The 143,099-nt window shown below is 32.3% G+C and overlaps 14 protein-coding genes and 3 non-coding genes across 31 annotated transcripts; 5 read left to right on the plus strand and 12 right to left on the minus strand.

Moving 5' to 3' along the window:
* Nucleotides 1–11,434: 11,434 nt before the first annotated feature.
* LOC114392186 (B-box zinc finger protein 20-like) lies at nucleotides 11,435–13,295 on the plus strand. Its single transcript, XM_028353233.1, has 3 exons — nucleotides 11,435–11,804; nucleotides 11,906–12,304; nucleotides 12,727–13,295. The coding sequence occupies exons 1-3, from the start codon at nucleotides 11,472–11,474 to the stop codon at nucleotides 12,976–12,978; spliced, it is 984 nt and encodes a 327-aa protein (XP_028209034.1). The 5' UTR covers nucleotides 11,435–11,471; the 3' UTR covers nucleotides 12,979–13,295.
* Nucleotides 13,296–16,722: 3,427 nt separating this feature from the next.
* Nucleotides 16,723–17,286, minus strand: LOC114391772 (late embryogenesis abundant protein M17-like). Its single transcript, XM_028352720.1, has one exon. It carries the CDS (start codon nucleotides 17,284–17,286, stop codon nucleotides 16,723–16,725), a length of 564 nt encoding a protein of 187 aa, XP_028208521.1.
* A 2,293-nt stretch (nucleotides 17,287–19,579) lies between these two features.
* LOC114394247 (protein ACCUMULATION AND REPLICATION OF CHLOROPLASTS 6, chloroplastic-like) lies at nucleotides 19,580–23,752 on the minus strand. 3 transcript variants are annotated; one of them, XM_028355923.1, is made up of 7 exons: nucleotides 23,203–23,752; nucleotides 22,702–22,926; nucleotides 21,948–22,208; nucleotides 20,887–21,844; nucleotides 20,599–20,735; nucleotides 20,343–20,385; nucleotides 19,981–20,130 (listed from the first exon to the last, which is right to left on the minus strand). In XM_028355923.1, the coding sequence occupies exons 1-7, from the start codon at nucleotides 23,710–23,712 to the stop codon at nucleotides 20,117–20,119; spliced, it is 2,148 nt and encodes a 715-aa protein (XP_028211724.1). In that variant the 5' UTR covers nucleotides 23,713–23,752; the 3' UTR covers nucleotides 19,981–20,116. The 3 variants fall into 3 exon arrangements, with proteins under 3 accessions (XP_028211721.1, XP_028211724.1, XP_028211722.1); XM_028355921.1 differs by lacking the exon at nucleotides 19,981–20,130 and adding an exon at nucleotides 20,139–20,259; XM_028355920.1 differs by lacking the exon at nucleotides 20,343–20,385 and having other exon boundaries at nucleotides 19,580–20,130.
* Nucleotides 23,753–26,748: 2,996 nt separating this feature from the next.
* On the minus strand, nucleotides 26,749–29,985 carry LOC114392715 (probable 1-acylglycerol-3-phosphate O-acyltransferase). The gene is made up of 9 exons (XM_028353932.1): nucleotides 29,701–29,985; nucleotides 29,302–29,538; nucleotides 29,168–29,214; nucleotides 28,951–29,069; nucleotides 28,709–28,857; nucleotides 27,950–28,059; nucleotides 27,739–27,838; nucleotides 27,207–27,330; nucleotides 26,749–27,118 (listed from the first exon to the last, which is right to left on the minus strand). Exons 1-9 carry the CDS (start codon nucleotides 29,847–29,849, stop codon nucleotides 26,993–26,995), a joined length of 1,161 nt encoding a protein of 386 aa, XP_028209733.1. The 5' UTR covers nucleotides 29,850–29,985; the 3' UTR covers nucleotides 26,749–26,992.
* Nucleotides 29,986–34,231: 4,246 nt separating this feature from the next.
* Nucleotides 34,232–48,852, minus strand: LOC114393313 (lysine-specific histone demethylase 1 homolog 3-like). Of its 11 annotated transcripts, none has more exons than XR_003662536.1 (12): nucleotides 48,676–48,852; nucleotides 46,464–48,495; nucleotides 44,785–44,926; nucleotides 42,242–44,476; nucleotides 41,932–42,025; nucleotides 40,461–40,954; nucleotides 37,607–38,323; nucleotides 37,071–37,145; nucleotides 36,093–36,526; nucleotides 35,334–35,373; nucleotides 35,067–35,150; nucleotides 34,232–34,566 (listed from the first exon to the last, which is right to left on the minus strand). XR_003662536.1 is itself a non-coding variant. In XM_028354603.1 (9 exons), exons 2-9 carry the CDS (start codon nucleotides 48,356–48,358, stop codon nucleotides 36,461–36,463), a joined length of 5,718 nt encoding a protein of 1,905 aa, XP_028210404.1. In that variant the 5' UTR covers nucleotides 48,359–48,495; nucleotides 48,676–48,852; the 3' UTR covers nucleotides 35,777–36,460. The 11 variants fall into 11 exon arrangements, 1 of the variants encoding a protein (XP_028210404.1); XR_003662531.1 differs by having other exon boundaries at nucleotides 34,232–34,612; XR_003662534.1 differs by having other exon boundaries at nucleotides 35,266–35,373.
* Nucleotides 48,853–58,707: 9,855 nt separating this feature from the next.
* On the minus strand, nucleotides 58,708–60,007 carry LOC114393953 (histone H3.3). Its single transcript, XM_028355473.1, has 4 exons — nucleotides 59,771–60,007; nucleotides 59,520–59,596; nucleotides 59,317–59,407; nucleotides 58,708–59,078 (listed from the first exon to the last, which is right to left on the minus strand). Exons 1-4 carry the CDS (start codon nucleotides 59,840–59,842, stop codon nucleotides 58,908–58,910), a joined length of 411 nt encoding a protein of 136 aa, XP_028211274.1. The 5' UTR covers nucleotides 59,843–60,007; the 3' UTR covers nucleotides 58,708–58,907.
* Nucleotides 60,008–62,720: 2,713 nt separating this feature from the next.
* LOC114393955 lies at nucleotides 62,721–63,684 on the plus strand. Its single transcript, XM_028355474.1, has 3 exons — nucleotides 62,721–62,893; nucleotides 62,978–63,112; nucleotides 63,175–63,684. Exons 1-3 carry the CDS (start codon nucleotides 62,847–62,849, stop codon nucleotides 63,377–63,379), a joined length of 387 nt encoding a protein of 128 aa, XP_028211275.1. The 5' UTR covers nucleotides 62,721–62,846; the 3' UTR covers nucleotides 63,380–63,684.
* Nucleotides 63,685–67,087: 3,403 nt separating this feature from the next.
* LOC114394302 lies at nucleotides 67,088–67,170 on the minus strand. Its single transcript, XR_003662707.1, has one exon. It is a non-coding gene; the product is annotated as a small nucleolar RNA R38 (small nucleolar RNA).
* Nucleotides 67,171–67,273: 103 nt separating this feature from the next.
* LOC114394311 lies at nucleotides 67,274–67,358 on the minus strand. Its single transcript, XR_003662716.1, has one exon. It is a non-coding gene; the product is annotated as a small nucleolar RNA snoR20a (small nucleolar RNA).
* Nucleotides 67,359–67,527: 169 nt separating this feature from the next.
* On the minus strand, nucleotides 67,528–67,607 carry LOC114394309. Its single transcript, XR_003662714.1, has one exon. It is a non-coding gene; the product is annotated as a small nucleolar RNA snoR64a (small nucleolar RNA).
* Nucleotides 67,608–71,388: 3,781 nt separating this feature from the next.
* LOC114392579 (transcription factor RF2a-like) lies at nucleotides 71,389–75,016 on the plus strand. The gene is made up of 4 exons (XM_028353765.1): nucleotides 71,389–73,008; nucleotides 73,094–73,226; nucleotides 73,361–73,445; nucleotides 74,360–75,016. Exons 1-4 carry the CDS (start codon nucleotides 71,807–71,809, stop codon nucleotides 74,599–74,601), a joined length of 1,662 nt encoding a protein of 553 aa, XP_028209566.1. The 5' UTR covers nucleotides 71,389–71,806; the 3' UTR covers nucleotides 74,602–75,016.
* Nucleotides 75,017–77,776: 2,760 nt separating this feature from the next.
* LOC114393502 (cytochrome P450 71A1-like) lies at nucleotides 77,777–80,093 on the minus strand. Its single transcript, XM_028354859.1, has 2 exons — nucleotides 79,132–80,093; nucleotides 77,777–78,521 (listed from the first exon to the last, which is right to left on the minus strand). Exons 1-2 carry the CDS (start codon nucleotides 80,071–80,073, stop codon nucleotides 77,904–77,906), a joined length of 1,560 nt encoding a protein of 519 aa, XP_028210660.1. The 5' UTR covers nucleotides 80,074–80,093; the 3' UTR covers nucleotides 77,777–77,903.
* A 2,417-nt stretch (nucleotides 80,094–82,510) lies between these two features.
* Nucleotides 82,511–83,146, minus strand: LOC114391669. The gene is made up of 2 exons (XM_028352646.1): nucleotides 82,770–83,146; nucleotides 82,511–82,660 (listed from the first exon to the last, which is right to left on the minus strand). Exons 1-2 carry the CDS (start codon nucleotides 83,047–83,049, stop codon nucleotides 82,593–82,595), a joined length of 348 nt encoding a protein of 115 aa, XP_028208447.1. The 5' UTR covers nucleotides 83,050–83,146; the 3' UTR covers nucleotides 82,511–82,592.
* Nucleotides 83,147–87,700: 4,554 nt separating this feature from the next.
* On the minus strand, nucleotides 87,701–99,161 carry LOC114393729 (3-isopropylmalate dehydratase large subunit, chloroplastic-like). The gene is made up of 15 exons (XM_028355154.1): nucleotides 99,111–99,161; nucleotides 98,895–99,008; nucleotides 98,634–98,804; nucleotides 97,628–97,780; nucleotides 97,449–97,517; nucleotides 97,227–97,343; nucleotides 96,312–96,386; nucleotides 96,100–96,177; nucleotides 95,634–95,729; nucleotides 93,907–93,956; nucleotides 93,205–93,259; nucleotides 92,948–93,079; nucleotides 92,253–92,300; nucleotides 91,971–92,129; nucleotides 87,701–88,100 (listed from the first exon to the last, which is right to left on the minus strand). The coding sequence occupies exons 1-15, from the start codon at nucleotides 99,159–99,161 to the stop codon at nucleotides 87,960–87,962; spliced, it is 1,509 nt and encodes a 502-aa protein (XP_028210955.1). The 3' UTR covers nucleotides 87,701–87,959.
* Nucleotides 99,162–107,425: 8,264 nt separating this feature from the next.
* Nucleotides 107,426–115,189, plus strand: LOC114394102 (probable pre-mRNA-splicing factor ATP-dependent RNA helicase DEAH5). Of its 3 annotated transcripts, XR_003662643.1 has the most exons (5): nucleotides 107,426–107,622; nucleotides 107,699–110,909; nucleotides 111,228–111,624; nucleotides 112,415–113,746; nucleotides 114,154–115,189. XR_003662643.1 is itself a non-coding variant. In XM_028355675.1 (4 exons), the coding sequence occupies exons 2-3, from the start codon at nucleotides 107,710–107,712 to the stop codon at nucleotides 111,619–111,621; spliced, it is 3,594 nt and encodes a 1,197-aa protein (XP_028211476.1). In that variant the 5' UTR covers nucleotides 107,426–107,622; nucleotides 107,699–107,709; the 3' UTR covers nucleotides 111,622–111,624; nucleotides 114,154–115,189. The 3 variants fall into 3 exon arrangements, 2 of the variants coding, with proteins under 2 accessions (XP_028211476.1, XP_028211475.1); XM_028355675.1 differs by lacking the exon at nucleotides 112,415–113,746; XM_028355674.1 differs by lacking the exons at nucleotides 112,415–113,746; nucleotides 114,154–115,189 and having other exon boundaries at nucleotides 111,228–111,842.
* An 882-nt stretch (nucleotides 115,190–116,071) lies between these two features.
* Nucleotides 116,072–117,926, plus strand: LOC114391441. The gene has a single exon (XM_028352452.1). It carries the CDS (start codon nucleotides 116,270–116,272, stop codon nucleotides 117,536–117,538), a length of 1,269 nt encoding a protein of 422 aa, XP_028208253.1. The 5' UTR covers nucleotides 116,072–116,269; the 3' UTR covers nucleotides 117,539–117,926.
* Nucleotides 117,927–121,040: 3,114 nt separating this feature from the next.
* On the minus strand, nucleotides 121,041–126,827 carry LOC114393714 (auxin response factor 5-like). Its single transcript, XM_028355121.1, has 14 exons — nucleotides 126,034–126,827; nucleotides 125,818–125,930; nucleotides 125,534–125,632; nucleotides 125,366–125,422; nucleotides 125,092–125,244; nucleotides 124,898–124,982; nucleotides 124,577–124,667; nucleotides 124,099–124,263; nucleotides 123,860–123,982; nucleotides 123,666–123,741; nucleotides 123,391–123,526; nucleotides 122,029–123,305; nucleotides 121,657–121,847; nucleotides 121,041–121,482 (listed from the first exon to the last, which is right to left on the minus strand). The coding sequence occupies exons 1-14, from the start codon at nucleotides 126,149–126,151 to the stop codon at nucleotides 121,365–121,367; spliced, it is 2,802 nt and encodes a 933-aa protein (XP_028210922.1). The 5' UTR covers nucleotides 126,152–126,827; the 3' UTR covers nucleotides 121,041–121,364.
* Nucleotides 126,828–143,099: the final 16,272 nt, after the last annotated feature.

The following is a 143,099-nucleotide window of genomic DNA, read 5'->3' on the forward strand; positions in this document are numbered from 1 at the left end:
TTTTTGAAATTCTTTGCTTGTTTACAACTTCGACTGTATTGCACAATTTGTAATCTCATCTCTCAGTTATATACACTCCAGTTTTTCTTTTATTGGTTAAAAATAAATACTGCATGCATCCATCATGTTCTCATGTTTTTCTATTTGGTGCAAGGGTCAAAGCTTGATAATGAGCGCTGTAATTTCTAGCTCTTTCTAGAATGGTATAAAAGTGTAAGATAAATTGTGTGATTATGAATATGGCCGTTGGAAGCAAAACAAGGGAGCAAGCTTTGGGAACACTTTCTTCAAGAACTAAAACAAAGTCCTTTAACCTTTTCCATTTTCATTCCTTTTACTTTCCTCATGTATTTTTGGATTGGATTCTTCTCCTTGCATCAGTAGTTCTACAAAATAGAAGGAGCAGAACACAAGGAAATTAAATTATTTAGGAAAGTCACATATCTCCTATGTGTTTAATTTAAGTAGCTTGAACCATTACGTACTAACTCTGATCACTCTATATGTCTATTGCTTGCTAAATGTTTCGTTAACACTTTTGAGAAGGAACTGGAAGAGATGAAGCACATAACTACTGGAATTTGTCGCCAATTTATTATTAACATCATTGAAGTTTTATGTTAACGGAATGTTAACGAAGCTCATGGTAAACGTTTGTAATTGGACTCAAGGATGTAATTGGATTAAGGATCAAAATTATGATTTTTTAAAATTGAAGGATTTAATGTTTTATTTTAAAATAAGAAGATTAAAATTGTAGATTAATAACTATTGAAGGAGTAAACTTGCATTTAAATCTTTATTTATAACTCTTGTACTTCATTTGATCTCTACTATCCAATCTGTTCCATGGTGCTTGGAATAACCAGACTCATCCCAAGCTTCTGACCTCAATGTAAAGTTATATATATCTTGCCATTTTAATTTTAGGTCTTCATTTTGCAGGCTTTGTAGCTGTAACTTGCCGCGTACATTTTTTTAGTCTAGAATGCGAGAGTTAACCACAGTTTAAATTGTGGTTGGAGTGTTACTATCATTTTTAAGGTACATAATTATTAAAAAAAGTTAATAAACTTTAAGATAAGTAATCTGTGATTGAATAATAATATAATTTTTTTATGGTATGTACTATTTATTCTTGAGGTTAATATTTTTAAAAAAATAGTCGGCTTTGTTTGAAAACCACAAGTAATTAGTAATTATTGTCATTGTCTGGAGTTTGGTAACTGCCAGCAAATTCTTGACTTCTTGTAATTCCTTGTGGTTGCAAAAACCATGAGTAAGTTTCGTAATTACTCACATTGTCCAAAATTGCAGGTAACACATACAACTAATGCAGGATCCATTTAATCATTTGCCTACGGCAGGACCAAACCATAATTTTAACCATAGAGAAAACACATTTTTCTTTGTAGTTTAGTCTCCTTCCCAGGCAATGTTAGCTCAAAAGCCAGAAATTCATTTTATATTATTATTATTATTATTATTATTATTATTATTATTATTATAGGGAGCCAGGGGAGGGAATAAACCTCTAGACCATCCTTTAGATCATGCATACCTGACAAAATTGAATAAATTTAGAACTCTGTCATGTCATGGGTGTTTTTTTTAATCGATAGATATTAATTATTAATTTTTATTAGAAATATAAGTTAAAAAATTCGAACTCACGATCTTTCTTTCCTCTCTTCATCTTTCTTAATCATTTGATCACCCTTATATTTTTGTCAATGATGCATAATGCATGATGCATGGTGTTAGCTAGCTATGTTAGAAAAAAAGAAGAAGAAGAAGAAGCATTGTTCCTTTGTGGGTGGTGTCTAGATTTAGTTTTATGTGTATTATTACAAGTTTTGGGATAGTAGTAAATGTGTAGACGGGAAAGAGCATTCTACTCAATACTTCATTTGCTTATTAAAATAATCTAGACCTATATTGCCTTGACTATTCAATAGTATATATTGTGATGAATCCATCTCTCGTAATTAAAATGCTTATTTCTCCAGAAATATATAATAAGTGGGCCAATGCTGTTAATTAAAAAATGATCATACTATCTGGTTTGGCCCTGCCTGGAAATAAATGAAACCCAATTACAATCTCTCAAATCATTTTTTAAAATTAAATTTTGTAAACCTAATTAACTATGAATTGATTTTATAAATTTCAATTTTTAAGTTAATTTTCAGTGCAGTAATTTACAAAATTTATGTAGTTAATGGTTACTCTTAAATATTGTGTGATGATAAAAAGGAGTACCATATTTACAAAGAATGAGTTATCTTTATAGAGAAGAAGTACTTTTCTTATGCATGCATCTTAAATTTAATATCTTATACTAGTAGTTTTTAGCAAATTTTAGTATAAACTATTTTGAATATTAAAAATTCGCAACAGTGATCATTTTTAACCAGCAATATTTAAATGATAACAAGACGTGCAGATTCATATTCTAAATTAGATAAAAAAAAATATAAACTAGAAAGGGACCACAATTAAAGTCGTTAAAGTGTAGAGAAAAGAAAATCACAAGTAGATGCATGCAGCATGACACTTATATAATCACCATACATGTAAATTAAGATACATGTATTCAGTACGTAAGTACCAAAGACTATTATTATTATTATTATTTGACAAACGAAGTCAAAACTTTCATATTTAAATTTTGCAGATCAAAGTAACTATAAAGTTATAAGATGCAAATTTTAATACTTTAAAGTTAGTGCACTCAAATTAATTAGAGCAAAAGAATATTAAAATGCATGTGATTTTTATCCACTTTTATCATATATTTTTTTGTTTTATATTTGGGATTTTTTTATTAAGTGATTTTGTTTTTAACCTTCTACGTTCTCATATACTTATCAAAGAAGCCAATGACAAAGTACAATTGACAAAGTGCTAAAAAAAAAGAAAAAAAAGAAGAGTGATACACATTTAACCATTAATTCCCGGTCAGAAAGCTACATATTTAATTTCCAGATCCATCCGTGTCAATTGCACTATTTTATACGCAATTTTTATTTAAACAAAATAATTATATAAGGTCCCGACCTAGACCCCACAAATGTAATTATCATGCCCTAGCCATGCTTTCAATTGGACAACCATAATGAGAAAACAGATGTGGGTTACTATCGATCGGTAGGGTGACACTCGAATGATCTATCAAATAAAGGGTATGGGAGAAGATTGCATATATTGTTCTCTGGGTGCTCTTAGACCAGCTTCTACCATGCCATAGCATGTCCTCCCATACCTGATCGAATCAGATTACTATCAAATAAGGGACACAGTTCCTCTGATCTCGGTTGAAATTTAATTTGAAAGGTTCCTTTTATTTTATCTCATCGAGTCAGAGAGGGTATCGTTAATATTTTTCAATCAATCATAGACAGAGTAAAAAGAGTGTCATTAAAAAGCTGCTAGCATTTCTCATTTTAAAATATTTATAAAAATAAATTAAATGGTTTTTAATGGTACTTAAGATCTCATTTAATGAATATGCCACCAGAGAAAATTTCAACCCATGAAATAAGGATTCTTGATCGGCCCGAACTTCTATTGCGTAGACTACAGTTCCTAACTTGGCTTCTAGTTAATATTCCTATACGCAAGAGAGGATTTGATGAAGGGAGAAAAAACTAACCACCACCAATGAAAAATAGATTGTGGGAGGAATATCAAACTATTGGTGATTAACTAGGTATATTGCTTTTGTTATTTCAACTACTTATTTTCGTTCATTAGCACTGGTTGTTGATATTTAATTAGAGTAACGGATTGTTGATATATAATCATTATTTGTTGCTATCACATTAATTTCTGACGGATCATTTTCTTTTGGCAACGCTTTTGTTAACTGTTCATTGCGGCTACCATTCAATTAATGCTATGCAAGACGATGCAAGAAAAATAGAAAATGGAGCCAGAAGGGTAGTATTGATATTGAGCCTATTGGTTAGCTTTTGCAATTCATTTGGAGACAGAACATTAGTAGCTAGATAGACGTCAAATTGGTGCCTAAAAGGGTTCAATTTAGCTAATCAAGAATCAAATCATCAACCGTTTAAAAGTGAAAAGAATGGTACGTACAAAATATATTAAATAATTTGGATATTTTCATTTTTTTTATGTATTTAATTTTATGGAAAGTCTAAATGAGTAGTATTATTAGAACCCTTTGACAAGGCCAAGAGACACCCTGGCAATGAGTGGTCAAGTTGGGGGATGCCTTGTCGGCGGATAACCCTTTGTTTGTGTCGTAAAGTGTGGAAGAAGAGAAAAAAAAACCTTATCCAACGCATAGTATCCCATGTTTGAATTTTATGATTGAACAATGCACGTAAAAAGATAGCGATGGAAGAACAAAGAACAATGTAAATTGATAATGCGTATAAACTAGAAAGAACCTTTTCATTTAACAATTCCCTTCCACACACCCCCTCCATTGCAACAAAAGGAAGCTAGCTAGCTAGTGTAGTCAATGTCATCAAAGAATATTGTTTGTTTTTTTGAGTTAGTTCTAATCAAGTTCATCCCAATGCCAATAATAAGCCCATGTTGGGTCACTGCCAGTTACGAGTTAGCCCACTAACCCTTGGCAACAAACAGTCTCAGTCCCACAACTTGAGAATATTCTCTTATTTGTTTGCTTTATTATATTAAAGCATTTGGTGAGCATGGCACGTAATGTGGATCTCCAAACCTAACCCCCCAAACTATGAGAGGATGAATTAAGACAATCATGTTGTTCCCTTGAGCCTACGCCAATAATTGAGTAGGCCATTCATTTATATGCTTTTTATTATGAGTTGTTTTGGGGTATAAATGAAAGAATATTCATAAGGTTTTTTCTTCTTATTTTTCTCTTCTTGACTCTTATAATGAATTTATTTTAGTATACCTTATTCGAACCTCTTTTAAACTTTAACTGGATTTAGTGAAAATATATAATAAAACAAAAATTGTTCCAATCATAGCCGAATTGGTAGAGATTGGTCCCAATGCACGTCTATGGTAAGATGGAATTGTTTTCTGCCTTTTTTCCTTAAAAAAAAATATATACGGAGTATAAGATTTTCTTGTAGAGAGTTGCTATTGATTGAGCTAGATTTAGAAGATTGTTTGGATTATATTTGGGGAATTGGTTGAGCTAAATTTAGGAAAAGAAGGAACCTAAGACATCGACACTACAAATATTTGGAGCTAACAAATGTGATATGATAATTGCCTATTCTATCAGCAATGGACCTAAAGTCACCCAAAAAGGTGCATGGTTCCTGGTTCTCTAAGAAAGAAAAAAGAATGTTAAGGAAAAAATTAAACATACATTTATTTTCTCTTTCATCTTAGTTTCACTTCATTTTTTTTCTCATTTTTTATCATATCAATTACTTTATCCCTCTTCCTTTATTTTTTTTCTCTAGCTATCTCTCTCTTATTTTTACCCATGCATCCCCAAATTAGTGTACCTTTTGTTAGCAAATCATTAGTGGATATAATGTTTGTTTTTTGCATTTTTATTTTATTTTATTATTAACAATTGCTCAAAACATGTGCTACTGGATTAACTTTGTATTTCAATTGCAAAAGAATGTCAATTACTTTGAATTACATTACATTTCGGATCTTATAACTGCCTTTGTCTTTTATTAACTGGTATAGACAAAAGACCTGTTGACTAAAATTCATAATTCTTCTTCAATATTTGTAAAAGGGTTCACAGATGACAGCACAGTAGAGAATTGATCCAAGTTGAAGATCGGTATTATCGATAATTATAGTAAGAATCGTGATCTTTCATAGACCTTTTTGGAAAAGTCAAAGATGAATATTGATAAAATATTTTTTATATAAGAACGCTGAAAAACTGGTAGTACAATCAAACTTCTTGACATGGGACTAGTTCATGCTATTTTATATCTGAATGGTCTATTTTTATATTAATACGACGAAGTTGCAGCTAATAAGATGAAAACGAAATGATCGCTGAAATTCTACATTAATAATAGGGTAACTGCCGCTAGAAGGGAACGGATAATTATGGAAGATTATGACAAGAAACCCAAATAATTATCATAGAACCTACTATTCATGGATTGTCCTTATAATATTATAAAATCGGTTTGTAATAATTATAAGGCCAGGGTTATATTAAAAACAACTAATGATACACAAATAAAAAAAAATTAATATAATATTTTATTTTCAAATAAATAATCTTTTTACATTATTCTAATATTCTAACAATAAGAATAACATACTTAAACTAAATAAAAATGCAAATATATCTTAACCTATCAAATTTTATTATGATGGGTATAATGATTTAAATTTCAAGGGTAAAACATTGAAACAGCCTCTTTGTATATGCAAGGATAAGGCTGCATACAACATCCCTCCCCCATACCTTCGCAGCGAAGAGCCTCTGGGCAATGGGGTACGAAGTGCTCTTAGCACACACTCTAGCACCTAAAACAAGAAAGATCCTTTTGAAAAAACTTAACCGATTAATTTAAATGAAAAAAATATATTAGCAACATTAACTCTCAACTATTAGTTGAAATTCATTAGAAACTATAAAATCACGATAGAATTAATAAATAAGTTGTGAGATCCAATTTTTTTTTAATTTTTAAAAAAATTAACTAATAAAAAAGAGTATATTAAAAAAAAGTGTTAAATAATTAATTGCTAGAAAAAAAAAATAGGTGAATCAATTAGGTGTCCCTTTGTTTAACTAAAAATTTATTATAGCAAAATTAATTCAACAAGTCAGTGGCCCATATTGAGCATTTTGAGTTATTCTTTTTCACAATGATAAAGATATAGTTTCAACTGACTGATTCTCTTCTTTTATTTTTTGAAGTTAACTATTTTTTTAGAAAGGTTCAATGTTTAAGTTAAAAGATTCATAAATGAAGTTCACCCCTGATTTATTATCATTTAACTTCTTATTGTTGTTTTTTATTTTAGAAGATATATAAATTCAAAATTTAAATATAATATTATAAATACTATTTTTTTTCTTATTTAACCTTATATGTATGTTTCGTGAGAAATTTGATTACCGTAAGAAATTAAAACTGTAAATTTAGGTCACTTAACCATATAAAGATTGTCAGGATTAAAATTTGGTTAGTAATAACACATATTTTATCACTACTATTGCTATCATCTCTCACATCCATCATTTACCATTATTTTTTTATCATTATTTCTTTTGTTGATTGAAGATTTTTTTTACTTAAATTTCATGTAAACTATCAATAATTTCCTTTATTTAGATATGTCAAATGGAGTTAGAATTTAACTTTTGAAATTACAAATTTTGCTATCTAATGTTTTAAATCATTCAAATTTATTATTATAAACCAATTCCAATTTTGATTAAATTCAAAATAGGAATTGCATGTCCTAAGGTGAAGGAAAAGAAATGTGATATACTTTTCAAAGAATTAATAATTTTTTGTGGACACCTTTCTTAGTATAGACACAAAGAGAGAAATATATAGAGAGGAGAAATGAGTAATTAATATGATTAGCCATCTGGTGTAACAAAAGAAAGAAATAGTGAGTATTAATTAAGTGTTTGGACTATTGGATGGAAACCATTTGACCCTAATTTTTTTCCTTCAATCAAAGAGTATTGTCATGTCAATTAAAAATCCCACCTCACTTTTATAATATGTTAAAACATGATTAAAAGCATTAGTATTGTCCTTAAATCACACACCATAAGTGAACAAACCACCACCTATAATGTCCAGAGGAGCAAGAACAAATCATGAATCACACAACAAGGTTGAAGATTTTTGTTTAGGAACAATAATCACAAAGAGAGAAAAAAAGATTGTATGTTCTTGTTGAAATTTGACGAGCCAAAAACACAAATGTTCATGCTCCTGTCATAATTGACTTCCCTTTGTGAAGAAGAAGAAAAATATACTCCCCAAATTCAATAATTGTGGTGTAGAGGATCCATCTAATAAGTCATTTGAAAACAACACATCTTATGAATTCTAAAGATGTGAAACTCAAACTATTTAATAGTATCATCATTGTGTTCGCCACCATTACTTAAGTTCTATACTTTGGGGTTAACTTATTCCTTAGCATGACATGACTTTGATAATGTGTTGTTATTTTATCTCAAGATTTGGATGAAGGTCCAAAAATGTGCTCTATCCCAAGGAAAAAGAACTTGTGACGTTGGCATCGTTGTTAACTTCCCATTGTGGAGTAAGTATCTAAGTGTCCAAATTTGATTTGTCTCACAAATTAAAAAATATGATTAATCATCTTCAAACATAATATAAAAATAAGGAGAATTTTTTATTGACTTGACACTCTTTATTATGATCCATAGAAATTGAACTCAAATATTAAAAGATTTCTAACAATTCATGCACACCACTCATAAACTTTCAAGACATGCTTTGATTACATGGAGGAAAAACCCTTGACATTGGTGTTTCAGCTAGCTTTTGATGTGAACCTGACTAGGAACGGATCACTTGATACAGGCTACGAAGGTTTGGATGACGCCACTTCCAGTGAAGGAAGATAAGTCAGGGTAGACGCCACTTCCAGTGAAGGAAGATAAGTCTGGGTAGACGCCACTTCCGGTTAAGGAAGATAAGTCTGGGTAGACGCCACTTCCAATGAAGGAAGATAAGTCTGGGTAGACGCCACAAGGATTACCTTGATAAGTCTGATAATTGGTTCAACAAGGAACCCAGAGAGAAACTCTCACCAAATTTTATCAAAATGCCAAAAGTTTTTTTATTCAAAACAAAAACCCATACTTATAGTGTAGCTAAACAAAAAGATAAAAATAGACATGGGCCTTTTAAACAGTTTGGGCCAAAATTACAATAAAAATAAATTATAACTAAAAAGAACATATTTATTATGGGCCTTCAAATTAATCTTGGCCTTCAGCATCAATTAATAGTCTTGATAGTGTCTCTGCCTCTGGGCCTTCATCCTTCTCCACTTGGGCCTTCATCCTTCTCCACTCGGGGGCTTTGTCCTTCTCCACTTGGGCCTTCGTCCTTCTCCACTTGGGCCTTTAGACTGTATTTGGCCTGTTTCATGATTCTCATCATTCCCTCCTTCTTGGAAAACATTTGTCCTCAAATGTCCAAGATCATCACCGGGTTCAAGTACCACTTCCTTCCTTTTCTTTTGGGCTTGCTTGGCATAGCTTTCATTCTTCTTTGCAATTTGCACCTTCACTTGGTCATACAATTTTTTTACATACGCAACTTTGGTCTGTGCATCCTTATGCTGAGTCTCTTGGGGCTTGCTGTTGTAAGTTGGCTTGTTAGGCAATGAAGCTTCTAGAAGGAGATCAACTTGATGTTCTATGCTTCTTGAAGGTGGCAGTCCATGAGGAATCTCCTTGGAAAAGACATCTTTAAATTCCTGCAATAAGGGTTGAACACTAGGAGAAACATAAATAGTTAACTGATTAGAATTATCACTCTCTCTCTTTTGTGTATCACTCTTTTCCTCGGGTGTATCACTCTTCTTTTTCATATTCCTTTGTGGAGCCTCACTATTTTCTTTCTCTTGTTCTCTCTTTTCTCTCATTCTGATTTGGTCATCACACACTTCTCTAGGGGATAGAGGTTTAAGAGTAAACAAGGAAGATTTGGTCAACAAACGTTGCATTTGTGTAGTCCACGCGTCCAGAAATAAGCGTTGAGATTCATCCAGTTGATGATATACACCACCATTGTCACCAGCTCTTGCCATGATTAAGGAACAAAGAATTTTGCAGTAAATTAAAAAAAAATTCAGGACCTCACCACACTCTACTCACGTGTTTCTCTCTTTAATGGTAGTTCACTCGTGTTTGATGCTCTCAATATAGGCTTTTGTGTGATGTTTTCACTCTTGCCTTTTACCACTCACTCCCTCTTAAGTTCCTGGATAGACCGAATTAGACACACAAGGTAATATAAAATAAAAGGAAAGACAATAGAATTATCAGAGTAACAGATTTGATTTGGGATAACAACTTGGACTTGATTTGGATAGCAGATTGGATTTGATTTGGATAACAGATTAGATTTGGATAATTTTTTTTGATTTGATTTGATTTGGATAATAGATCAGATTTGGGATAACAAATTAGATTTAATTTGGATAACAGATATGATAACAAATAAGATAACAGATAGGATAACAGATAAGATAACAGATATGACAACTAAAATTCAAATGCTCATAACTTTTGCTACGATTGTCTGTTTGAGGCCCACTATATATCAAAACGTTCAGAATTCAGAGGAGAATCTAGATAAGGGGATTTGTTCCACGATTTTCATTCAAAAAAAAACACCTCTAAATGCCTCAATTTCGTGTTCAAAGATCAAACACCCACTTTTTTTTTTCAATTTTTTTTTTGCAATTTTTTTTTTGACACAGTGTGAAAGACACAAGAAACAAGAACAAGGATGTGACAAGAACAAGAACGCAAATAACAGAACACAAGACGCAAACAAAAACGAAACAAGATGTAAACAAGAACGCAAATAACAGAACAAGGACAAAAACACGAACCTAGACAAATTACGAAGAAAAAATAAAATAGGATAGGATAGGATAGGATAGAACCTGTATCAAGAGCCAAAGCTCTGATACCAGATGATGTGAATCTTACGGGGCGGATCACTTGATACAGGCTGTAGAGTTTTTGGATGACGCCACTTCCGGTGAAGGAAGATAAGTCAGGGTAGACGCCACAAGGATTACCTTGATAAGTCTGATAATTGGTTCAACAAGGAACCCAGAGAGAAACTCTCACCAAATTTTATCAAAATGCCAAAAGTTTTTTTATTCAAAACAAAAACCCATACTTATAGTGTAGCTAAACAAAAAGATAAAAATAGACATGGGCCTTTTAAACAGTTTGGGCCAAAATTACAATAAAAATAAATTATAACTAAAAAGAACATATTTATTATGGGCCTTCAAATTAATCTTGGCCTTCAGCATCAATTAATAGTCTTGATAGTGTCTCTGCCTCTGGGCCTTCATCCTTCTCCACTTGGGCCTTCATCCTTCTCCACTCGGGGGCTTTGTCCTTCTCCACTTGGGCCTTCGTCCTTCTCCACTTGGGCCTTTAGACTGTATTTGGCCTGTTTCATGATTCTCATCAGCTTTCCTTTGTGGTGCAAGGGTTCATGTCCGTGTCCTAATTCGATTTCTCTCACAAATTTGAAAATGTGATTAATATCTTCACACATAATATAAAAGTGAAGTGAAATTTTTATTGGCATGACCCTCTTTGATTTCGGGGATGGGAATTGTAGATAGAAATTTTTATCCTTAAACTGTTTTTTAGGTATCTAAAAATCAAGAGTGATCGATCTTAAAACTGATAATAATTACAACAAAAGTATTTCTTTTTTTAGGGGGAAAAAAGCAAGAAGGATCTTGGATGGTGGTGAATGGATGGCTCATTTATCATAGTAGTGCTTCCTCCTTTACCATTTGACCATATTTATCCATCTCAATCACTTCCCACTTTTTATGAGCATTGGCCAACCCCCACGCTTCCTTTATTCTCCCTCTCAAGCTTCAAGCTACTCACACCAATGAAGATCCAGTGCGACGTTTGCAACAAACACGAGGCCTCCGTCTTCTGCACCGCCGATGAAGCCGCCCTCTGCGACGGCTGCGACCACCGTGTCCACCATGCCAACAAACTCGCCTCCAAACACCAACGCTTCTCTCTTCTCCGCCCTTCTCCTAAACAACACCCTCTCTGCGATATTTGCCAGGTAAATCAATCAACCACTTTCTCTTCAAAAAAAAAAAACATTCACAGCTATTTATATATGTTACTTTGTGTTTGTTGAACATGGATTGTGTTGTATTGTAGGAGAGAAGAGCCTTTACATTCTGTCAGCAAGACAGAGCGATTCTCTGCAAAGAGTGTGACGTGTCAATTCACTCTGCCAACGAACACACCCTTAAGCACGATAGGTTCCTTCTCACCGGTGTTAAACTTTCTGCTTCTGCTATGCTTCGTTCGTCAGAAACTACCTCTGATTCAAACTCAAACCCTTCTCTTCTTAACTTTTCACACCAAACAACATTACTACCTCCATCTTCCACCACCACCACCACCACCAGCAACAACAACAACAACAAGGTTGCTGTTGAAGGAACTGGTTCAACTAGTGCTAGCAGCATATCGGAGTATTTGATAGAGACTCTTCCTGGGTGGCAAGTTGAAGACTTTCTTGATTCATATTCTGTTCCCTTTGGTTTCTGTAAGGTTTGAAAATTCTTCCTTTCTTTCTTCTTTCAATTATCATAAGTAATTTATGTTTATTTTTTTTACAAAACTTAGATACATAACCATAAGTATTATTGGTATGGTTCTTCTCTCATAATTGAAGTTTCATCTTAATAATCTATCTTGATCTTTGACGAAACCTTTATTATGTGTATTACCTAAAGAAACTCCAATTCTAATAGAAGAACACACCGAACCACATCAAAAGTATCAATGGAATTGTGTCTTTTTTTTTGTTATGTTAGTTCTTAGTTTTTGTTAACGAGGTAATTCGAACCTGCAATCTCTCCCTCTTTTTCTTATCCTTTCACCACTAGATGAATCTTATATCTCCCAATTCAATTGGGTATTTTTTATTTTTATGTTGTTTGTATATTTTGTAATGAGTTGATGAACTGCAGAATGATGAAGTGTTGCCACGGTTTGATGGTGAAATGGAGGGGCATCTGAGTTCTTTCTCAACCGAGAACATGGGGATCTGGGTTCCTCAAGCGCCACCAACTCTTATGTGTTCTTCACAAATGGATCGGGTGATAGTTCACGGTGAGACCAATATCAAAGGTAGCAGCAGATCAAGGTTGAAGGATGATAATTTCACTGTTCCACAGATTAGTCCTCCTTCCAATTCCAAGAGAGCCAGATTTCTGTGGTAGAAACAAATAAACAAACAAACAAGCCTCAGTTTCCATTCTCTTGAGGCAGAATTAACAACCCTCTTTGTTTTGTTTTGTCCCTTTTCTCTTTTTCTTACCCTGGCTTGTAGTTTACTCTGCCCATGTTTTCAATTTGGTTCAGTTTGACTTTTTTTTTTTCCCTTTTTCTTGTTTCTCCTCCCTCTTTCCCTACTGGGCTGTGTTTTGATAAATTTGTGCACCTTTCTACTAGTGATTGTAAATATAAACCTTTTCAAATGCATGTTGTTTTTTGACACATGTTTAGAAGAGAAACAACAGAGTATGAGCTTAATAGATATGTTGAGTAAAATTCCACGCAAAGTCAATCAAAAATCATTTTTATTCCACTTTTTAACATAGTTATATTAAAATTCAACATGCTTAATATATTATCAAAGTTTATAATAAATCATATGTTTCTTAAGAGAGCTACTATAAAAGTCTAACAAACTTACATGTAGAACAGTTAACAGTGTATAAAAATAATTCGAGGTTAATTAGGGGATATATTAGTTATTGAGAGTTTAAATATATGGAGAGATTTCATTTGAGGGTTTTATTGTTTGAAATCAGTGGGGAGCAGGAAGAGGGTATCTCAGTGTTTTCAGCAAGGAAAATGTTTTTTACTAGTGTAGTTGTACCCCTTTTGGTGAGGGGGGCCATGGCCATGGGGATGGGGATGGGTTGTTGGATGTTGGGCAGATAGAAATGAATGAGAGAAAAGGGGGTGATTGCACAGATGAATATATATGATGATGGTGATGGGATTGGCTAAAAGACAAGGACAGAGGGGAGAAGAGAGGGCCATGTATGGTGAAAAGGGTTTGAATGGATGGCATATGGCTTTGTCTGAACATAGAAAATACATTTGTAGGAGCAACCGTACCCCTTTCATCATTGTGCTATCACCCGTTTCAAAAGAGGAAATTAGTTGCTATGACTTCTACTCCAAAAGTATGTTTTTAGTTTCTATTTTCGTTTTCAGTTTACCCACTAAACACACAGACACTACCCCAATTAGTGCATGCCACAAGAAAGATGGTTTTTTGTTCTAAACCACGATAGTCAAATTCATAATTTTATTTAAATCAAAACAATCTCACACATTGATTCACGTATGTGATAATTTTTTAAAAAAAAAGATGTGTTCATTTATAACTATAGATGAAAAATTAATTATTAAGATTTTAATAACTTTAGTACGCTATCTTCTTTTTTTTATAAAATCTTTATTACACTTTCAATCGTACATTTTTTAATTGATGGATATAGTTATACCTTATTTTCTAAAATATATATCTTGACTTTAGAAAATTAATCCCTGCATGTGGACACAGTCTGACATGTATGTGCTATGCTCGTACGCATCCGGACAATAAATACTGTGGATGGGTACCATAGGCATAACTAGATTGCCCAAGGCAGATTTATCAACTTTTTATAGAGATATAACGAAAATATGATTCCCAAAAGACTTTATATAAATTTAAGATCTAAGCTAAGTACACACACTGCGTCTGAAGTGAAAGTGGCAAAGTGTGAGACGAATTAATCCTACTTTTTTAGTCATACTTAAGTTTTGAAGATAAAAAATCAAGAGAAATATTATTAACATATTTTTTTAACGCACTTTTATTATTGGTTAAAGTTTATTAAAAATCATATTTTTTTTAGGTTTCACATCTTATTTAACGACTCTCTTCTTTAATTTTATAATTTTCAATCAATTTTAATAAATAAAAAAATATGTATTAGAAGGAGCGTGTTGTAGCTTTCCTCAAAAACCAATTTTGACTAATTACAATTATATGAAATTGAATGTTCATGATATTGATTTTATCATCTTTACAAAATGAGAAGCCAGTCTAGATTATGATTTTGGTTATCCTGAACATTTTGTTTCTATTTGTGACATGAAGGGAAGGGGTGCTACAAATCCATGAATCAGTTTAGCAACATTCCCAGTCCCGGAGCAATAGAGGAGCCACAAGGATAGGTTGGCTTCGTGATGTTTGAAGGATAAGATGTTTTCCCAGAGTTGTATTGAATTTCTTCATGCAATTAAGAATAGCCTAAATAAGTAGAATGAGATATATTCGGATTATATTCAATTTTTTTGGTCCAATCACAAGTAAAAAAAAAAAAAAACTTAGTTGACTAATTTAATCAACCTTAGCTCAAACAATATGGTTGCACATTAAGACGATTATGTAGCAATATGTTTGATTTAGTGTCTCTTAATCAATTGATTTAAAGTTCAAATCTTAATTGGTCCTTGAATATAAAATAAATCATGTTAAAAGAAGAATATTCATCTTACATGTGCTCACAATAAAGATTAATCATTTCTTTCAATAAAAATTACTTTATACTAATATCATGATCAGAAAACAAAATTGTATAACCTATGAATGTCAAAAATGGATGCTGAATAGATATCTCAAAAAAGATAATATATATTTACCAAGAAGAAGAGACAATTGAAATATGGATTTCACACGGGCCAAAGAATTTTTGTTAAGGTCCCTTAGGATTTAGAATTCAGAATCTTAAGGTTCCTAAAGTATAGGGATAGACCCATAAGAGTCATCGTCATCGGAGGGACCTAGTTTATTTGATCAAAGATACAAATAGGCAAGTTCTTGTTGGTACGTGGAAAATCAATTGTCACCTGCAGGCTTACCGAAGCAATTAATTGGTATGAGAATGAGCCTCATTTTTGTTTAAGATCTCTCATTTCACAATCTGATGGCCGAAATTGACTGCCTAGAGTTGGTCACAACACAATAAACAAGAATTCAGATTCTCTTTCACACCTTAGTATGGTAACTCGAGACTGCAATCTCATGCAAAACCAGTTTACTTAGTATGTCATTTAACCAAATTTGCATGTAGATGTAATACGTAATCATCATCATGCAGCGCATCTTCTTCTTTTTTTTATGATGCAGCACATCTTTAATTTTAGCCAAATTTGCATGCAGCAATATCCTGATAATGTTTGGCTCTAGAAGATGCACCATCTTGCATTGCCTCTGCCATGGCCAAAAGTTTTTGTAATGTTATTTTTTAATTTAGTTTCAAGGCTTGAGCTTTTTTACATCAAACTTTAGTTGTTTTTTTGGTAGACTCCTACTTATATATACTATTTAGTTATGTCTCTAGACGATGTGAAATTTACAACACACATCTGTCACGTCAAAGACTTGCATTTTGAGCATGAGCTTTACAAAACTGAACAACCGCAAGGTGATTTAATGACAAATAGCAAATAGGCCCAACAACAATCACTTGCATAAGTTTTTTGACACCATCTTAAAATTTAGATGAGTTGGTATTGTTCTTAAAATCGATACATGGAGATGGATGGTCACACAGGTTCTATATTACTATTGATTACTAATTACTCGTCACAAATGCAAATCATAAGTATGGATGGCCACCTACTCACTAAAACAAGCATGAATACATGTGGTAGGGAGTTCATCCCTCGTTAACAACAATCTAATGTTAGATGAACTAAAATGGAAAAAGCAACACATACAAATAGTGCCATAGTGATCAAACCACACTCTCAAATCAGTGTCAACGTAATTCCCTACCTAAGAAATGCAATTAATGCATGGTACTGATTTTGATCCAAACCGTAATTTTGGATGAGTCAACATTAAATCATCAATAAGAATAAAAATTTTGACGAATTAGCTTGAGAAGATTTCAGGGTCAACGACAATGAGCCTTGCACATATGGTGGCAATCATAGAAACAAGGTCCACCACAGTGAAGAGGACAATCCAGCCTCAAGCCTCGGCACCTTGTTCTTGCCATGCATTGTGCATACTCCCCCATCCTATAGTCTTCATTATTTGATGTGTGATAATGCCTCACTCTTTGTTTCCCTTTGCCATGTCTTGCTTCCCTTCTACACCCCCATTTCCACCATCCACCACCTCCACCACCCCATCCCCATCCACTCCCTCCTCCACCACCGCCACCGCCACCCCCTCCCCCACCGCCCCATCCCCATCTAAACCCTCCTCCTCCTCCTCCACCACCACCACCTCCTCTATAATACCAACTATCTTTGCTTGTGTTGAACAAAACTTCATTCAAGGAAAGATTATGTTTTCCTTTTAATCCATTCCTTTCACCTTGATGTGAGAGACTTGCTAAAGTGTCATTGCCTTGACTACGATCTGTGACATTTTTCAGCTCTTCACCTCTAAGCTCAACAATTGTCACCACAAGGATTAAGCATAGAACCCGAAAATTTCTCAAGGCCACCATCTTTTTGACACGCTATAGAGAGAAAAAGGAATGTTTAATGTGAAGCATTTGTGACTGTTCAATATATGCTTTTCCATCAACAGGTCCCCACTTGACCGGATCTTCGTATAAAATATTCCAAAAACACTTTTAGGTAGTAAAAATTGAGATGCCTTAGCCTTCACTTTGTCCCCACAGGGAAAATATCGTAGCAATGAGTTGTTTCAAACACTTGTTCTCTTTGCTTGGCTGCCACTCCTGCCCCATTCTCCAATGGGGTGATAGAGATTGTTCGAATTTCCTCAAAAGATGCATTACAATGCTTAACAGATCTTTATTAACAGCTTTAAGAAGACACTTTTGAAAGTTTCGTCAAATATATGATCAAAGCTATATCTATTTTCTATATATAACAAAAACTTTACAATATTAATAATTGTAGCAGTTGAGATTATAAAAGTACTACAATTATTATAGAAAAAAGGAATATCAAACAGAAAATGCAGCGCTAGATTGCTTGTTTTTCATTAGCATAATTAAACTTTTGCAGTAATATTATTGTGGAAACGATCTAATTTCCGGTTTAATAAAAAGGGGAGTTCAAATAAAGTGGAAACGACCCTGAGAAAGTTCTAAATTATGTTCAATTCATTCAACCAAACAAGTTATAGGTACGTAATGGAATACAAAACATAATTGGATTCACAGTGTAGCCAATCTGATCCCATTTAATTTTAAGGTATTTAGTTTATGTGACATCATTATTTATAGTCTTCAAGCATAATATTAGGGAATTTTGGCCAATAGAATATCCATGCATCATGTGCAAACGACAAAAAGGACTTGGATATAACAATATATATGGACCCTCATCGACTTATCATGCACCATCAATGTACGTGCTACCCTTTGTCCTGCTATAGTGCTTGCTTGGCCTTTAAGCCTACGATTCCGGGGAACGTATATCAAAAGATATTCGATCTGCATATACCATTATTGCAAAATACATGCTTCGTGCCTCCGACCGTTCACGTGATATCCATTATATCAAGGTAACCAAGTATAACGAATTTCTTGGTATATCCATATGATCGATGCATCAAAGTAGTAACTACGATCATCTTTTGAAAGTTTCATATCAAATATGATCAAAGCTATATCTATACAACTATATGTCTATATCTATCAAATGTATGTAAGCACCTTGTATTCCTACAATATTCATTCAGGGATCAGAATTCAGAATTCATTCCTGATAAAAATATCCATGATGAATCGTTTGCTTATCGATTTTCGAACACAATATTGTAAAGAAATGGCGGTAAATCTAAATATATGTATAAACAAGAGTTTTGGAAACAATTCGCTCCTAACTCGCTTTAGATACCAAGGTTAAGGATCTTTAGCCTCAATTTGGGAGTACAATTAAAAGTCTCGACCAGTAAGCTTCAAGCACCCAGCCCCCAATAAGACCCTGTAACCACGTAGTAGAACCCGAAGCAATCTAATATCAAAAGGAGAATATATGTTTAACTATTCCTTAGAGGTTAAGGGAGTACTTGGTTAAATAAAATGTGTGAATTATTATAAATTTTTTGGTATTATCTTTATTCTCACAGATAAAAATAATTATTCTTTAGAAGCATTTTGGTATTTCCTCTCAGTTAACAATGACTGTTTTTGTAGTGGAAAAATGAAGTTTCTTACCGATCAATAACTTGACCCAATATGGACCCGACAAGCTTCAAGACAACGTTCCAAAATGAAAGTTGATAACTCGATAACCAACTGGATAACAACTTAGTAGAAAGTAGTTCTTCAGGAATGGATCCTCTCATGTGGAGAAGACGGTCGTGTTAAAATCTCACCTTTATTGCAAAAATATAGTAAACTGATAAAATTAATTGAAGGGCTAGGATCTTTTGCACTGATAATGTCACAATAGAGGATCCATTTCCCATTTGTCATTGGTTTAGACCGTCTAACAGTTATTACTAAGTGTGTTATCAATTGAATTGACACGGAATTCTTACAATTTAACTAATAGTCTCAAATTTAAACCGTGTGTTAAATATTTAAATCTTTGATGTGTATAATAGTCCTTCGAGCATAATTATTTTTTGTATAGGACACAGGTAATCTATATTCAGAAAAGGAATAACACCTAACTAATAATCTTCAAACATGGAAGCTTAGCTAATAATTTCCACAGTGAAGGACTTTAGTTAAATTTTAATAGAATTAGACATTAAAGTGGTTAATTACAATCTCGAACTAAAGATTTATTCATTTGGTAATTATCTAAACATGGACAATACTAAATTTCCTATTCATTTTATCTCATTTCATTTCATTTCAGCCTCCCTTCCAAACAAAGGCAAGTAAAAAAGGGGGTTTGACATCCTAACTGGATAATCGTAACGACAAACACCGCGAGTATTTACAGCTTGACTGTTGTACGTGCTTGAAAAGTGCACAACGTTTATACCAAAAAAAAAAAAACACATATAGGCAGTGGTTGTAGGGTGATCAGAAGTGGGATAACCTGATATACATACGAGTTACATAATCTACTTAGGACTCAAGGACAGCTCCTTCAACAATTTTCCACCCTGGACCTGTAAAAGACATCTCATATCTTGTTGTGTAGGTTCTGCTGTTAGAAGCATCATGTTGTGGATGACCTATGGCATTCAGGTGAATAGACTCTTTGAGAGTTGTTTCCACCACTGCACGGCGCCCATTCTGTGAGATGGTCACACTATCGATGTTGAGGTCTTCCAAGGTGTAGTCGTAGGACCAACCACGCTCTGCAATCTCACCAGCACGATCTGTCCATATCTTCAACATCTCACCGTCCAAAACCTACCAGGTCTTAACTTTCAGAAAAACTTCATACACAGAAATATGATAATTCACTGCATAACTGCCTCATGTCAAGACTGTTGCCAGTCAAAGAGCAAGCGAATGTTGCAATGGAGGGGGCTGGAACCCCTATCATGTAAATGAGTTGGTTTATTATAAAGATTGTGCAATAGTCAGTTTTCACTAGAAAAAAAATATATAAAAGTGCTTACAGCTACTCACAATCCCTGCTTTCCAAAACTCCAAAAGCATGGCCTAAATGGTATGGTATCACATCTTATCAGATTGGGATTTCAAATAAAAAAAACAATAAACACCATAAAGAAAGTAATTGCACAAGACGCATAATTGCATAATTTCCATATTTAACATAACCGTGGGAGGGAAATCAGTTTATGGATCATACTCAAGCTTATTTTTTTAAAAGTTATCATCTCCATTTTTATGCAGACCACTCAAATTCCTTACCTCATGTAACCTTCCCATGCAATGATCAGGTCCAAAAGCTTCGGATTTTACACTTTGCCACTTGCGAACTAGAGCCTCAGCAACCCTTGCATCCATTTTTGGTAGCTGCTCTACTTTTTCTTCATCTCCCAAGGAACCTGTGCAGTAATGAACAATTTAATGCATGGAATTTACGCTATGAACTTGTAAAACCTAATTATAGATTTGCAGCAAATGAATCATTCAGATCATCTATAATGAAATATATGTACTAATCTTCCAAATTGCAGATGTCTCCAAAAACCATACCTAAGTTGATAGTATCCGATGCCATTGCTGAACCAGTCGTTTTACAAAGCATGGGCAAGCCATTCCTAGAAGGTAAAAACTTCAAACCAACCAAAGTTACCAGTCCAATTACAACACCAGCACACATGATCTGCACACTTGCATTTTTAATTTCTTCAGTAATAAATTCACCTTCACTTGTCTCAGTAGTATTTTTTATTCCAGAAACCTCAGCATTGACCGAAGAATCCTGATCTGATAATATCACAGGATTCTCACTTTCAGAAAAGCCAAAATCCTCATTCACACCATTTACTTGATGTTTCACAATTTGATCTTCAGAACCAACAGGAAATACCTTTTTCAATGCATTCATTACACTAGCCTGGACCTGGCTAATGACAGCAGTAGCCTCGGCTCCGATTTTTACTATGGCTGCAGCAGCAGCTAAGGGTGAATGGCTACCACCCTCCAGCCTCTCTAGATATCTCAGCACTGTTGAGTCATCATAGTAATCTCCAAGCTTGAATCTTGTTTCTTTTGTATCTCTAAACCTAGGAAAAACCACCTCCATCAGCCATGTCTCTAACAATTTACAGAGTCCAGGAAGATCACTGTCCTCATCACCTTTTTCATTTTCCATAATAAATTCTATAATAGATGGGTTTCTATAAGGAGAGCTATCAGTATCTAGTCCTAACCATGACCGACATTGATCCAGCTCCCCAACAAGCAGTGCACAGAGACCCCTTTCTAAAGCAAAATCAATCTCTCTAATCTCCTTGGGAATATAAACAGAGGGAGCATTCCTCACAGCTGTAATCTTAGTCTGTTGAAGTTGTTGGAACAAGTTATCAGCATCTTGAATAAGATGCGGCTTTTTACCCACAAAAGCTTGTGCAACCAGTGCAAGTGCAACTCCATATGCTTCGAAACTTTCAGCTGGAATATTACTTGGTGTGGCTACAAAAAGTTCAACCTTCAAAAGAAGATTGAGGGTAAGAAGAAAATGATAAATGAAAACTCTTTATAAATAAACATGAAAGTAAAAAGAAAAATATGTAAAAAATGTTTATGGACACCTGTTCAGCCGCTGTCATGTGTAAGAATGACTCATTCATGAAGTCTTCACGGGTGAAACCCCCAGCAAATGCTGCTGCACCCCCTCCTCCAACAGCCCACAAAATGTTACGGACACCAAGAAGACCTTCCCCACGCCGTGCTCGATGTTCATCATCAAGAGGCAAGGCTAAAAGTTCCAAAACACAATGTGGGGTTATCTCTTCTAGCGTCTCATCTATTTGTGCTTGTAAATCTGGAGCTAGGCTGGTTGCTCCTTCTTCCTACATGATCAGGTAGGTTATTGTACAGCAATTGCAATGCAACTACAACATAGAAATTTTCAAGATATATTATATACACATTATGTGTTAACACATTGCCTTATAAATGGCATATCAAGAAGTTAAAAAATAATTTTAATTTCAGAACAACTATTTGGTATGAGTTTATGATGAATTGGTTATTCAGGCACAGCCATACATGGCAGAGGGCAGAAGTAAAAAGTGTTTATGTCCAGCAAAATCACAACACCTAAAAGATTTCAATAAGCATGCGCAGTTGTAAAAGTGTACAATGTCAACCAATTAGTAATCATCCTAGGTTTGACTTTTAAATAGTTATTAGAAAAGTCAACAAATTTACTTTATATGGTGGTTTGTGATTCAATGACAATGTAAAAAAATCCTTACACCATCAGTGCATATATTATTTATTCTATTAATTACTTATATTGTGTTTAAAGGAACAAACGGAGCATATAAGAGTGTGAATCACCAGCAAAAGCTTCAACGCCCTCTCGAGCATCTCACAGGCCGCAATGAAATCCGGTGGGGACAAAGCCATAGCATCCCTTGACACATCAACAAAAGCAAGCGCCATAGCCAACACAACATCCTGCTTAAACGTCTTTGGCAACCTCTCCCTAAGCAAACCCTGCCCAATCTCAAGCACAAGCTCTGTCTCTCCAGCTTCCTGCAACACACACAACGCTCCAGGAACCTACCAACCAACCATTTCAGTCACCAATGAAACCAATCAGAAATCAAACTACGTTCCATTAAGAAAAAGGAATAGAAAATAGAAGCCTTAATTAATTACACTTTTAGTTCCTACTATCGACATATTATTCTTTTTTTTTCCGCCAATTTGATCCTGCACTATTCTAATTGTACAATTGAACTATAATGCATTGCTGCCACAACAACATTTCTCTAAACGACACGAATTGCACAATAAAACAGTTAGAGATCGAATTCGCCATAGAGTGAATTATACTTTGTCGAAAGGGATTTGAGTGAGAATGGCGGCGTCTTCGTGGTCGTCGACGAGGCCTTGATTGTACTCTCTTCTAGAAGCAGGGTCCGCTAGGGTTTCGCAGGCGGCTTGGAGGATTTGGCGGCGGCTGATTAAAGCGTCGTTGCTGAAGGCGTACTGAGGAGGCTTCGAGAACTTGGCCTCGTAGGCCCTGCGAATGCCGTCGCCGAGGAAATGTAATTCGGCGCCGAGGACTCGGTACAGGTCGAGAGGGATGGAGACGTAGCGCTCCGGAGGGTCGAGGCTGGGAGGGACGGAGGAGGGGCTGAGAGTGACGGTGGAAGTGGCGGCGTCGCCGAGGAATTGGAAATCGGCAATGAGGCGCTCCGCCCATTTGCTGGTGGCGGATAAGGAAGCGCCGCCGCGGGAGGATGAACGGAGGAGTTTGTTAGGTTTTGTGAAACGTTGTAGTGTCGTTGTTGGGTGCGGAGTGCAGAAAGCGAGGCCAGCGCGAGGGAGCACCGTTTCCATTGAACTTAACTTAAACCCTGCTGCTACACTAACACTATCGTATCGCAATGAAAAGGTTTATAGGATTCACTATTTTATATTTATATTCTTACAAAGTATATGGGAAGATTTTATGGAAATCGAATAAATAAATGTAATTGAAACTTTAAGTCATTAGTTGAAGTCATATTAAATTTAATTTTTTTAGTAAGGTATTAAATTTAAATATAAAAAAATATAATTGAAATGAAAACTCAATTAAAAATGATAAATCAGATTTTTAATAGAGCTCAGTTATCAGTAAAGTTAATAAATAATCTTCACTAATCAGTAAAAGTTGGAAATGAAAATAAAATATCACCGATTGACCCAATTTTGTTCTTGTTTATTTTTCAGTTAATACCATAATCGTCGAGTATTGGAACACACTGAGTTTGATGGTTAATGTGATACGTTTGAATTGCTAAAAAGACACGATAAACAAAATAATACTGAAGTAGCTGGGTCACAAGATAACTTTTTATATTGTATGTTATTTTTTTGGTAGTCGATGTCCAATATAAATAATTTTGTATTGTATCTTGTTTGATGTGCTTTTATATTGGACAAATTAATGTAAATTTTACAATAAAATTCTATGTGCATTAATAGCACATTGATGATGCAACAGATGAGAGGCACCTCTACAGAGGACGCGTGGCCCACCGGGCATAGGGCCTGGTGGTGTGAGGTTGCCACAAGGTCACGGTGACGATGGCGGCAACACAACATGGCCTCGCCAAAGTTGGCCAAAAGAAAAAAAAAACAACGAGAAGGAGGAAGATGACCATGTAAATATTTAAATAAATTAACAATAGAAGGAAAGAAATAATGAACAAAAAGGAAACAACAGCAGTCCATGCGGTCCTCGCCCACAACCAAGGTGCCCATGCCGACGGCCAAGTTGGTCCTCACTGGCAACCAAGATACGATCGTTTGGAGAGGAAAGTTTAGAGAATGAGACACATATGAAAAAAGAAAAATGAAGTGGGATAATGAAAAGTCAGAAAATAAATATACTATATATTTTTATTTTGGTTAGACAATGGACAAAAAGTTATACGGAGTGAGTTACAAGTTTTTTTTTTTTATTTGTCCAATTCATCATTCTTTATTTTATATTATCTTTCAGTTATTTTTTAAATCAAATATTAGATAAATATTTTTATCTTGTCCAATCTTTTAATTTTTAGCTAATCAAATTCACTTAGTAGATTTAAGTTCCGATCTTGTATCCACTTAATATTGTAATTGTAGGTTTGAATAATCTTTACTCTTTCTAAATCCATGGTTAAATAATTAATAAGTAGAACATTTTTACTTGTTGGACTACAGATTAATTACTGAAAAATGTGTTATCACTTTTTCAAATAAAAGCTGCGTACAATTAATATTTTTTAAAGGTACTAGTTAGTAGTATTTTTATATTTTGGGATTTTATTCACACTTTTTTTTTCTCTTAGCATCTCTTTTTTAATCTTTGTATTTCTTTTTTCAAAAATATTTTTAATGAGAATTAATTTTCAAAACATATTTGTGAAATTATGTAAATACATTTTTAATCAGAGTCAAGTGATTTAGCATAAGTGATTAATGTATTATGAATTTGATTCTTGACGAAAATAATTCTTTGTCATATTTTATTTTTCTTAACCAAATTCTAAATTAGTTAGGATTTTTTTACCTCTAAAGATACAAGGATTAAAACAAAAAAAATATATAAAATTTAAATAAAAAAGAGAAATTTTACAAATCGAATCTCCTATTGAGTCACGGGAGTTCATCTAAGATTGAAATGGTATGTAGTTATTTTTCAAACTCTATAGATTTTGGCCGTTAGAATATTAAATTTTTTTTATTAAAAAAATTTAAATAACTTTACCATTGAATCTATCTAAGTGTGTTTGAACTTGTTTGAGTAAAATTAATTTTGATTGAATTAATTTTAAAATGATGTAATTTATATTTGAATATCTTTATTATAAAATTAAGTTAGAAATAAAATTTAATATAAAATTTTAGATTTAATATAAAAGTTATTTAAAATTATTTCAATTCAAGATTAATTTTCCGAGAATCAAATCTTAAATTTATCTTTGATGTAAAATTAGATATATAAAAATATATTTAAAATTAATTATGAACTCAAAATTAATTTTTAAACGTAAAATTACACCAAATTGCACATGATTCTACTTATTTGTTTTCCTTTAACTGGATATGGAGATTATCAATTGTGTCCCACAGGCTGCAGCTTTGGCCTATCAATATAGAAATTAGAAATCTGCAAAGTCATATTTGTTATCCTCACTAAGATGCGTCCTTGTCAAATTAGAAACTTCAGTGGCACTTCCACGTGCTGACTGCTGATATATGCGTTGGGTTTCGGTTTAATGTTTTTGTCAATAATTAAAATTATTTATTTTATTTTCTAATATAAATTAAATACTCCTCTCGACTCTAGACTAGAGTGAGGGTAAATAGTGCGGGAAAGCTGTCTATAAATATGATAATCACTGTCTATATGATATGATATTTTAATAATTAAAAAAAGGTTCAACCAAGATAATGCGTACGTATTATTTAAACTTATTTTAAAAATTATTTATTTTTGGAGAAAAATTAATCTATACCAACCATGCTACAAGATTTCTCAAATTATTTTATTTTTTTCATTTGGAACCTTAATGATTTGGATAGAAGTATGGTACTTGATAGAATATTATGGCGGAAGTTGATCCATGTAACCGACCCCACCTAGTGGGATAAGGCGTTGTTGTTGTTGTCATTATTGTTAGAACTCTTAACAAGAGAGGAAAAAGAAGAAAAAAAATGCGATACCTCTTCAAACCAGCTAAGAAAATTGTGAAAAAGAGAAAAAAAAAATAACGAAATTCTCTCAACTATGTTACATTATGAGATTTAAATGTCGTTTTTTTTTTTTTCTTTCTCTTTTCTTATTCTTCAACAAAACAATTGAGATCATAAAAAAATAAGTGTATATATGTAAACACTGAGTTTGTATAATTGTATTTATATCATAGTTGATTCTAAATTTCTATTGATAACACAATAAATAAACAACCTAATAGCCAGTTATAGTGAGCACATGTTTCAGTAATGAAAAATATTTTACACATCATTATTTTTTGAATTGCCCTTGCAACTGTAAATTTCCATTTAAGCATGAATAGGACATGGCTTGAATTAAAGGAATTTAATTTTAATCATGCTCATAGACAGCACTACACAAGATTATACTCTATGCAGAGGTTAGCCCTTCAGGAAGGGATTCAGTGTCTTGATCAGGCCTAAGAAACCTTCTACAGGCATAAAACACTGCTGAATGGAAGCCACTTGGGTTGTCAATGAACACAAAGTGCCCGGCCTGCAACAAGTAAATGAAGTTTGTTAGTCCAAATAATATTCATATTCAAGTTGCTTCACTGTTTGGGAAAATGGAGAAAGTGAGATACCTGGGGAACCCTAAGGATTTCACATGGAACATTCATTTGTTTGCGAGCTTCTTGCGCACCTTCATAATTCATCCAGTCCTGAAAACCATATATGAAGGTGGTGGGCACCTTCCACTCTGATGCACTGTGAAAGCAGAGAGAAATGGAGGCTAAAAACATCACATCAAGTCAAGAGTACACGTAATAACTCAAGTATAAGAGGAGTTGTTAATTTGAAGCTATAGAGAAATTAAAGTCTTGACACGACCTCGGCTAAAGCACATGGTCATATGGCACAGCAGTAGAAAATTATGTGGTAAAACTTTTACAAGTTCAAAATTTTGGATGTTTACATGGGATTTTCAAACCTCATAGCCTGGTTTACAATTTCTTACAGGAGTTCCATATTGAATCAACCCACAAATGCTTTCTGAATAACATTGATTTACTAATAACAACCATCCAGTTAAAAGACATATTGTATTTTGATGTAGAAGTGCAGAAATGTAATGTTAATTCAATAATCAACATAGCAGGAAGATGATCACCAAACCTGTGAAGTAGAGGTGACCTCGGGAGTGCTCCAAATGAAAATATATATTTTAAGCACAGCTCGCCACTGGCTTTGGCTGCTAAAGTATGGTAAACATAATCTGTAACAGCAAAAAAACCAAGACAAGGAAATATACTGTTATGAGTACTCCAAATAAGAAATGTAGTCTTACAGCTAAACCATGTATTGATGGTTATCAAGCTAACCATACCTGTCAGTAAACTCGATTCAGATTCTGCCAGCATTTCCCCAGTTGTATATGTAACAAACCTGGCACTTGTATACTTGCGAACCATACCAGGACCCCAAGGACCTAAACCTCTGCCATAAAATATGAGGAAAAATATTAGACAGAGATAACCCCCCTCTTTCACTGCAAGTCTGCAACCAACCACCCAACATATTTGGTAGGAATACTGCAATGCAACAATTTGCAACACCAGAAGTAGGTTCCATATGAAAGTAACTAGACTGAGCAAAAAAGTTCTATACAAAATGATTCCATCGATTACCTAGGGATAATATTTAACACCACCCATCATTCAATATAGAGAATATGAATTCAAGTCAATAGTTGATGTCTACTTCTGTAACAATGCCACTAGAAGAGATAACAAAGACAAAGAATCAGAAGCATTAACCTGAAAATGTAAGTAAAATGTATTGTGCATATTATCATCAGATATGAAATACAATCTCAATGACAACTTGACATTATTTGAAAACATTTTTAAGATTTGGGTGTTCATGCATCTAGTGATCAAATAATCAGACACAGTAATAAAAAAAATTAAAAACCAACCATATGTACACCAAGGTAGGCAAAAGAACTGAAATAATAAAGGAGTGTCTTTTATTTCCTACTGTCTCGATATTTTTCTTTTTCTGAATGATGTTTCCTTGTAGCTTAAGAAAAATGATAAAGTATACATAAAAGAGGATGGAAAAAATAGGGATACCGTAATTCTACCTGATGATTCTCTGAGGTGTAAAATTAGATTCCCATATTTGGTTCAGGATTGATCCTTTCCATGTTGATAACAACTTTGTAATTCTTTCTGATTCTGATGAAAATCCAGCAGGTCCCACCAGAATCAAGTGCTTTACATGCTCAGGGTGCTATACATAAGTTGTAAGATTACATCAGAACAACAATCTAAAAAGGAAGAAAACCAAAAAAGTCATTTTAACGCAATGTAGAAAGAAATTCACCTTAAGTGCATACTTGGAAGCAACATAACCACCAAAAGAATGCCCAAGTAGTATAAAATTGCTCAGGTTTTTGGCCTTTCTCCATTCCTCAAAAGAATCAACGAACCACGCCTCAGTTTCTGATATATCAAGAAGAAGTTTAGCATTTTGCCACAGTAAATTCAAGTTAAGCAACAACATTAAACATTCCCAATTCTGAATCAACTCTGGTTCTGACCTTCAGTGCTTCTGCATGTAAAGTCAGGCCTGCTAGATCCACCCCAACTGCAAAAAAAAAAAAGTGTCTAATTGAATAATCAGTTTTCACAAAACACTAATATGGAATTGTGAATGAAGAGAAGCAAAGTTCACCCAAGTTGATCAATAGCAATCACTCTGAAACGGGAGGCAAGGGCATCAAAATTGCGAAAAAAGAAACCCTGAGAAGCTGCATATCCATGAACCATCACCAGCGTAGGAGAATCATCCTTACTGTGAAACGTAACTGTGTTAATAAACCGTGGTTCATTGCTCGATGAACGGAACCATCTAACTTTGGAATCAGGTGGACCGGAACCTATATTGACCTGTTCTTGAACATATGGAGTCCTGCCAAAAAACGAAAAGGAAAACATCAGAGTAACAGATATTGGAAGGTTTAAGACCGTGGAAACAAGTGAATCATATATATTTATATATATATCCATGGTCAGAAGAGAAAAATGGGGTGTCTAGTAGTATAAGAAAGAATAGGGTTAGTGAATTGCGTACTTGACAAGAGAAAGAAGGCGTTTTTCAGCATTGATGATGTGATCGGAGGAAGTGGGGATCCAACGTAAGACGGAAGGCCAGAAACCTCGGGAGGTTGTTGAAGCAGCAGCAGAGGATTCGAGGTTGCTTTTGCCGATGTCTTCTGCCATTCCTGTTTGGATATTATGAAAGCAGAACAATGATGTGAAACGGAGGAGGGAAAAAACTACAGAAAGATACCAGAAACCGCTTACGCATACATATATATGAGATTATGATAAGCCATGTAGCTTAAAGAGAGTGATCATAACTACTAGAATGGCTCTCATTTAAGAAAAACTTTTTAAAACGTTCCCCTATATTAATAGTTCTTAAAAAGTGCTTTGATTTATCTGATATTTTATATATAAAATCTTTAGTCTATAAAAAAATATAATTCAATCTTTTAAATCGTGACACCTATATGTATTGAAAGAATAGTTTAGTCATTTATCAAATTCTTACTTAATTTTTTCTCTTCCTTTATTTTAGAGATTTTTCTCTTTTTCTTTTAGAACTTTTTTTTCTTTAAACATTTGTTTTTTTTTATCTTTAGTCTATCAAAAATATAATTTTAATCTTTCTTAAATTGTAAAAAATCACATTTATATATATTGAATAATACTTTGATCATTTATTAAATTCTCACTCAATCTTTTTTTTTCTCTCTCTCTTTTCAAAACTTCTCTTTCTTTAAGAGTTATTTGTTTTAACCTTTAGTCTATCAAAAATATAATTTTAACCTTTCTTAAATTGTGACACTTATATTTTAAAAGATATTTTGGTCATTTAACACATCCTCATTCAACATCCTCTCTCTTAACGTTTGTGTTCCTTTAATCTTTAATTTATCAAATCAATTCTAATATTTCTTAAATTGTGACACCTATATAGTGAAAAGATATTTTCATCATTTATCAAATCTTCACTCAACCTTTTTTTCTTTTTTTTCTCTCTCTCTTTCTTTTCAAAACTTATCTTTCTTTAACGTTTATTTGTTTTAACCTGTAGTCTTTTTTTTTTCTCTCTCTCCTTCTTTTCAAAGCTTATCTTTCTTTAACGTTTATTTGTTTTAACCTTTAGTCTATCAAAAATATAATTTTAATCTTTATTAAATTGTAACACTTATATTTTAAAAGATATTTTGATCATTTAACACATCCTCATTCAACCTTTTTTTCTCGTTCTCTCCAACGTTTGTCTTCCTTTAGTCTTTAATTTATCAAAAAATTAATTCTAACGTTTCTTAAATTATGACACCTATATATTAAAAAGATATTTTGATCGGTTATCAAATCCCCACTCAATCTTTTTTCTCTCCTTCTTTTTGAGATTTTTCTCTTCTCTTTTTTCTTTCTTTTAAAAATTGGTCTCTCTCTCGTTAACTAATGTTTAATTTATTTAATCTTTAACTTATCAAAAATACAATTTTAACTTTTCTTAAATTGTGAGCATACATATTAGAAGGATATTTTGGGTCATTTATCAAATCTCCACTCAATTTTTTCTCTCTCTCTCTCACTCAATCTTTAACTTTTTTTTTTACTCTTTGTTTTCTTTTTAAGTTTTATTCTTTAAATTATGACACATATAAATTAGGATACTTTTTTCATTTACCAAATGTTCACTAAACACTTTCTCTCTTCTTTTTTTTCCAGATTTTTCTCTTTCTTTCTTTTCAAAACTTTTTTCTCTCTCTCTCTTTAACATTTGTTTCCTTCTTCTTCTTTTTCTCTTTTTACATTTTCTTTCTTAAATTATGACACCTATACATTGAAAAATATATTATAATCATTTAACAAATATTCGCTTAATATTTTTCTCTCTTTCTTATTTAAATTTTTCTCTTTCTTTATCTTCACTCAACCTTTTTCTCTTCTTTCTCTTTCTCTTTTTAAACTGTTTATTTGTTTTAACCTTTAGTCTATCAAAAATACAATTTTAACCTTTCTTAAATTGTGACACTTATATTTTAAAAGATATTTTGGTCATTTAACAAATCCTCATTCAATATTCTCTCTCTTTAACATTTGTGCTTCTTTAATCTTTAATTCATCACATCAATTCTAACATTTCTTAAATTGTGACACCTATATAGTGAAAAGATATTTTCATCATTTATCAAATCTTCACTCAACCTTTTTTTCTCTTCTTTCTTTTCAAAACTTCTCTCTCTTTGTGTTAACTATCTTGATTTATTCAATCTTTAACTTATCAAAAATACAATTCTAAATTTTCTTAAATTGTGACACATACTAGAAGGATATTTTAGATTATTTATCAAATCTCCACTCAACTTTTTCTTCTTTTTAAAACTTTTCTCTCTCTCTCTCTCTCTCTCTATCTATCTTTATTTTTGTTTTCTTTTTCTTTTTTTACTCTTTGTTTCTTTTTAAGTTTTCTTCTTTAAATTATGACACATATACATTAGGATATTTTTGTCATGTTCATTAAAAAATTTCTCTCTTTTTTCCATATTTTTCTCTTTCTTTTCAAAACTTTTCTCTCTCTCTCTCTCTAACATTTGTTTCCTTCTTCTTTTTCTCTTTTTGCATTTTCTTTCTTAAATTATGACACCTATACATTGAAAAAGATATTATAATCATTTATCAAATATTCACTTAATATTTTTCTCTCTTTTTAAAACTTTTCTTTCTCTCTCTTTAATGTTTGTTTCCTCCTCTTTTTTTTTCTTTACATGTTTTTTTGTTTCTTTATGCTTTCCTTGTTTACGTTTTATTTCTTAAATTATGACACATATGTATTGAAAGGATGTTTTGGTCATTTATCAAATCTTCACTCAACATTTTCTATCTCTTTCTTTTTCAAATTTTTCTATTTCTTTTTCTCTTTTAAAACTTTTCTCTCTCTCTCTCTCTTTCAAATTTGTTTACTTTTTTTTCTTAACATGTTTTTTTTTCCTTTAAATTTTCTTTCTTAAATTGTGACACTTATACATTGGAAGAATATCTTGGTCATTTATCAAAACTCAACATTGTGACTCAATAATATTTTTTTTACTTTTAAATTTTATAAATTTATTTTAATTTATTTAGAAATTGTTTAAAAAACTTTGTTGAATGATTTTTATTTGAGATTGAAATATTTATGGTAAAAATTAATTAGGGTAATTAGTAAATTTATTTATTCAAAAATAATATTATATTTTTTTTAATAATTTCATATACAAAAATTAGTTAATTAATATTTATATGATAAAAAAAATTATATAAATATATAATAAGATATATTTTAAATTATTTATTAAATATATTTCTATCACATAATATTTTTAAATTAATTAATTAATAATATTGTAAATTAAATTAGTTTTCATTTTTTATGATAGAGACAGTAAATTTCCTTCACAGGAAATAATTTTGTTTAAGTAGATATAAGGGACATAACTCTTTTTCTGAATATATATTTAAATATCATTTGTTAATATTTTTATTACAAAATAATATTTTTTGACTCTATGATTAATGAAATCATAAATTATTTTTTTATTAATATTTATATAATTATTTATATATTTGTTACATAATCTTTTGACTCTATGATAATAACATCACAAATGAATTTTTTATTGATCAGTAATTAAATATTAATGTTAAGCATTTTTTAACATAAATATAAAATAAATTAAGTTATCAAATATTCATAAAATAGTTTTATATAATTTCATCAATAATATCATAAATTAATTTAGTTCTGTCTTTTTTTTTAGACGCTATAAATATCACTAAAAGGAGACAATCATACTAGAAACCTATAATATTAGATGTTTCCTTATCACATAATATAAACAGGAAACATGTAATAGGAGAATTATAATAACTCATACCCATGTTCAAACAACTAATAAATAATTAAACTTATAATGACATTTTTGCCTGGTGACATTTGATAAAAAAAATACTTATTTATATCTATATATATACACACTATTTTTAAAATTTAATTTCATGTTGATTTCCTTTTAAATTCAAAAATATAAATATATTTTTCTATTGTTTGATTATATTCAAATATTTGATTTTTCTTATATGTTTTTTGGTTTATTTTTAAACAAATAATAAATTATTTAAAACAAACATGAATACGAATACGACGCCACGGCTAACTAACTAGTTTAAGATAAAAGTAAAAAATCTCAATACAGAATTAGATTGTTAAAATTAAAATATACCAAGCTATATGTATTTATTTTATAAAATAATACACGTAGTTTTTATCATGTGTGCGTGCGAACTTTTCTTATTGTATCAATAAGATATATAAACATAAATCATAAATGGTCAAAATTAAATTATTTGGTAATCACATAATTACTTAAAAAACCATACATTTATTTTTTATCTTACCCATTTAATTTTTACATTTTTCACCAACAAACGTTTTCCCGTGGTTAACTTTCGGTTTTTTTTTTGTAAATCATACATTACGATCAGTATCGACAAATACACCTTTGTACAACATATGTACATTCCTACGAAGTTTGATCCTATCCTTTCATCTACTTTAGCTATTATTATTGATCGATAACTCAGGAAATTGGTAACTGCATCATTCAGCATCAAACATCTCATTTTCCAAATTAAATGCAAGCCTCAGGTTAAAGCCGATAATAGAAGCTGAGCTAGCTTAATTTAAAAAATCAAACTGCATGAGCAATAGAAATTATAAGCAACTCTTTGGTTATAAAAAGTAATGCACGATGGCAGACTGCCAGTTTCATCGTGTAGATTTCAAAGCACCACAACCTGCACTTGTATCCTCCATTGACCGATGCAAGAGCACATCCATAGTTTGATCTCAAGATACAAGTTGGAGTTGGCAATCCACCTAAAACAATCCATAGTTTGATCTCAAGATACAAGTTGGAGTCCACCTAAAACAAATAAATTTGCAACATGCTTGTGATTCATCTAAAAGGTAATTAGAGAGCGTTGATCCCATTTCCACAGAAAATCATCAAATATCATAAAGATCAATATACTATACTTCGACACAAGACAAAATTGTTCTGTAAAGATGATATAACAAAACAAATGAACTGAATCATACAATCATGTAGCCGTCAAACGGCAGTTTCAGATGATACTGAATCATACCAGAAATGCATATGAAATAAAAGTATGAGGGTAATTTTCCGTTGGAATATTCAAGGCAATTTGAAATAGCATCACTAAAAATTAGGGTCATTCCCCTAGTGAATAAAAAAATATCTTAATAAACATCACAAAAATCCTTAGCAACCAATGAGGGGAACTCAGGCAAATTTAGAGGGGGAGGGGGGGGGGGGAATTGCCTGTAATGCAATGCAGAGCCAAAAATGTACTCACCCCTAGATACACCTAGTGGAATTTAATTTCCCCGGCAGCAACATTTTTTAATCCAATATTACATACTGCTGGCATGAAGACAGTCTGCAGCAGAAACAAAAACAATAGAATCATAACAAGGCCATCCACCTCAACACCAAGAGTTGCAATAAACATTTGAATGAAAGGACATACACACAATTAAGAAGACAGAAGACACCTGAATATTGGCTCTGAAGAAGACAAGAGTTCCAATAAACATCAAAACACAGGGAAAAGACACAATACCTAGTTCCTCCCATTAGTGATTGACAAGATCTTTCTCAGCCTAGCAACCATAGGAAGAGGTGTAAGCAATAATTAGTACAAGAGAACGGCCAAGATAGAACAGCAGCCCACGAAATATACACAGTACACAACAATATAAAGACTTGGGCTGTTGGGCATCCCATGGCACAATCTTTTGAACCATAATTATAGTTAAATTGAAGAGCTCAGGCAATCTATCTATTTGATTATTTTAAGCACACACGAGAAAGCTGACTAAACTATATAAAGACTTGGGCTGTTGGGCATCCCATGGCACAATCTTTTGAACCATAATTATAGTTAAATTGAAGAGCTCAGGCAATCTATCTATTTGATTATTTTAAGCACACACGAGAAAGCTGACTAAACTATAAATAAAAAGGGTGGTGGTTCATGTGCAACACAAACATACAAGACGAGAATGAGACAGTAGGAGGAGAAAATAATTGAGTAATCAAGTATCTTACAAAAGCTGGCATAATTCTTTCCCCGCTTTGGAGAATGAAGAAAAAAAGTTAGTAATTGATGTTAAATGTTTCTAGTAGGACATAGAAAATGGATATGTATGCTTGTCATCACTAGAACAATGCTAAGCTGTACAAATAGAAGAAATTGATAAGGTCATTTAATGTCTTGCCCTATAGAAACCCCTTTAATAAAAATGGGTTAAAGGTTTTCAATCTTCAAAGGTATAAACCTCAATGAAACATGATATATTAAACGACAGATGAATGCAACCTGCTGTCATCTTCAAACCTGCCAATGCCCATCACTCTGAATATCTAACCGATATTTGCAACAAGTCTGTTTATAGAGGTAGTGAGGCCTGTTTACTGGCAATCTACCATCAGTATTCAGTATGCTGTTCAAGGTTGCTAGGACAAGCTGACAAGGAATTTCCTTAGAAGCTGCTTGATTTGAATCGATCAAGTTTTGTTTGTCTTTTTAATTGTACCTTCTAGATCATTTAAACAGGCAGATTGAGGTGCTCATATGAGAACATGCCCAAGGCCACCAAAACTGAGAACTGAAGTAGGAAGAACCAGAATTTGGCAACTCTTAACAAAGACGTACAACAAAGTACAGACTATTCCATCCAAAGAACATTAAGATTTCATGTCTGGTTTTGTTGTCATGTGTCTCTCAATCAATACATCCACAAAGGAGCGAATCTGCATGTTGGACATCCAACGAAAGTCAGTGAGAAAGTATGTAACTAAAGAGAATGTTAGAAGCACATGAGTCTCCAATAGCCTAACAACCATTAAAAAAATTAAATAAATGATCAAGGGCATGTTTGTTTCCTATTTTTTAAAACTATTTGTTTTTAAAAACCAAAAATAATATAACAAAAAAATAGCAGTAGTTTTTGAAAACTATATTAAAAAATAATCTCTTTTTTTCAGTTTTCAAAATAAAAAAATCAGAACATCTCTAAGTTGTTTTTGTTTTCTACTTTCAGTTTTCTATTACTCATTCTCCCTTATATTATACTGTTCCCTCTTCTTCCTCCACCCCACTCTCTAAACACCCCCTAACCTTTGCAGCTAACCCCACCCCACCCCTCGAGAAGCTGGTGTTTAATCAGTATATCATGCCAATTGCCAACTTAACTACGTAAGTAACATAAATAACATTTACTAGAAGAATATATTTTGCAGAAGTGAGATATGATTAGTGGATTGAACTATGTCATGGAAAGTAACAGAAAATGACCTTATTCTTTCGCTTAAAATCTAGAAACTCACGAACAGTCATGGCTTTTTCTGCATCTGTGGCTTGCTCCATGACCTGAAACTTGTACACAGAAAGTTACAAAAAGGATGAACAACATATTTCACTCAAGATGATATTCTAGATCAGTTATTCCCTATAACTTCCTACCTAATAGAGATCACAGTAAAACTTTCTTAATTTAACAAATAGAAAGTGTTAGAATGTATGGAAATATTCAAAAATATCTTTTCATATCCGACCAAACCTTAGATTATCCTCTAGAATTAATTTCTCTGTTTCATTATCATAGGATTAATTACTGTATTTCTTTACCTTATGATGATTTGTTTTCCTAATTAGTTAGGATTAAGATTAGTGTAACCAACTTTTAAGTTTTATGAATATATCAGACATATCAATAATACATCTCAGTTAATATCAAATAGCATTTCATTCACTTTTATCTCTCTTCCTCCCTCTATACATAAAACAACATAATTTTAACAGAAAGAAGCAAAGTGAAGGATAAAAATTACCTTTGTTTCACTTTTCTTCATTATAGCCTTGTATCCATCCTTGTCTAGTTTCCTTGCCTTATACAAGGGCATAAGTAGTGATGCAACATAGTCCACAACAGCCTGTTTAATATGATCTGCTCCTCGTGAATGACCTTTTTGAGCCTCCTTATTTACAGTAACCTGTGAAATAGAGCTCTCATTTGCAATACCATCACGCTTCCAGCTGGGTAACTTCGAACAGGCATTTGAATCCTCTTCATCCTTCAAATCAATAGATGGGTTGGAAAAATAAGAATCAGCTGCAGCTGCTTGAGATTGCCATCTCTCTATGGCATGATGGTCTTTAATTGCAATACCACCAGCTGTGTCAATCCAAGCTTTTGTATATATACTGCTGTCCCCAGCAACACTTTCTCCTGAGTGCTCTCTGAAATTCAAATGGCTGGCAATCTCATTTGAATGACTCCTCTGTGAAAGGTTATCAACTGGCATTCTGGAATTATCAAGGTTGACACAAGCAGCAGAGAAATCAACAGACCAGTCCCTGACCCTGCAATTCCTAGAATCAATCTCTGAAATACAATCTTGCCTTCCATAAACACCACCAGGCCATCTTTTTCTACTATCACACTCGTCATTTTGTGAAGGCTGTTCACGTCTAGCAAATTTGTGGAATGAGGGTATCTTTGGAAGCTGTAACAGGGTATTACATCTGGCTTCTGCAGAGGCATATGCCTGCAAAGAAGCAACATTGAATCTTTAATGAACATGGCAACCAAAAAGCGAAAGGAATCATAGGATATATTAAGAGGTAATACAATAATCTATGCATATTTTGACATCAGACATACAATTAACATTATATAAATACATATGTATCTATACCCAGTCACAAACATGTGAAAACATCAATTAACATATTAAATAAAGCTCAATTTATCCTAGTGTATTAATGCATAACACATGTTCAGTAAGCATCTAGCAAGTGCCAAATAAAAAAAAATTGTCCTAAAAAGAATTATATAGAGGTGTTGAAGTGACACATGAATGCCACATCAGGTGTTTAACACACAAGTTGCAAGTGGAAATGGCTCCTCCCTTGAAGGTTTAGTGCTGCATTGAGCGAGATCTATGGAGAAAACAATGCAAGAATAGACAAACCAGAAAGGATTTTCAGGAAAAAGGATCACACACTGCATGTATTAACCAGGCAAGAGGGAGGAAGTTACAAATAAAACGACAACAAAATCAATCAACGAAGCATGAGGCAGTCATCTGGAAATTTTCACGAAGGAATCAGAGACGCGTATAACAAGCCAATTTGAGGTGGCAAAATGAGTAATCCAACTCTTGAGGACCAATGGATCTGTCTGGGTACAAGCATAAGCTATTAGAATAAATTTACAGCTGATTTGCCAACTATTCACCAACCAAACAATTTTAATTTAATCCGGTAAAGACATACAAGCCATAAGAGTTTATGATACAACAACAGTACACCAAGGAAAACTTATTTTGGACTTCTTTCCTCCTTAAAAGCAGAAGCTATGGTAAACATGATCATACAAAAGCTCTTAAAAAAGGAGTTTTTTCCTTAATAAGAGAACATTATGAAAAAGAGCTTTTAGATATGTTGATATTTAGGAGTTTCTCATTCTCATTCTCCTTCTCCTCCATTCCAAATTCTAACACCAAGAACACACTACCCAAGAATTTTCAAGTTAAAACTACCTCCTTCTCCTCCATATTTATGACTTAAATATGCTTAGTCCATATAAAATGAGCATGTTTTGATTTTGGTACCCATACAATTGTTTATTTGTTTTCATCACTCAAATTTAAAATTATTGATTTCAATTCCTATAAAATGAGCGAATTTTTTGTTTTGGTCCCAGTAAAATAATATTTTTTTAGCCCTCCAAAATCTGAAATCACTACTACATTTGGTCCCTAAAGTTCATTTTAAGGTAGATAAATAACATTTGTTTTAGGGATTTTGAAAAGTTTTGAAGGTATCACAAACACTAACGAGTGTTACCTGGGATGGTCACTTGACCTTCTGCTAAACACATAAGCTGTTAACGAGTGTCACATAATCGTAGGGACCAAAGAAATTTTATCTTTTAGAGGGATGAAAACCAAAGGAAAATTTTTATAAGAAATAAAATCAAACCTCGATAATTTTAAAAAGACTAAAACATTTAAGTCAAAAACTATATTACCAATCTGTTTTAACTTTAATTTTATTGTTTTATTTTTAACTTTAAGTAGTTTCTATGATCCAAAAGCCAAGCCAAATGTTATCCAAGTATATGTCTCTACAATTAGGGCTAGCAATAAACAAGCAGGTTCACAAGTTGCTCAAAGCTAAAGTCTCAATGAGCCAGGGTTGTGAATCAAATGAGTTGAACTTGAGCTGGACAATCTGATTTATTCAATATACAAGCTGAAGTGAATTAAATTAAAATTTAATACATAATAAACAACCTTATTAAGGTAAATTTGACCATAGGCTCATAAATCATATGTAATTCTTTAAAACCTAATATCAAATATAAGTTGTAAAAGGAAGGGAACTAGAAGCTAAAGAACTGAGCTAAAAGATTTGCAACCCTTGTTTGAGTCAAACTCAAGCCAAGAAAATTGGCTTACATTCACTCATACCAAGCAAATTTGAATCCCAGCAAGACACTTTTACAGCACAATCACATTATAATTTACTGCACCCAAAACCTCGTCATATTATGAAATCTAGCAAAATGATATAAGGGATAGTGATCAAACAATTTAGCTTATAACTATCAACTGATCTTCAGAAGCACCATAACAATAGATTCATGACAATAAAACTAAAGTTCCAAGGGAAACAAACCTCAGCAGCAGCAAGAGCTTTAGCTCGGGCAGCTTCTGCAGCAGCTATAGCAGCCTGTTCTTCTTCAGATATAGTGCAGAGGTTATCCTCCTTCTCAGCAACTACTGTGTCTATTGAACCTTTAGACCTGGAAGAACTGACCTCGTGCCTTGAGTCATATGCTGCTGGTTGTCTTCCTTGTTTGCTGTGCAATTTCTTCACATGTGCAGTGGAAGGTGAATTGCTTCCAGCAGAGGTGGGATTCAGCAAGCCTCCTTTATTCTCAATGGTACCATGATATGTGCCCAGAGGTGGCTTTCCCAAGGCTGAATCTTTTACAGATTTTCTCTTTGATAAATCTACAGCAGATGTTTGTCTTGATATCTTCAATCCACCATTAGAAGCTTTTCCCTTACGGAAAACTTCAAGCCATACATTGACCAACTGACTTGCTATAGCACGAATATCACGGCTAGTATGTACACAAACTTTTTCCTTCACGGTTTTCCCCATTCCTACACCCAATAATAAAAAAGATAAACACAAATACAAGGGAAACTGGAGACATCATATTTTTGTGTGACTCCATCCCAACACAATCATCTACAGGAGCATAATATATCTTGCCGTTGATAATTCATAGTTCCATTAGGCTAATTGTGTGATAGGAATTGATAATAGTAAGAAAAGACACAAACTAGGTTTGACATCAATCTAAACATATATCTCATAAAATGATACCAGAAAAAATTTTCTCAAACTTTTTCCGTCACGGTTTTCCCCATTCCCACACCCAATAATAAAAAAGATAAACACAAATACAAGGGAAACTGTAGACATCGTATTTCTGTGTGACTCCATCCCAACACAATCATCTACATGAGCACAATATATCTTCCCGTTGATAATTCATAGTTCCATTAGGCTAATTGTGTGATAGGAGTGATAATAGTAAGAAAAGACACAAACTAGGTTTGACATCAATCTAAACATATATCTCATAAAATGGTTACCAGAAGAATTATTCTAATCTCACCCAAACCAAGTCTCAACCAATCAACCATTTATTTCTCCCTCAAAAGTGTTAGATGAGATACAGCACAAAAATAAATACTCCCTCCATTCCTATATATAAGATCCAATTACCTAATTCATCAAGATTAAGAAAAGAGGTTAATTTAGTTGATGGTAATTAATTTGTCTTAAATTTATAACTTTTTTCAAAACTATCCTTGTCATTAATACTTCTCTCTCTTCTAATTGTTTGTCAATAAATTTTCTCTCATCTTATAATGAGGGATATTTCTAGTCTAAAAATAATTAATGCAAGAAACATTATAGATTGGGCCTTATAAAAAGGAACAAGCACCCATTCAAACTTGGGTCTTATAAATAGGAACAGAGGAAGTAAATAAACTTGCATGCATAGACTAATATAAATTCATGCAATAAATAAATTACAAATTAATATATAAATAAATAAAATAGCTACCTGATAATCGTACAGCAAGAAGATCAGTCGAAACACGGACAAGAAGACGCAAACAGTGCCTCAAGAGTTGGGTACCATCCTTCCCCATTGAGTCCTACATTGAGATGTGAATCATGAAGTCCATAATCTAAGAAATTCCATAACCATAAGATCAATAACATGTATATGGTTTAGCTTAAATTTGGGGAAACAATGGCTTACTATTTCTTCAAAATAAGTTGAACCAAACACACTTAGTTTGGAAGTACTATATATCAAAAATATATTACACAATAGTTTGGAAATAATGCATCAAGTGATAAAATAATACCAGTATCCATGAATTGAGAATGGCTAGCCCCTCTTTACTTCCAGCAAAAGACTTCAAGTTTCCAACAGGAAGAGTTAGCAATTGTTTGGCCACATGTAAGCGCCCAGCAGTGGTTTTCGTATTAAAGAACATTTCCCTTAACAAAGCTTCCCGGGTTAAAATGTGAGCACCATCTAAAGAGTTCTTGTACATTATGTTAGAAAGCTCTAATGCATCAAGTCTCTTTATTATATCCCTAACTTCATCCCTTTCAGTGTCTAACTGTCCCCGAGCAGCTTCCAATGCCTCCACCTCTGCAATATAATCATTCCCACTGCTCAATATGTCAATCATGCGAACAGCCTCTCGTAGTCCACTCATCATTGCACCACCGACAGTATCTGGGTGCTCTTTGCATGTTGCTTCACCAGCAAAAAACAAGCAGTTATCAACTGGTCTCCCTATTATATCATAGTCTTCTCCAGATGCTCCAACAGCAACGTAAGAATAAGAACCATAACTAAAAGGATCCCTACCCCAATCAGTCACAACGTAGGCAACAGGATCAGGAACTGAGTCCTCCCCAAAAAGTTTACGGAGAACCTTCAATGCATGGTTAACATGATCAGAAGAGCTCAAACTTTGACCATCTATGGCTGCCTTACCAACCACTAATGCTATAAGAACAGGAGCCCCAACTGTTCTCCTGACATTCCAGAACATAAAGCAGTGACCTCTACTGCTTCTCTCCTCAGCCGTTGCTCCAAAGTAGTCCACAGCATCATCCCAAAATACACTAGGAAATTCCAAAACCACTTTATTTAGAACTCCATAACCAAGACGCTGAACAGAAGAACATTTCCACTGTGGCAAAGGTGGGGAGAACTGTATAGTTTCAGCCTTCAAACAGCCAAGTGGAACAGTCACAAGGACAGCATCGCCAAAGAACTCATTGCCATTTTCCGTAGAAACTTTGACTTTATTACTCTGGCCAGGTTCCTTGATACCATATGACACATTTGTTACAACATGGTTCAAGTGAACTGTCAGTCCTTCTCCCAGAGACTCAACAACAGAGCTGTAACCCCCTTTAATCATACAATGAGCTCCCCCAAAACCTCCATACACATCATCTTGATTCCAGTAGGGAAGAGAAACATCCTTAAGCAAAGCAGCACAACCATACTCCAAATGAGCAAAGTGCCAATCCATAACCCTCCTTTCCTGAGGGCTCAAAATCTCCTCACCAAGTTTTTTTTCCAGAGTACTATCCTTTTTGGAATCAAATGGACTATCTGCAGAATTATTTTGTTCAGTTTCTTCACTACTTTCAGAGCGTGCCATACGGCGAATCTTAAGAGCGTATTCTAAACCATCTTCAAGAGACATTCTCATTGCTTGTTCCCCTTTCTGAGCAACAACCAATACCATGTCATCAATAAGACTATTATACTCAGCTTCCAATGCTTCATCCATATCTGCAGGAACTTTTTGTCCTGTCACTATGTCGTAAAGAGGGCAATCACTGTTCAACACTGTCAACTCAAGACCCAACTGAGCACAAATCAATGAGGAAGGATCTGGTCTTCTCTCAGTGGCCACATCAGCCTCAACACCAGTTATAATGCTAGCACCAAGATCAACAGGGACAGAAAGTGACAAATGATCAGTAAATACACGACCTCCTATCCTACTCCTAGCCTCAAGCACAAAAACAGAAAATCCTTGACGTTCTAAGTGGCGAGCAGCAGTTAGCCCAGCAGGACCAGCTCCAATGACAATTACTCTCTTCCTAGGATCTAAATCAGACTGCAGATGATAACCTACCCGAGCATCTAAGGCAGATTTTATGCAGGTAGAGTCATTGCTTTTCTCTTTAGCTACCAGAGAAATCAATCTGCAATCAGGAAAGTTGGAAGAAGGAACAGAACTGTCATTTCCCTGGTAATCATTTTTTTTTCTTTCTACCTGTTGTGTCATGTTTGATAAATCCGTCTTCATTTCATTAGCATGCCTCATGCCTTCTGCGGCTTCAAGTGTTAGGTCATCACCATCCTTTGTTAGACCATTGTTAATCTCATTGGAAGTATCTGACATTTTGGTCTGACCAACAAGAAAGGAAACTCCATCTTCAGAGTCAGCCATTGAAGCTGCGAGACTTTCCTCAAAACCTTTTTCTTTTACCAGTTTATAACAATGCCTTGCATTACTTCCAACATTCTCCTTCTGAGAGGCAATTCCAACATTTATATAACCCTGCCAAAATGATCTTATCATTTTAAAGTTTCAATTTTACCAGCAAATAAGCACTAATATGCTTTTTTTTCAGCCAATAAGTATATTTTAAAGAAAAAGCTCAATTAGCCTATGTTTAGTAACAAACTATTTTCAGGAAATAACCATTTTTTTCTTTCAAAAACTCTCAAAAAGCTAACCAAATAAAAGTGATTATTTCACTAAAATAAGCTGAACCAAACACACTAAATATGCATCCATATATTCTTGTAGTGAACATGCAAAGGAAACGAAAACTGATGGCTAAACAACATAATGAACAAACTTACATATTGATCGAGAAATGCATAGACCTCCCTAATAAGAGAAGAACGAGGACTTCCATCCTCAGAATGAGTATCACTAACTCCACATTCAGCAAGAGGCAAAATACGTGTGACATCTCTGTTCCAAAGACTTAAAATCTGATTTCTGCAATGCATTAAATTAAATGACGTGAAACTCATTACAACAGGCTACCTAGTTTCAAAAAAGTGTAACAAAGTGGTGTTGAACAATCCAAGAGTACTCCTCTCAGCATGATATTCCCTTGAGAAGTTTAGAGTACTCGTTTATGGCAAAGTGTCCCTACAGCTCAAATATCATATACTACTTGAATGAAAGAAATTCAATATTATATAATAATAAAAAATTCTCAAGTGTTTACACCGAAGGCCTATTTAATGACCCAACATTACCAAACACCCTGATAAGTTATTCCTATTCTAAGCAAGAATAAGAAAATCTAAAACAAAATAAAATCCCTAAATAACATAAAATGATTACAAAAAGATCCTAATTAAAAACCAAAAATAAAATAATGAAACTAAATAGTTCAATTTGTATCACAAGTCATCATGTTTGGGCTAAAATCTTATTAGAAAAAAACAGAAGCCCATTATACAGCATATCCCAGATTGGAAGTTTAAAAAATAAGATAGCACCCAAGAAGCTGCTGCAATATCCTCATTGGAGTTTATAACAACACTTTACAGATTTTTAAAAGGGATTCTGAAGCATAAAACAATAGGAGGAAAAAAAAAACTAAATTCCATCACGTAAAGAAGAAATCAGTAGATAGCATCTTGTCAAGAAATAGAGTGATGATGATAGTATTATATTGTATAACTAGTAAAATATTAAACAAAATTATAGCCAACTTCTGAATATAACAAATTACAGTAGATAAGGGTAGAAGATTGTGTATCACAATAGAAGTATCCCCACTGACAATCCTGCAAGCAAATTGTCTTGAAAATGTAGAAGAAATAGTGATGAAAAAGTCTACTTAAATTTGTCTATGAAAAGCTATTGCAAATAAACTTTTAAAGGAGATAGTAGAAGAGAGAGGGAGGGCGATGTGATGGCCTATATGCAATAAAAATATTATAAAGAGGAACTCACAACCACATAATATACAACTATCATTAATTTCCATGTAAACATAAAGAAGGGGAGAAAAATTCAGTCCAATATAGGAAGTAGGCATTGTAATTTTTTCCAGTTCTGAGCAAATACAGGAGGAAGGCCCTTGACCAGAAAAATATAACAAACAAATATCAAATTCAGAAACAGGCAATGACCAAAGAGGAGGAAAAAATTGAACCAACAGGCATCTAACCAAATGTATGTGTTTATTTTTTCCCTTGAGTTTCTTTTCAAATGACCACTAACAAGTTGTTCAGCTCCCAATTATACATGTGAATCATTACCCAGAAACATAGCAACATACAGCAAGAGTTTATATCTAATTTTCATGTTTAAGAAATTAAAATAAATAACACATTTGATCATCAGTCACAAAGAATCGAAAACAATTCTATGTATTCCAAGCACAAGAAACCAAAAACCCAAAATATTGAAGAAAGAAACATCTATGCTGCAAAAGGAAAACTGCAACCTTTTTTAACACTTGGAAAAAAAAAACAATTGCAAGCAAATGCAAAGACCTGTTTGAAAACTTAACTACCTGCAATCCAAATATTCCTTGAGACCACCTTTACGCTTCAAGACTTCCTTAAACTTTATTTTCTCAATTGGACCAGCTTTACGGGCTTTCAGCCCAGCTGATACTGCTACTACTGCAACATTTTCAGAGTCTTCACCAGTATTCAAAGAGGAATCATGCTTCAATCTTGATCTAAGAGTGCGGTCACCATCTGTCATAACTTGACTTTCATTTAGAGCTTGATCATCAATTAAAATTTCCCAATCAGCATCCCCCTCATATGTCATGTCACCATGCTTACGCATTTTGGTCTTTCGCACCGCCCGTGGGATGCTTGATATCTTACCCTCATTATCAGCAAAATCAGATACAGGGGCCCGGTATTCAGCAGAGTTCCCATTTTCATCTGGAATAGAAGACTGAAGAGAGGATCCATCAGATTGAATTGGATCTAACACTGAGCTACATTTTAGAATTGAAGCAGTTGAGTCTTTTGGAATATTGCAACCTTCTAGAGGTTTCTCTGGGTGATTTGAGTGGGCAGTCAATTCAGCTTCATTGGCTTCGTTAGACACCATAGAAGATAAACTACCACTGACAGTTACATTATTTCTTTTAGGTGAAAAACCTGAAACAAAATCTTGCACTTCGGCCTTTGTATCTAAACTACTATAATCACAGAAATTTCTATCAGAAACGAACTCGGTTTCTGATTTTCCACCTCCGTCTACTTCCATATGACATCCAGATAAATCCAGAGCTCCATTCCATGAGGATTCCTGGAAAACTTTTCTAGCAACCATATTATTATTCTCATTCAATATAGTTTCAGCTGATTTAATCAAGGGTTCAGTGTGGCAAGAAGTTAAGACATTTTCTTTCCCAGCAAAAGTAGAAACATCAGGTTCTGAAGCACTGTTGCACACTTTTGCTGGTTCAACCGTCAATCTGTTTTCGGACTCTCCTGCCTCAGTAAATCCTCTTTCGCCCTCCCCCACTTTTGAGAGAGAGATAGTATCAACTATTTCATCATGCGACGTGGTAGATAAATTTTTTAAAGCATCACTGAGAGCACTTTCCTGCAATCCAACCTTTTGGTCAGAATGACAAGAAATATCTTCAACTTGTACACAAGACAATTGCTGCATATCTCCATGGCAGACATTGTTCGACTGAGACGGTCCATCTGGAATGTCCAAATCGCAATGGCCCTTCACAGCTTCCTCTTGAAAACAGTCATCACCACACTTCTGATCATCCACCACAGATGCAACAACCCGTTCAGACGCTTGAGGCAAGAGTTCCACAGACTCAACATTCCCCCCAACCAATTTCGAGCCAGAAGCAGATCCAGATCTACTTTCAACCCCAGAATCCACAGCTTCCACAAAACCTTCACTATCTACATTCTGAATCCCCTTTTTCTGCCTCGAACCCTGGCTACGAGATTTCCTAGAAGAACTAGACTGTGCCTTATTGAAAATCACGGGCAACAAATCCTCCATGTGTTGTTGATCAGTGCAATCTTGCATCTGCATGTCCTCATCACCCCACACCAAGGGCACGGGCGCCACGCCTTTCTCATCCTTACCTTTAGGTCCCAAAGCAACCAAATCTTCATCAGACACATGCAAAGCAGGAATTGCTCCTCCTCTTGTGACCCCAGATCCCTGATCTCTCTTAGGACCCTTCAGCCTCTTCCTAAAGCTAGCCAAGGTATCATTATCATCCATACCCCCCAAATCCTCTTTCTCCCTAACAACAGCAGCATCACTACTGCCGCCACCACTACCCTTCTTCTTGGACCTCTTCAACTTAAACATTGACCCAATGGGCTCGTCGTCGTCGGAGTCGAAACCAATTTCCTTCTTGGATCGCTTCTTCTTTGTCCCAGACCTAATATTCTCCCCCTCCATTTCTGCAACCCTAGGTTTTTTTACCCACACACAACAATCTCGGAACGATTCTTTTTTATGCAGTCGCTTTCTTCCACTTCTCCATAACCAGATTAACAACAACCCTCGCGCTCTTCAATGAAAATATAATCGAAATCCTAAATTGAACACAAAACAAATAATATTGTATTATAGTGAGTGAAGAACCAAAAGCTGAATAAGAAAAAACGATAAGAAAACACACGCACGCACACTTAATAAGAAGATATTTAGATGGGTAAAGGTAAATGTATATAAATAAATGTATAAAATAGGGAAAATTAGTGGGATTGTGGAACCTGCGTTCTGCAATTGGTGTTGTGTTCTGTGTTGAATCCTTAGAAAGAGAAAGATAGAGAGAGAGTGAAGTGCGTGCGCACGGTAACAAGAAGTAACGGCTTCTTCTCACGGCTAGGGAAACGTTCGCCCTATACCTGAACCGCGACCACCGAGGGAGGACAATAATAAGATTGGAACAAACAAATTATGTCGTTTGTATTAAACTAAACTTTATTTTAAAAATATAAATATCAAAAGACTTAAGTATGACAATTTTTTATGTTTCACTCATTAGTCTCTCATTTTGAATTGATGATATGCATTAACACGTATTTAAATTAAAGTCATATTATTATTTATTATTTTATTTATTTAAAAAATCTAATTATTATATTTTATTAACTAATGAAATTATAAAAAAGATCATCATGGCTCAATTTGTTGTTTCTAATTATCTTTTCGTTTTTCTTTCTACCCCCACTCTCTTTATAAATCAAGACAATCTCTTCCTCCAAGCCAAACTACAACTCTCCAACCCCAAAAATGCTCTCTCCGATCAAGACAATTAAAAGATTTTTAATTGTCATATATAATAATAATAAATTTAAAAGATGAGTAATAATATAAAAGATATTAATAAATTTTTTATTCTAACACTAATAATATATACAAATTAAACCTAAAAATATTCTGTTCATGTTAAATCGGGACAAAGAAATTGAAAATTTAAAACCATTTAGCTAAGAACTAAGGAGTGAGGACACCTTTAACTCACAAGATATGACACAAGTGACCAATAACTTAAGCTCTTTAATTATACAATGGAGTTTGATTCATAACTGTGTAAAAAAAAAAATACTTGCACATCTTCAACTTTGGTATTCTTTTTCCTTGGATAATTAGTGTCATGATTTTTAACTATGAGAGTATTTTACTTTTTGTGAGAAAAAAAAATGAGTAAAAAAATATTTGAGTAACAATTAAAAACATTTTCATGTATTGTGATATATTTTAATGTAAAACTTTAATGTTTAAAATAAGTTTTATAAAAAAGAATTTCATAAAAAATAAAAAAAAATATACTCTATCTTTTAACTTAATTTGGTGTTAAAAAAACTTAATTTGGTGTAGTATATTTATCAACGAGAGTTGTTTTTGCCCGGTGACCCAAAATGTTGTTCTCTATCCAAATTTTGGCTCAAATAGCTTGATTCCTGACAAATTATTTTATTATTATTATAAGATTAACAATATTAGTTACCGACTCACTAAATGTGATAAAATTAGGGGGCGAACGAGATGAGTTGATTCAAGTTTAGGAAATTTTTATATCCAAACTGATAAAGCAAACTATATTGAACCATCTTAACCACATTTAGGTTGAAATAGATAGGGTCATCAAGTCACCTAATAAATCATAGAAACATGAAAAAGGGAAATTGTAATAAAATGAAGTAATTAATAATATAAAAAATAAAATCATAGAATTATACAACATATAAATTATAAAATTACACGACCTAAAACTATAGAATTATAAATATTTAAAAAAAAACTAAAATAGTATGGGTCCAAGTTAGTTTTATATGCTTAATTTCGATACCCAAATTGATGACATTGAATTTGTCTTTTTAAGATGAGTTAGGCTTATCAATTACTTAAGTATAACTAGACAAAGAAAGAAACTATTGCAATAAAGAATAAATTTTAAGCATGTGTAATAAAATAACACATTTTCAACAAATTCTACATAACTCAACACAAAATTTTTTAAAAAATATTATCCTCTTTGTTGTGTTTATTTTTGGCTTAAAATTATATACACAAACTACCTAATGTTAAATATTAGTTAAAAATTATTCCTAAACTAAACACAACCATCACTAAAAAACAGTTAAACCCAGAAGATGGTTCTGGGCAAGAGACCAACGAATTCCACAAGCGGGGAAAGCCCAACAATTTATAAAAAAAAGAAAGAAAAAAAAGAAGAGAAATTGTTATTTCCACTCCCACTTTACACTATTGCACTCCTCTTCTCATTTTTTATACTTAGACTACCCGACTATCCTCATCTCTTTCTTCATCTCATACAATGGATGATTTGTAACAGGTTACAGGTTTATTTTTTTGGGGGGTTGTAGGGGACTCTTTATTGGTTTCGGTTTGTACATTACAGATTCATAGCCTGCAAATCTGGAGGCTATCGCTATTATTGACAAATTCTATGGGTACCCAGGTGTAACGTAGCTTGCAAAACAAAAAAAAAAAAGAATATATGGGAAGGGGAAGACATATTTGTATTATCCATGAAAAATAGTGAAAATATTAGATATGAAAGTGCAGGATGAAAAACAGAGTAATTCATTGATAAAAGTGCTACAAGAAATGGTTTATATATAAAGGATAAGGAAACTAACTAACTGTATAAAATGTAACTAATTGTAGCTTATAACAGACTAACAAAATCGTGATAGAAAATGTGGATTATTTTTTAAAAAACAAAATTTTAAAATTTATTTGAAAAATAAAAGGAAAAAATGCATTATTTTTTTCATTATTCATGTGAAATAATGAAAGAGACACAGTTTAATTTCAATACTTTGATTGTTTTTAGTGTTATTTTTTAATTAAACTTTTATCTCAATAACTAATAACTAATATCAATTTTTAATGTAAATTTTTATTACGTGAGTCGCTAAAGTTAAACTTTAATTTCAATTAAAAACATCATAGAAAACATCTAACTTACTAGTTACTACACTTAAGTTTTATCCAATACTACCACTTCACATGTCCTTAGATTCGGTGACATCATAGCAGATTGGTAGGACTCAGTTCAGGACGATGGTTGAGTGGCATGGGACTACAATGAGACCCTACTTTGTTGTTGTCCATTCCTTTCAAATTAAAAATAGCCATGATGATCAAACATTAGATTATGTCATTCTCTACTGGTCCTCTTCTACTAGCTTAAAATGAATATTAATTATTTTTAAAATTTCAATGAATTTTCTATTTATTTTGTAAAAATATGAAGAAGAAAAAAATTGAATTTTTCTAAACGACTAAAATGATTCTTAAGCCGTAATCAAATGGGCCCTTACAAGCTGTTTATTGCACGGAAAAGAAAAGAAAAGAAAAATGTGCAATTCATTTGCACATGATGAGGACAAGGATCCAACAGAAAACTATGCAAAGTGTCTATTAGGTTGCGATATACAATCAAAGTACAAACAGAAGCAAAGAACATACTGGAACAGATTAATAACAGAAGAAGGGTCTATGATTGAAAAAGTGGAGCCCAAGATCAAGTTGGAGATTGAGACTAGCCATGGCACATCCGTGCAAGTATCATATTACCCTCCCATAAGACAAGGTTCACTGCACAACACAAAGAGAAGGAGCTTTGCCAAGATGTCCTTTGATGGACACAACCATTAAGAATGAAGTTGATTACCACATGGGAATAGGCTTCAATTGAGAACCATAAGCTACCTAGATCCCATTTCTATTTTATAATTTATAGTTTGTTATTATATAAAAAGATAATCATCTAATATATAAATCAATTGACATAAAAAATTATTTTATAATTTATAGTTTATTATTATATAAGAAGATAATCATTTAATATATAAATCAATTAACATGAAATAATTTCAATTTAACCAGTCATTTATAACCTTATTAGATATATATTTTTGTTGTTAAGTACTTGAAAATGATTTTTTTTTTGTTTATGATGATCTTACCCAACTAGAATAAAAACATCTTCTAAAAGATTTTTGTGATATATAAAAAAAAGCACTTTAAAAAATATTTTGATCAAATCATGAAAATACAATTGAATACCTAAGTTTTTTTCATTCACGATGATTTTGTGTAACTTAAACTCATTGAAATACTCGTAAAAAGAAAAGGCCATTGAAATCAGAAAAATAAAAATTCAAAGCACTGATTTTACAATGAGATGAAAATTTTTCATTAAATTTATTAAATGGACAATAATAAACATTGTTGTTCATTGATTTTATTTTAGTTACTCGACAGTTTTGTCCTTTGTAACTTTTTTATTTTTTTGAGTATCTTTGTCCTGAATGAATCTTAAACTTTTTTTTTACGGAATGAATGAATGAATCTTAAACTTAATTAGTTGAATCTAAGTTCTTATTATATATACCCTATATAAGTTTAATTGGTTTTAAGTTGTAGTAACAACACATGTCAAATGTTTAAGTTAACACCAACTTTATTAATTATATTTATATTGATTATCTTAATAAAATTCATATTATTATTATTAAAAAATAATATATATTATTATACATTTTAATATATCATAATTATTATATTATATATTTTTTATATGTAGGAATTAAACATAATATTAGAAGTTTACATTATTTAACCAAACTCATTAGTATATAATATATAACATAATATATAAATAATTTATATACATATAATTAAATGATTCATACGTAAGATGAAAAAAATTGTGAGGACCAGATCAAAAGAATTACACAAACGCGTAAAATATTAAACTTTACAAAGCTCTGACTATTTTCAAACTGTACTGGAATTTATTGAGTATGCACCCAGTTAAAATAATACTACATTTTTACGTTGCCAACATGGTAGAGGGTGGTTAAGTTGTAATATAACTGGTTTACAAAATTCACACATAATCTATTTTTTTTATCTTCTTTAGATGAAAATAATGATACATCAATGATTTTATATATTTTTTTAAAATTCTTTTTTTATATCTCTTTCAATTACATTAAAATAAATATACATAAATTAATATTCATAAACACTGATGTGTAATGTAACACTTTAAGAAAGATTTTTTTTTTTAAAGATGATATTAATATGATATAATAAAAATAAAAATTTATAATAACTCGCATATTAGTAAAAAAAGGTTATTAAATGATTCAGTATAATTATATTATTTATGATTTTAATCAATAATTATGTATATAACTTAATATTTTAAATTAATTAAAATCTCTTAAATTAAAGAATAATACAATTAATTATTATTAATAAGTATATCTTTAATAATATATTTTTTATTATTGATATTTCACGTAATTATTTATGAAAACTATAAATATAAACACTCATTATATTAAATATCTTATCATACTTTTGTTTATATATATATATATATATATATATATATATATATATATATATATATATATATATATATATATAAATAATAGTATCCAAGTGAGGGTTGGATAACATCATTTTTTATTTTTATTTTTTGCTTAAAACAGTAACTGGTATATATTACAGCTCTTGATAAAAATAAAAATGTAAACAACAAAAAAAAAAAGAACAATGTATATATATAACTTATATATGCTTAATCAACGATATCATGCAAATTCAATTAGGAAGAAATTTGTCATCACACTAATAATTCTATCCAACTTAAAAACTTGATTGAGTCATGAAGTGAAAGACATCTGAATACTGGAAAGCTTATGCACCATACTATCATTGATCAATTCTGTTTGAATGTTGTAATATTGTTTAATTAAGTTGATTAATTGTCGGTAAAGTGTTAGTTTCTTAATAGCCTAGTAGAGTAAACACCATACTAATTAACATTAATAGATTGACTACATAAAGTACTTAATCTTGAGGTTCTGAACTTTACAAAACCTTAAGTCGTTGCTTATTACAAATAGTATACAATAAATGGAATACCGCGTTAAGGATAATAACTTCAGAACATAAATGCGTGGATTTAAAAGGAAATTAATTGGTATTTGAAATCATAAATGTGCAAGAAAATTTAAATACTCCAACTTTAACTTAAATACAAGAATGTAACTTTGCTTAAAATAAATGCCTGGAACTATAAAGTGCAATGAAAATAAGATGCAAATGAAAATAAAATGAAACTCAAATGTAAAAGTAACGTAAATGAGAATTGAAAAGAAAAGAAAATGAAGAAGTACTCATATCTAATTACTTTGTGAAAAGGATTATTTATAAAAGGTTTGGGGTATTTAATTAATTTTCTTGTACTCATATCTAATGTACATTTTTGCTGAAAAATTAAAAAAAAAAATGTATGATAACTTCTGGCGGATCTGTTTACTGATCAGTGAGTTTGGGTGATGAGAACTATATGCATTGCCTTTTATTATATATCCAACTAATTAACAAAGAGTGACGTACCAATTAATGCCTATTTATGATACGTAGCAATTCATCAGAAAGAAAGTAGAGAAAGAAAACAAAACTGGTTATTGATTGCTTGTTCAATCTTTTGAAACGATATAGTGTTGAGTACGATTTATGGTGAAGTTTTGGTAGAAACTAATCACAGCACATATGGTGGAAAGTGAAAACTTGTGTTATAATAAAAATTAAAAGTAGATGTTAACAGTCTCGCGAGGGTTACCTAATTGAAATATACGTACCCTTACACTTTTTGATAAAAATGTGAAACTTACAAGCATTTGTTTTTCATTCTCGTTGCACTCATTTCCTCTTTAATTAGGATTCCTTAATTATACACAAAGAGGTCATTGGCATCCCAATAATTTGTTATTCTTCCGGGGAAAAACAGAAGAGAAAGATCATCAACATGGCCTGCTAGGTGATTACACCCCAAACGTCCTGATATGACATTAACAACTATTCAACTATTACAGAACAAATTATAGTTACGTAATCTTTTATTATTCAATATCAAATTATATATAAAAATGTTATTATCATGGTATTATATGTTTTAAAACAAAAACAATAAAATGTAAATATGTGTAATAAGTGATCGAAGTTTTTCAAGAATAAGCAATTCTGTAAATGTGTTTCGCAGTTGATCGAAGGTAAGTGGTTTAAACATTTACGGAAGAAGTGATTCAAAACCCACTGACTTTTTAAGTATGATGAGCTCGATTATTTTGAAGTGATTAAGTATTTAATAATTAGTTTTAAAATGATAAATGTCTAGGCTAGGTGCTCAACATTAGGAGTTTTACGTAGAAAGTTTTGAGGATTAATTAGCAGATATACATAAGTTGTCTATATAATTTAACAAGTATTGAATTCATTTTAGAGGTTAGTTAAGTCGTTAATAAAATGGTAGGATAGTTCATTTAAGGTATATATTTGGATGACGAAATTGGAATTATGGTTTAGAATTTTATTTTAATTGTAGTTTTAATAAAATTGATTCAGAGTTGCAGACTTCATATTTGAATTAATCAAATTAGACATAATTAAAATTCTAATTAAGTTCAATATGATGTAAATTTTTTTTGTAAATTTCATATCTTTTACATTTTACTTTAATTAAACACAATCATAAAAATAATATACTAAGTCATAATGATAGTTACAATTGTGGTAACAAAGATTATGACAATCTGACAGTGATTATTAATGATGAGTATAATAATATTAATGGACGTAACAACAAAAATAACAATTGTGATAATAATGACAACAAAAATAATAATAAGGAATGTTCTTATACGTGTCAATAGAAATTGCCAATTTTTGTTAACAACGTCCCAACATAACAAAACTTTGGAGAAGAGCAACATAGATATCGTTATAATTCCAAACACACTTTTAGTAGATAGAATAAAGAATGAGTACTTTAAATAGTTAAATTAATCGTTAAAATTGTAAGCATTCATAAATTGATCCTAAAAAAAGAAACAAATTTAATTTAATTTTTAAATATGTAAAAATATAATAAATTAATCTTACAAATAATTTAATAATAAATTAATTTTTAAACTTTATAACTTAATATTAACTTAATATCAAAAAATATCTTTAAATATTACAAATTAATAATAAAATAATTTCAAAATTTTTAACAATAAAATTAATTTTACATTTTTATGTATGTATTAAATTTATATTTTTTTATATGAAGAATAATTTATCACTAAATCATAGTTTCAGGTAACGAATTTGGCTAGTTATCTGAAATAAATAAGCAAGTGAAATGATATGATAATGGGGGTACAATTGATATGATTGATGAGTGAATTGGGAATAGGATCATAGTGATTTGTCTGAACAAAGGATGCAGTTGGCTAACAGGTTGAGCGGCTTTTATGACAGATGGTGTTCACGGATGAGTAAGTCTGAAATTTGATTCATTAGCTTCACATTTAACTCACTTTTGTATTATTTAATTAACGACACATGCAAAGATTACCAAGTGAAAGTGTCAAATGACAATCAGAATCTGTAACAGCCATCGCAAGAAGTGGTGCACACCATTTATACTACTTGTCACCACCATTTTATTTAGCAGGATGAGGCTAACCCTGTCTGCCTTTTTTTCTTTTTCTTTTTAAAAATTAAGTAAAATACAAGAAATTTAAAATAAGATTTTGGATTTTCATTTCATTTCATTTCATTTTCGAATGGAACTGATATTATCATCAGGTTTAAAATCCAAAATTTTAGATAAATGTACTTTCTTAATAGTTTATAGTTTCAATAATTAAAGTAATTGGATAAATTAGTGCAATTAAAAATAATTAAGCTGACAAATAATATTTTCTATTTTCATAATTTTTTTTATATTTTTGCGAGTATTGATTGATTAATAGTATAAACACTTTTTTTCTTTTCTGAATGATAAAAAATAAAAGTATAAACACATTTATAAGCTTCAAAAAGCAACTTTGTCTAAAGAATATTAAAAACATTTCTAATCAATGGACTAGGTTATATAAGCTTTTAATTAGCATTCCTAAAAAAATTTATTAGCAACTTAAAAGCTTTATCAACTAGTATTGACAAATATCCTAAGTTTATAATTTTTCTATCCATTTTTTGTCCAATATATTGAATTCACAGGTTAAAGAGAAAATAAAACGATTGATGGCGATAAATGCATTTTATTAAATTTTTGTCTGAAACTGAAGACTACATAATATAATAAAATCGTTACACATTAAACCAATTGACTTCAAGCAAAAAATAATCGAACCCGAACATGGACAATACTATTTTATAAGCTAGATCATGCTTTATTAAAAGATTCTACCTTAAAAAGTTCAACGATTCTGAACTTGTTTCAAAAGTTAATCTAATTAACGTATTGAACAGGTGACCACCTAAATACAGAGTAAGCATATTTTAATATAAGGGAGTTGTTATTGGCTCTAATCTCTTTGCCATTGGTCCCTAACATAGTTGTGAATTCCTCTTTTACCCCCTTGCCGTGTCACCATCCAACCCAGCAACCCCAATGCCGCTGCAACAGCGTCAGGTGCCACTAACACCTCTAATCTGCATTAATCTAGAACCATGACTTAGATCTTCACCACCATCATCAAATATGTTATCAACGTGCAGAGGAAGAAGAGTGAAAAAGGCAACAAAAGCATAGTTCTATTTTTGGGTAAAAAACATAAATAGCATGATTAAACACCTCTAATCTGCATTGATCACAATTTCATTGCAACTGAATCATTTCTGTGAAAATAATACTTTTGGAACGAAAAAAATGGTGTAAATCCCTTGGTAGCAACCAATAGCAACTCCCAATCTACTTCAACTTTGTGGTTAAATTTCCGGCATTGGATACTAATTGGGCCAAGCTAAAAACCTTATGGAAACGGATCACAAAAAAACGAACAAAAAATTGGGCCAAGTTTAAAAAATTCAACCCAGTACTGTGCTCTCGAAAACTAAACGCAAAACACCAACGCCTCATGGAAACTTCAAAGAACCTACGGCGCAACTTTTTTTTAACGTGTGATGGTGAACAAACAACGGCATAAATAAAATTGTTAATCATCCACCGAAATAAAGTAAAAAAAACGTGTCCATGTTGAATTTGGTTACATTGACACCTTTTCACGCGCATACTTTTCCTATCCTTGATGCTATATGCTAGGAATAAGCAAGGCAAGAAGAACACGTCACGTTTTAATAGCAAAAAAATCCAAAGACGTTCGAGAGAAGATGAAAATCAACACCCCATGTTTTAATAGCAAAAAAAATTGCGAAGAATTAAAATATAACTTTTTATGAAACTCACAGAGTTGGCCAAAGTGAATCTAATTATTCAAATATTTCAGTTTAGGATCATTACAAATGCTAAGTTGTTGATTGATATATCTATCTTCTATACATCCCATAACAGACAAACCGGAACATAACACTAAAAACAACCCTAAAACAAGAAATGTATTGCAAAACGAAAAAAAGCAGCAGCAACTACGTTATTACTCTTATTATTAGCCTAAGCACGTTCTCCACGGATGCGGCGTGCGAGTTGAATGTCCTTTGGCATGATGGTCACCCTCTTGGCGTGAATCGCACACAAGTTGGTGTCCTCAAACAAACCCACCAAGTAAGCCTCCGCAGCTTCCTGAAGCGCAAGAACAGCGTGACTCTGGAACCTCAAATCGGTCTGCACAAAAAAATAAAAGCTTAATTTACAACGAAACAATAAACAAAAAAAAGGTAAGAATGAAAAATTAGGGTTTTGACTTTTGAATTAAGAACATTTTTTTTTGTTGACAAATGTTAATTGTTGGTATTGTTAGTTTTGTTAGCGGGGGATTCTAACCCAGAACCCAGAAATTCTCCCCCTTCCCTTGTCCCTTCACCACTGATCAATAAACTAGTGTTTTGAAATAGGAATATACCTTGAAGTCTTGCGCAATTTCACGAACAAGACGCTGGAAGGGGAGCTTGCGGATCAGAAGCTCTGTGCTCTTTTGGTATTTTCGGATCTCACTGAAACCACGGAGAGAATAATTCAATAATCCGCGAAAATTCGAAACAAGAACGTGATGAGAGATGAAAGATGAAAAAACAAAACAATTTACTACAGAAGAAGGAGGATTACCGAAGAGCAACAGTTCCAGGGCGATAGCGATGAGGCTTCTTGACTCCACCGGTTGTCGGTGCAGATTTCCTTGCAGCCTACACAGAAATCACGCGTTTATTCAATTATTAATATCCAAAATCACATAATTACGTAATTGAAGAATCAATTGTCAATAAACCTTCGGGAAATTAGGAATAAAAGGTAATTGAAATCGAGAAACCCTAACTAGAAAAAAAAAACGAAACCCTAAATAATAAAAAAAATAGTACCTTGGTGGCGAGTTGCTTCCTAGGAGCCTTTCCACCGGTGGATTTGCGAGCGGTTTGCTTGGTACGAGCCATGGAAAACGATTGAGAGAGGAAGAAGACGCAGAGAAGACAGAAAATTGATTTTCGAAGGTGCGAAAGAATAATTGATGTGCGATGTGGAAAAGATGGAACAGTTGATTTGGTTTTTATATGGGCGTGTAATACGAGGGTTAGGTCGGTTTAATTGGTGGATAAGAGACGTCGACTTTGAAGACTTCAACGCTAATTAGGATTTGATAATTGATCGTAATCCGTGTGCTTGTTTCTAATTGGTCAGTTTGAGGAACTCAGGATTGCCAGCGTGGACGATTTGTGTTTCTTTCGTGCCCGGCGAACCCCAACTCACTCTATTGGCGGCCCAAAAAACACACGTTAAACTTAAACCCCTCCTCCAAAAACTTTTAACTAAAAATATACTACTGACAATTTTATTTTTTTTGTTATAAACAAATTAAATTATTAACTACTCCAAATTTGAGGAGTATCTTTATTTTTATTCTGAAACTATTGACCATCTAAAGATGGTCTCTAAATTATTAAATATCTAAAGATGCAAGCGTCATCACATAATTTTTTTGCTATTTTAATTATTAAATTAGTTTCTTAGAGATTTAAAATATCATTGTATTATTTCTTTTATTATTTTGTCACTGCATTGGTGTGTCAGAAATTTAATTTATCATAATCTCTGAAAAATACTAAAATGATAACAAAAATAAATTTTAAAAGTTTAATTTAATGACATATTAAATCTTGTAAGTTATGTTTGATGAAATAAGATTATATATTTGTGTCCAATCCTCTTTGTTGTGATTTGGGGTCTCTCCACATGTAGGTCCCACAACTCCTTTGTGCCTTCTTGCTTTTCCTTGACTTGAAAATTTCAGCTAATGGAAAAAAAAAAATCTTCTATTGTCATTCCTGCCTTGAAAATAACCAACATTAAATGTGAGTATTTATTCATTAAATCTTAATACATCTCACAAGTGTTCAAATTTTGGATTTTTTTTACTGCAAAAAAGCTTATTTCATTTCATTAAGAATCAAGCCATCAATACAATAAAAAGCAAAATCAAAACAATGTGGACTAAGATAAAACTTAGATGCCCTTACAAGAAAATGAGTGACTTAGTTCGCTTGTCTACAAATAAAACTCACACTCAATTGTAAATTAAGTGGATGTTGTTGTTGCATGCACTTAATACGTAAAAAATGCAACCAGTCTCGGTCTCTATTTTGGTGCATGACTAAAGTATATCATGGACATGTTTGCACTCAGTTTCAAAGGTGATGTGTTTGTGTAGCTCGAGTCTCGTGCCCATAAAACAGCATTCATTCGAAAATCATTTGAGGCAGCAAAGATGGAGGCGTCCACATTCCAAAGTTGGCTTTTCTTTATTTGGTGATCTGCAACAGGAATTTCTTACCCAGTTGCTTAAGATGAAGAAACGAATTGTTGGAGGAACTTACCACTGGAGAGAGTGTCTGGTGCACCCCATTTTCTTCAACACACAAACTGTTTCTTACACAAGAAATGGTAGCTTAATAATAAAATATTATTTCTTTATCTTCTACAACATCAACCACCGTACCAATCCGAGGGAAAAAAAAAACAATATCAAGAAGCAGAAGAGTAAACAAAACACTCAAACAATAAACAACACAACAATCACAAAACACCAAATCTCCAAATACAATGATTGAAAAAAAAAGAATGAATCCTAAAGGCAACACGTTGAGGCCGGCGTCGATTATACAGTTGGTTCTCGACGGTGAGGCCATGGATTAAAGACCGCGCTGGTGTGAGTGTGATATGGAGAGAGTAAAAGGAGGGATTTGGAAAGAGCACGTTGGAGGGTAGAGGAATCTGTATTGAAGAGAGATAGGCGGGGAAGGCTCTCGAGAGCACAATTGAATGCCTTTAATTTTTGAAAGGGTAAATTGAATTGAAAAATTTATGATGACACAAATTTTTGTTACCGTTGGCAATCAATTGTCATATTTGATGAAACTATTCTTTTTTGGGTTGCTTTGGGCATCCAGCAGTTTTGCTCGGCACCCAGCAACGCGGGTAAAAAGATTAAAATATGCTTCATCTTCATCGTTTCTTCTTCTTCTTAGGAAGTGCTTTTTCTTCCTCTTTTCTCTGGTGCTTCTTCTTCCTCTGTTCTCCGGCGACGGTGCTTGTTCATCCTCTTTTGTCCGACAGTGCTTCTTCTTCCTGTTTTCTCCGTGGGTGGTTGGCTGGTTCGTCGTGGTCCTTGGTTGCTGCTGTGGTGCTTTTGTCTTCTTCGTGGCTGTTGTTCCTTTGGTCTTCTTGATCGCCTTTGAGGTTAGTGAATCCTTCTCCACATGTTTCTGCATTGTATTGTAGTGTTTTGGTTTGCATTGTTTGTGTGCCTTTCTGGTTGTTGGTTCTCCCATGCCCCTGCTTCTTCGTTCTCCCATGTCCCGTCCATGGATTGGAATCCGTATGAGTCATACGGATTGCGAATCATATAAATAGTATTAGGAAACTTTGTGTCAGCTCTCAGCAAGTTCATTGCAGATCGATATTCATCAAATTATTCAGTTTCTGGATATCACGTGTATGAGTTCTGCAAGGTATTATGTGTCTGCTTTGGTAATTCTCTGAGTTTTGCATCAGGTATATTTGGCTTGTGCACTAGTGGTGCTATTTTAAATAAAATTTCATTGATAAAAAATAATCAACACTTGTTACAGCCCATTTAGCCCTCATTGTATAGTTGTGAATTTGTGCATGTTTGTATATGGAGTCTAATACCCTTCATTTATGTTGCAGATATGGAATTGTTCACGTGATGAAGGTAACTGTATCTGTCAGATTTTCACATCACATTTTTGTGAATGGTTTTTCTATTCATTAACTTATGGAATTTGTTGGATATAAATTATTTCCTTCTCTTTTGATTTTCACCAAACCCTTATATCTTGTTCTGCGGCTGATATCCGTGTTCATGAGTTTTTTAAGACAGCATATTTCAAGTCAGGGATCCACCCTCTTCCAGGTGCTCAGATGACTCTTCAGAAGTTATCAAGATTTTGTAGCCTATCAGTTGTAACGTATGCCTTTGGTATTGACCTTTCTTCATATTGTAAAAGAATCTTGTCAGCATTGACTAACTGGAGGTATTATTGTATAATCAGATCACGACAAAATGCAATTAAGGACCACATAATTGAGTGGCTAGAGAAGAATTACCCAGGACTGTTTCATGATATTCACTTTGGTAACCACTTTGCTCTTGATGGTGTGTCAAGACCAAAGTCAGAAATTTGTAGGTAAGTCACTCGATACTCTTTAGATTCCTGGTGATAGATTCCTGGTGTACTGCCATTGACAGGTCTTTAAATGCCAAGGTTCTTATTGATGATAACCCACGGTATGCCATAGAGTGTGCTGATGTTGGAATTAGAGTCTTACTTTTTGATTATGAAAACTCATATCCTTGGTGCAAGAACGAGTCTGTTGATCAGCATCCACTGGTGACCAGAGTTAAGAACTGGGAAGAAGTGGAACGACAATTAATGTCACTGATAGCTTCTTAGTCGTTAAAACTTGTAACAAGGATTTGTGGAAAACCATCCTTTCTACATGAAGTTCTGCACTACATGTGTTTGAAATATCTAATATATATTCTTGAAGACTTGAGCTCACTTAAAGTGGCGATAAGGAGACCACTCAGAAATGGCTTGAGGCCAAAGAACTATAAATGACAGGACTATATTCTTTTTCCCATTTTGAGCAACATTAAGGAAGATTGGAATAGGAAGTTGTTCATTATGGTCGAAATTATGGTGATTTTACCATATGTAGGAGTGAAATCTGAATCATATTGGTTATGCCATCCTACATTCAATCTTAACCGTCAAATTGACAATAAGTAAACGTTGTCTAAAACATTGAATTAATACACTCATTTGTTGCTATTTATAATATATAAATTAATGGTGCTTGTTTTTTTTATAAGAATTCATGTCTATTGTAATTACTATTTTTAACTAAAATATTCCAAATTAATTGTATGGACAAACAATTAGAAAAAAGAGAAAAATATTAATGATAATGGTAGTTTTGAAAAAAAATATATAAGATTTAGGACATATTTTGTTATCAATTAAATTAATTATTTTTCTTATTTTGGAAAAAAAATATTAATGATAATGATTGAAATTAAATTTAAAGATATATTTGACTTGCTAGTTATAAAAAATATAGAAATTAAAATTTAAAATATGATAAGATTGTTAGTTTAAAATAATGATTGAAATTAAATTTAAAAATATATTTGATTTGCTAGTTATAAAAAATATTGAAACCAAAATTTAAAATATAAAATATGATAAGATTGTTAGTTTAAGATAATGATTAAAATCAAATTTAAAAATATATTAAATTTGACAGTTATAAAAAATATTGAAACCAAAATTTAAGATTTAAAATTTATTTATTAATCTGTATCTTTTAATTTTTTTAAAATTGTTTTTTTAGAATTTTTTTATTCATTTAATTTGTTTACGAAATTTGATAATCAAACAAATTTGATATTTAATTGAATGATGTATTTAGATATTTATTATAATGATTAAAAATTAAATAAATATGATATTTAATTGAATGATGTATTTAGATGTTTTTTTATAACAATTGATAATTAAATAAATTTGATATTTTTTACATATGTAAATACTTATTAAAGCTATGATTTTTATTTATAATTTATATATGTAATTAAATTAATTATTAGATAAAAAATAATCATCACAAAATTTATTATGTAAATTTGCATGTACATTAAATATAAATTAGAAATTTTAGTATTATATATAGCGATACTATTTGTTTATAACATAAAGTGTCCATGAACTCAATTGATTTGAATGCTTTATTAATAATGCGGGAGGCACAAACGATCATATACTCATACAGATTGACAATTACTCATACTTTTCTTTCTTCTTGTTGTTGTTCTCTCAATAATCATGTCTTTTTTATCCCAAAGTCATGTCTATGGGTAAATTCATATTATTTTGCACATCAATTCTGAAATCTCAATTTAAGATCAATTTATCTCCAAAAGAAAGTAAAGATTCATGATAGAGAAAATAATTATCAACTTCAACCAAATTTAATTAAACATATTTGAAAGCATTTTGGAAAATAAAATAAGAAAATTTAATTTTATGTAAGCTTATATATTTTTCATTGTTATGTTTTTAATGTTATTGTGCATAATTATTTATTATTATGTAAAATGTATTTTTATGGTTACATACTTATTTTCCATATTATGTAATTATCATTATTTTTATTAAATATTATCATGTAATGAAATTTTTCTCTTATTTTAAATACGCCATACATTCATTGCTCAAGGACAGCCGAAGAAAATGTTCCAAGCATACTCCAAGCATACCATGTCTAGTTAAGGATCAAATCAGCTTATCTTCAAGCTCAAAAGGATGGATGAACACCTCTTGAACGGCATTGGCATCACGAGAATTAAAGATATGATGCACTGTGTCATGGCGCCAAACTTTTGAAACCGGGTAAAACAATTCACTCACTTTAAGGTCCTCCCAACCCTCTAAAGGTTGACTTAGAACATAGGGGTTCTCAAGGGGTTTATCAACCAAGGATCATTCCAAACAATGATAGAATTACCATTCCCCCCAAAAGTCATCTTGAACCATATTTAACCACTACCAATGAAACATAGATGTTGAACATTAGAACCAAAACTAGCTAGTAGAAAATCTAGTTTGGGATAATATTTAGCTTTTTGAAAACTTTTGATACTATAGCATCCTGGTCAAATAAAATTTTTCAACATTATTTTCCTTCCATAAATTGAAGCCATAAACATGTCTAAAAAACATGCAATATAAAGGGATTGGTTGGGTAACAAATTTGATAATGACATCCTCAACAATTTGGAAAGATTCTTGTTGGACCATTGAGTAATTCTCTTCCACATTTTGTCACAAAGATGATTAAAAAAACACCTTTTTCCTACCTATCATAGAATACATTCCAAATATTTTCCAATTCCCAAGCATTCAAAAACACCAAGGAAACTTGAAATGTTGTCTAGGGCCAAGGATTATTCTTGGTAAGATTTCTGATTTTGTGAAGTTCATTGCAAAATTTTGGATTAGTATCATCACACAATCATCACTCATGCACATAGCTCAATAGGAGTTTAACATCTTCTAATATCGTCCCCCAAAGAAGAGGTTTCTCTAAATGCACTGAGAGAGTTTCCAAAACTGCCATCGATATAATAAAGTCAGGAAACTGGAGCTCATACTCCCCACCCTTGTTATACATTAGATAGTTAAACATGGCACGTTCATAGAAAACAAGATTTAAGATTTGCTCTTTATTTTCGTTATTTTTTACTTGACATTTAGGCCCTCTTATCAATAAATAAAAGCTATTTCACTTTGTTTCATTAAATTTTAAAAATTTGATTTTAATTTTTTAAAATTTAAAATTAATAAAATACCAACATTTCTTTAAAAAAAATCAAAATGATAGAATTTAAAAAGATAAACAAATTTCAAAAACATAAAAGAATACGACAAAACTTTCAAAATTTAATATACTAATATAAAACATAATGAACAAAAGAGTAATATTAACCTTTTTATTCATAAAAATCAAAAATAGATATTAGAAAAAATACAATAACATTTTTTTATTTACATAAATCTCCTAGTTATTTAATATTTACAATTTCTAATAATTAAAATTTTTTGTTTACATAATTTTCTTACTTCAGGATTTGTTTAGAAGAGAGATAATGCTTTTAAGGATAGGAACGAAATTAATGGTTTATTCATTGTTCATATTTGAACAATGCTTCTAAGTGTTCAAATAATTTGAAATTATCAGTTGGTCTCACAAGTCAGCATGGGATCCTTCACTAGTTAATTACATTGACCATCTTCACAAACTGAGGTTAAACCCACTGGATATTGATAATGATTACCATTCGAAAATAACACCTTAAATTAATCCAATCATTCCCAATACATTTGAGTTGACAGTCCTGCTGAATATTGTGATACCAGTTGAAAATTTAAATTAGCTTACTTTGTAATTAAAAGTGAAGACAATACCAAATTTCGTTTCACGATTATCAAACAGATAATTTGCTAAGCATTATTTGTTGTCAAAAAAACAAGAGACCAACAACAAACATTGCAAACACAGACACAAAAAAGAATAAATCCAATGTATTGAACCAAACATTGCGTGTCAGATTACAATTTTCAGCACCTGTTGTATCAGCCAGGGATAACTGTAAAAAAAATATTTATCATCATTCACGGCACTGTTCAGTTCAAACAGATGAACATTTAGGAGACACACCAGAATACCCAAAAGAATCGATTAAAAAAAGAGGGGAAAAAACAATATTGTAAATCAGTTTCGTAGCCTCAGACCGTCCTAGTTCAAAATTTTCCACACAAAAATGCAAAATTTTGCATTTCAGCCAAATCCAATATTTGCATCATTGGCTACAGTATTAATAAATAAATAATGACTAAGCAAATTGTAAGCTTGTAACAAACAACGAATAATATAATTGCAAAAAGAGATAAAATGGAGAACCTCGCAGAAGCAATAAAAATACAAATGAATTAGAAAAAAAAGGGAGCTAACGAGAAATTGAGAATGTGAGTAAGCGGCATCAGATCTTCCTATTCAATGAAATGATATTCATTGCACTCAAATTAAAGATTGAGTTCTCAACAATTTCGAAAGATTCATCATTTGGCATCTTATGCTGAAAGCATATAGACAAAAAACAAAATGATTTAGCGAAAACCCTAAAAATGATTAGAAGGATAAGATGGGGGAAGGCGAGGGAGACACAAGTGTAAACTAGGGCTTCACAAGATCAGTGGGAAGAAGCTTCACTTTATAGTGCTCGATGATATGGAAACGAAATCGGATGGCTGCGATTATTTGGGCTTGTTTAATTGGACCAGTGGCCCAATCTACGTTTTTCTAAAAGAATTCGGGCTAAAGAGGCCACTTACACAAAACACTAACTAAAATATGGGAATTGCAATAAGCAATTCAGCAAGTGCGGGAAGCAATTGTCACAATCCTTTGACAAATTTTAGTTGGATAAGTGTTGATCCAGAAAAAATAAAGAAAGAAAAAATGTTGTGAGGGTTTAGGCTAAAGTTTTCGGTGTACCAAAGTTTTTTTGTTTTTATTTATTTTTTTACTGCAAGTTTATTTGTTTTATACTTTTATCACGACTACTAACATGTTTAATTATTTAATTTTTTTTATAATTATAATATTGATATGAAATATTTATCAGTTATACTGAGAATTAATTTCTACTGAAAAATTTAAATAATTATCTTTACAAAATTTTTTCTCCCAATCACATTTTATTTATTCACAAAGTTTGAACCAAATACTTTATTTGAAGAAACAAATCCATCCTTGGCGATTTAGTTTGAGCGTGTATGTTGAGTTGAAGTTGTTTATTTGTTGTGTACTGTTGTCATTTTTTTTTTTCTTTAGCATCTTCCATTTTTTTTTTGGAAGTGTTGTTGGATATTTTTAATGAATAATCCTTTGACAGAAAATTTAAAAAAGCGACAATTATTTGCTCTCAACGTTTTGAAGTGCTGCACAAGCTAACCAAGCAAAATGTAACCCAATTTATGATAACACGAGGAGATATAAAATTAATTTAATGATAAAAAATAAATAAATAAAAGAATAGGTAGTAAGTTTGAATTATTTTAATAAGAAAAACTAATAAATTTATAATTAATATTTGTTGATGAAAAAAAGATGATAGCCTATTTTACATATAGTGAGTAATAGCTTGAAGAGGAAAAATAAAAATAAAATAATAGCAAGTTGAAATAACAGTTTGATAATGTACATATTGTTGTCTGCTAGTATGAACTTAACAATGTACCCGTTAGCAATATTTTCAAAAAAAAAATAAAACAAAAAGAATTGATGATACTTTCGACACTTTGTAAGTTATCAAACCCAAGCAAACTAAATGCATAATAATCTCCTCAGTGACATGTCAAATGAAACAATTAATTGCAGTAAGGTGGGAATATAAGCAAACTAGATAAATACTTTGATTAAGAGAGGAGGGTTCCATCAATGACCACTTTCAAAATAGAAAATGAAAAAAAGATGGACGTGCTTTCTAAATAGAGGAAAATAATTCATAAGTATGGCTCTAATCTTAAGCTTTATTCTATGTCACGGAAAACATCTCAACAACTTTTGACATGATGTATCTTAGACATACTACCTAATACAACTTTATTTTTATTTCACCATGTTTTGGACCATTCAAAATAGCCAACTCAACCAACTCTTGAAGTCTGAACTACAATCTTATGATCAATTTCATGCAAGTGCCTCACTAATCAATCAATAATTGCATCAACCTTTATTTATTCTGTAAACAATTTAAGCGAAATTATAATTAATTACACTTCTTCTCTCTTTTTTTTTTCTGAAGGTAATTACACTTTCTTCTCTTTCTATATGTTTGAACTATACAATTGTCACGTTTAGTTTTGAAAATTATATGTTTGAATTATACTAAGAAATAAAATGTGTTCCATTTTAGTCAATTCCAATATAAACACACACTTTAATGATGGTGAAAAAACTATAAATTAGCATCTTGTGTATACTCATTCTTTGCAGATTCTTGTTCCTGAATATTTTGTTACTGCTAACACATCGTTGACATTAAAATGAGATAACATACGACACTTATTAGTCTTGCACACGAGACAAACATAGGGAGTATTTTGTATAAAGATTTTTTTTATTTTATATGAGAATCATGAATTTATATGAATGACTAAATTTTTTCGTTAATCACAAATATTTTCACATAAATTTTTTGGAAATCAAAAAGTAACATAATATTTTTACCATGATATTTAATTATTTATCACATTAAATGATTTAATAAAAACAATATTTTTAGCATAATAAAACTTATTTTTTAATTAAGAAAAGTTAGACTCCTATCTCTCATGGCAATATTTTTGTGAGAAACATTGCCAAACATATTTCTGGAAATATTATTTCCTAGGAATATTATTTCTTACAAAACAAATCAAACATAAAAAAAACAAACATTTCCAACTTAGTACTAAAAATAATTGATATTTTACCATGTTTATTTTCTATGTTAATTGATTTTTTTTTAAAAAAATACTTGATATTTTTACTCATTGCATAGTTCGAGTAAAAATAATTGACATTTTACTGTCTTGTAATATATCATACCTAGTCAACAATATGCCTTCGGTTCAATATACATGTTTACATGACCGCTAGTTTTGACCATAAAATGCAGTTTTAGTTGTTTTCAATAGAATTGATTTTTTTGGTAATATTTTTTTATTTCTAAATTTAATTTTACAGTGAATGAAATTGATTGTTGGATAAGTATTTTTTTTTGTTGTTGTTGGGATAACTAATTATGAGTGCGAGATTCGAATTTTTTATGTTAAAATTTATTTTACCAAAATTTGAAACAAACTAATTCGTTTTTTTGTTGCTGATAAAAAAAAACTAATTCGTTTTTTATTTTTCGGTTTTAAAAGGAGGGCCTAGCCCAAAGAAATCTGGATTAACTCTAGTTTTACGAATTTGGGACTGACATTACTATCCAGCAGGGGAACAGAGGAGAATCCAATAACCCATGGCGAATAATATTGGTTTCACAAAATTAATTTAGTTAAAAATCTGCGTTAAATAAAGTAATAACTTTTAAATTTAAAATTTTCGAAACGAAAAATAAAGTTTAAATACAAATCACCTTATTTTAAAATAATTTCCATAAAAAAAGAATACAAACGTTCCCTCAAATTACTCATGTGACGTGTGGAAACGCGTTTGTTGAGTCTCCATCAAACCAAGATGTAAAGTTGTTAAAGTGTGTTGACTAATGGAGGAGTTTCCTAATACGTGTAGATTTTCAAATCAATTAGATAACAAATAAATAATAAATAATAAATAATAAACTATAGTCTATACAACATCATCTAGTAATAAATATTAAAAATAAAAGGAATAGAACGTAATCCAAAAATAAAGAAAAAAATAAATATTTATTTTAGTCTTGTAAAAAGTGAAAGTGTGATAAATTCATCCTTATGATAAAAAATTTAAATATAATTTTCAAATATATAAAAAATACAATAAATTAATCTTATTTTTAGATTTATGAAATTATTTTATAAATAAATTGTAATATTTAAAGATTAATTTTATATTAAATTATATTTTTATAATTAATTTAATATTAAATTATAAAATTAAGAAATCAATTTATGATTAAATTATTCATATAACTAATTTATTAATTTTTTACGTATTAAAAATTAAATTTGAATTTTCAATTGTGAATGATGAATTTATATCCTCTCACATATTCACTGATCAAAATCAGTATATTTTTTAAAGGAAAAAGAAAAATATCCGCGTCCGAACAAAGTTGACACGCGCAAGCCATTTATTTCACGACCAAAAGACGAAAAACAATTACAATTTACTTCAAACACGCACAACACAACCACATCATCGTCTTCATCGCTCTCCGACACTTGAACCTCTCATGTTGTTCCTCTAGAAACCTCTTCCGCTCCACCGTGGAATTTTCCTGCTTCTGTAGCACAAAACACACACACACACAAACTCTGCTTTAATATTATTCACGCCTGTCCTTGTCGTGGTGCTGGTTACAAGATAGGGTTTGCACTTTTTAATCAGAAACTAGCCATGACCAGGTACAGAAAACTACTGTGTTAGTTAAAAAACATTCATCGATTATTAGCAACTTTTTCAGTAGTAGTGTAGCCTTGTAGGTGAACTGTGTGTTAGGATTTTGAAGTTTGATTAATAGCCGTGTGTAGAAACTAGAAAGGTTAGTGATTGTTGTAGAATCAATGGTAGGTGTTGATCAGAGTAATATGAATATGAATCGAAATAGTGGTGTATTTGGTTCATCATCTGGGGGTGCTCTTAGACCCCCAAATCGATTGAATAATCAAATGGGTGTTGCTGAGAACCAGAACCAGAAACCCTATGGTATGCCACCCTCACACCCTAATACCAATATTTCACCTTCATCACCTTATCCTCAATTTTTGGGCTCCCAATCCCAATCCAATTCTGTTTCCCAGCGTTTGGGTTCTCCCAATTTGAGTCCTGCGTCGTCCCATTCCAGGTCTTTGTCTCAGCCCTCTTTTTTCTCTCTGGATTCCTTGCCCCCATTGAGTCCTTCCCCTTACAAAGAACCTTCCTTTTCCGACTCAATTTCGACCGACGTGTCTGCTGAGGAAAGCTTGCCTACCTCTCATGCCCCTTTGCCTAATCGGGGTCATGCGCTTCAGCTTGGCCATTCTCTTCCTCCTCGTAAAGGACATAGGCGCTCTAGCAGTGATTCCCCTTTAGGAATCGCTGATTTTATTCAGTCTGCCCCTCAGTTTGTTCCCTCTAAGACTTGGAGCAATCGTGAAAATTCGGCATCTAGGGGAGGGAACTCTGGTTTTGAGAAGCCGATTCAGTTAGTGTTAAAGGAACCGATTAAGGATATGGACCGTGTTGATGGTTTTGGTGGAGAACCTATGGTTGGGAGGAAAGAGGATGATGCACTGGATGATTTGTTTAGTGCATATATGAATTTGGACAATATTGATGGTCTCAATTTTTCTGGTATGGAAGATAAGGATTTGGATAGCAGAACTAGTGGTTCCAAGACAGTTGAGAGCAGTGATAACGAAGTTGAGAGTCATGCAAATGGCAAAGTGACTGGTTCTCAAGGGGCTAGTTCCCGCTGTTCTGAAGAGAGGAGGGAAGGAGTGAAGAGGAGTTCTAATGGAGACGTTGCACCTGGTTCCCGACACCGGAGAAGTTTCTCATTGGACAGCTCCATAGGAAATTTCCATATTGGAGATGAATCGCCTAAGCTTCCTCCTTCACAAAACCGATTTGGTCAACACTCTCCTAGCAGTTCAATAGATGGTAAGACATCTGAAACAAGCATGGAGTTTGGAAATGGTGAATTCAGCTCAGAGGAGCTAAAGAAAATAAAGGAGAACGATAAACTTGCTGAAATTGCCATGGCCGATCCTAAGCGTGCTAAAAGGTAATAATAGTCTTCTCTTTGACCGTCTTTATGTCCCTTTATTTTTTTGAGGGTTAAAAACTAATGCTGTGAAATATTTTTCTAGGATTTTGGCTAATCGTCTATCAGCTGCTCGCTCAAAAGAGAGGAAGATGCGGTACATTTCTGAATTAGAGCTCAAAGTACAAACACTTCAGACAGAGACAACCACATTGTCTACTCAGTTTACCAAATTACAGGTGTGTACGGTCTGAGTTGAGCCAATATTCCCTTTTCTTCAGTTTTTCAATTATATTTTATTGTGTTGAATAATGTTTGCTTCTAGCATTCATTTATTCTTTTCTTTCCTTTCTTTTGTTGTGCTTGTCTACAGATGGATAATTCAGAGCTGAAAAGTGAGAATAATGAGTACAAATTGAGGATTCAAGCCTTGGAACAGCAGTCCCAACTAAAAGATGGTATGCATATGCATTTCTCTTCTACTTTATCTATTAGCTCAAATCTGCTCTAGCTTGTTCCACCCAGTAAAGGGTGAACTTTTCCAACTTTATACAGAAATAACTTATATTTATCATCTGGTTCAATGATCTCTGATTTTCATTTAGTAAATGGATTTTATGTGTGATAACACGGTTCAATATTGTGTTGGTTCTCAACATGTAAATGGCTGATGTTAATTCACTAAAAGTTGAGTGATTTTCTATCCAATTATGTTCAAAATCTCTGCACAACTGCGCCTTTGAAATCTACCTGTCTGGTCTAGGAATTTGATTCAATCTTGCAGAATGCAAAGTACATTTGCACTAGTAGTCTAGTACCATGTTTTTCTAAAGTTCTTGTTTTGCATTTCATGGCCTCTTTAGAACTGCATATGAGAAAATGTTAGTGTAATTTTGCCAACACAGATGGTGTCACTTAAACTCTCTTGATGCCAAAATAGAAAGAAAAAGAGAGAGAGAACACGATACTAGGAAGGGAATTCTGATAGTCAAGGTTCAAATGTTCTTTTTATTGTACATACTAAAATAATAGAACTCTTTATATATGATGTTTCGATTCTTAATGGAAAATAGTTGAAAACTACACTAATTTCGTTATTACCACAAAACTTCTGTTGTCTTCATGCCTAATGCCTTTATCAGCAGTGACTTCTTTACTAGATGTTTCTTTGTAATGCAATTATACACTGTAAACTTGTATCTCCAAGACCAAGGCATTGGCAATATGTTTTTAGCAGCTTGAACTTGTAACTCAATATGTATCTCCATTTCATCAGCCTCTCCCTTCTAAAATGCACTGTACTGCCTTGTTTTTGTGCTGGAGATGAATACTTTAGCTGTGCTATCCATCATTTGTGTGCTTGTTTTGGCAGCTCTGAATGAGACCTTGGATGCTGAAGTGCGGCGTTTAAGACGCACAGTTGCAGAACTTGGTGGAGAGTCTCTTCTCTCAAGTCGCATGGCTCAACAGCTTGCTATTAGCCAACAAGTGTTCCAGTTACAGCACCAGCAGCACCCTAACCAGCTTAGACATGTTCAACTGGACAATAGCCATTCCCAGGAGCAGACACAGACTCAGTCACAGTGCCACAATGGCAAAGCTACTGCCTACTGATTAGCACTCTGATACCATGTATGCTCAATGTTTGTGATATGAATCTGAATAGGATATTGCATGACCAAACAAGCTCAAGTAAAAAAAAAAAAGACTCGATTCTAAGAGAGGACCCGTTAACAAAAAGAAAAGTTCAAAAGATACAAGAGGCAAAAGGAGTCTGTGAATGCAATTCCTATCTAATAAGGTTGTAGTTCGACTTGTGCAAGCCCAAGGATATGATTATATGAAGACTCAAAATAGTGTATAATTGTTAACTTTATTGCCTAAGATTTGTAGTTATTATTTGTAAATCTAATGATGATTTGAGATAGATTTCATTAGAATTTATGATTGATTTTATTAAGATTTGTTTTAATTGATTTTTTAAAATTTGTTTCGTCTATTAAAATGAAGATTCTATCATTTGTTTGGATATGTTTCTTATTATTATGATTTGTTTTCTATTTTTCTTCTTCTATCATTTAAACTCACAATTGTTTAAATGAATTAAGAGCTTTCATCTGGCTCATGTAATTTAAGTTAGATTTTGAATGAAATATCAAATATGAGTTTCTCCAAATTGTTAAGAGTTTTTTTTTTCTGCAACAAATAGTTTTATGATTTTATAAGGCAATTTGTGTTGTGACTATCAAAATCTTATGAATTATTATTCACTTATTTATATTTTAAGTGTGATGTCAATATTTTTTTATTTAAAAAATAATCCTATTTTCTAAACTTGAATTTCTCAAGTTGATTCATGTTTGTTTTAGCATCAGCTTGCCTGCATAAGTATGTTCATTTCTTATTTAGTTTATAGTTTTTTCTTCCTCAGGCTTTCACCCATCTATATTCGGAAGAGTTTTCATTCTACTTGATTTTGTCATCTTTATATCCTGTTTGGTAGAAAGTAGATAGAAAGGATGCGAAGAAATATGTGAAAAATAAAGTAAAATTTAAAAGTATTTGATTAAAAAGAAATACAAGAGATAGAGATATAAGTGTAAATATGTGAGAAATAATAAATAAGTCTTACCATGATTTAAATTACTCTCTTAATGGACAATAATTTAGCATAATTACATAGCATAAGTACTGATTATTGTACATTTGAACATCATCTAAAATGTGTCCACCCAACAAACATGATTATGTAAATATAATTAATTTTTGTTTTATAAGTGATTAATTACTATTAGATATTTCAATAACCTTATAACTTTATCAACCCATTGTAAGATAATTTATCATCTTAGATATGTTATATGTTAACGGGTTGAATTAATTTAAAATGATTGTTTTAAGAGTCAATAAATCTATCATATATTATGTATTGTGATTGGATGATGTGTAAAATATTTTATATTGTCAATCAATAAATTTTTTTAGAAAAATGTAATAAATAATTATATAAAAATAAAAAAATATAAAGCAATATACATTATAAGATAGATAGATATATTGATAGAGATATGTACTTTATGTTGTATATTTAAGATAATTTTAGTTCATTACTATTGATCCAAGTATATAACTAATTGTTTTTTTCGATGACGCGAGATCATGTAAACTTTCGGCTGTAATATGTATTTGAATTTACACTAAGATTATTTGAAATTATGTTGAAATATCAACTAATATGATTTTACATACTTAATGAGTGTCGCTTAATTGACGGATTCAGCTGTTGTCCATTTCCTAAAGGAATAGACATCTTCATTTCTTTTCATCCTCATGTGACACCTAGTCTTACAACACTTCAAAGGCTGAGATTCAATTTCCTACTAATTTTGTAAAGAAAAAAATTGAACACCTTTCCTTTCCCTTCAACAGCTAGGCTCCTCTTTTTTGTTTTTGAGGATACGCCTTTCTCATTGCTGCCACAAGCCTATCTATTTTCTAAAGACCCTTAATTCCTATATCTACTATACTCTCCTTTTCCACAAAAGTTTACTCCTCATTAAGAATTTCCCTCTTTGCCAGGAGAGCTTCCCATTAGAGATTTATAAACTTCGCATTGAAGATTTATTACCTGACTTAACCAAGTATTGGAATAAATATACATTTGCTAATTTACAATACATTTTCTCAATATCAGTCCTCCAAAGCTATATTTGTGCTTGTCACGAGGATACCTTTTTTGACCAATTCAACTTTGGTGGAATGATGGTATTTTTTTTATATTTAGTTTACACTAAGAATATTTTTTAATAGATAGGCAAAGACTAATTTTTTTTAAGTGCATAAGTTATCGAAATGAGTTTTTATCTTTTTTAATGCAATTTTCATATACATGATTAGAAATTTGTGTTATTTATCAATTGTGTTGAACCCTTGTGGACACTTTGTAGGTAATTTTTATTTCTAACAAATGGTTTGAATTTTATTTACTATTTTCAATTTTTGTTTACTTAATTATTTTTTCAACGACTGCTAGTGCTAACTAGTTACCAAAGCATTTGGTACGAAAAGCCGACGAAGAAACCAGACTAATCGCAAAGGGATGACCATTTATGGGTACTTACAACTAAGAAGATTATTTCTTTTTTCTATTTAAAGTGTGTTTTTTTAAATCTTGGTACAAGAATAAGAAATATAATTAAAATTTTCATTTTTATTAAAATATTTCTATTTTTTAATCTCATTATTAATTTTTTTGTGATGTATTATTATTATTATTATCATTCACTCTTTTCAGTTTTACAATAAATGTGTCAAATAATTTAAAATTCAGTGAAAACAATGATATAATTGATGAGATAATAGTTAGCATCGTCTTATTTTTCTAAAAATAAATTGACACTTGAAAAAAATAAAAATAGTATTACACTTTTCAATAAAGTGGTCGGCTAAGAATTCATAAAATTCGTTTTTGTACTAAAGAATATTTTTCTTTATAAGCCTATAATTATTTTAAATTGAAACGAGTATTGAAGACATGCATTACTTGTTATAATATGATGCACATAACTTTTTACGTTGGATGCGAATAATGGTTCGTTCATCTATTTATGAACAAGATGTATAAATTGATCTGCGCACACTAACAAATATCAAAATATATAATTCATCTTTTTTTTTAATCGGATGGAGATCGTTTTGTAATTGGAAAAATATGTTTTTTATTACCTATAGTTTTTGTCTAATATGGTTGAAGACTTTCAAAATATATAATTCACACACACACACACAATGGAGACGCAAATAATAGAACCAGTAATTAATGGTCAATAAACATAGTGCATAGTGCATAGAGCATAGTTGCATACACAAGTCATTATCAACTTTCTTGTGTGTTATAGTGAATGTACCAACGTGTGCTACGTTGTCGGTTTCTTTGCCACTAGGTAAAGATCACTTTTCTTGTGCATCGTTATTCCTGGTTTCATTTGCGTGTCCAACATTTCTTCCTTGTCGAACCCTTTAGCCACTTCCCAATCAAACGTGTGAATGAGATTAGCAAGAGAAAGCTCAACATTCATAATTCCCATGTGCTTCGCAGGACACATTCTCCTTCCAGAACCAAACGGGATCACCTTAAACTCATCATTCCCCTTTAACTCCATCGAACTCTCAAGGAACCTTTCGGGGAAAAATTTCTCAGGCTCTTCCCAATTCTCAGGGTCCCTTGCTATGGCCCATGCATTAACATGCACTATAGTTTTGGCTTGAATTTCGTACCCTTCTATGTTGCATGTTTCCATTGTTACCCTTGGCAAAAGTAGTGGTGAAGGTGGGAATAATCTTAATGTCTCCTTCACCACTGCTTTGAGATAAGGAAGGCTTTCGACATCATCTTCGTTTATGAAATCTTTGTCACCGAATAGATTTCTCACTTCTCCTTGAACCTTGCTCATCACATTGGGATTCTTCAACAGTGCATTCATTGCCCAAACTATTGTCGCGGAACTCGGGTCTGTTCCTGCTATAAAGATGTTCTGCACGCGCGTATACGTATACGCACACGTATCGTATATGCACAAATATAATTAAATAACCTGGCCCTACTTATTGAATTAATTGTATCCAAGTTTTATATGTGAATATGACTTCTTATTTAACTCAATTCCAAAAATTAATTCAACAAATAAAATACATTAATTAATATAAAATCTGATTCATCGTTCTTATCCTATGGAATGAGAACATAAAATTTGTACGTGTAAGACTAAAAATACAGGTAAGGTAAATCAATAGACCTATTATCAACAACTACTAACTATTCAAATAGGTTATATAACTTCTTATAGCATGTTTGTTAACATGATGAGTTACACGTATTCATCATAAGTCTAAGCAACAAATAGTTACTTTTGTATGTTGATTTTATCATGATTTAATTTCTACCGCTAATCTAAATATATTATTAGATATATATATTAGGTTAATTTGGGTTTAACTTAATTAATTAACCCAAAAACTAACAAATAAGATGAGAGCTACCCTTCATCATTTGTATATATGACAATACTCCAACATTATACAGTTATACATAAAAACAATTTATGTAAAAAGAAACAGAGAAGAATGCTTGAATGAGTAATTTACCATGAGCACGGCTTTTATGTGGTCGAGAGTGAGATCAAAGGTGAAGGAACGATCATCAAGTAGCTGGAGAAGAATATCAATAATATCTTTGACTTCTTTGTTGTCATTATCTTTTTTACCACTCTTTGCCGAATCCATGTGATCATAGATGAATCGTTCGTAGCACGCGTCCAACTCCTTGAACGTTTTATCAAGCCGCGATAGAATTCCCGTCACTCTATCAACCCACTTTCCTATAGGCGGAAAATAATCCGAAAAGAAAAACTCCGAAAGCAACGCTTGAGCCTCGTTGAGCAGAACCTGCAACCTGCTCCTCCGGTTTCCCAGTACCTCATCAACAACTACTTCCTCGTACTCACAACCGTAACTTTTCCCCAACGCGATTCTGCATATCAAAGAGTTCGTGAAAGACATCAAAGTTTCGGTCAAGTTCACGACAGTACCCGAAGCTTCGTGTTCCGACAGTTTCCGAACCATTTTTGCAACCTCGTTCTCTCGAATTGGTCGAAAGGACCGAACGCGTTGCGCGCTGAAGAGGTGAACGATGCAGAGTTTCTTCATTTCTCTCCAGTACGGGCCGTACGGTGCGAAGCCCATGTCCAACCCGTCGTAAGAGAGCTTTCTCGGGCCCACGAAGAGAGGCCTGGAAGCGAAGTTGAGGTCGTGGGTTTTCAAGATTTGTTCGGCGATTCTGGCCGATGAAACCACGACGGTTTGCACGGCGCCGAGGCGAAACGACATGAGAGGACCGTGGAGTTTGGCGAGTTGCCATAGGCAGAGATGTGGGGATGAGTTGTGGAGTTGGTGAAGGTTGCCGATGAGAGGAAGAGGTGGAGGACCTGGTGGTCCTCTTGGAGTGTTGTTTCTTTTGTGTGTGTGGGTAATGAAGAGAACAATGGAGATGACTATAGACAATAGAGAAAGAAGAACAAGGATACCCATTATACAATTAACAATACCACTTCACCATGGTTTTAAATACCGAACCCGATGAGACACTCCTCACATGAGTCATTGATTAGATATCACTGTCTTTTATTTTTATTATTATTATAAGATTTAAATTTAAAATTATGTTGGTTATTTTTTATAGGTTAAATTATAATTGTTTTTTTTAATTTTTAAAATATTAGAATTCTGAAAATATATTTGATTTGATTTCTTATTTTTAAGAGAAAATGTATTTTTAGATTTGCTTAAGCATTTTTTCATTTTACTTAAAATGGGGATCCTGCTTTCAACTGAAAATAAGATTTTATTAATTTTTGTTTGGGAAAATATTTTTATCAAAAATATTTTTAAAAATCCAACCAAACGCATTTTTATCACTATTTTATATTTTTAATAAAAATAAAAAATAACCAAACCAAACACGGCCCGAGAGATCAAAATTACAATTTAAACTTTTTTATAAGACTCAATCTATAGTATTCTTTGTTTTTGTTATTTTTAGACTAAAACATCTCTAATTAAAAGAGAGAGAAAATGTATTAACAATCAATTAGAAGGGATAAAATGATGTTAATGATAAGGATAATTTTTAAAAAGTTATAAATTTAAGACAAATCTATTTTCATCGATTAACTTAACTATTTTTTGGTGAAGTAGGTAATTAGATCCTTTAAATAGGAACAAAGGGGTTAAAAAGTTTCAAAATTTTATAACCTTCCTGTTAGGGGGTCGTTCAAATGAAATCCTAAGTTGAATATTCAATTATTTTCTTTCGATTAAGAATGACAATGCAACAAGAGAGATCTGTTTTTGTTAATGTCAAAAACATGGGATCGATTGAAGGATTAATAAAGGGTATAGATTCGATTCAATATATATAAGAAAAGGGATGTCTAGTATTGTTGAATAAGATGATTCGAAAGTAAAATAAATGGAATGAACAAAGTAACAGTTACAAAATATGAAGGAGTGAGTTGGCGTGTTAATATATCTATTTCGAAGACCAATTATTTGTATTTTGCTGTAAATAGGCTGATGTACTATTTGTATTCGGTTACACAAATATTTGCATACGTTCTGTATACCAAACTCTTTGTCATGCTCATGGCTTTGCCGTTCGATAGAAACATGTATATTATTGTCTATTTCTGAGTATATTCTTCCAATACCATCTTCTCCTTTCAATAACACCGTCTTTTATCTATATCTCACTCTCGTGCCTATGACTCATTCTTTATTGTTTTCGAATATTTATGTTTCGTGTTATATTATCGTGAATGCATTAATGAATTCATAAATGTGGTCAATGCAAGTGTTCTTTTATGCTTGTTCACAAAAAGTATTTATGTTTAAACAAATCAATTATTATAACTTAAATACTTGTTTTATATATACTTATTATAAAAATTGTTCTTATAATAAGTTTATGAGAAATACATTGTTTGCTAGTTTGAATACAAAGAATCCTAAAAGTGTTTTGATTTACTATTAATTAATCCTCAATTTAAACTCTTATTTGTTAATTTAATATTTTTTGAACCTAATACCAAAATTTTCAATCAACAATTCCTAAAAAAATCCTTTAAAAAATTACATTGAATATTATTTTGACAACAAGATTTTAACATCTCAACGTCATTCAGATTATAAAAGAAACAATATTTTATTGTAATTTTTATTTTGTAGTTTAGTTGTTAATCACTGATTATAATAATTATTATTATTAGCTAACAGTATAAATATAAAATTGGTTAATATCACAACAACTAATAGTGTTAGTTTAGGGGTGGAGTGTGTGATATTAACCAATTTTATATCTATATTGTTCGCTAATAATAATAATTACTATAATTAGTGATTAACAATTAAACTACAAAATAAAAAAATAAGTTGTTGCGTATATAAGTATGATTATTTTTGTTTCAGAACTGGTTTAAAAAAAATAATTCTGGTTGATGAAGATGACAAAGAAGTAGGGGCCATTTTTTTTATTAAAATTTTATTTAAAAATCATGTGCCTAACATTTTAAATGGAGTTAGCACAAAGTAGGAAGGAAAAAAATTAAGGTGCATGTGTAATTCGAATAAACCTCAAGGAATTTTTTTATTATAAATAATTATTATTCATTCATTTAAATTTGTTTTTCTTATGTATTTGAAAGGAGTTACTTTTTTTATAAAAAAATTATCTTATTTTTGCACGTTTGATTAGAGATAATCGTTTTTATGATAGACGTCATAGGATTCTAATATCTTTACTATGTGTAGTCAACTCTTAAACCTAAATTTTAGTTTCAAATAATTTTTTTAATGTTTTCCATTAATAAACCTTGGTTGCGACTATCTATTTTTTAATTGTTTTTATTGTTATGTCATTACTCCAATTGTGATAATATGAAAACAACATAAGAAAAATGAATGAAAACAATTAGAGAAATAGATATTACTTATTGATTAAAATTTATTTTATTACAATTAACAACCTTTTTCTTGAAGATTCTTGTAACAACTTATTTCTTGTTTTGACATTCTTGCAAGCAGGAATTCATCACAATATTGGTCGAAAGATCACGAACATCTGACAAGAAAAATTAATCATAAAAAACATGTGAAAACATAACTAAATAAATTATAAATAATGATTATAAAACCTTAAAAAGAGGTTGATGTTATAAGAGAATAAATACCATTGTTGATGTTAATGGACTTGATTAAGGCACAACTAGTAAAGCAATCCTTAGCAACGGACACATCATGCTTACAATTTGCAGTGCATTCTTTAACACATTTGTCATACCATGGTTCAACTGGTGCTAAAGCTGCACATTGTACTCTGCATGCTTGTGGACAAGTAAGTCTATTAGTCTCACTGATTGACTCAACTTGCACAAATGGAGGATTGTAATTATTAGCTTGTGCGAACCCTAACATAGACATGATCATAATCATAACTCCAATAGTGTTCATCTTATTTTTTTCCCTTAACTCTTCTTTAAGTCTACACAAACTACTTCAAAAATGCTGTGATGTTTAAAGAAAAATAAACATCAATTTATAGGCATTGAATAATGTATGTTAATGTGATAATGTGATTTGATGATCGGGAAGATGGGCATAAGAAGAAAGTCATGGGTTTAACTACAATTTTAGTCATCTTATTTTAGAAAATCCATAATTTTGGTGTCTTATTTTAAAATAAAAACATTTAGTCATCTTATTTCATAAAATATGTAATTTTGATCCAATTTTTAATTTTGTCTATAGTTATTTCTTTTAATTCTTACATGTAAATTCATTAAACCATTTTTTATGGTACCTTATAAGAATATGTTAGATATAAGATCCAATTAGACAAAAATAAAAGAAATAAAACACCGACAAAACTGAGAATTAGATTTAAATTACGAATTTTCTAAAATAAGGAAATCAGATGTCTTTACTTAAAGTGAAGAGACCAAAATTGTAATTAAATGAAATAAAAGATCAAAATTGTATTTAAAAAAAAATAATACATGTAAAGTAGATTTGACTCCTCAACAAATTTGTGCATCAATCTCTTTCAAAATGTTGCATCATATCAATTTAACTCATTTTTATCAACAAAATATATACATATATTATATATGTAAAATCAATGATAGCCTAAACGTGTATTATCGGTCATAATATCTCTTATCATAATAAATTGACTAAAAAGTTAACAAAAAATAAATGTATAAAAATAGTTATAGACAAAAATGAATTATAAAATATAATGTCAGTAATATAGGAAATATTAAATTATATAATATTTGATAAACATAATAAATATGTCATTAATAAAATTAAATATGTACATTAAATACATGCATTCAATAAAAATAACATTAAATGCATACATTAACTATGTATATTAAATACATGCATTCAATAAAAATAACATTAAATACATACATTAACTATGTATATTAAATACATACATTAAATATATGTATTAAATGCAATAAAAGAAGACATACATTTAATACGTATATTAAATACACATTAAACCATTTATTACATTTATTAAATATATTATATTTCATACACTCTTTTTTGTCATGATGATATTGGTGCATAGTATTTATATACTATCAGCTTTGTCAGATGATTAGTTTTCTTCGTTGATGTTAGACAATAATTCAAATTCGAATTTTCAAATTCTAGTATAGTGTTTATATTTTAAATCTGAAACAATGTTCATCTGAACTTAAAATGATAGGGATGAAAGTTGTCTATCTTGGTTTTGTTGTCACATATTTCAACATCGGTTGCAACAAATATAGTGAGTTTATTTAAAGCACATACTCAAACAAATAAACACGTTAAAAACACAAGATGAATTGTATGGCACAAATATTTTTCTTTTTTTTGGGTATTGTGTCTATGTATTGGTACATTGGTTCCTAAGTTTTTGGAGGTCCTCTTTCTTTGTAACTTATGAGTTTCACTTTCATTTTGTTTTAAAAAAAAACTTTCAAATTGATGAAGATGAAAAAGGAGTAGCAGACATTTTTTGTCTAAAATTTTATTTGAAAATCATGTGCCTAACATTTTAAATTTTTAAAATTTGGCTGTTTAACAAGACATTTCAACTAGTTTCTAAATTTTTTAATAGCTAAAAAAGCTCATTTAATTGTTTGGTAATCAAACCTTTTTAGTAGCTTATAGCATTTTTTGATACACTACTTAGTTATGTTTGGCAAAACTAATTTTTGAAGTAGCTGAAAAATATAAAATGATATAAAAATAATAAAAACATGATTTATTTAAAATAGGCAATGAGGAAAATGAATAAATATATCAAGAATATAAAAGTAAAAGAAAATATAAAAAGCTAGAAACTAACGTCTTAAAAATACTACTTCAAGTATCGTTTCAAAAAATGTTAGATACTACTAAAAAATCTTGTTTAACAAATATTCAAATAAGTTTTTCAGCTAATAAAAAAATGCTAGCAACTAGCCAAAATACCTTGTCGAACATAACCTTGAAATATTATTTTTTTTAAAATGCTAATTTCTAACTTCTAACTTTATTTCATTCCTTTTATCCTTAATATATTTATTAGATTTTCTGCTTACTTTTTAAAAGTAAATTATAATTCTATTATACTTTAGTCACTTAACATCTTTTAATTAGTTCAACAACTAGTTTTACTGAATATTTATAATATAATAAATTAGTTTTTCAACTTATAACTTTTAGCTTCTCATTAGCTTTTTAACTAGTTTTAGTGAACATAACCAAAATAGGAGAGAAAAAATTGAGATGTATGTATAATTCAAATAAACCCCACGATATGTTATTGTAATCTTCTGTTAAAAATGATGAATTGGGGATAAAAAGAACACAAGAATTTGTTGCACCTATATAATATTTAAATATTGCGATAAATATTGTAGATAAATTTTGATAGATGAGAATTTGTCCAATCTAAATCACAATCATTATTTGATTGATGCATGCATTTTGTTAAAATTCTTGATTGAATATTATTATATTTATAATAATTGCATTTATTTTATATTGCATAAATCTAGTTAATATGTTAGATAACCGATTTAACAAAAGCGATACCCGATTTGAAACCAATTAGTGATTGTATTAGTCTAATGATACAAATAACTTTGGACAATAACCATTTTTAAGAAAAAAGTTATAATCAGTAAGAATTTTAGTATATATTAGTGACTTTTATAAATTTGTGAATAACTTAATTAAACGCCAATTAACAAATTAATGAGAAAATGAATATTTCTCAAGAATCATAATTAATGGGTAAGGAAAATTATGAAAATGGAAAATGATATTTATTTTATTTGTATGGAAACACAGTTAATAGGTCTATAAAGGATTGTCTCTGATGTTAAATTCTACTTTTTTTTTCACTAAAGAAAATATTGCAGATCAATTAGGTATTAATTTTTTAAAAAAATCAATGTCTTTGATTAGCATTTAATGGCTTGCTAATGATAGAAATGTTTAATGTTGGAATTAACACTTGACTATTTAAAATTCAAATTTTATACTTTCCAAAATCTAAGATTTTGTTTTTAATTAAATGTGGAAAATTTAACCATTAAATATAGATAGAGTAAATTACACTTATATTTTCTCAAAACTTTGAACTTATTACACACATATCCCTTTAGTAAAAAAAAAAAATTTCACCCCTTACCAATTCCGTTAACTAACGTGTTTATTTTGAAGTGAAAGGTCCAAATAGTCATTCTTACTTGACCTGAAAACAGTATTATTGTCTCTGAAATTAGAAAATCCCAATTGTGCTCTGCTAAGGTTAAGTGGATGAGGGTTTGATGGTGGTGGGTGGCTACAGTTTGAATTTCTTGGTATTTTCTTTTTGTTCGGATGATATAATGGATTAAAATGTTTGAACGAATGGATTTAAATTTGATATTTGGAATGAGAAAATTAAAGAAATCAGTAGCAGAAAATGGTAATTTTTGGGATGAAATTTCATTAGTCTTGTGAGATTCTACAGCAGAAGACAAGTAGAAAATGATAGAAAAAGAAAAGAAAAAAATATTTTATCAAAAAAGAATAAAAAATGTATTTTAAAAATACCAGTTTATCCTGTTTTCTCTCTTGAATCTCAGCCACCGAATATTTTATGAATATATCCTACGGTGTATTCACTTTGGATTCATTAGTTTTGTTTAAAAAGATAACATTCATATTTGATCTAACCTATTGCAACAGAGGATGCTTCTTTGAATATGTACAACAAGAAATCGTGTCTTGTAATCCGTTTGTAAAAAAAAAAAAAAACAATAGATTCACGTCAAGCAAAAGCTACAAAGAACAGTTTCAATGTTTTATTTATTTGCAGCATTTATTTATTTTTACAATAGCTCCTATGTTTTTTCTCAAATCTAATGTGAATAGAACAGTGAGACTTTAGATAGGCAACTGTATCCAAACACAATAGAACTCAGTTGTGATGAGTTGATTTATAGATTATTTAGATCTTAACTGATTAATGAAATAAATATTGTACAAAGTTGTGAAAGGAGTTCTCTGATTTAGAGACAAGGTGGAGAGTTGTTGATTGAAGTGTCTTAATATCAAATTTTTTTCCCCTCTTTCTATCACATCATATTAGTATCTTTATTTTTATCTCTTTTTTTCTCTCAGGTGCCTAAAAGCATTAGAATGTCTAAATACCTTTTTCCTCCCAAGTATACTTTTCACAGAAAATTGGTGAAAGAGCAAACATTACACGGTTAAACTAACTCTAATACCTAGTCTCAAAATAGGGATAAAAGATTTGCATAGGTAGCATTTGGCTCACTTTTTCTGTTAATTCTTAAAAGAAAAAGTCAGGCTAAAACACAGTTAAAAATGCTTTTAAAGTAAAAGTATTTTTTTTCTTCAAATGAACAAAAGCCCAAAAAAAAAACTAATTAATATAGTTTCTACTTTTAAGAACACAAAAGAAGCTAAAAAATAAGACCAAACACTACTAAATTTGAAATTGAACTTCATGTTGATCTGAATTGATCTACCCACATATATGAATGAATGATTCTAAAGATCAACTTAGAACAAACAAAAAGCAAAGTTAATAAAACACGGGTTGACAAGAAAATCCATATGAAATCATACTTGCAACTGTAACAGCAACGACCAAGTCATACTCAACAAGTACTAAATGAACCAATCTTTTTTAACAACCAAAACTGTGTCAATTGAATAATAGTCACCGAAAATTTCTTCAGACAAAAAATACCAAAAGATTGGTCGGCTTAAATAGCTATCAGTTTTAACTTATGGCTAGAGAATACACAACTAACCAACAACGTGTACAACACCAATGGGATGACTGTAACAACATTCTACTGCAAGAACTCTCTAGGATCAGTAACATAACCGGTCAATGCAGATGCAGCAGCTGTATATGGGGAAGCCAAATAGATTTGACCTTCCTTGTGTCCCATTCGGCCCGGGAAGTTCCTGTTCGTAGTTGAAACACAAACCTGCACAACCAGCGTGTAAACAATGGAGTAAATACTCAGATTCTCAATCTCATCACTTATGTAGAAAGCATACAAAAGCAACCATATGGCAGATGAACAACCATTCATCACATAAAAAAAATATGACAGTATTGCTTGCTTGAACATTCTGAAGCACACATCTTTATAATCTACAAAGATCTATAGAACTCCAAGATATAAAGAATTGTATGTAATACTATTATAAAGAGCACACTTCTCATGGCCTTCCATTTTATTAAATAATCACCAAGAAAATTGAAGTAATGTTTAGTCTATAACTTTTTTTAGGCTTCTTTATTGCTGTGTCAAATACAATTCTAGGAAAGATTTTAAAAATAAGGTTTAAATGTTTAATACATCAGGCAGTCTTTGAATTTTTAGGGAAATTTTAATTGAGTTCTTGGGATTAGTTTACAATTTTGTATTGAACTTTTAATACATCAGGAAGTCCCTAAACTAAAACTATGTAATTGGGTCCTTGATCTTCTACAATTTTTGTAATAGAGTTCATAGGATTAGTTTACAGTAGCTTGAAACCACCAGAAAAGTAACAATTTGTGTTGATTTTACTAAATTCAGAGGGATCTACAACAACAACAACAACGCCTTATCCCACCAGGTGGGGTCGGCTACATGGATCAACTTCCGCCATAATGTTCTATCAAGTACCATACTTCTATCCAAATCATTAAGTTCGAGATCCTTTTTGATAACCTCTCTTATAGTCTTTTTGGGTCTTCCTCTGCCTCGAATTGTTTGCCTTCTCTCCATCTGGTCTACTCTCCTCACTACAGAGTCTACCGGTCTTCTCTCTACATGCCCAAACCACCTAAGTCTATTTTCCACCATCTTCTCTACAATAGGCGCTACTCCAACCCTCTCTCTAATAGCTTCGTTTCTAATTTTATCCTGTTGAGTCTTACCACACATCCACCGCAACATCCTCATCTCCGCTACACCTACTTTATTCTCATGTTGGCTCTTGATCGCCCAACATTCTGTTCCGTACAAAATCGCCGGTCTTACCGCAGTCCGATAAAACTTTCCCTTTAGCTTGATCGGTACCTTTGCATCACATAACACCCCCGATGCTTTTCTCCATTTCATCCATCCTGCTTGAATGCGATGATTCACATCCCCTTCAATTTCTCCATCATCCTGTATTACAGACCCAAGATATTTAAACCGTGTGACTTGAGGGATAATATGGTCTCCTATTTTCACCTCTGAGTTAGAAACCCTCCTTCTTTTGTTGAACTTACATTCCATATACTCCGATTTGTTTCTGCTTAGGCAAAAGCCATGTGTTTCTAGAGCTCGTCTCCAAGTTTCCAACCTCTCATTCAACTCCTCCCTCGACTCTCCAAGGAGGACTATGTCATCTGCAAAAAGCATGCATCTCAGCGCTATCTCTTGGATTTGTTCCGTGAGGACATCCAGAATTAAGGTAAAAAGGTAGGGGCTAAGGGTTGACCCTTGATGCAAACCAATTGTGATGGGAAAATCGTCTGACTCTCCACCCTGTGTCCTAACACTAGTCGATACCCTATCATACATATCTTGGATAGCTCGAATATATGCAACCCTAACCCCTTTCTTCTCTAGAGCTTTCCACAAAATCTCTCTAGGCACTCTATCATACGCTTTCTCCAAATCAATAAAAATCAAGTGCAAGTCTTGTTGGTCCATGCGATATTGCTCCATCACCCGCCGTAATAAATAAATCGCTTCCATGGTCGACCTTCCCGGCATGAAACCAAATTGATTCTCAGTAACTTGAGTCTCCTTTCTTAATCTCCGTTCGATCACTTTTTCCCATAATTTCATAGTATGACTCGAGCTTGATTCCCCTATAATTTGCACAATTTTGTATATCCCCCTTGTTCTTATAGATTGGCACTAACGTGCTTCTCCTCCATTCCTCCGGCATGCGTTTTGACCTCATAATTTCATTAAAGAGTTTGGTGAGCCACTCAAGACCTCTATCTCCAAGAGTTTTCCACACTTCAATAGGTATGTTGTCTGGCCCCACCGCCTTACCGTTACTCATTCTTTTCAACGCTTCCTTTACTTCCTGTTTCTGAATCCGACGATAGTACTTATAGTTCCGGTCCTCTTCTCTTGTGTCTAGACTGCTAGAGTCATATCCATATCCATCATTAAATAAGTTGTGGAAATACGCCTTCCACCTTTCCTTGATATCTTTTTCATGCACTAAGACTTTGCCTTCTTCATCCTTAACACACTTTACTTGATCCAGGTCTCTAGTCTTCCTCTCTCTACCCTTAGCAAGCCTATATATAGATCTTTCTCCGTCCCTGGTTCCTAGAGCTTGGTATAGTCCGTCAAAAGCTTGGGCTCTTGCCTCACTCACCGCCTTTTTGGTTTCATTTCTAGCTATCTTATACTTATCCCAAGTTTCAGAATTTCTACACCTAGACCACTCCTTGAAACACTCCTTTTTTACTCTAACTTTGCTCTGAACACTTTCATTCCACCACCACGATTCTTTACCCCTAGGTCCAAAACCTCTAGATTCACCCAACGTCTCTTTAGCCACTTTAATAATCTCTTGGGACATCTTGTTCCACAGATCATTTGCACTTCCTTGTGATTGTCCACACCATCCCTCCCATATCTTTTGTTGGAAGATTCCTTGTTTCTCACCCTTCAAGTGCCACCATTTGATCCTTGGTGCTACCATAGGACTTCTTCTCTTTGCCCTATCTCTAATTCTTACATCCATAACCAAAACTCTATGTTGGGTAGTCAGGCTCTCTTCCGGGATAACTTTACAGTTCAAGCAATACTTCCTATCAGACTTCCTGATAAGGAAGAAATCTATCTGAGAACATGTCCCTCCACTTTTGTAAGTGATAAGATGGTCCTCTCTTTTCTTAAACCATGTATTGGCTATAGAAAGATCCAAAGCCTCCGAAAACTCCAAGATGGATTTACCCTCCCCATTCATCTCCCCTAGGCCAAAACCCCCATGCACCCCCTCAAAACCTCTAGCCACGCTACCTACATGTCCATTGAGATCCCCTCCTAGGAAAACTTTCTCTCCTTGGGGTATATCCTGAAGTACCCCTTCTAGATCCTCCCAAAATTTTACCTTAAAGTGTTCTGCTAACCCAACCTGAGGTGCGTACCCACTAATAACATTAAAGGTGTCCTGTCCCACTACCAATTTTAAGGCTATGATACGATCTCCTACTCTTCTTACATCCACGACATCCTTCTTCCACTCCTTGTCCACAATAATCCCTACCCCATTTCTTGATCTGATTTTTTTCGTATACCACAACTTAAAATTCAGAGGGATCTAATTACAAAAATTGTAGAAGAACAAGGACCCAATTACAATTTTTTTAGTTTAAGAACCTAAATAAAAATACCGAAATAGTTCAGGGATCTATTGATATATTAAATCTTAAAACAAAAGTTTTAATGACTAAAAGCCAATATATAGAAATTGGGTTTGTTTGGATAAGCTTATCATTATCCCTCTCAGCATACCATTATCAGCTGGGCATGAGAAGCATTAAGAAGGGCACCACAACTCTTGTTAATTACAAAGAAAAAGTTGTTTTCACATGCTGATGATTTCCATCACTGAAAGGTTCAATCAATGTTCTTTAAATATAAACCATCTCATTTCATGTCATAAAACAGTATAGGAATGAACAGGTACTAATTTGCTTACATAAAGAAATTATATTTAGCCCAAGACGGGTCAATGCATATATTTGCAATTCCTTCAATATAATAATAAGGATAAAAGTAACAGGTAGAATTTGAACTACACTAGTATATTACAAGATGCAGGGGCCGAAGCAAGGAACTTGCCTTAGGTTCATTCATGCGTGCGTAAGTATCTTTCGGGCCACCCAAACAAGCACCGCAACTAGGACTAGCTGGTGTGTCACACCCAGCTTCTTCAAATATCTGGGAGCACGTCTTACCACCAGATCCAGGGACTGGAAGGGAGTATAAGTCCATCCAAACCTGAAATTCCATTGATAGAGATAAGTTGGAAAATTATCATCCACCATGATTTCCCAAGAGAATTTTCTTAATCACACGTAAATCAACTGATATAAAGATATATAAATATGAAAATTTCCAGACCTTTTGTGTTGCAGGCACAAGAAATGTAGGAACTTTGACCTGTTTACCCTGCAGATGCAGACATCATGTTCTACATTATGGGAAATAGTTGAAGGAATTCATGTTGGAAATAATAAAAGTTAATGCACTTAGGAAATAATATGTTCATGTATCAAATTGCTAAAATGCATTTAGTGCTCATGGGTATTAGTGTCTACGAAGTTGCATTCAATTAATAGTAGCCTAGGAAACAGTCTCCAATAAGTCTATTTTCAGAACCTTTATATATAGGATGTCTTCCATAAACCCATGTATTACATTCTTGATTCTACTGAATAAAAAATATTCCCATAATTTCATTCTCTATATTCTTGCTAAAATATTCTGTCCTATCTCTTTCTTTCCCCCTCTAAATTCAAAAATTCATAGGAGACATTGGCACAAATGAAACAAAAAGCTAGAAAATTCTAACTGCAATACAAGATTAAAAAAAACACCATACAAGAAAACATGCTGACCAGTCCTTATCCATTTTAGGATACATATTAGTATACCATACTGAGTACTAACAAGTGAAAAGTACATAAATATAGTAAAGAAGTCTAGGACTCAACTACTAAAGCTGTTAATAATATCTTATCAAAACTTAAGTTAACATCTTTTATAACTTAGACCATATATATGCAATAGGAAAATATTCAAAATATGATGCTTACTGATGCCAGAAAAACTTTTGCAGCAGCCATGAAATCCTCCGTTTTGCCACCTGTACAAGATCCTATGTATACTCTGTCAATTTTTACATCCTTGCACTCCCTTGCCAAAGCACGATTATCTGGAGAATGAGGCTGCAACATTTATAAGCATTATATTAACTGAGGAACCTAGTGGCAGCATCAGATAATAACAACACAGCTGCATGGAAAATAAACACAGAACAAAACCTCATTGGAAATGCAATCAATAGACTAACCTTGGCCACCACTGGCTCCAATTTTGAGACATCAAATCTATACTCAGCAAGAAATCTAGATGGCAACAAAAAAAAGGTGTTAGTAATTAATAATAATTAAAACGGATTACCAATGGATACTAATATGTTCATGTATCAAATTGATAAAATCCAGGGAGGTGATTGTAGCTCAATCTACAAAGCAAGCCAATTGCAATATAACATTACCATGAAGCAGCTATCATAACCACAACACACCAAAATGGAAGGATCAGTAGATAGTCTGTTATACTTTCTATATGTGTACCATATCATCCTCACAAAATGAAACATTTTCTTTGTAAAATCCCCAAAGTCAACATGCAATCCCAAGCTGTTCCTCACACAAATGGCCAGTGAATTTATATTCCTTTCTTCATACTCCTTTTTAAGCTTTTCCTTTCTTAATGACAGAATAAGAGTAACAAAATCTGTAATTATACCATACCGACATTGAAAAGTTGATAAGTACAAGCAACACCATAGGATTTTTCATACCGTGATAAATATTTTTCATGTCTATTTATACTAACAATGAATTTTATAAAATGCCACTTGTCCATCAAGACTTTCAACAGACAAATTGCAATTTATTGAATACAAGGCGATACATTCAGCATTGGATTTTCCTAAACACTGAATATAATGAGGGAAAACAAGAAGAAATTAGAAAATTATAACTACCTTGCTTGATCGTCACTATAAACAGGTTCATATGGCAGAGATGTCTTGCCCTGCAAAATGGAAACAATATTAAAACCAATGCTGCAAAAGACATGGGCATAATATGCAACGGGAAACAATATTAAAACCAATGCTGGAAAAGACATGGGCATAATATGCAAAGGGAAATTATGATTGATCAGGAACCACACATAGGCACCCACTATGTTAATACATCAAAACTGAATGAGATGTAATTCAGAAGCCACCCAAACCAATAAAAAAAGAAAAACAGAATTCTTTCAATACCAAATACCAATCAAGATTATCCACGATAGACAAAATACTGCACATTCATCTTAAGATAACAGCCAGACAATTACAAATTTTGAATCTTAGTGTCAAGAGCATCTAAGATACTTAAAATGATTCTGAGATACTTCATGATATTATGAAATATTTACCAGATCTTCCACCAAGCCCCCCAAGCTAAAGCTTGCTAAGCTTTTACCTTATTACAAAAAAATATTCTACAAAATAGAAAATAACATAAATATGAAGTGGTTCCCATAAATCATAGCTTAAAAGGCAACTTCATCATTAATGGGAAGAGTAATTGCTGCATGCTAGTATGATTCATCAGTGGGAATGAGAAAGATGACTAACACACCATAATCGCAACTGGAAGACCAAACAAAGCCCAATGCACAAAAAAACAGAGATAACCACGGTAGAAATCTCAAAAAACAGCCCAAGCCTACCAAAAATAACTCAAATCTCATGATGGTACTACAAAGAACATACCAGATCACATCAAACAATGCAGAAGCAGAACACAGGCAAAGGGAGGCAGACAGCCACATCAAGGTGGCAAACAAGGGTGATGGGGCTTGTCCTGCCTGGAGATGGTGCGGTAGGACAAATAGTGACGAAGGTGGACAATCTGGACATACTAGAGTTGATGGCAAAAACAGTTACATGAAAAGCTGCATGGGCAAGGTAGATCTGACATTTGCAGCTGCATAAGAGGAAGAAAATGATATTGGTCCAGGATTTTGGTGGCCAGAATTTGTCACATCCAATGGAAAGATAAAGAGGATATGATTAAATTATTTGATTAGTTATTCTTTGACGAGAACCTTGGGAAAACTACACCACAAAGGCTAACTGTTGTAGTTGAAGAGCCCAAGGTTTTATAAACCCCACACTAGAATCCCATACTTCCAATGTGAGACTCAAGTCCTATACCTTGCTATTGGATCTTAATATTATAAAAAAATTATCTATTTTATTTGACAAACAAAATTCCAAATTTTGAAAAACTAGATAGTGGAATACTAACAAGACAGGTTACAGAGGATGATGTCAGGTTTAAAATAACAGTTTTAGATAGAGAAGGAAGAAAAAATAGAATGGAGACTCAACATAATAGGACATAAAACTGATATTGTGTATGATGAGGCAATACACAGCACCAACCACTATTTAAACTTGTACATAATATTATACTAGACTCCTAATCCTAATCAAATAACGAAACAAATCATGAAATATAATGAAATACAGAAACCATTACTAAGTGATCATCTAAAATTATTCTAGGATACAATCAAGATATTATGAAATCTTTAACAATGACCAAATGCTAATACAATCTTCTCTTAAAAAATCCATTGAGAAAGCCAATGAGAACATATAACTTTAGAGGCAAGATACCAATTTCAGTGCATCTACTCAGTTGCACAAACCTCAAGATATTTAAATGTAGTGCTGTCAGCAGGAACAACACCATTCTTTCCACCAGCTTCAACAACCATGTTGCACAATGTCATCCGTTCTTCCATCTATCCAAGAGGAACAAATTACCAAAACAACTTTTATTTATAATAAAAAAGAAAGAGTTCTGAGATTGAAGAAAAATTTATGGCCCGTTTACTTGTGTTTTCACTTTTTAATTACAAAACTACCACTTCGTTTTCAATTTCTTCCTTGTTTTCAAAGACTTGTACAGGAAACACTGAAAACAACCCTTTTTTTTGTTTTTGTTTTATCTGTTTCCTGTATAAATCTTCAAAAACAGGAAACAAATTGAAAACAAGACGGCAATTTTGTAATTAAAAAGAGAAAACAAAAAATGAAAACAGAAAAAGAAAATACAAGTAAACAGGCACTTGGAGTTACATCATAATATAACATCTTGCTGTGCATACTTACAGTTAAACTTTCAACAGTTGTACCGACAAACTCCATCGATTTATATGTTGCACCAGCCACAGTTATTTCACCAATAATCTGTAAGGTAAACCATCCATTCATGTAAGGATGTAATTTTTATATTTGCTGCATGAAAATGAGCAAACAATCATAGTCACCTGATGGCTATGCTATGTCCAACAGAAACAAAAGTACAGAATCAAGGCACTTACTTGCAGAATCAAATCCTTAGAAAGCAAATAATCAGGCATTTCTCCATCCATTACAAATCTCAAAGTTGGGGGCACCTGAATTTGAATAAGATATATTATGAAAAACAGTTATATCTCTACTATTAATAAATCAAAGAAAAAAGTACTTTTCCATCTTTGTTCCTGTCACAAAATATTTTAAAAAATCTTTATTAATTTCTGTTTTTTCTGTTTTGCCCTCATAGTATCTTCAATTCTTTTTCGCTCAAAATGAGCAGATAACTCTTGGAAATACATTAAGCAGCCAATGGAAAATGGCTAACAAGAAAAGCTATAATATGTTCTTTCAAGTACTTGAATATTATAGACTGTTAAAAGAAATACAACAAAGTTGACAGCAAATTTTGTCTGCCAAGCAGATAAGAGTAAAATGATGTGAAAAGCAAAAAATAATACATAATAAACCTATTTGGGTCTATAACTACCAAGTATAAAACCTTAGGGTGGAGTTGATGATTAAGGTAAAAAATATAATGATCATAAAGCATATTTTCTATTAAAATCTAAGAGGTGTGAGCCTTGCCATTGTTACCCCATCCCTCCTCCCCTCCACCTCCTGACACAGGAGCAATTAATAGTACAATTGTGTTAAAACAATGTGTGTTAATGATACAAGTGTTGGGGACAAGTAGGGGCCTAATGCTCTCGTAAGTTGAAACCCTTGTCTATGCATAATATATAGATACAGAGCCTGATCAGTAAGATCAGTGACCCCAATCTATGCATAATATATAGATACAGAACCTACTCAGTAAGATCAGTGATCCCAATAATTAAAGAGAGGTTTCTCTCCTTCTCTCCCTATCTACTGAGGGTATCTATGGCTGGTTTCTGGAAGGAACCCTCAAGTTAGAATGGGCCTTTAGCAGAAACTACCTTAAGCAGAAGTTTCCCAGTTCCCAGCACAAAGCCAGCATCAGTATTACCAATCCCTGTAGCAAATTGGCCAAATGCTCCAGCAGTACAAGTGTGAGAATCAGTACCTAAGAGAACCTGCAGGTAACAGAGAGAAATTAGCAAAGCAGGAACCAAACTTCTGTCAAACAAATGAACAATACTTCACTATAATAAAATAAAAACTGGTTAAACTAAGCGAACCTCTCCAGGCCTACAATGACCTTCCTGAGCAAGGGCAACATGGCAAACACCCTTATAGTCTGGATTTACCTGTATTTTATAATCTCACAGTCAATGTTCTTGGACATTGTGCATTAAAATGCTCTTTAAGAATTGAAAAGAACAAATCAAGATTGAAAAAAAAACAAAAGAATGCATACCTTAAAATTACTGAGATCCTTAATATCATAAAAGTACTTGATATTCTGCTCATGGCAGAAATCTCTTAATATGTCTACATTGCGATTGGCACGTTCATCACTTGTGAATATATAATGGTCGGGTATTATTACAAGCTTTTCACGGTCCCAAACCTTCAAAAGAACAACACAATCAGGAAATCACAGAACTTAGGTCTCAGCATGTAACTAGATTGACTGCCACAGCAATCCAAGAAAAATTACAATCATTCTACAAGCCACATATTTCTATCCCTCAAAGCCCAAGATAATTTTTCAGCACAGGTAACTTTCAAGGTAAAAGAATCAACCATATAACGGACAGAAACAAATGCACAATTAAACCAGCAAATGTATTTTAAAGTCCATGCTTGCAAAAATCATCATCATTTTATATCCCTTTTTCAGCACTTACAATGCTTGTAGCACCACTCACATGACTTGTAAATTGAAAAAACTCCCAAGAAGAAAGCACATACGACATAACTTCATTTTCGATAAATAGAAAATATCACTCAGATTGTTCCTAAAATAGATTTCACTATTTGACATTTGGCAGAACATGGGTTTGCACCTAACTTAATCCTACAAAACCGGCTTGCAAGGTCTTGCAAGGTGAGAATTACTCCCCATTTATATAGTTTATCTCAACACTACCTTTAGTCGATGTGGGACTTCAACATGTTCCGTTTGTCCATGGCTACCCGCCATGTGGGACTTTCAACACACCCCCTCTATGTAGGGGTGACCACAATTTAGGTAGTTTATCCAACATCTCCCTCACACTGCCTAAAGCGTGACAGACACAGGGAACCATTTAGGATAGGCTCCGAACTCCAATACCATGTCAACAACCCTCATAATTTCAATGGCCATCCAATCCAACCACATGGAATGCATATCCACAAAGCATCAGAAAAATATCAAAACACCCTAAAAAAGAGAGTCCGAAGTAACAGCAGCCAATTAAGACAATTAGCAAACTTACCTTGGCATCGTCACCAAACTCCCTCTTGAAAATCCCAATAGAACCAGGGCCACACACATCATGTGTCATCAAAATATCAACATTGACCCAAACATTATCGCCAGGGGTCAGCTGTACCTTCTCAGAAGCTCTGGCCAGTATCTTCTCAGTCATGGTCATTGCAGTCCTCACCTGAAACACATCAACAGGCCACAATCACAAACACCCAAAAAAACTCCAAGAATCCAAAAGGGGTACCCCTTTGAAGAAAAAAAACTGAACTGATCCAGTGGTGGAAGGTTGGCGCTGAGGCGCCGCCACAGCACAACGGATTATTCTCCTTGGAAGCGCTTTGAAGCATCGCTGAGAAGTGAAAGCAGAGAGAGAGACATCCTTCTGAGAGAGAAACAAAAGGGGTGCAAGTTAACACCTTTGGGCAGAAGGGGTGCAGAAAAAATGAAGCTTTTTGAAGAATGAGACTGATGAAAGGGGGTTTACCTTTATGCGGGGGAAGGAAGTGAATGATGGAGAGAGAAGAGAGGAAGCCATTGAATATGTGATGAACAAAGAGAGTAGTAATAAGTGGAGGTTCTGGGTATGATTCTGACTTTAAAACTATGTGGTGTTGTCGACGGGTGCTTGCGTGTGTGGTGCACGGTGCGAGAATAATCATGACCGTTGGTTTAGAAGAGTGAGAGAGGTTCTGCTCCGCCGCCATTGTGACTGTCTTTACGTTTGCGGCGATAAGTGCTTGTGCTCAAATCGCAAACAGCTGCGCGTTTTCGTAACACGTGTCTATTGGGCCAGGTGGTACATTGGCCCATCGTTAAGGCTCTTGCTAAATAAGCCTCCCTAATTTCTAAGTAAGCCCCCCTTTCTTCTAATTAAAATTATTATTATCCATTATACCCTTTTCTTTAAGCCTGACATTCACACTACAATCCCTAGCACTGAACCGAGACCAACTGCCTCAATTGGTCCAAAGCCTTCTTCTCTAGCCTCCTCTTCGAGAGCATGATCACCCTCTAATCCGAGTTCGATGAGCCCTACTTCCACCCCACATCACCGTCATTGGAGCCATCAAAACACCCCCGATGAAGCCCTTACCAAGCTTCAATCAACATGTGAAACCCTCAGGCCCTTACATATCATTTCCAACAACGTCGTTGATAACACCTTCTTCTAGCAATGCCTCTATCTCCTCCTTTGCCCTAACCCTCACCTTCACGAAATTAGCGCACACTATAGGGAATCTCAACGATGTCGTCAACTTTAAGAAGCGAGGTGAAGATTATTGTAACAATGAGGCATCGGTGGAAAAGAGGGTTAAGGACGCCATGGTTGAGAAAGGGAAGCCCTTGATCTTGGAGGTTAGTGTTTGAGTCCAAAGCATGGCCAAACGTGGTCTTGTTCAAGACGAATTGGGACCCAACATATTGTTGTTGTCGCCAGTGGCAATGACAATGACAAAAATGGTTGCACCTAATTGGTGAGGAAGCTACATTTTCTATATTAAGGGTTTCGATTTTGGATCTCAATTTGTTGTTTGTGTTTTGGGTCTATTTGTAGGTCTGATTGAGGTTGCAAGAGGGAGTAAAGGTGACAAATATTAAGGGATTCACAGTGGTTTGGAAGTAGGGATGATTTATGGAGGTTCATGGTGTGTGTGGTTGATGATGGTTTTGATATTTGGCAAAGGTTCGCGGTGGGGGTGGTTTGCTATAAACATAGTATATGTTTCTATAGTTATTAAACATGATCCAGTTGGTTTTTTTTTGTTTTTGTTTTAGTGTAAATGAGTAATGATCTATTGATTTTTAGTTGATGTGGGTTCTTGGTATGATCAATTTCTCTTTGGTTGAAATCGGAAGTAGCATCAAAAGAGTGAAGAGGTTTAAAGAATAACACATTTGTAGGGGTGTAGACAAAGGGTATAACGGGTATAACAATTTTAATTAGAAGAAAAGGGGTTTGTTTAGAAATTAGGGAGGCTTATTTAGCAAGAGCCCATCATAAATCCTCATAGGCCCACCAATAAGGTCTGCATAGCTTTGTAATTTTTTTTTTTACTTAAGGGTATTGCTTTGGCAATACCCACATGGGTGCCTTTTCACGATATTCCAAAATTGCCCCTCGCATAAACAAAAACGAAACACATTTCTATTATACATTGATGGTTACACAATGGAAACATATTTCTGTTGTGTTATTTTTTTTCAATCCCATTTTTGCAATAGAAACACATTTATGTCGTGTAACTATCAATATACAATGGATATGTGTTTATGTTTTTATATTTGTTATGCACTTTACAAAATGGAGCACATGATGTGCCTTTGGTGTAGAGATCAACAAGCAGGTCTCCAACCATTTGGTCAGAAAGAGGATCCAAATCCATGTAGAGCACGTGATGCCTTCACAATGCACAGAGGAGTTTTGGTAGTAGAAGATTAAAATCGAGTTTCATGGTTGATGCAACTATGTTGGAGACTGTTATTCCAATTCCTTATGATATTGTCAACAACCTTAAAGGCGACTACTAGTTTGTTAGTTAATTTGCTATTTTTGGTTGTTGTAATGTTTCATGCTTTTCCTAGTTATTTTATGTTTCAGTCTCTCTTTTTTTAGTTGGAAGAGCCATTACATTACATCACCATAGTAAACTAAGTTATACGGTAGGTTTGGTGGTGAAAGGGGAAGGGAAGGAGGAAAAGATTATGAGTTCGATTTTCCTGCTAACAAAAAAATTAACAATTAACTACTAACATTTGCTGATAAAAAATATCACCACAATAAGCTCTGAATAAAGGATCGAAGAGATGTCAACATAAGCAGCAAAGCAACCCAAACGAGCACCACTACTAGGTTTTTGCTTCCTACTCTTCCCAATTGTTTCTTGCACTTTTTTTGAAATGTTTTTTTTGACCTTTTGAATTGATCATTACGGAATCTAAAAAGAAAATGTATTACAAAACGTAATTTTACATTTCAGATTGATCATTCTGAAAGATAAAAACGGAGTGCAAGAAGCAACTGAGAAGTGAAAGAAGCAATAGCCCTACTATGATCTTAAAAAAATATTGCCAAAAGTAGCATGCCCAAAGAACCTTTTGTTGTGCCAACAATGTTACTTAGAAAACCTAATGGCAAGGGATGCCAATCAACTCTTGTTTTACTATAAAAGCCTTAGGAGGGTGAATAGTCACCAACAAAGACTTAGAAAGCTAAACTCCTTCGTAGAATGTGAGTCATGATTTTTAGATATGTATCTTGTTAGAGATACCACTGAAATATGAAAAAAGAAACAATAATTTAAAAGTGCAAAAATAAAGATAATAACAAATAATATGTTGATGGTTCTTTCTGTTTTTATTTCATGAGGGTTTTCTCTGTATTTATATACCAAAAATTCAAAATTGAAAGTTTTTATCATCTCTAATATTTTCATTTATATATTGTGACACTCAAAAACATGTTGACATTGTAAATTGATGTTTTTATTATCTTATTTGATTTATGAAATTCTTTTTTTTTTAATTTAGGACATGTTTTGTTGACAATGTTTGAAAAAAGGTAACCATTGTGTCTTTTTTTTCAATTTTTATATTCTATTTCCTTTTCATCTTTTGTAGTAATATTTAAATTTTTCCGTTTCATTCTCAAGTCATTCTAAAGTTCATTGTTTTATGAAACCCTTCATTCTTTGTATTTGAGACATATGTTTGCTCGCAGTGAAAAAGGTAAGCTTTGAATATACTTCATTATTTTTTTTTTCTTATTATTATCGAACCAAATGCATTTTCATTATCATTTTCTAGTTCTAGTGATAATAAAAACAGAAAACAACCAAACTAAACACCCCCTTAAGTTTATGGCGATCTCTCATTTTTATTGCATTTTTAAATAAGAGACTAAAGGTGTTACACTATCAAGAAAAATAAACTTTACACAAACAACCAATTAATATGATCCATTGTACCACAACAAATTTTAATTAAAAATAATTTTAAAAAACCACCAGGACACAATTATTTTTTCATAATATAATTGTATTAAAAATAAATATGATTCATCCATTTAATTTTTTTGGATGTTTTGGAAATGGGTAAAATATTATTTTAAAAATTTCTTAATTTTGTACATTTGATTTAATTAGATGTAACCATCTTTACGATTAATCTCATAGATGCTAATATCTCTCCTACCATTAGTAAACTTTTGAATCCAAAAACTGGTTTAAAAGATATTTTTTATAAAAAAAAGGTTTTTCTAATGTTTTTTCTTAATAAATTTTTGTGGTGACTATTTTTTTTTTAAAAAAAAATCATTTGTTCCTTCATTATCTTGATTGTGATAATATGAAAGGAAAATAAGAAAAATAAAGTGAAATGTTTTTTTTTTGTAAAAAAACAAATGATAGATGTTACTCTTATCTACTAAGATTTATTTATTACATATATCAAATATGTATGCATATGTTTTTACCTTTTTTTTTGTAGAAAACCATATTATTTTACCTAATATTTTTTTCTTTGACATTCTTATAACATATTATTACTTGTTTTGACACTTTTGCAAGCAACAATCCACCAAATAGGTTGCACGACCACAAACATCTAACAAGTAAAGTAAAAAACATGTAAAAACATGATTAACTCAATTATAGAGAATAATTATAAAACCATGAAAATAGACCAATATTGATGTTAATGAACTTGATCAAGCCACAATGAGTAATACAATCATAGACATGATTGATGAATATTTTATCATATTTTGCACGACAATCAATGAGACATTTTGAATAAATAGGGGGCTCTGGTTCATAAGGTTGACATTTGAATGCACATTTAATTTTATATCGAATCTGAGGGTCAGTTTTTGACTTAACTTGCACAAATGAAAGATTGTGATTAGCTTGTGCGAAACAAAAAATAGTTACGATTATAATCACAACCCCAATACTTTTTATCTTGATCTGTATCATAACTCTTCTTTTAAGTATTTACAAAATAACTTTGAGTTTTATATAGATATTGAATTATTGTTGTGGTGTTTCAAGAAAAATAAACATCAATTTATAGACACAAAATAATACATTTTAAAAAACTTTAACCCCTTCCTTAAAAAAAAATTCAACTCCTCAACAAATTTATATATAAAGTTCTTCCAATATTTTGAGCCATGCATATTTAACTTGTTTTCTTTTAACAATAAATTATATATATATATATATATATATATATATATATATATATATATATATATATATTATATGTAAAACTTATTGTCTTGTTGGTCGTAACATCTCATCATAATAAATTCACTTAAAAACCAATAAAAAGTAGAAATTTGTTAACTCACACTCATTTGTTTTTTTTAGAAAAAAAATTAGCAAGTTACACTTAGGTATATTTTAAGAAAATTTATAGTTATAACTTGTTAATTTGTTGTTTCTAAAAAATAAGTGGGTGTAAATTAATAAATCTTATACATCTTTGTTAACATACAATCACTTATTTTTTAGAAATAATAAATTAGCAAGTTACACCTATACCTATTTGAGACAAAAAATATCAGTATTTTTACTCAAAATAATTTATTTTATGGACATTGTGGTAATTTAGTATTTAATTTAAAAAACATAAAAATATTTTCTCTCTCTCCTCTTTTATGACAATTTTTGTTTGGAGATGATAATGAGTTGTTACATGAGAGAGATAAGAGAAATTAGTGTAAAAAATAAATACGGAGTTAGAAAAAATAGGAGTAATATTAAGTTGTAAAAGAAAGAGAGAAATGTATTTTTAATTAAATAATTTATTAAAATAATCTTATAATAAATGAATAAAAACAAAAGACGTGAGAATATTTTTGTCTTAAATATTTTGTTGATGCACTCTAACTAGAGTGAATATTAGGGATCCCCTTAAATATAACATGCACAAAATATGAATTGTATTAATTTAAGATTTCAATGTATATTTTACACCCTGTATGTAAGTACTAGTATATATTATATTTATTAATTTTAACAAAGTATTATAATTATTAAATATTATTTTTAAGGCTATATAATATTTAATGATATTATTAAATTTAATCATATATTATATTTTATAAATGTCTATACCAAAAAATATATATATTTATAAGAATACTCTTATTTTTGTATTTTTTTTATTATGGATATTAAAAAAATAGAGATAAAAAGATGTTACACCTCACTTAAAAAAATGAGACCACATATTGAGTAATCATTTTGAAAAAGAAGAAAGACAGAGAGAAGTGTGTTTTTGTATAATAAATTATCAAAATATTATTATTTTTATATAGTTTTTTATTATAGATATTTCTGTCATTTTATGTAATTATGTTTTTTTTTGTTTTACTTTTTTTTCCTATCAAACAATTTTCAAAATTGTCTCAAATTTTATTCATTTTCTTTCCTTTTTTATTTTCATTTTCTTTTCTAAATCAAGCAGAGTGAAAATACATAGACAAATATAAAAAAATAACATTAATTTTAATCTTTTCATCATTTTCTTATTAATAATTTTTCATCATTTGGTATCAACAAGACATGGAAGAATGAAAAAAAAAATAACATTAGGGTTAATTCCTATCTTGGTCCCTGTCGAAAATGCAAGACAATGATAAATTGATCCCTAAAAGATTAAAATTTAAAATTTAAAATTTAATATATAAATATATAAAAATTGTAACAAACTCATCCTATAATTAAGTCTCATTGGTTAACTCAAAGTTTGTGCCTATGTAACACCTAATACATATGGACCCAATTCTCATGGAAAATAATTGATGAACTAATTGGCCAGATTAAAATATTATTAATTTTTTAAAATTTTAGTTTTTGAATTTAACAATTTGCTATCAATTTAGTCTATGAACTTAACGATCCGATGACATTTTGGTTCTTGAACTTAATCACATACAAACATTTTGACCCCTAAATGTAGTTTTGAATTTTTAATTAAGTCTTACGCTCATGTGAATTATTAGCATAATCATCATCATATCCCCTTACTTTCATTATATATCCCTAATAATTTTTACCTCATTTTCCGCAACTTGTAATTCATCTTGACTTTTACCTTTTTAGTAAATAATAAACATTGTCTAGTTTTTTTTTTTAAAGTTACATTTTGTTCAATTAAAAAATTTCAAATAGGTTCTTTAACACTCTCATGTAACCGTTACATTTAAAATTCCTTGATGTCTATATATAAGTTGCCATAGTAGTTAATGAAAAAAAACTTTTGTTGTTTACATTGTTTGATATGCTTGATCTTTTCATTTTGATTATTGGTCTGTGTCAATTGAATGTATGGATCTTATGCCACCCTCTCACTTGCACATTCTTCATCCTTAAATTTTTCCACTCTTCCAAACGTGATCAACAAAATGAAAAAAGACATGTATTTTGCTTGTTACTAGAGGGTCATGTCCTCTGATATCTGATCATTGAGCAATGATGTGAAAACTGCAATGACTAAAAAATAGAAGCAAGATGTACCACACTTGCTCCCATCAAAATGATATGTAAGGGAATGGTTATAACACATTCGCTTACCTTCCTTTCACGACTCTCAAGTTTTTTAACTGTCTTTTTGCGATCAATGTTATTCCATAAAATAGATTAGTTAATTAATTAATCTAACATTCTACCCAATTAACAACATACAAGATAATAAATTGATTTGGGTAAAAGATTTGGTTTGAAATCTTATAGAATCTTATTAGTGACATCCTGAACTTAGTCGCTAAATACTGCTTTGTAATCCCTCATAAATTAATTTCATATTTATACTATAATTTAAATGACAAAATGGGTAAGAGGAGGGTGAAAAACATGAAGGGATATCATAGAAGTGAGAGAATATGATAATATTTATATTAATAATTTACATGCAACATGCAATTTAATTGAAAATTTAAAATTACTTTCAAGTACCAAAATGATCATATGTGATTAAGTTCTAAGACTAAAATGTTAATAAGTGATTAAGCAACATATGATAACAAATTGTTAATTTCAAATACTAAATTAAAAATAATTAATAATTTTTGAAATTGCAAACTAGTTCATTGATAATATATGACAAATTAGTCTCATAGAGTAAGAAACAAACATCCTTTTGGGTGACAATTGGATTTAAAGGTCCCTAAACATAAACATTTGAGTTAACATAGGAGGCTTAACACTAAAATAAATTTGTTGCATTTTTTTTATATTCGAGTATTAAATTTTAATTTTTCATTTTTCAGAAATCAATAATATATCATTGTCTTGTACTTTCACATATTAAAATGAACATTTATCTTTTTTTAATTACAATAATCAAAGCATTTAACTTTTCAATAGATCTCTAATATTTTCATATAACTTTAGTTCCTTTATGAATTATGATTATGTAACTTAATATGAGATTTTTTAGTCACATTTAAAAATTCATCACCCCTCTAAAGGATGTATCCTCGTAAGAATGAATAAATAAGAATATGAGATACACTAATAAAATAATTATATAATAAGAAGTATGAGAGAAAAAAAGTGAGAAGTGGTTTGCCATAGTAAAAAAATTAAAACAATCTTACTCTCACTTTTTTCATTAGGGTTAGCTAAGTTATTTTAAATAAAAAATTCTTAGTTTATATAGATATATTTTTTTATTTTATATAATTATAATTATTATATAGAAGTAAAGGATTATTTTAACCTTTTTAAATTCATTTTATAATATCAAGCTACATAATAATGATCTCATTATCCACTCATTTTTTTTTCTCAAAAAATTATTATGGAGATAGTGAATTTTCCGACTAGGTTATTGTTCCCCGTTTCTACCTCGAATTCCACCGTCCCTGTGAGTTCTGTTGTAGCAATCGAATAGGTACTAACTATTTCGTGCTGTGAGTGAGTGTGAGGATTGTTGAATCGAATCGCGAAACTCTTACTTACACCCCTCTCTGTTTTTCTATTCACAAGGTACGTACAGTGTCACATTCTTTTGTTTCAGTGCCTTTTTGGTTTGAACTCAATCAAATTTGACTCTTCTAATTAGGGTTTTGAAAGATGGCGGTTGAAAATCCCGAGGATGGATTGAAGAAGCTGGAATACTTGTCGCTGGTGTCGAAGGTGTGCACCGAGTTGGAGTCCCACACCGGCACCGGCGACAAGGTTCTTGCGGAGTTCATCACTGAGTTGGGTCGATCATCGGAGAATGTTGAGGAATTCGACGAGAAATTGAAGGAGAATGGCGCGGAGATGCCGGATTACTTTGTGCGAACGCTCCTCACCATCATCCACGCCATTCTCCCTCCGAAGCCGATGGATTCGAAGAAGGAGAAAGACAGTGTCAACGGCAAGACCACCAAGTTCAAGGCTCTGGCCATCGCGGACGACAGGGACCGGGCCAAGGAGCTTCAGAAGGAGTTAGAATCCGAGGCCAGAGAAAAGCAGAAGCCAGAAATTGAGGAAGATGATGATGGGTACCGAGACAGGGATAGAAGAGATAGGCGCAGAGATAGGTATGAAGATGATAGAAGGGATTATGGCAGAAGAGGCAGAGATAGAGATGATGAAGATGATAGAAGGGATTATGGCAGAAGAGGAAGAGATAGAGATGATGAAGATGATAGAAGGGATTACGGCAGAAGAGGAAGAGATAAATATGACAGGGATAGAGATAGATATGAGAGGCGCAGGAGAGATGAACATGAAGAAGAGCATGGGCGTGGAAGGGAGAATGGGGATAGAGATGGTAATAGGAAGGGTTTACAGCACGGTTCTGGTGAACTTGAATTATATGCAGTTTATAAAGGGAGAATCTCCAGAGTAATGGAGACTGGGTGCTTTGTACAGTTGGATGACTTCAGAGGGAAGGAGGGGTTGGTCCATGTCTCACAGATGGCCACCCGGAGGATTACCAATGCCAAAGATGTTGTCAAGCGTGATCAAGAAGTGTATGTAAAAGTGATCTCAGTTTCAGGCCAGAAGTTGTCTCTTTCCATGAGAGACGTTGATCAACATACCGGTAAAGATCTCCTTCCACTGAAGAAGAGCTCTGAGGATGATGCGTTGAGGATGAATCCGCAGGATTCAAAAGATGGGCCTGTTGCCAGGACGGGTCTTTCAGGTATCAGGATCGTGGAAGAAGGTGATGTTGGTTCTTCGCGGAGACCTCTGAAAAGAATGAGCTCTCCTGAGAGATGGGAAGCAAAACAGTTGATTGCTTCGGGTGTCTTGAGTGTTTCAGAGTATCCAACTTACGATGATGAGGGGGATGGATTGCTGTACCAAGAGGAAGGCGCAGAGGAGGAGCTTGAGATTGAGTTGAATGAAGATGAGCCTGCATTCTTGCAAGGGCAGAGCAGATACTCGATGGATATGTCTCCTGTTAAGATTTTTAAGAATCCAGAAGGTTCTCTGGGTCGAGCTGCTGCACTCCAGTCTGCACTTATAAAGGAGCGTAGGGAAGTGCGAGAACAACAACAACGCACAATGCTTGATTCAATTCCAAAGGATCTCAATCGACCTTGGGAAGACCCTATGCCAGAGTCAGGTGAAAGGCATCTTGCCCAGGAGCTTAGGGGTGTTGGTTTATCAGCCTATGATATGCCGGAATGGAAGAAGGATGCCTATGGGAAAACCATTACCTTTGGGCAAAGGTCAAAGCTTTCTATTCAGGAGCAGAGGCAGAGTTTGCCAATTTACAAGTTAAAAAAGGAATTGATTCAGGCTGTGCATGATAATCAGGTCTTGGTGGTTATTGGAGAAACTGGTTCAGGTAAGACTACTCAAGTCACACAGTATCTTGCTGAAGCGGGCTACACCACAAGAGGCAAAATTGGATGTACTCAACCCCGTAGGGTGGCTGCAATGTCAGTTGCAAAGAGAGTCGCAGAAGAGTTTGGTTGTCGATTGGGAGAGGAAGTTGGTTATGCCATTCGGTTTGAGGATTGCACTGGACCAGATACCGTTATCAAGTACATGACGGATGGTATGCTTCTTAGGGAAATATTGGTTGATGAGAATCTGTCACAGTATTCTGTTATAATGCTTGATGAAGCCCATGAAAGAACAATACATACTGATGTTCTTTTTGGACTGCTGAAGCAGCTAGTGAAGCGTAGACCTGAATTAAGATTGATTGTCACATCTGCTACTCTGGATGCCGAGAAATTTTCAGGATATTTCTTTAACTGCAACATCTTTACTATTCCTGGTAGAACTTTTCCTGTGGAAATACTATACACTAAACAGCCTGAAAGTGATTATTTAGATGCAGCTTTAATCACTGTCCTACAGATCCACTTGACAGAGCCTGAGGGAGACATTCTTCTCTTTTTGACTGGTCAAGAAGAGATTGATTTTGCTTGCCAATCTCTCTATGAGAGAATGAAAGGATTAGGTAAGAATGTTCCAGAGCTAATCATTTTACCGGTTTATAGTGCCCTTCCTAGTGAAATGCAGTCTAGGATATTTGATCCTGCTCCTCCTGGGAAAAGGAAAGTGGTAGTGGCTACTAACATTGCTGAGGCTTCTTTAACTATTGATGGGATATTTTATGTGATTGATCCTGGATTTGCTAAGCAAAATGTTTATAACCCGAAGCAAGGACTTGATTCTTTGGTGATAACTCCAATTTCACAAGCATCAGCCAAACAAAGAGCTGGACGTGCAGGGCGTACTGGACCTGGGAAGTGTTATCGCCTCTACACTGAGAGTGCTTATAGGAATGAGATGTCTCCTACTACAATTCCTGAGATTCAAAGGATAAATCTGGGGATGACTACGCTTAATATGAAAGCTATGGGGATAAATGATCTGCTGTCTTTTGATTTTATGGATCCACCATCACCCCAAGCCTTGATTTCTGCCATGGAGCAGCTTTACAGTCTTGGAGCATTGGATGAAGAGGGCCTTTTAACTAAATTAGGGAGGAAAATGGCAGAATTTCCTTTGGATCCACCGTTGTCTAAGATGTTGCTTGCCAGCGTGGACCTTGGATGCAGTGATGAGATTTTGACCATAATTGCCATGATCCAGACCGGAAATATTTTTTACAGGCCAAGGGAAAAGCAAGCCCAAGCCGATCAGAAGAGGGCAAAGTTTTTTCAGCCAGAGGGTGACCATCTTACCCTACTTGCAGTTTATGAGGCCTGGAAAGCCAAGAATTTTTCTGGACCCTGGTGTTTTGAAAACTTCGTTCAATCCCGATCATTGAGAAGAGCACAGGATGTCAGGAAACAACTTCTCACCATTATGGATAAGTATGATATCTATCTATTCTTCTAAATATTTGATTTCAGTTTTTTTTGTTTGATACATTTACCTTGCACAAAATTATTAAGGTTCCCAATGGTTTTACAAATGTTCTTGTTTTTTAATATAAAATTTTATGTATAGTGGAAAATGGAAATTATTCTCTTTATGTAAGAGATACCCGAAATATTTTGACTTTGGGCTTCCTGTTCTTGTGATTGTAATCAGCATTTTGCTATGGTCAGTAGTTATTGTGTTGATTGGAGTCCCTTGCATTATTATTTGATCATAAATTGCATTCTAAATCACATGTATGAATATTTCAGGTACAAATTGGATGTTGTAAGTGCGGGAAAAAACTTCACCAAAGTCAGGAAGGCTATCACTGCAGGGTTCTTTTTCCATGCTTCTAGAAAGGACCCCCAGGAAGGTTACAGAACCCTTGTTGAGAACCAGCCTGTGTATATCCATCCAAGTTCAGCTCTGTTCCAGAGACAACCAGACTGGGTCATCTACCATGAGCTTGTGATGACAACTAAGGAATATATGCGTGAGGTCACTGTCATAGACCCCAAATGGCTTGTTGAATTGGCTCCAAGATACTTCAAAGTGGCAGATCCTACAAAGATGAGCAAGCGAAAGCGTCAAGAGCGAATTGAACCACTTTATGACAGATACCATGAGCCAAATTCATGGCGTTTGAGTAAACGTCGTGCATAATATGTAATTCATCTATGTTCTCTTTATGCAATGTCTTGGATACTGTTATATGTTGCATTTAGTTTTAAATGCAGTTTTTGTCCTTATATGAGGATTTAAATGGAAAGTTAGACATATTTTTATTTTCATTACTAGGAAAGCTTAAATTATGATATACAACTGTTTTTTTAATATTATTGTAGAAATTGGTTCAGATTACAATGTTAAGAATTCTTGGTTCATTAGTCTTATTTCCTATTCTTTTCTGTTCCTGATATGTTACTTTAATTGTTTGAATAAATAATAAATATACCAGATAGAACTACCAGGTCTTCCATGTCAAGGTCTTGTTGCTTTAATTTTTCAATGAGAACCTCTAAAGTGGAATTTGGAGCTTGGATGAATAGGTTAGTTCCATTGAAACTTGACTCGAGAGAATCCTTTATTCTCTATAAACTGCCAGAGGCACAAAATCTATTTGTCTTTGATGTTCAAAGATATCATTATCGGTAACTGCTTAGTTCCATTGGGTGGTAATAAGGTTTTAGAAGGAATTCCATTTTGGACATATTTGATAATTGATTGCAGCTTTAGTTGTTTTTTTAGTCATTTAGTATCTCTATTAGATTAGTAGGACTACTTGGGTTGTTAATATGTTTTCTAGACTTTGATATCCATCCCTGTTCATATCTTCTTGTTATAGCTTCTTACAATTGCTAGTTGTTGGTGTCTTGATATATGTTCATAACTTCATATGCTATTTGGATAAACTCTTCAGCACCATTTTCATTGAAATGAGGCTGATTTTCTGCAGGTTTGTTTGGGAAGTAGTAATTATTAAGAGGATATCTGAAGCTTGGGTAGAATAGCATCGTTGAAGTTTGTGTATGTGAACTTTCCAATTGGCTGTATTATTTGTTAGACTCAAGAAAATTACATACACAAACCAGGTAGTTTTATTTATATATTTTCTGGGTGAAACTAGAAAAAATGTTGCAATAGATAACAGACAGTAAAAGAGTACAGAAAAAAGTCCCTCACAGAATAACCTGTCTCAGTACACAATATTAGGCTGAAGCCCTAGCAGATTGTTCCTCTCTCAATCACACTCACAATACAATCCCCACACTGAATGCAGAAACTGACATGCTATATACATAAGAGACACACACGTAACTGTAAAATAGTTACTAAACACAACTGCCCTAAAGTTACTGAACACATACATAACTGCCATACTGTTCACATAACTGTTCTATCAGTATTTATAGAGTGACAGTTATTGCATTGATCATTAGCATTTAACTTGACTCTTATGGCTGTGCATCTGAAACTTGGGCAGATTATTCACATTGAACATCACTATTGAACTCAAACAAAGTTTGTTCAACTTGACAATGATTATCTACATTCATAAACTGACATAAATTTCGTCATTCTTTGATGAAAATGGGTTTTCTTATTGCCTCTTCCAGGTCTTCAAATGTATTAAATCATTTGTAATCATTGGATTTTTAATGTTGCCTATCCTTGTTTTCTAGCGTGGTCTTAATGAGAATGTTCTCACATTGTATTTTGGACACTTGGTTTCCTACCGAAATCCAGCCCTCCTTATTGTTGGAGTATCTTCCATTTGTGCTCTTGATTTCCTTACAGATATGGGAAGTAGATGTGACCATAACTGGCTCCCAGAAAGCTCTTGATAAATTTGCTAACTGCACTTAATAGTTGTGTGTGTGTGTGTGTGTGTGTGTGTATATATATATATATATATGATTATACCATTATGGCTTCGTGTCAAAATTTTGTATGTTTTCAGACTTTGATATATTGTTTGTGGTCCTGTCCTTACAAAAACAAAGGAAGAGAAAAACAAAAAGCAGCATACGTCCATGTTCCTTTCAGGTGGTTGTAATGTAAAATAATGGCACAGTATTGTTGGTTACTGACTGTTTTGATAAAACTTGAGATGGAAAATTAAGCAGCAAGTCTGTAATGTTTGAGTATTATGTATTCGGAGACCTATAAAATGACACAGACTAAGAAAAGGATTACAGGCGAAGAATAGAGACACTTGAAAGAAAAGCAAAACAGCTTGCCCACTTCTGCAGCTTTTAACTTCAAAAGTACCCTTGTGGTGTACCAGGTGAGCTGTTACCCCTTACTTGATTAATCAATGAACCAGAACAGCCCTTCATTCTCAAGATCTGAAGCTGAGTTCTAGGCTAGTGACTTTATTTATCTCAAACACAATACACAATTGCCATTTTTTTTTAAACTTCAAATTACAGATGCTTTGAGGCATATCTGTCTTTTTAAACATGATATTGGATATGAGATTAATTGCTGTCCTGTTTCCATTAATTTAATTCTGTGCTATCACCTAGAAGTTATTGATGTCTATACTCTTGTTGAATCCTTTCTATCTTTATTGCTATTCTTTTATTCTGACGATGATCCATGAATTGCCCTACTAACCTTTATTCATTCCTGTTAAGCTTTCATTTTTCCCTATCATTTCCTTCTTTATTAATTTCATTTTCTCGTCTGCAGATTAAGTTCTATCAATATCCATCTTGTGTCTGAAGTTCTGGTTCAGTTGAAAATGAGGAAGGGAAGATATTTCTGCAAAAGAATCTGTCTGCTTGAATTGGGAGAAAGGTGCTGATACCCTTCAAATGGAGTGCACCTGCAAAGGTGAACTTGCACTGGGCATATCAAGAGTGTGCAGTTAAATTGTTTAACATTAAAGAGATCATGTGATGTGTGCAATCAAGCAGTTCAGAACCTACCTGTTAGTGACATGATGTGTTTTTATAACAGACTGCTCATTTGATGTATTATTGGGAACCTCATTGTCTGTAATTGTAGGATCAGTACTGGTTAGTTATTAGTTACCTACTGATTACAAGTGTCAGTTGCATAGAAAGGTTGCGTGAGGCTCATTTTGAAAGAAGGCCAAGTTCAGAACATGTGATGTATTTTTCTTCATTTGTTTATTTTCATAGCGCAAAACTGTCAAGACTAGTGCCTTTGTTTGTAGGCCATGCAAGGATGAGATCAATAATTGTAGTATTGAGTTTGATGCTTAGCACTAAATTATTGATATGGCTACTCTGTCTCTGCTATTTGGCCAGTTTGGCATAACTGTTGGTTCTTCTGCATATCCTATTTCCTCTACCATCTCTCTCTTAAATGGTAGTAAGAATACCTGAGTTTTAAGAATTTTACATGGACTTCTTTTGTTGTATGCAGTCGCAATTTGGTGCATAGCTCTTATCACAGGTCGGATTTCAGCACCATTTGTTTTGTTCAAAAGCTAACACACAAAGCTTTCAGATGGTATAACTTTCGGATTCGTTTTCCATGCAAGTCAACATTCCAAACCCAAACCTGTTTACTGCATAATGCCCCATATGAAAGCAAAGCAATTGTTCCTTCAATTTAGGAGTGAGAGTGGGTTAGGGTTATTTTGGAACTAAGGAGTACAAAAACTATTGAATGTCTTTTAATTTTAATTAATATGTAAATAATTGATTCTCTTCACGATTTATTGTTGTATTTGACTTTTAGCTTTGGCTTGTTTATTAAACCTGGAAATTTAATTAGCAGTGTTAAAATTCATTGTTAAAATATAGAAAAATTAAAGTGATATAAAATAATACGTTTATATATTTTTTTACTATCTTCTTACTTTGCTGACAAAGTTATATTTTTAAATAATAATAATAAAAAAGGTCATATATATTATTAAAAATTAAAAAATACTATAAATAGTAGAATTAAAATAATAATATAATTTTAAAGTAGACAATTTATTATAATAATTAATATTACATTAAAAAAGATGGTAAGTGAGAAATTTCATTAAAAAATTATACATAAAAATGAAAAAAAGTTATAAATTTATAAAATTAATTATTTGAACTTGGTTCCATTATTTGCATTGATTTTTTTTTTTTCAAGATTTGTGCTGGTGGGCTAGCGCAAAACACTCTCCAAAGTGATTTACTAATTTAGTAAATTAATGTAAACGAATTGCTAAGTGCCATACTTTATTTTGTTTGGCATTCGGTACAAAAAAGTATATCGAAATTTTTTATTCTTGATTCATAAAATCCATTTAAACCTACAACACTTTTTTATTTATTTATTTAGAAAGCATGACAAAGTATTTCGTAAAAAGCAATTCCTTCCACGAATAGGAAGTTGTTTTGCAAAGCAATTACAATAAAAAAAAAATATCACTTCATTGGAACAAACCACAGCGTTGTCTACAAATTAATATTTTTATACAAGAAAATGTTTGTTTTATTTTTCAATAAGAGAATTGCATGTTGACGATAGATCTCTTAATCTTTGTGCAGAAAAAAAATTCTTTAATAAATCATGAGAGATTTAATATTACCATAGATTTAATTTCTGAGTAAACAATTAGCAAGGTCTGGATCAAGACACAACCACACACACTGACACAGTAAAGCACAACCGACAAGGTTCCATTTAGATTTGGTTATCTTTGAAACTAAGCTTTCTTACTTACTCACTTACTTACTCCAAACAAATCTAATCTCAATAATTCATCATCACTTCCAAACCTCACTCTCTGATTCAGTGACTCTGATCTCTCTCTCTCTCTCTCTCTCTCTCTCTCTGTGAAAGGACTAAGATGGGTTCAGTTTCTCTGAAAATAGGAGATGGAACAGCCAGATTCCAAAGAGCAACACTGTGTTCTTCAGCTGTTAACATTCTCATGATATTCTCTGTCATCACCACCAACCTCTTTGCTCTCTATGCCTTCACCGCTTCCCCAAATCAACCCCAACACTCTCTCCTTCACCACAACAATGCCCACAAAAACATCTCTCTCATCTCTGAACAAGTCTCACTCATCCTCAGAGAGATCGATTTATCCCAAAAGAAACTTGCCCAGATGGAGAAAGAGCTTCTTGGATACGAAAGCATTGATCTTTCGAGACCCAACATTGCATCCGAGCTCAAACTCTTCCTCCAGAGGCACCAGCTCCCTCTGGGGAAAGACTCAAGAACTGGGATCACTGAGATGGTCCCATCTGTTGGCCACACGTGTGAGAAAAATTCAGACTTTCTGTCTCAGTTCATGAATTACAAGGTTTTTGGAGCTTGCCCTGATGATTGGAGTGTGGCACAGAAGCTGATCTTAAAAGGGTGTGAGCCTCTGCCTAGGAGGAGGTGTTTTGCAAAGACTGTTTCCAAGGCAGGTTGGTACCCTTTTCCAGATTCTCTTTGGAAGCCTGTTGGTAACAAGACTGTTAACTGGAGTGGTCTTAATTGTAAGAATTTTGAGTGTTTGAATGGTAAGAAGTTGAGTAGGGAGTGCATTGGTTGCTTTGATTTGGTTCATGGCAATGAGAATGTTAGGTTTGTTAAGGCTAAGAGTAAGAATGATTTTCTGGTCGACGATGTTATGGCCTTGGGAGGTGGAGGGGTTAGAGTAGGGCTTGACATTGGTGGAGGGTCGGGATCCTTTGCCGCCAGAATGGCGGATAGGAATGTTACCGTGGTTACTAGCACTCTCAATGTCGATGCCCCATTCAGTGAGTTCATTGCTGCAAGAGGGCTTTTTCCTCTTTACTTGAGCTTGGACCATAGGTTCCCTTTCTATGACAATGTGTTTGACTTGGTTCACGCTTCCAGTGGCTTGGATGTTGGAGGGAAGAGTGAGAAGTTGGAGTTTTTGATGTTTGATATTGACAGAGTTTTGAGGGCTGGTGGTTTGTTCTGGCTGGACAACTTCTTCTGTGCCAATGAAGAGAAGAAGCAAACTTTGACTCGGTTGATTGAAAGGTTTGGGTATAAAAAGTTGAAATGGGTTGTGGGAGAGAAGGTTGATAGTGTTGGCTCAGGCAAACCTGAGGTTGTGTTATCTGCTGTCCTTCAGAAACCTGTTAGAGCTTAGGGGCTTATACAATAAAACAACAAGAATGAAGAATAATCTTGAGATTTTGCTATATCTCTTTCGCACATAATTTTGTGTGAATGAATTGCTTCCAGCATCATCATCAAATCCGATTGGACCTGGAATAAGTACAAGAATTGTTTCCTTACCAATTGTAAACCAAATTTTTGAGGTGACATATATTCTGTATTTCATGCTCTGTTTTATTATATCCCATTCTGAATTTCTGTATTAGCTTTTTTTTTTTTTTTTTTTTTGTATTGATAAGTTATTAGAAAGATGAAAAATGGATTATATTTTTGAAACTTATAAAGTCAATTTTAGTCTTTATATTGTAAGGCTATAATTTTACTTTCTTGAATATGATGAATCCAATCATATGTTTCAAGATTATTTGGTCAACTGGTCTTGATAATTTTACTATATGCATTCTCTACCTGATATTACTGCATCATATGCTTGACCACTGCTATCTTTATAGTACAATCATTAAGGATTGTTTCACATCTAAAAGAAATCATCCATTCTCAATGGCATTACAACTTTGTGGCACCTAGCTTCATTTAGAAAGGCATGAACCCGGGTTTATCTCTAAAGTATAGCAAAACAAGAATTTATCTGTCATTTAGTTCTATAACCATCAGTTCATCCTACTCACTGCTCTAAACCAAAGATTCTAATGAGACAACTCACAAGAATGTTGCCTGTCTCGTAATGGAAGATGCGTTTGTTAAGTCCTGCAAAAAGTCATGAAGATGCCAGGTATTGAGGCCTGCAGCTGATGAGTATTGATGACTTGCTGATAGGATTTTGATATTCTGTTAAACTGCTTCTTGTGCCTCTTCATAGTTGTGAACTAAACCATTTCATTGTTTACACTGACTTGACAAAACTATAAATTCTCTCTGAATGTGGAGATTGCTTTTAATCACAGGGACTTAATAAGGCTTCAGACCTAAAAGGTGAACTTCGAAAGGGAGATGTGTATATCTGACAAATGATATGATATGATAAAAAAAGGAAAGAGAGTTAGGGAGAAATGAGGGGTGTCAATGGAGTCTTTGTACCGAACGAGTGTCCAAAAATCAAAACTCATTTTGTTCACAGTATCCACTTCATATTCACTGTTACCTAAATTTATTCTTCAAGCCCAATTTGCTGATTAATATTGATGACTTACATACTTGCTGATAAGGTTTTAATATTCATATTCTATAAAAATGTGCCTCTTCACTCCATAGTTATGAAGCAAACCATTTCATTGTTCACATTGCCTTGTCAAAATTACAAATTCTCACAGAAAGTGGAGATTGTGTTTAATCACATACATGTGTATTAAGGCTCCAAACCTAATAGGTGAACCTGGAAAGGACATAGTTGAGAGGACCCGGGTATAAACCAACAATCAGCAGTTAAAGACGAGCTAAGGAAATATAAAAATACAAATTTGGTTGAGGAATGCCAACAACACACTTCTTAATACTATCTTTACAATACACTCATTAGTTGAATTCAAGTGAATCTTATGAAATGGAGAATGAGATGAGACTCCCATGGCTGTTGCTTCCTCCATCTCCTTTTTGGCTTCACATTCCGGAATGCACTCCTATTTTGGCTTCTGGAATGATCAATCTGGAAGGTAAAAAAAATATTTCGTAAAGGGTGCAAGAAGCAACTTGGAGGTGCAGGAAGCAACAGCCGACTCACATATGACCCACATGAAATTTATCTACTAGGTAAAAGTGTAGTACTGTATAGTATGTAGCATTTTTCAATTTTGTTTGCAGCATCCACTTCACATTCCTTGTTACCTAAATTTACTTCTTAAGCCCAATTTGCTTCAAAGAAGCTAGCCTTGCTTGTCTTGGCGTATTGGGCCATGGAACTTGGGTGCTTAATAATTACTCCGAAATTTTTTACCAGGCTAAGGCCTTGATTTGAATTTTCAAATCTGTTTACAACTTTTCTATTGCATACCTTTGCTCATCACATGCAGGTAAATAATGAACGCGCATTGATTAAATTTACTTGGGTGCTTAATAACCAGTAACTTAAACCAGACATGTATCCATAATCTTAGTAATAGCTTCAAGCTGAAGCTTTCTATTTAATTATGAAGCCTTGTAGCTGAAGCTTTCTATTTAATTACTATGATTATAATAACACGAGAGCACCGTTTTTGTGGGATGCTTGATTGCTGGGGCATGTACCAGTGTGAAGTCATGGCAGTTGAGATGAATTATGTCAGTGTACCCTTATGGAATTAAATCAATTAAATGTTCACCAATCTTTGATCCAAGTAGTATTAAACTTCTTTCTGTTAAGTTAGATCTCATGTTCAAGCCTTTTGGATAAAAAAAATGATTGATAGAAAAAATTTCACTAAAATAATCAGTCAGATTTTTTAACAAAAATTAATGAATACCTCGTACAAATATAATGGGTAAAAAAATTTGAATTAATTGTCCCCTTTGTTTTTTATTTTTATCACGCCTCCAAGGTGCAGTAACCATAGCCTGCTATTGTCAGTATTTTATTGGAGGGGTCAATGGCTGTGGATTAAAATGTGCACCACATTAATCAATCGTCTCATTCATGCATGCACTTTCGGAAGTCTCAAAATAGTTACTACTCCTACTTGTTGCACCGTCAAATTCATCAACGTTGGTATGTGATTGAGATAAAAAATCAGAAATCCACACAAATGAAGTCAGAATTGACATAAACGATGTAACACTAACAAGTGGTGATACCTTCTATTTAGCCCATTCATTATAGGAACTCGTGTAGCTTTAAATTGACATAAATGTTGCTGGCCTCGCTGGATTGCTTCGGTTGTTATTTTGCTTGCAAATAAAAAAGAAAAAGAAAATAGACAAATGGTCCACAAGCACCAACGAGTGTGTATATATATATCTAGCATGAAATTAATTCAGCTTAATCCGCTAATTTGAGTTTGAAATATTTTGCTGCGCTAAATATCCAACAAAGAATTTTGATATTGATAATAATAGTATCTAACTTAACTAATAACCTCTTACAAGGATAATTATGCTCTACCAAAATGGTGCACAATCATGAAACACTTTGGAATAGAAAAAAAAAAACATTTCAATACCCAGAAAGAAAAAGACCATCAAATATAAATGAATTGATGTGAAATTACTTTAACTTAGCCGGATGTAATGAATATGAATTCTAACTATATAATTATATTAAATACGCAAAAAAAAATATTTCTTACAATAATCTTAATTTGATTCGAATAAGATTATTTCAATACCTATTGCTTATAACAACAACAAAAAATACCACGGGAAATAATATGCTACCATGCTCATATTAACTCACTCCTAGAAAGTTTACTTTAAAGATTCGTTTAATATTTTATATACTAATTCTCTATAATTTTATGGCCATGTTCTACATTATTTAAAAATTCGTTATAAGTGTGTCATTGAATTGCCTTGTACCCATGCTTTCTAGGCACACTACACTAGAATGCAAATAAGTAGCGTTCGATGGTTGATTATTTGGAAAGGTCCCAATGCGTAGTAATAATAAAGCATAATATGTCCACTTGCCAGCAAGAATTTCTTACAACATAAGGTATGCAACACCCTTGACTCATTGGAACATCATCTTACAACTTTTGATCTGTGTGATAATAAAACTCAAACTCTCTTCCATCTTCAAGGTTTGTTCCATACAAGTTAATAATACTGACTTCTTCCACAACATATGCCTTTGCTTTTCAAACATTGCCTTGTACAAGAACATCACAAAGCATGGCTTAGTGACATTGGATGCAGCCACCACCTGATATTCAAACATTCATCCCTTGCAAAGCTCCACTGTTTAGAAGCTTCATCCCCTCTTCACTCATCTGCTGAACTTCTGAAGGTGATAAAATTCTTATGCAGCGGACACAGCCTACAAATTCCCTACACACCCAACATTTAATAACATCAGAATGCCACACAAGATAGCACTGTTCGAAAGGTTCTAAACTCAAAGGATTATTATCTTGGTTCAAAGGAATTCTAAGCATATTAAGCCTAGTATTAAACTTTTAAGTTTGGAATATCACACATCACAAGAGTTGATAAGAAACTTACTCCCAAGGATCATCACCAACAAGTAGAACATCACTCTCATAATCTACATACACCAATTTCCATCCTGAGCCTTTAGTGTCATTCAGCAGGCCATCGAGTCCAAACATGCATTCGATTGCACGGATCAACTCCTCATAGTTCTTGAAAGTAGTCACATCGATTGATCTTCCAACGGAACCTGCCTTTTGCACCTGTCAGAAACCAAAACCATTAAGATATACATGATTTATGATGTTGAGCCAAATAATTTAGAGGACAAAATTTCATAAATCATGACAAAAAAGAACAAAATCAATTAGCACTAGCACATATAGTATGAATGCCGATGAGGAAAGGTTTTTTTTCTTTTTTTTTTTTCTCTCCACTACAAACCTTTGTGTAGGTTCGGATGGGTGCAGGTACTTGCTGCCATGAGTTATTCTGCAGGAAGCTGCTTTCATCAAAATCAACATGGCTTGATGAAGTGCCACCGGAGTTGTCAGGGATGTCTCTAAGAGGATAGGCATGTGACTCGGCTAGACTAGCAGAGGTTATCTGAGACTGGACATCCTGGCTTGAACTCAAGTTGCCAACCATGCAATCTTGAGGATTCTGAAATTCTCCGTCCTTCATCGTGCAAAACTCATCCAAAATGGTGCTTGAAGTAGAAGGATCAACCATGGTGGTGCCTACACTGTTGCTAGCATCAACATTGACACAAATCTCACTTTGGTTATTGCTCTCAGCGGAAAGATCCCTCAAATTATTTGAGCTTGGTACGCCATTGAGGCCATACATCCCTGGCTGACAGATGGATGTAAGCTGGTCTGCTTGAGATAAGAACTTGAAGTTCTTGACATAATGATCCCATACTTCATTGTTCATTGAAGGTAAAGGGGGATTCACTACTTGAGGCTGAAGTGAGTTATGTTCTTGCAAGTCAGAAAAAGGTCCAGTTGGTCTGTTCTGCCCAGCAAAAGGTTGGGAAGAAGCATACGCCAACCATTCATCAATGTCAAGCTGAGGAAACAGGCCATTTACCATGGCAGAATCAGCTTGAGCCATACCAATCATTTGAGGATGGGGCATGGAGGATTCTATCAGAGGTTGCATAGGCCATGGACTGGATTGAGGGAGTAGTGGACTCTGGTTTTGATTATGGAATGGCAATTGGGTTGCTAGGCCTTGCTGGTTAACAGGATTTACTGCCACCTTTTCATTGTTGCACCCTTCCATGGAAGGATAGTCAATCACGCGGTCAGGTAATACCTCACATTCTAATTTTGGCTTGTCAATAACTATCCCAGAAGGAAGATGATTATCAATTTTGGCAAGAGGATGAAATTTTTCAGGCTGATCATTTTTCAACAGTGATTGCATGTTTAAGGCATTAGGTTGGTCAGGGATAGATTGAGGATGTAGATTTTTAAGCAGCATTTGGTTTTCTGCTGCCAGAGTGGTCTTCATTTCTTGCAAGGGACCTCTTGTAGCAGCAGATTCTTGTTGCATGGCGGATAAAAATGCTCCATTATTGTTAATCAGCTGGGGTTTAAAAAGCATTTTCATCATGTGTTCTGAGTAGAGATTTGGAATTGAGTTTGAGAGCTCCATAGTTCCATTTTCTGGAACTCTTATGAAGGGTCTTGTTAACAAAGTTCCCCACTCATTTTCTGCACCAATCAACATAACTAGTCGTTAAATAGAAGACTCGTCTACAAAGTAGGAAAAGAAATATTACAAGTAACAGACTTTTACCCAAAAGTCCAGATGGTAATGGCCGTTTTAGACCTGAAGTCAAAGAAGGAAAGATAAAAAGGCTTTCAGGAGTCTCAATCTCCCACACACTAACTCTATTCTGTTTATCGCCACACCCTGGCTCATCCCACTCCACCTGTTTGCAGAGAAATCATTAGGCCAACTATTTCCACTAAACTTAAGCTCCAACATGCACTATGCTTCATAAATGTATCGAATTTCATTGGAAAATTCAACAAATATGAATAATAGAACTTAACCAGAACTTAATTTACCTGAATATTGCGCCATTTAGAGCCAGGCCACCTTAAAGGATCCACATCACTGATACCAACTATTGTACCCATATATCTGCAGAAAGATGAAGTACGTGTCAAGTTTCACGCTTGTTTTGGATTTCACACCTATCACCAAAATAGCTTAGGAGAAATATTTGGCTGTAGCATAATCCAAGCATTCAAGAAATTACCTGCGCTTACCCGATTCTTCAGTCTCAAACATCATGCCAAATCTCATTCCAACTGAGACCTGAGTTCCAAATACAGATTTTCTGTATTTGGCCAGAGGAATAACAAATTCTGAAGGGCATGCCCTACAAATAAGTAGAAACAGATATTAGACTATTCGAAAGCATACCACAAGCTATATTTGCAACAAAATTATATCTTAAACATATGTTAGGAGAGACTATGAATATGCTAAATATACCTTGGATTGTAGAAAATAGTGAATGGACTTCGATTGGCAGCAGCATGAGCTGCAGCAGCAAGCACACCAATGTGCATGCTATCAGCAGAAAGTACTGATGATGGCAGTGTTGTCTGCTGACGATTAACACGCCTCACGCCAACTCGCAATTGTGATTTCTCATCCCTTGTAGCAATTGACACATCATTTTTAGTATGAAGAAAATTATGCAGCACTCAGTAATCATAACTGAAAGGAATAATCTGCCAATCTGAATTCCATAATTCTCAATGTTTTGGCTGGATCCATTATATTGCAATGTCACCGTGTGGAATAGACAAGCTATTACAAAAATTTTGCAGACTTTGTTTTGTACAAAAATTAAGTACTAAACAGTGCTACTTCCCTTTCCCTTTAAAATACAAAATGCTGTCTTTTATATCTATGATATAACAAGCAAATAAAGAATGCTTCTTGTAGCCAACAATTAGGCAATTACCTGATGAAAAGAACAGAATCACCAGCTCTAAGCCTTTTTGAGCCTACAAACAAACTCCATCCTGTTGTGAGCAGGTGTCTCTTTGGTTGACCTAATAAAAAAATGTGAAAAATAAAAGTGAGGACTTTTATCCAATTCAGCCTGTTCGAACAATAAATATGAGGACTCTAATCCATTAAAGGTTAAAAAATAATATGCCTTCAGCAGAAAGCTGCAAAGCCAAACAATAACTTGCAGCAAAAAAGCTCACAAAACGATCATTCCAATTTTTTTTTCTAGTAAAGCAATAAATAGATTCGAAAGCCAAAAAAGCATACACACCCCGGTATATATGTCTAAATGTCCAGGTATTATCATGCAAATCTCGAACAACAAGCTCTTGAGTTGGGGGTTGAATTGTGTAATCCTGAAGTGAAAGATAAAACATATCAATAAATGAAATGAAAATTCAAGTTCAAAATCTTCCCAAGCACAGGGAAAACATGATTTGCAACCAGCAGATGTTATAGCCATACCAATGGAGGAAAGAGCTTCTCTGCTGCCCTGCGTGGAACCGAAAAGCCGCCATGCGTGCTCGTGTCACTAGCAGTCAAAGTTTTGCAGAAGAACTCACTGGGATGTTTACTGTGCTTTAGCCCAAAATCAGATATGGGAAAAACTTCTCTTTCCTGGCACAACAGACAAAATCCAAATTCAAACTGAGAAGAATGTCCAATACACCACAACTAAACCTTGACATTTAAAATGTTCAATAACAAAAAATTCCAAGACTGAAGACTTCATCCTTACAGAATTCAGTGGTTGCAGAGTCATTTGAGCATAGATTTCATCTGTCTCCTTGTCTGCCTATCATAACATACAAGAAAAAAGGTAAAATTTAGTTCGGAGTTATGACTTATGATGGATTTGAAGATGCAACAAGTGGTCAAGTCAAATCAACCAGCACACAACACTCACATGAAGTGTGGCATTCTGAACTTGACACAGCAACTGAGATGGAAGATTGGGGTAGTTTGGAATCTGTGATGTTGCTGTTCTTCTAGTAGAAGCTGCCACCTGTTCATATATTCAAATAAAAGGGAACAGACATGCTTCAGCAAACCAAAACAAACAAAGTCACTCACACCTCAGAACCCTGGCTAAATATTCAAAAGAAACTAATGATCTAAGAGATAACAAAGCAAGGCTAGAAAAGGTAGCACTTTGAAAAGAGAACCAAGAGATTCACTCATTTCATTCACCTGCTCACTATGCCCCTGAGGGAAGTAAAACACAAGGCTTCCAACCTGGGGTAGTGACACAAGAGGGCCTGCACAAGCATGCCATAACTCTGAATTCAAAGTCTTTCTGACCCCTGCAAAAAAATTTGGTAGTAGCATCAAACAAGCATGTCATTAAAATGTAACCAAAAGGTAAAAAAACAAATGATCTTCCAAAGCAAAAATTAAACAACAGACCAGAATGTTCTTGCATTTCTTTCAACAGTTTCATCTCAGCAACAAGAGTTTGACCCCCAACAACCATTCCTCCTCCAACTCCTCCAGTTTTAATCTTTTCTTCAACGGAAGCCATCATATCATATCCTATTCCTATGTCTGCACCACTCTCTACGCCTTCAACTTAAAAACCACTAGAGGAACCTGTGTTTCTACGTCTTCTTCATCAATTCACAACAAGTTATATTATATCCCCACCAAACAAAAAAAAAACTTTCCTTTCCCTCCCCACCCCATTAGAAAGAAGAAGAGAAGAAAAGGGTTCACGTTGTTAATATGTGAAGAAGAATCTCATCTCATATGTTGTTGTTGTTGCTGTTGATCTCTGAGAAAAAACAAAGCAGAGACCAAAGCCTGTGGAAAAAAGGCACAAGTGCAGATCTTTGTTTCAACGGGTGAGGCTTTTGGCACAAAGCAACCAAATTAAAGGCCATTAGTTTGCATCAAAAAGCACGCGGACCTAAGCATGAGTGAGTGCTTTGTATTATTGGTTTTGAGTTTTTGAGTACTACACTTGTTGTGGCTTTTTTTTTCTTCTTTTCTACCTTGAAAAGAAACCAACCTTTCAGTGAGACCACTCATCACACTGACGCTGATACTGTTCCCTTCTTTCTTTCTTTCTTTTCAGTTTCTCAAGCACAAGCACCAATGCCAAAAACCAAAACCTCCTTGTCCCTTCTTTCTCTCTCTATTTGCTTCAAACAGCAAGAAGTAGTGTGCATGCTACTAAGTCCTACCCTTTGCAGCTTTAAGCTATTTATATCATTTAAATAACTAAGACCAAAACAAAAACAAAAAAACTAGTAGTATAACTGTATAACTTGTATTAAATGAAAATCAGAAAAAAGTGGAGCTAGTCTATTACAACACGAAAACAGTAGTAGTACACTATCAACCTCATCTTAGCTCGCCTCAGGATATGCAGCGCTACACACACTAGCTTTTGCATTATTCAGATTCTTTAACATTTTGATTTAATTTTACCTTGTTTTTCTGGAATCTATTATTAATACGATATTATTTAGCCACCATTCAATGAGAAAAGACTTATTTTTTTAATTATCTCATTGTTATAAAATTTTTGATTGATAATCTTTTAGTGTGTATTTAAATGAACGTTGATAAAAATGATCTTCAATAAAATTAATTTTAGTTGAAATTGATTTTAAAATTATGTGATTTATGGTTGAATTTTTTTATTATATAATTAAGTTAGAAATAAAATTCACTAAAAAATTTGAATTTAACGTAAAAACTGCAAAAATTATAAGAGTTACTTCAATTAAATTAATTCTAAATTATTTTTAAGATGGAATCAAACATAAAAAATTAATTCTTTAACATTAAACTAAATATATACTTAATGAGATTCTTCTTCCTCAATAGATATAATTTCATTTTTTATCAATTGAATCGTTTTGTTGTTGTTCATTATTTTATTTTGAGTGAGAGACTTGTGTGTACTTTAATAATATAGTATGCAGGGAGATTTATTTAATAACGACGGATGTTTAATAAAGTACATTATGTTTTTTTTTTGTTTTAAAATAAAATGTCGTAAAAGTCTTGTGTAAATACTAATCTAATAAAAGAGCTAACTGTAGTATATTCTATTCTAATTGTATTGTGTACCCTAATATTCATATTCTTAGTCTTGTTACCTGCCCCGTTAACATTACATCATATTTTTTTCCCAATATCTTATTTTCTTCTTAAGGCATTTTCATGTTTGATACTATTATTTTGGAATACTCAGTACAGTTATTTTATTTATAAATTAAAAATTTAATACTAAATACACTAAAAAAATTGAATCATACGGTGATGAGTCAATGACACACATTCATTCGGTTCATAAAATGTATATAGTATAGTATTATAACACAAGTACACAAATCTTTTTATTTTATCATTTGATAATAATAATAATAATAATAATAATAATAATAATAATAATAATAATAATAATAATAATAATACACAACCAAAAATGAGTAGAAATGTGAAAGTGGTGAGACTATTTATTGATGTTATAGTTAATAACGGGCAGAATTTATAACTTTCAACTATCAAATAACAGAGATGGTGTGATTTTGTAAGAAGAAAATGATCTTCGGTATATTCTACTTTATTTATTAAAAAAACATTGTTTATTTATTGGAAAGATATTAGAAATTGGTAGAAATATATATGTAAAAAAAAAAAAACATTTTCCCCTGCTTCTGAGCAGTAGTTTAGCACCAGATGTTTGACCGATCGTCACGCATGCGATTCACGACAAACCAATGAAGTAAAAGTGTGAAACAAAATCAAAGATGCATGCCACGTGTCACTGTGCTGTCTATTTATTCACGGCGCCGTTTTCCACATTTGACATTCTTCGTTCCCGTCCTTTTTGACTCACTTTTTCCTTTTTTTGCAAAAAAAATCAACTATTTATCTTGCACAGAAAATGATTTATTAGGCTTTTATAAATTGTATTTTTTGTAGTTATCTTAATTTTTATTATGCACCGGAAAACGCTAGTTTTTTTTTTCAGATTAGACAAAGTTGGGAATTTGGATGATAAAAAAAAAACTACAATAATGATATATACATTGTTTATATGAATAGAAATGAGAAGAAAGTAAATGATAAAATTTCTCACCATTTTATTTGAATGAATGAAATAGAAAATTAATATATATATATATATATATATATATATAAAATTTTATTCTTGCTAAAAAGATTTCATTTTTGGTAGATCTTGTACTATTCTTCTCCTTTTTCTCTCTCTTATTTTTGTATATATCAATAATCAATAATTCTCTACTCTTATCCTCTATTACCCTCTTTCACACTGCTACACTGTCTACACTCTACACAAACAAATACAGCATAAAATCCCACGTTTCTATCTCATGGCGTGTTGTATATCTTTTTCTCTTTAATTCAATCCATATATACAACTAATGCTTAAAAAATTTAAAAACCCACACATCAAATATGTTCCTTTTTTTTTGTTAAGATAGATTAGAAGTCAAATTCAAATTTACGCCATAAATTTAGTGAAGAAAAATCGAATAAGTATGCACTTTTGAAGGTTTCTTGACAATGACCTTATACTTACTAGCCTATTTTAAGTTTTCAAAGTGACTTGTGCATGAAGAATTCTATTGATTATCTTGTAATTCAACTTGTTTAATTTAGATTTGAGAGTATGCTAATCTTTTACGGCAATCTTGACCACTAGGAGTTAATCTATTAATAATCTACGTATCTAGCCCAGCTTTTGGTCTTGTTTGCCAAATAGAACTCTTGTGTGATAAAAGAATTTTTTTTTAAAAAATGTCTAAATGCATGAATGTTTATCTTTACTTTTTTAAGTATCCTATCTCAAAGCCACTGCTAGGTTATCTTCTTCCATTGACACAGTCACCTAGCTATTTCTAACATAATAGCAATATTCCCTACTTTATATGGATAGAGAACCACTCTGGTTTTGTTTAATAGGAAAAAATGCACACTGGGAAGAGGCTACCATTTTTCTTTATGGATACCAATCCCTATTGGTAAAAATAGAAATGATTTTTCCCCTAATCACATATATGTTTATTCCCAACTTAATTTTTTATTTAAATTATGAAGTCTCTAACTCACTGGATCAAAGACTAATTTTACTTGTGATGTGTGATTATTGTTAATTCAAAAAATAGTTGCAATGAAAAATTAATGAGATCTTATATTACCACTGCATCTTTTGAGTTTCTTTAGCTTAATTAGTCTTGTGTAATAATGAGAATACATAAAACAATAATATCACCCTCAAAATTGTTAATTTAATTTTATTATAAAGGAATAAATTGTTAAAAAGATATAACAAAGATCTTAAATACATTGGTAAAAAGAATAAATAAAATAAAGCATATAATACATTAAAAACCCATATATAGCTCGACCCTATTTTTCATTTTTTTTATTCCTTTACAAGTTCATCAACTTATTAATTAACAAAATAGTTAAGTTAATTTTCTTATATCCTTTCCATGTAGACAATATTATATATTTTTAGTAAAGAAAAGTAGAATATACTCTGCCCAAAAAAATATATTAAAATATATGATTGTGATTAAAAATGGTAGAATCGGATCAATCTATTCGATTGATTTGTTTAGCTTACTACATGGGGCATTTTTGGGTTGGAAATTTCTAACCTATTTTGAAAATGAGTCCAACTCTATCCAACTTTTTCTTCACGTGAAGATGAGTTGGATTGGATCAATCCCTTTTTTTTTATTGTAGTACTTATTGTAACTTATCAATATTTATTTGTGGTTTGTGGTTGTGAATGTTTTTTTTTATAGAAAAATTTGTGGTTGTGAACTTATTAGTGTTCATAAACTAAAATATTATGGTTTCTTGTTAGATGTTTTAATTCTAATTTGTTAATTTTTTTATTAGTAAGAGAGATCTCATTTCGTTTGAAAGGTAATAATTTTTTGCAATTTTATCCATTAAGATATCATCATACTATTTGGTTTTTTGTATTTATGTCGATTAATATATCATCATACTTTTTTTAATATACTACTAGTATCTTGGTGGTATTAGATAAGATCATTATGTACATAAAACTCTTTATTTAAATGTTTAATGTAATTGAATATTGAAGACTCAAATTTAAATTTTTTTTAAATTAAATAATTTCATGTCAACTGATTTACTTGTTTGATTAAATTTTAAAGAAATACATGTATTTGTTATAATTTAATTTTTGAATAAAAATCGAAATTAATACTCGTTATGATGTAAGAAATATTCTCTTAAAAAAATGATGTAAAAATTATAAAGTTAATCATTTATTTCTGTTAAACATAAACACGGTCTCTTAATTTGTTTAAAAGTGGCATTCGTTTTAGTCCTTTAATATATATTTGAACATCAATTAGTGCTTGAAATAATTAATACTTTAAATTATAAATTATCATTATTTTATAGTATAGTTGTGAATGATTATTTTATGTGAAAAGTCTTTAGAGCATGAACATGAAATCTCACGTTTCTTTAGATGACCAATTTGAGCAATTTTTTTTTGAGACAAACCAATTTAAGCATTTACTCTTTAAAAAATTATTATTACCCAAATCTCAATTATGATTTTACATTCTTTTTTTTTTTTTTGAAAAAGGCAAAACTAGAATATTATTAAAAGAACCCTCTTTCGGGCACAAGATGTATCAGAGAGGGAAAAAAACGAAGGTCCATCATACATCAGATTACATGGCCAATGTAGCAAATGCCAAAAAAACATAACTATATAACTTCCAACAGAAATACACATATAAAGGAAAAACACCACACCAAAAGAGATCCTCTGATGTAATCTTACAATATCTCAACCATTTTCAAGCCAAAATTTGCCGGCGTTCCACAATTTATGATGCTTGAGAGTGTTCCTGTCTAAACAACATGTTTCTTTTATACATACATTTCTACCCCTTTTTGTCCCTACATATATTAAAAGTGATGAGATTTTAGTTCTACGTCAGAAACTAAAGCTATGTATTTTAGGGTAAATATAAAGACCCAAAATATATTAAATTTTTATCGGAGTTAAAACTAACACTTTGAAATATTTTGAGATACTAAACACATACGTTATCCTTAAAAAAAGTAATATCTCAAAAAAAGTTTATAGTGTAAAATATACTAATACTTTTTGAGATTGCACACAATTTTAATGTTTTTTTAATATTTATAACAACTTTTTTTTATAAGATATACAATATAATATTTTTCAAACAATTAAAAAAGTTAGTGTAATATATAAAAAAAATGTTCTCAAACAATTATGATTAATGTAGGGGTAGAAAAAATTAAAGGTATCTAAAGAAATTCGACAAAAGCTCACAGAATGTTAGTGTTATTTACTCAGGCTAATAATTAGGAAAATATATATGATTTCAATGGTCTATTTTTAAGTAAGCTGCATAAAAAGATATAAAAAAAAGTGAAATGTAAATCAACATTAGGATGACTAAATCATTTATATCCACGGACTCCTGTGGGTAAAATCTATGATGGATAGAAAATAAATATCTAAATGGTAAGTTAAACAAGTTTTTTCTTTGCCTTTTTTGTAAACGAGACAGGGCGAATATCATCATATTACTTATACTCATGAGTAAGAGCTACTTGCCAATATACATTTACTTAATTGTTCTTTTATTAATATCGATATGCCTATATAGAATATACATTTTGGACTTTCGAGTATAGTTTTATTTGAATTTATACTTTGTTTTTTGAACTCATTCGAATTTATAATTTAAAGAATGAATTTTATACAATTTGAATATTTTTTTCCAGAAATATGATAAATTTTATACACATAACGAGTTTCTATTCACCTCAAGAAAATGACTGATAATTAAAAGTATTTTGTGAAAAAAATAATAGAGGAAATATTTTAAATTATATCTTATAAAAAAATTAGGATAAACTTTTAATTTGTATCTTATAAAAAGATTGGAAAAGTGAGGCCATTTGGCTTGTGTAATTGTTGTGGTCAGTATACTGACTCTCTTGTGTAGTCATATCTGATGTGTGTGTTTATTTCTCTTTTTTATATTTTTTTAAAAATACAAATATAATAAAAAAAATGTTATATTAAAGGGGTGAGTTGTGTTGAGTTCATGAACTCACAAAAACTCGATACTTATCTCAAGTATCAGTGAATTTGATGGGATTGAGTTGAATTTCATCTGAATAATTTTAAAAAATTAAACCAAAATATTTGAGTTGGGGTTGGATGGATCAATTTGGATTTATTGGTACCTACAACCCGAAATCTAAGTATGTATCTTTTTTTAAAAAAAATGGAAAAGTATGCGTCCTATATTTGATAGATTTTTTTTTGTGTGTGTGTGTTTTGACTTGAAACGAGCTCATTTAACATAACAAGGGGTAATATTAGACTCAAAGAGGAGTAAATAATTAATATAAGGGTAATTTATTTAACTCTAGTTAAGGAAAAAATATATATGTCAATCATATAGTATCGAGTGTAAAAATCTTTCACCCTCTACTAAAATATTTTTCTAATAAATCAAATTATAGAAATTTATATTTTTTTTTTTACATTTTTGAATAAAAACCTATTCATTACATTATATATCTTTAGTTATATGAAATACAATTTCACATATGGTAAGGGTTATTCCTCCATAGTCTTTAGTTATATAAAATAATAATTAATTTTTTAATTTCATTTCATCCATTATTTTTAAAATATTATTAAATAAAATAGAGAAAATTATAATCAGTAATTAGTTTGCACTAAAATAATTTGTAAAGATACGAAAAGAATAAATAATTTTGAGAATAAACAACAAATGAGATAAAAGAATATCCCTATTTATTTAGTTACGTTGCCAATCACCTCATAGGAAATTAAACTATATATCCAATAACAAAATGTCTACTCAGTATTTTTTTAATATTTCAAAAATTTAAATTTGATTGATTTTAACTTTTAAAAAGACAAAATTTAAACTTTTTTTTCATAAGTAAAATTAATTTAAATTGCAGTATAATTTTATAGAATAAATAACTAACTGAGTTGACAATATATATTTAGTTGAAAGAAAATCTGATAAGATTCTCATAAAATATATTATTAGAGAGGATGAAAATAATTTAAATACAAATAAATCTCAAATCAAAGATTGATCTAGCATGATAGAATACCTCAAAATTTATTTCACTTGAAAATCAAAGAGTCTAATCAGGGTTAGCAAAACAAAAGTTTTGTGGAGTGAAGAGAGTAGAGAGAATATAAGAAGTCTTTGAATAGGACATGCATATCGTTGATGGTCAGGACAGAAGAATGAAGACAGGTGTGTGGAATTGCCTAGGGGGGGAGGGGAGGTGGGGTCCACTGTTATTTCACAATAGAAGAGAGTGCACGCAGTCCAAACAAAAAGTTAGAGTGATAGAACCTAAGCAAAGCAGAAGGTTGGCGTGGTCTGAGGGGGAGCATGGAAGCAGTGCATGGTGTTCGGGTTTAAGGGGACAATGCCTTCTGAACCTTTTCATGAGACCTATCTTCATTTTGTCTTCCACACGCCAACAACACACATTATCATCATAATAATCTTATCATAATTCATTATTTAGTTATTAGTATATTCTCTCTCTCTCTCTATATCTTTTTTCCCAATAGGACCAACCAATCAATAGGATCAGTGTCTGAGCCATGTACTAATACACTACACTACTAGTATTTATCTTCGGCCTCATTCTGCGAGTGAGTAACCGCTGGGCCTGTTTGTATTCTGTGTACTGTAATGTAGAGTAGAGTACTCAATGCCATTTCAAAGTTAAAAGGCTTTTCCAGTGAAAGAATATGAAAAAAGTCACATTTGTCTATTCTTCATTTAGCTTTTGTCACCCATCGGTTCTATACCCTTTGCTTGTCTCCAGTTCTGTCACGTGTATTCCTTTGTTCAATTGGTCAGTATCGATTTTTACTTGAGAGAGAGAGAATAGGCTTTATCATCTTACATTTGGTTTAATCAGAAAGAAAAAAACAACCTAGATTTGGTATAGTTGATGGTATAGTTGATAAAATTGTATAAAATATAAATATATGATAATAATATTTAAGATTATTAATTTCCTTAAAATATATGATCATTTACTATCCTTTAAAGTGTATTTCCTTTGAAAGGATGAAATCCCCTAATAATAATAACGTGGTATACTTAATAAATAATCTCTTATATGCGTAATTAAAGATTCATTCTTTAAATATGTGTATTAAAGAATATCTATTAGGTTAATGTTTTAAATAGAGATATTATCAGGAATGATCTATTTAAACATGAGACTTGTGTTTAATTCTCATCTAATCATAGTTATGTATCGAAATAAAAATCAAGATATTATCAAGAGATTTACCCGAAACAAGCATGCATAAATCGAGTACGTGTATACTTTTTGCAGTAGCGGATATATTAACTGATCACAAAACCAAGATGCATATAATCTTATTTGGGACTGATAAAAAATAAAAAAACTTATTTAGGAATTGTTCTCACTATAAGCTTGAGGAAGTGATTCTCGATGGGCAGGTCTCCAAGACTCTCAAAAGTGCTTTTTTCGCCTACTTCTCGATCGTGGTTGTCAACACCTAATGAAGGGACGGGAAACTTTTATCATGACATGTTTCATTGTTATCTTTTTTATATGTCGGTTGGTCATGCTAAAATATGGATGGGCTTTATATAAAAACTTATGTCTAAGACCTAATTTAATAGTATTTTAAATGATTTTTTTGTTAACACGTTTTTAATATCTTTAAATTTCTAAAAATAAATCAAGATCACGTCAGCACCTGTATAATCCACCTGACCATTTCAATTATTCACTCCAATTCTTTGAAGTATTGAAGTAGCATGATATAACAAAATAGTAATAAAAACTAAAAGTTAGAAAAATGAGGCTCATTAGTGAGACAAATAGGTAAGGAAAAAGAGTGGCAATTAGAATATTATATACAGTTAAAAATAATACTAAATATTTTTTATAAAATTTATCACTCAGTAACTTATATTAATAATGAGTAAATTAATTTTATTAAAAGTATAATTATTTTTAGACCTTTGGCCATTCTCTCAATTGTTTAAAGTTAGTTTTAGGATCCAAATTTCATTCACGTTAATAATGAACATTCTTGTCTCTATTGTGATCGGTGGCAGTTAAAGGTTTACGCAGGCGGGTAGGCATGCAAATTCTTTGCCCTATCTATTAATTAGTGTGATAATTATCTATGTCAATGCGATCATTGAAAATCTACTAAATCGCCACTTTAAACTTTTATAAAAAGTTACAAGATAAAGTGCAACAAAGTTGGAATTGAGCATGCATGCAAAGCAAGCTAGCAACTCAATTATCACAAATCTTATTGGCTCCACCCACACACCCATTGACTTATATCATCCATATTAATTCAGAGGTTTCGGTCTCAAACCTTTTGTATCACTTTTTCCTCCCTCTTTATTCGGTGTGGAAGAAAAATACAAAAGGAATTTGCTAAAGCCGAAAGGTGAGTGGAAAAACGGAAATTGCAAAAAATTGCTAATGAGAAGAGTTAAAAAGGCAATTGAACATGTACGCAACACAGCTTGAGCTTAGTACTGTACTACTGTATCGTCATAGAATATAATTGTCGTACTTTGCAAAATATCGTTAAGATAAATATAGCCCACGAATGTAAATAGAGTAAGGCAATTGTTAGGGTATTTATTAAAGATCGAGTTAAAAATTATAAAAAAAAATTGTTTGTGTAATTTTATCAATATTTTTATAATATTTATAACAAATTTTTATTACAATATCATTTTATCAGTTCCTCAATCAATTTGTTAAACCTTAAATACTAACTAACAAAACTTAGAGAGAAACTTATGCTTTGGTCCTAAATATTATAAGTATTTTAATTTTAAAAAATAATTTAACCGCTGGCTTTGTTAAATGTTACAAAATTAAAATATATTTCTACGATTTCTTTTCTTGATGTAAAAAACTAAAGTGAATGATATATATTTTGCAACATTGAACAAATCAAGGACCAAATTAATGGGTGTTTGATAAGATAATTGAGTAGTTTATAAGTGAGTCAACTATTTTATGTTTTCTTTTTTGGTATTGAAGGGGGCCTAACGGCCTAAGAAAAGAGACAACGAGGGTACAACTCTAGGGAACAAAGTTCCCAAAGCATGAGAAGCTAGCAAAGGCAACATAAAAGCTGGACTATGCTCGAACATCACATACTCCTATGGTGGTAAATGAATCCATTTATTCATTATCCATTCAATTCATCTACAATAATTTTATCCAATTCATTCATTACAAAAAATTAGAACAAATGGATGGATCCAAATTCATGCATTTAATTTTATGGATGATTAATGGTCCATTCATTAATTTTTAAAATCGAACAAATCCTCTAATCAATACTTAATGGATTAAAATTGATCCAACTTAATAATAAAAGAATTTATGGGTAATATTTGACCAATGTCAATTAGTGTTTTTTTCAATTATAGTTAGTCGGGACAATTTTTTGACAGACATTGACTCGGGTTTTTAACCAATAATATTTTTTGCGTGATATCAGTTGAGACCATTTTTCTGTTGATGTCGACTAGTTTTTTTTATGTCGATGTTGGTTAAGACTTTTTATGCTTGACATCAACTATTGTTTTTTCGATTGACGTTAGTTGGAATTATTTTTTTGCTGATGATGACTAAAAAAATATCACCGACTGACATCATCTAAAAAAAATCTTAACCGATGCCGACAAGAAAATTGCCTCATCTGACAATGAGTCAAAAAAACCCTAGCCAATGTCAATAAAAAAAATAGTCTTAGTCGATGCCAACCAAAAAAACCCTTGCTCATATCGGCCAAAAATAGCCATGGTCAATGTGTGCCAAAAATCATCATTAACAAAAAAATAGCCTTAGTTGACGTCGATCGAAAAAACCCTAGTCGACGCCGATAAAAAGTAGTCCTAACCAACACTAACAAAAAAAAATAGTCATGGTTAATGTCGGCCAAAAAATAACCTTAATTGTCGTTGCCAAAAAAAAAATTAATTGATGCCAGCAAAACAAAAGTCTTGGCTAATGTTAGCAATAAAACCTAGCCGACATTAGCAAAAAAATTGTTTAGACCAACATCAACTAAAAAATCATAATTGATGTCTGTCAAAAAACATCACCAACCGACATTGACAAAAACACATTCCTAGCTGATATCAGCTAAAAAATAACCTAAGTTGACATTGACAAAAAACATCATCAGTCGATGTTAACTAAAAAATAGTATCAGTTGATGTGAATCAAAAATTAGTCTCTATTGAAGTCAGTCAAAACAATTAAGTTTTAAATTTTAAAGCTAAATAATTAAGTTTAAATTTCATTGTTTGTGGATGGATTGGATGGATATTCATCCATGAAAATAGTGTTAATTGATGAATTAAATAATTTTTTTCATCAAATGGATAAGATCCATTAAAAAATTTCTAATTAATTAAAATAAATTAATAAAGTATTTTGATCCAATCCATTAGCATACGGATTAGGATTGATGCGATCCATCTATTTGTCACCCCTACATACTCCTCCTTTAACCTACATGCTAGCTAGGTTGGCCAAGGCATCTCCGCAAGCATTAGCTTCTCTAAACACATGGAAAATCTGAATCTGCCCGCTAGAAGAAATGAGCTTACGAACCACCTTAATTAAACTCCAAGCAGAAGCACACCTTTTCTCATCCCTCTAAAGACTTCTAACCACAGCTTGAGAATCCACTTGCACAATAACTTTTTGCATGTTATATTGCTTGGCCAAAGAGAGTCCTACAAAAAGTACTCCCTAGAGTTCCGCTACAAAAGCAGAAGTTCTCCCCTGATGATTCCTTATAAGACCATGGATTCAACCATCTGTATTCAGGGTCACCCAACCCTCATCCGGAGGGTCCTTCTCATAATACTCGTTGCAAGTTTGGATGACCTGCTGCCATGGTTTGAAAGGACAAATACAATCAAGCTCATGGACATGCTTATTTCTCCAAAACCAAATTAAATAACAAGCATTAGCCCACTGTTATAACCCAATTCCTGGAGAAGAAGATTCATGTTCAACCAAGATTGGAAAGAGCTCGAAAAGAAACCAAACCTGTGAATATATAGGTTTAACAAGTTATGACGGGACAATGAATCCAAAAACTACATATATTTATCTTTGAAGTAATATATAATCAAAATATTTTCACGGTCAGATTAACCGCAACATTGACGCAGCCATATTTCAACAACAACAAAGGTTTGGCATTGGCATTTGCTTGAGAAATCACAATGGCCAAATGGTGTGATTAGTAGAGAGGAAAAAAATAATATTAGAAAGAAATTTTGTAATTTTTTTGGGATTCACACCTTTTATATTATATTTTAATTCAAAAATTTCTCAAATATTTTTATCCTTTAAACTAAACACATCCTAAGAGCTTAAATCTCTTAGCACCATGGAGTTACTGACGCGGCAGAAGCAGAAGCTTGGGGTTTGTACCAAGCCTTGAAATGGGCATAGGAGTCGAGCTCAAAGGTAATATCTTGATGATGGAATCAACACACAAACACCCACAAGTCACATCTTTTTGCTATTTTGAATATATGTAATTAATATTTTACATTCTTATTTCTCAAACTTATTGATGAGTTTCGTCAAGAGTCAAACTAATTTTGTGGTTCATACGTTAGTTAGGACGTCAACTTTGTATGTGAGTCCTCAAGTCCTTAAGCATGTTCCTTTTGTATTTCTGCACTTATTTTAAATGAAATGGCATAAGTATTTTTCATTTAAAAATATATATAATAAAAAATTGTTTTCTGATTTAATCTGAAATAAATTATAACGTCAAGACATATTTACTTGTATATTTAAAGACAATTCATTTTAAAGGATTTTTTTAATCTAAATCCCCTTACTTCATTAATTATTTTCCAAAATAAATCTTATATTATAAATTCAAATCCTTAATTCTATACTTACTTTCCTTATATAATCTCGCACCTTCTTTACTATTGACACTTTTTTAGATCATAAATATTCACTATCAGAGATGATTTTAATCTGATATGATCATTTTGGGTTATAATTATTGTTTATGAACTTCTATACGAAGTCAAATCAACGTCTTTTTCATTTCTTTGGTTAATCAGTCAATCAAATAAATACTTTACTTTTATTAATTTTCAAATTATCTCAATAAGCATCAAATATGATCAAACATTTGTAAATTATCATTAAAAACAATATATTATTTAAAATAGAATTTCAACTTTGAAATTAAAATTTTCAAATGTATACATACATACATACATATATATATATATATATATATATATATATATATATATATATATATAATATAATATAATATAATTTAATGTATATTTTGTTAAAAGTAAATTAATTTTTAATTTTTTTTATATTACATGGATTTATAAATATTCGTACAATGAAAGGATACTTGCTAGAAAATGTAAATCCCATCATTTTTTTTCTTTTGCTGAACTCAAACCTTAATTCTTGTATTATTTTATTTTCAAAATAAATACTCGAGTGAAAGAATATTATCACTATGAAAGAAATGTATTTTTTTATTAATGAAAATTATTATTGAAAAATAAAATATTTAAACCCCTCTCAGAAAAATGGTGAAATACCTTGCCCATTTTTTCATTTTGATTTGATCTCTAGATGATTCACCACCTTATTGACTGGAATTTGAAGGGCAAAAAATCTAACTGCCAACAATGAGCACCAGACTAACCCAATCATAAAAACAAAGCCCACGGTGAATAGCATTGGGATTTTACTTCCTGCATTTCCCTTTTCGCTTCCCGCATCCCCAAATTTAAAATATCCCTAAACTACCCTTCTCATGTTATAACTTTCCTTTCCTCTACTTATTTCTCCTAAAGTAAGTACCTCCCATCCCATAGACCTACTCCCAGCTTCTTTTCTCTAATGTATATACTATTTGTTCTTCTCAATGTTTACTTAAGGTTTTTCTTTTTTTGGATTATGCATTCTGGAAAAAAATAATATGGAATAGGAAATCCAAAAGCCTATTTGCACTGATAAATAATAGCTATTCTTGGGTTCAAAGAGTGTTGTTGCTACTTCATTAGAAACCTTCGTTGCCATTGTCGCTCCATTAGAAATCTCTTGAGCCTGAGATCGTGAAGAATGTGCAAGCCCGAGATCCTTTCACAGATCCTTCCAAGTTCTTGGCTCATCCCCAACCCTAATTTTGAAGCATCGACGTGGTCCCAAGAAAGGTTGAAGCAATGCCGGGGTATTCTTGACCATTTGTGTTTTTTGGGAGATGCAGGAAGACAAAAGGAAGGTGCAAGAAGTAAAAGCTAGACCATTTCTAACTATTAGGTAAAGCCCTTGTCTTGCATGGGTCTTAGGTTCACGGAATGGACACATCCTTTGCTTATGTTGGAAATCCAGTTTCAAAGATCTAAGAACAATGTGCACACACACACACAAAAATAAAAAATAAAAAGAGACCCAAGAATAGCAGAAGGAACTTTTTGATATTTTTGGGTCTTCACAGTTCACTGCTTTTCTTTTCCAATGAAGGCCTTCCTACGTGCCTCACTTGCGGAGTTACGTAGGAAGAAAAATATAATTAGCTTAATTGTATAAGTAAAAATTAGTTTATGCAAAAGTTAAAAATTAACTTTTGAAAAACTAAATGAGAGAATTTATACAAATTCATTTATGAATTAACTGTTTTTAAGTTGTGGATAAATTTATTTTATTTTTCCTTCTCTTATAAGTCTTTATGAGCAAAAATACCCATACAATAGAGGGTTTTACTGTAAGTGTTTTATGCTTTCTTTAATAACATGACATTTTTATATTCTTTACCAACATGAGTGAATTTAAAAGTGTTTCTAAGAAATATTAAATATAAGAAAATGAGAATAATTAAAATGGGTTCCATATTATTTTAAATTTTAAATAAATTATGAATAACAAAATATTAAAGTCATCAATTAAAAACATGCGTGAGCATAACTCAAACATATATTTTTTCAAAGTAGCCACTAGCCACTATCCGGTAGGAATCAATGGTGTCTTTGCTCCCACGTACCAAATCAACCCAATTTTCTATAAGAAAATCACTTCTATTGTATGCACTTGGGTTCTTCACGTCACGTGAAATGGGGGTAGTTTTTTTTTTTTAGAATTTTTCATGGAAAGGACTGAGTTAATTTTGAGAAAAAGTTATTTGACTTAATTTTATTATTTTTATTTTATTTTATCATCTAATAGTTTGGTTCTAATTTACATTTGACTCCATTAGACCTTAATTATAGTGTGTGGTAGGTTGGGTACATATTATCCATACGGATCATACCAACAAAATCTTACAAGTATTCATCGAGGCAAATTCATTTGATAGTAAAACCTATTTATTGTAGGTAATTTTTGTGAGTATTCATTAAGTTTAATTCTAATTGTTATTCTTATAAGTGATACGATAATGCCATAAAGATTAAAGAGATATATCTATTTTTTTTGTATATATTTCCTACTCTTTTAGTCTTCTTCCCACGGATTTTCACATTAAAGATTTATTTTATTTTATTTTAAAAAATTGTGTTAGTACCTTCTTCATATACCAAAAAGAAATTTCAAGTTAAAAGGACTTCTAACTTTTTCGTACTATTGAAATGAGGCAACGCGTGTGAGCTATAATATGTTTGGATGTAACTTTTTAAAAAGAAATAATAATAATAATAATAATAATAATAATAATAATAATCACTTTTTTCTTTAAAGTTCTCAAAAATGAAAAAAAAAACGATTTTTCCTCTCTCGAAATAAACTAAAAAAATCATAAATTTAGTCCAATACGATAATGTCTAAGTATCTGACTGAAAAGTGAAAATAATGGCAGGCCACTTGTATAAATTAGCTAAATTTGTAAGGATAAGGGCATAAAAAGAAGTAAACACTGAAGATAAAGTTGCATGATGACATGACTATCTGTGGACTGAATTCATTTAATTTCTTCAAATGTATATACATTGCACTGAAATTAAATAATCTGGGTTGAGTAAAATAATTTGCTATCTGACTACTCTTGCAGCTTGGACGTTGGATTCACAATTTTATTTGTATGCGACAGCAACGGTGGAAGATCTCGATAAATGCACCCCAGGGGTCCATATTTGAATAAAATCCAATTCGTTTGCCAATCATTTTATGATGAAGATTTGAGATCCTGCAAATTTCATCAGCATCAAGCCCTATCATTGACCCTTGCGGTTATCTTTTCTTTAATTTGTGCACCTCATATTAATTGCTTTTATCGTCATCATCTTCTGGAATGAACCATTTATAAAAGACCTCTTTACTACTGTATCACCTATGAGATTATTTTGATTTAA

The sequence above is a fragment of the Glycine soja genome, chromosome 17, assembly GCF_004193775.1.
Source record: "Glycine soja cultivar W05 chromosome 17, ASM419377v2, whole genome shotgun sequence".
Taxonomy (NCBI): Eukaryota; Viridiplantae; Streptophyta; class Magnoliopsida; order Fabales; family Fabaceae; genus Glycine; species Glycine soja.

Excerpts from the sequence above, each read along its gene's own strand:
- LOC114391441 (XM_028352452.1), top strand. The coding sequence starts at position 116,270 with ATGGGTTCAGTTTCTCTGAAAATAGGAGATGGAACAGCCAGATTCCAA.
- LOC114391669 (XM_028352646.1), bottom strand. The coding sequence starts at position 83,049 with ATGAACACTATTGGAGTTATGATTATGATCATGTCTATGTTAGGGTTC. Across the intron at positions 82,661-82,769 it reads GTCCATTAACATCAACAATG|ATGTTCGTGATCTTTCGACC; the intron begins GTATTTATTCTC and ends TTTTCTTGTCAG.
- LOC114393729 (XM_028355154.1), bottom strand. The coding sequence starts at position 99,161 with ATGGCTTCCTCTCTTCTCTCTCCATCATTCACTTCCTTCCCCCGCATA. Across the intron at positions 93,260-93,906 it reads TATAGTGACGATCAAGCAAG|ATTTCTTGCTGAGTATAGAT; the intron begins GTAGTTATAATT and ends GTTGCCATCTAG. Across the intron at positions 92,301-92,947 it reads CAAAAGTTTTTCTGGCATCA|GGTAAACAGGTCAAAGTTCC; the intron begins GTAAGCATCATA and ends CTGCATCTGCAG.
- LOC114392579 (XM_028353765.1), top strand. The coding sequence starts at position 71,807 with ATGGTAGGTGTTGATCAGAGTAATATGAATATGAATCGAAATAGTGGT. Across the intron at positions 73,009-73,093 it reads GATCCTAAGCGTGCTAAAAG|GATTTTGGCTAATCGTCTAT; the intron begins GTAATAATAGTC and ends ATATTTTTCTAG. Across the intron at positions 73,227-73,360 it reads CTCAGTTTACCAAATTACAG|ATGGATAATTCAGAGCTGAA; the intron begins GTGTGTACGGTC and ends GCTTGTCTACAG.
- LOC114391772 (XM_028352720.1), bottom strand. The coding sequence starts at position 17,286 with ATGGTGGCCTTGAGAAATTTTCGGGTTCTATGCTTAATCCTTGTGGTG.
- LOC114393313 (XM_028354603.1), bottom strand. The coding sequence starts at position 48,358 with ATGGAGGGGGAGAATATTAGGTCTGGGACAAAGAAGAAGCGATCCAAG. Across the intron at positions 44,477-44,784 it reads ATGCATTTCTCGATCAATAT|GGTTATATAAATGTTGGAAT; the intron begins GTAAGTTTGTTC and ends TCATTTTGGCAG. Across the intron at positions 36,527-37,070 it reads ATTTTAAGCGAAAGAATAAG|ATTCGCTCCTTTGTGGATGT; the intron begins GTCATTTTCTGT and ends TCCAACATGCAG.
- LOC114394102 (XM_028355675.1), top strand. The coding sequence starts at position 107,710 with ATGGCGGTTGAAAATCCCGAGGATGGATTGAAGAAGCTGGAATACTTG. Across the intron at positions 110,910-111,227 it reads CTTCTCACCATTATGGATAA|GTACAAATTGGATGTTGTAA; the intron begins GTATGATATCTA and ends TGAATATTTCAG.
- LOC114393714 (XM_028355121.1), bottom strand. The coding sequence starts at position 126,151 with ATGATGGCTTCCGTTGAAGAAAAGATTAAAACTGGAGGAGTTGGAGGA. Across the intron at positions 123,306-123,390 it reads ATTACCATCTGGACTTTTGG|AAAATGAGTGGGGAACTTTG; the intron begins GTAAAAGTCTGT and ends TGATTGGTGCAG. Across the intron at positions 121,483-121,656 it reads GTTGGTGATGATCCTTGGGA|GGAATTTGTAGGCTGTGTCC; the intron begins GTAAGTTTCTTA and ends TTGGGTGTGTAG.
- LOC114393955 (XM_028355474.1), top strand. The coding sequence starts at position 62,847 with ATGACTCTTCAGAAGTTATCAAGATTTTGTAGCCTATCAGTTGTAAC. Across the intron at positions 62,894-62,977 it reads TGTAGCCTATCAGTTGTAAC|ATCACGACAAAATGCAATTA; the intron begins GTATGCCTTTGG and ends TTGTATAATCAG. Across the intron at positions 63,113-63,174 it reads CCAAAGTCAGAAATTTGTAG|GTCTTTAAATGCCAAGGTTC; the intron begins GTAAGTCACTCG and ends TGCCATTGACAG.
- LOC114393953 (XM_028355473.1), bottom strand. The coding sequence starts at position 59,842 with ATGGCTCGTACCAAGCAAACCGCTCGCAAATCCACCGGTGGAAAGGCT. Across the intron at positions 59,408-59,519 it reads CCTGGAACTGTTGCTCTTCG|TGAGATCCGAAAATACCAAA; the intron begins GTAATCCTCCTT and ends CCGTGGTTTCAG. Across the intron at positions 59,079-59,316 it reads AAATTGCGCAAGACTTCAAG|ACCGATTTGAGGTTCCAGAG; the intron begins GTATATTCCTAT and ends TTTTTTGTGCAG.
- LOC114392186 (XM_028353233.1), top strand. The coding sequence starts at position 11,472 with ATGGATGGCTCATTTATCATAGTAGTGCTTCCTCCTTTACCATTTGAC. Across the intron at positions 11,805-11,905 it reads CTCTCTGCGATATTTGCCAG|GAGAGAAGAGCCTTTACATT; the intron begins GTAAATCAATCA and ends GTTGTATTGTAG. Across the intron at positions 12,305-12,726 it reads TTCCCTTTGGTTTCTGTAAG|AATGATGAAGTGTTGCCACG; the intron begins GTTTGAAAATTC and ends GATGAACTGCAG.
- LOC114392715 (XM_028353932.1), bottom strand. The coding sequence starts at position 29,849 with ATGGCAGAAGACATCGGCAAAAGCAACCTCGAATCCTCTGCTGCTGCT. Across the intron at positions 29,070-29,167 it reads TACATGCAGAAGCACTGAAG|AAACTGAGGCGTGGTTCGTT; the intron begins GTCAGAACCAGA and ends TTGATATATCAG. Across the intron at positions 27,331-27,738 it reads AGGTCACCTCTACTTCACAG|TGCATCAGAGTGGAAGGTGC; the intron begins GTTTGGTGATCA and ends CTGCTTTCACAG.
- LOC114394247 (XM_028355920.1), bottom strand. The coding sequence starts at position 23,712 with ATGGAAACGGTGCTCCCTCGCGCTGGCCTCGCTTTCTGCACTCCGCAC. Across the intron at positions 22,209-22,701 it reads GGGCGTTGAAGCTTTTGCTG|GAAGAAGGAGCAACCAGCCT; the intron begins GTGATTCACACT and ends CTGATCATGTAG. Across the intron at positions 20,736-20,886 it reads ATCGGATACTATCAACTTAG|GTTCCTTGGGAGATGAAGAA; the intron begins GTATGGTTTTTG and ends ATTACTGCACAG.
- LOC114393502 (XM_028354859.1), bottom strand. The coding sequence starts at position 80,073 with ATGGGTATCCTTGTTCTTCTTTCTCTATTGTCTATAGTCATCTCCATT. Across the intron at positions 78,522-79,131 it reads ACATAAAAGCCGTGCTCATG|AACATCTTTATAGCAGGAAC; the intron begins GTAAATTACTCA and ends ACGCGCGTGCAG.